The following is a 139,167-nucleotide window of genomic DNA, read 5'->3' as shown; positions in this document are numbered from 1 at the left end:
TTTTTTTAAATATAAACCAGTTAAACAATGTAAAATATTGTTACAGCAAGGAAATGTTGTGTTGTTAAGGTCTCACATACTGACTTCCAATTCAGAAGCACATTAACAACCATCAACGACACAACAGGGTGTGCTGACAGCCTCTCTATCCTGCCTCTTCAAACAACACAAATGTTCTCGTTGTCATCACTGGCTTTCTCTGTTGACTTAAGACGCTAAACTGTAATTCCACCACATCAAATTTCCTCTTCAGTTACACACCTCATCCTTGACAACTGGAACATGCCACAGAGGAATGTAGAGCGATCGCAGTCTTATGCTGGGACACACGTTGTCATCTTGTTTGGTCACAGTCTCACAGCCCAGAGGAGCACACCAGTCATCAGGTACTGCACAAACACATATACAAAGACAGACATGATCAAGCTGCACACAAGCCATGTAATACTGTCAGAATTTTACGCTGCCTGTTTTATCAACTTGTCCACCTCATCAACATACCATACCTTCAAAATCAATCTCTGGAACTTCAGATGTTTGTCCAGAGGGATTCACAACATCTTCAGGCTCTTTCTGCAGTTCATTCACCTCCGACCCTCTTTCACCTCCACACTCAATTTCTCTCAGCTTGACCTCTGTTCTCTGTAACTTTATTTTCAGTTGAGCAATCTCTTCCCCTTTATGTGCCAGCTCCATTAGATGGTCATGCAGGCTGTTCTCAAAGAGCTTCATTATTTCAAATACTGCCATCCTCTGGACTGACTCCATGGTTGTAGACAGCTGGGCCCTGAAACCTCTTGTCAGAAAATCAGACATCTTTGAAGATGGTTGGCAGAAGCTTACATATATCCTTGAACAGAATGACTTGTGTGATGTTGTACCAGTCCTTCCACCTAACCCCCTAGAGAAAGAGAGAGAGAGAGACCAATTCATCAGTTAGAGAGCAAATCATCAGTTACAAACAAACTCTGGGTAGAAAAAAATAACCCACCAGTGACAGATACATGTTCAAATTCACCAAACACATAGTTCACACAACGCCTCAATGTATTTTAGTGTAAGTATTGTTTGTTTCGAAGCAATATCATACTATGGAGTGGACAGTTGTGATCTGGGTTTGGTTACATGTTCGTATATGCATGCATGTATTTTGTTTGTTTGTTGTCTTATGTGCTTATAACTTAACCATAACCTATACAAATATTGTCTACAGCTGGATAGAGGAAACATGTATATACTACACTATTGTTGATGAAAACTAATACAAAATAAGTTACAAAAATAAAAAAAAAATAAAAATCAGCAAACACTCATTATTTAACCATTTTTGTCTGAAATCTCCCCGCAACTTTGATATTTTACTATCAATTGGCTGAAGGCTGGCGGTGCTAGTCCCCCTATCCTAATCCAGAATTACTGTTAATACGTGCACACAGTCAGAGAGCCAGGGGTGGCCTCACAGTGGAGGCAAGTTCACAGGCTGGGAATGTAAACCAGGTGATTCATTCAGGATTGTCACCACATTACCGTTAGCTAGCTTTGTTCATTTCGCTTTAGAAAAAAACAACAACAAACCAACAATTTGGTTCTTGCTACGACCCGGTGTGTTTGTTTTAAACACTGGGAGGCGTTGTGAACGCTGCAGACATCTGTTACGAGCTCAATGTTCACTGAACGTACACATGGCGGGTAACTTACCGTCTCTATAAATACTGACCGCTCGACACAAAGATGATTAACGCTCCGTAACTTCGTCTGCAACACGGAAACCTTAAACTTTACTATGAACTGCAAGTCAGCTCATCCACATATGACATTTAAATCAGCAGCATTTTGTTTCTTGTTAGTTTAACCAACGAAACAACGACACCACAGACCACCTGTCCGCCATTTTTACTCAATCAGACAAAAAGGGGGAGGGGAGTGTATGCGTCATTGCACGTCATCTTTCTACTTACTGCAATAAGATTTAAAAAAAATAAGTTACAATGTGTCATATCGTTTTTATATCTTTTACGACAATAAAGAGTTAAAACTGAAACGTGGTTGTCCAAATAGTTAAAATAAGTGCACATCGTGCTTCGCGCATGCGCTCCACCTTTGTTATCAGGTTTGGAGGTTACCATAGCAACTAATCTAGCCGAAACACCAAAACAAGACTACCCTCAGTGATCGTTAAATCCTCGTTTCACACAACAAAAACACAAGTCTGAGCTTCTTTGTCACTGTGTGTGAAGTCAGTTTTATTCCCATATGTTGTAGCTGGTTAAATGTGAGAGGGGAGAGCAGTGAAGAAACAATGTATTGAATATATTAAAGGCACACAGCTTTTACGCCATGTCATGAGATTGGTAGTTGACCAGTGTAAAAATGAGCACTGATGACCCCTCACCACAGCCCAACAACCAAGATACATCTCATTACAGAGACATGATCTGTGCCCAGATTTAAGGACAAGGTGCTCCTTTACAAGTTATTTACCTTTTCAATTAGGTACCTATACATCATCAAAACATCATCGTCATCATGGAGTAAAAGTGGTCATTCAGTTGTGAATGTGAACCAGCCAACCACTTTCATTTTTTAGCCAGAGAATAATGAATTATTCCACGTAAATTGTATTAAAGTGTATTAATTATCTTAATGGACATATGAGATGTGACTTGTGATATTTTTCACATTTAATCTCACAAATGGAACAAACACAAAGACAAATGTCAATTTGTCAATGAATCAGTGAATTGATTAAATAGTTTAGATTCAGGGCTTTGAGCTCATATACCAAAAGTAGGCTTTTCTGTCTAATGAAACACAAAGGTGTAATTAACTAAATTAATTTAGGCTGAATTCCATTCAGCTGCTTCAGTTTCAGGTTCTTGGTATTATGCATGCTGGCTCGCTGTCAAGGGTTTACTGTGACACTTGAATGAACTGGAGCCATTGTTAATGTTATCAGTAATACCTGTGTTTTTTTCTATTATGACAAGTCAAAATGTCTGCAGTGTTAAAGTCCTGTTATTAGCATGTTCATTTTCCTGTTTTCCAGGGTTGAATCAATTTTTTAAAAAGGTAAAATGTGGTGTGTCAGGACAATCAGGGAAAACAGATTATTGATGTTATACAGGGTTTACTTTATTGCATTTGAATTAAGAAGGATCAGTGCAAAGCTAAATGGTCCAGTTAAGTGCTTGTAACCTAGCCATACAATATATTAACCAGTGAATAACCAGGTATTTTCCTTCATCATTTTGTCTCTTTTAATTCATGGAAGAAAATACTGGAATGATCTTCTATTTCATTGTGTTGGCCTCCATCTCAGCCAAAGGTAGTGTTGTTCCAGGCCACGTTGGCAGCATCCATGTCTACAAAGTTAATATAAATCCTGAAATAGACACAGAGGTTAGACATTAACAGTGAGCAAGGTACACAGTTATGTACAGTCTGCTTTACTTATCAAATTATGCATAGTGCTGGCTGCTGTGTGTGTTTGCTACCTGTCAGCAGAGATGCCCAGATGTTTGTTGAGCAGTCCACACAGGAGTTTAGAGTATTGCTTGTTGTGTGCACCACTGATCTTGCCAATACTGTGGAGGGAGCAGAGGGCGCAGGGGTCTCCTTTTCCTCCAAACATCATCATTTGGTCAGGGTTGATATGCACAGCAATGTACTGGAATATGACAGAGACACAAGACGGATTTTAGCCCACACCGGGTGGATTATTCATCATATCATAACTGGTGTTAATATAATTGATCTGAAATGTGGCATTGCACTGCAACCACACCCTGAAGACATTTTCTTAGTCATTTATTTGACTATGTAACTAAACATGTTATTTAATAATATTCTGCTGGGGAAACACAAAATATAAACAATACAATAGCCTGACTACAATTTAAACCCATATTTTAGATATAGTGTACAGAGTACTTATTATTTAATGTTGACTGTTTTATGTACATGCTACTTAAACCTAGTCCTTTTCCTGTTATGAAGTGACATAAATCTGATACAAGCTGTAACATGTCACATATGCAGCATTGCTTGTATGGCATGATATAAGATTTTCTTTTAACCTGCGAGTTTAGAGAACTGACACTCAATCAATCATCTACCCATGCTAACTCTAAAAATAATTTCCAAGACTATATTTGCTTACTTGCACAATAAGATAACCTTGTTTATTCAATGGATACCCGCATAATCTCTACTCTCTATCTGCAGATAATCGAAAATCAGGCTTCAGGTGCTGGTTGTTGAGGGGAGACGTTAAATAATGCAAATTCAAGGACTTATCAAAGTGAAGATGAGCACAGATATTGCAGGTATAAGCTTTCCCCCCCTGGCCTACCTGCGCAGGTTTGCCCATGGCTTTGGCCAGCTCCTCGGTAGCCTCGGACAGCAGACCCGCCGGCACATCGCATTTGGCAACGTTGGTGTTCACCACAAACATCGGCATGATCGCAATGTAGTCCTTCTCTCCTTTCACAAACTGCAGATGCTGCCACTACTCTGCTCACAGGCGGAAGACAAGACGAAAGACCTCTCTTCCTCTATGCAACCATGTGGCAAAATGACCACAGCGCCTCCATCTGTCCACCCACACACTTTTCTTGACACTCTGGAAACAAAAACACAAAACAAGAAGAAGCGCGTGTGTTTTTGTATTGTTACTTCTTTTAGAAATAATCCCAAATCACCACCGATGAGATCGCATTAAACACAAAAATGCTGCAGAAAGTCCTGAGTTTACGGTTTTTTTCCAGGGTGCGGCTTGCTCTTGAGTGTAGGGTAATTACGGTACTGGGCATGCGCAGTGCGCTCAAGCATCAGTAAGCAGTGCTGAAGGAGGCGAGAAGGGAAACAGTAGCAGGCAGCAGGCGGAGAGAGGGCAGAAGTTGGATGGCGCTTTCCTTTGTCGCCGTGTCGCTGTTCTTATTAACACCGAGCTCATCCGCGATCCGTGAATTCAAACCATCCGTCGCCGCTTACGCGTAGTCACACATCTGGATTTCATCTAAGCAAACGGTGCGTATACAAAGCTAAATTAGCCAAGCTGGCTAGCACGATCACTTTCCACGGAGGAGCTGCTCTTGTACTTCAGCATTATTGTGTGTCCGTCAGTGTTATAAGTTATCACAACAAGCGAACTTGACGCAGGTAGTCTGTTTGGTGTTAAACTACGATATCACTGTTGTAGTGTTTTGAATAAACCTTTAATTAAATGTCAGCAGAGATTTAATAATAATAATAATGATAATGTGGCTGGCTGTCACTCTTAACTGTCGTCAACATTCACGTTAGCTGTTACCTAGTAACGACAGATAAAGTATATATTTGTTGATATGGATAAGATGTGATGTATAAAGTGGCTATAGCTGTGAATCAGATTAGACAGCGTGAAACTTTTCTGCGATATCAGTGTGAAAGCTGCTCCTGTGTGTGTGTGTGTGTGTCACCTCCTGATCATGACATGTTCATCAGGTCCGAACCTGTTGTCAGGATGATGGAGGAATCGGTGTCCACCTTTGAGACGCATCTGACCGCTGTCATGGACAGCCTGATCCGAGCCTCGGTGTGCGAGATCACCAAACTCTTCCAGGAGACGGTGAACGACTACCTGGTGGAGCTGTCCCTCAACCGGAGGGAGAACGAGGCTCTGAAGCTGCGGCTGAGGCTCACCGAGAACAAGCTGAGAACCGAGCGCAAGTACGGGATGGGCTGGGCTGCCAACCGCCGCAACGCCGGGCTGTCGGCGGCGGAGGAAGGAGCAGGAGGAGGGCGGCAGAAACGAAAAGTTGACGGGGCCCGTAAGTATTTGCGATGGCCTTTTCCTCCCAAAACAAGGAGGCTTTCATTTGTAGCTGCCATCTTGCTAAAATAGCACACATATTTTTATAAGATTGTGTTTTTTTTAATGTGCGAAACAGGGTTCTTGCTATGCAGGCTTATGTGAAGACGCACTTGTTTTGTTGGAAACCATCTGGCAAGAGCTGATCTCTCCCTCCTTCCTCTCTCCCTCCCTCCCTCCTTCATTCCTCCTCCGCCTCCTCTTCATGTTCTCTCCCTCTGTCCTTCACCTCCCCCTCTCCTCTCTCGCTCTTTCTCTCTCCCCGCTGCATTCTGTCCCTCCCACTCCTCTGTGCTTTCTGCACACTCTCTCCCTCCCTCCCTCCCTTCCTGCCTTGCTCCTCTCCCTCCCCCCACCTCCTTCACTTGTCTCTGTCTCTCTCTCTCTCCAACTCCTCCTCCTCCTCCTCCCCTTCCCGCTCCTCTCTCCTTCACACCCTCGCCTCCTTCCTCTCTCCCTGCCCCCACCTCCTCCTCCTCCTCCTTCTCTGCTCTCTCCTTCATCACGTTGCACACATGCCCCCCCCCACCCCAACCACCGCTCCCTCCCTTCCCTCCCTCCCTCCCCTGCCTCCTCCACTCTCCACTCCACTCCTCCTCTCCCGCTCCTCTCTATCACCACCACCGTAATTACACACTTGCTCTCCACTTCCACTTCTCCTCTGTCTCTCTCCCTCTCTTCTGTTCACATTTTCATCCTCCTCTTTCTCCTTCAATATGTCCTGCCTCTCCTCCACCTCCTCCTCTCCACGGCGGCCCCCACCACCTCCACTTCTCCCTCTCTTTTCTGCTTCACATGCTTTCCTCCTCCGTTTCGTGTGTTTTTCTCTCCTTCCCGCTCTCTGAGCCTGTCCTTCTACGCCCCCTCTCTCCTCTCTCGTTCATCATGCTCACTACTCCTCCCTCTTCTCCCCTTTCTGTCTCCCTTCCCCCCAACCTCCCTTCTGCTCCTTTTCCATTCTGCCTCTCCTACCCCTCCTCCTCCTCTTCCACCTCCTCCTCCTCATCTCCCACTTCTCCACCCTCTCCTACATCTCTCCCTCTCTCTCCTGACCTCCCAATCATCTCCTCCCACTTATCTCACTCCCCCTCATATTTCATTCTCTCTTTTTCCTGTCCCTCCATGCCCTCCCTCTCTCCTGCCACCCTCCCCTCCTCACTTTCTCCTACCTCTCTCACCTTCCTCCCACCCTTCCCTCATCTTCCTCTCTACTCCACAGGAGGCAAGTCAAAGAAGGGCCCAGCAGCAGCCTATGGCAAAGGCTGGCCTGGAGGTGTGTGGGAGGAAGGAGGAGGTGGTGGTGGCGGCAGTAGCAGCAGCAGTGGTGTTGGGGGAGGAGGAGGAGGAGGAGGAGTAGGAGGAAGTGTATCAGGAGCAGGAAGAAGAGGGGGGAAGGAGGCCAGGGAGATGTACCTCATCCAGTTCCCCGGGGATGAAGAGGATGAGGGAGGAATGGCGGAGGACGAGGAAGGGGAGGGCAGCCTCAGCGTTGAGGGGGAGGAGACGGCCAACATCAAAGAGGAGGTGAGGGAGACGAGCTTTCTCAGAGGAGGAGGAGGAGTAGGAGGAGAAAGTGGCACAGCATCTCTGCACTTGTCGGCGCCTTCATATAGAATGAAAAAGGCAGAAACAAGCAAGCTAACACAGAGAGACAGGGAGAGTTTTGCTTGTGTTTTGCAGCCGTCAAGTCACTGCAGACATGTAGGCTATTGATTTGATATTTAGCTTCCAGAGGAGGCCGTTGAGTAGAGCTCTCCACATCTCAAGTGCAGCAAGATTTTAAGTCGAAATACTACTAGCAGAGGTGAAAAGCTGTTTGCTATTCCACCACACGACCAAGTTGCAGGGCACAGATCCACTCCTCACCTCTCTTCTGTATTTCAGTATTCAAAGCATGCAGGATTATTGCAGGTCCATTAGGCAGGTGTTATTAACCTCTCTGTCAAGTATGAAATGGCTTTAAAAAATATAACTAATCATAATAGTTTTAGTCACATTGTAAACTCACAAATTGGTAGTGTCATAATGTATGTTTTATAAATGTAAGTTAACAGGCTATTTTTGTTCTCCTATGCAGTTTGCTCACACAGAGGGCTATCAACCCGCTTCTCTTCGGCTAATCAAAGAGGCCTTGAAGATGGAACCTCCCAACAAGAAACTTCACGCTGGCTCCAGAACCCAAAGCGAAGGTAATGAGTCCAGGTCACTCTGATTGAGGGAGGGCCAACCAACCAACAGTTTAAAAGAAAGTGGAAATGATTGCTAATGTCGGCTCTCTCTCTCTACCTGCTCCACATCTCTCCTCCTCCCTCTGTCTCTACTCAGGAGACCTGTCAGATCATCCCCCGACCCTTCATCCAGGAGGGAGAGAGGAGGAGGACTGGGAGGTGGGCTCAACCGAGCCATCAGAGGGGGGCATGACCATGGATGAGCTAAGGGGTCTTGAGTCTGCACTGAGGGCTGAGAGAGGCCGCGAACAGGCTGCAATGACAGCTTCCCAGCCTGTCAGCCCAAACCCTGAAATAGTGCGAGGCAGCGAGATCAGCCTGGTCCCCAAGTACATTGGTCTCGATGGAATGGAACAGGACGGAGAGCTGGAGCCACCCACCCTGCAGAGAGAGGAGCAGATAGGGCAAGGCAGGTCGAAAGACGCTCTGAGGGCTGGAGTGGAGATGAGGTTAGGTTGGTCGAAAAAGTTAAGGGAGGGCGACTCGCCCGCAGTCATGACCGGAGAGGATGTGGTGGAGCTGGGTGAGCCAGAGCATCTGCCTCACCTGTCTGCTCCAGGGAGTGTCGGGGAGAGTGAAGAGGAGGGTGGCGCAGACCTGCTCCACTTCTGCCCACAGTGTGGAGGAGGGTTCACTTCAGAGGCTGAGCTGGATGAGCACCCCTGCCCACTAGGGGGCTCTCAATTACAGAGCAGTGGAGGAGAGGACAGTCTTTTCCCTTGTGCCCACTGTGGCAACACATTCAGCCACGCCTGGGCACTTAAGAACCATGAGTGCGCGTGTGCCGCCGAGCGGCCGCACTGCTGCGAGATCTGCGGCAAACGCTTCACACACTCGCGCTCACTTGAACGACATCATCTAGTGCACACAGGCGAGAGGCCGCACCGGTGCCCTCAGTGCGGACGCACCTTCAGTCGTCTAGGCAATTTGGAACGTCACCAGCGGATTCACACAGGCGAACGTCCGTACGGGTGTGACGCGTGCGGAAAACGGTTCAGTCGGGTGGAGTACTTAAAGAGACACCAACTCATACACAGCAGTGAAAAGGCGACGCTCCAGTGCTCCAACTGTGGAAGTGGCTTTAGTGATGTGGAGCAACTGAAAAACCACCAGTGTTTTTAAAGCTTCAACTCTCTGACACTGAACTGGAAAAAAGGAGGTTTTTCGTTGAATGTGGTAGAATTTTAGGTGATGAATGTGTGGTAGAGGCTTATTTTATTCTCAGTGATATGGAGTCGCCTTTTTATAATGAAGGCAAATGTCCAAAGTGGTGTACATGGTGTTTCTCTACAGGAGGAGAAAGGAAATCCATCTCAGACGTACAGCCATTTTAATTTGAGGTGTTCTCATTTGTATGTACAAAGCTTGTACTTATTTATGATGATCAATGAATTGTACATTTATGTCTTTTTATCAATAATTCAAAGTCGAAGGCTTTGTTTGTTTCTGACAATTTAATTGACAGCTTGGTATTTTGTATGTTTGTGTTTCAGTCACATCATTAAGAAATAAATATCTCAGTTCATCGGAAGGCTCTTCAACCATTTCAGTCTCGTTTTTATTGGAAAATCATTAGTTCAGTGAATATGTTACAAGATAAGTGGGAACAAATCATATTCATCAGAAATATTCATTTCCAACCACAGTGACACAAGGCAATATTCTAAATAAACACTATTCATTACTAAGGCTTTGAGTCTGACCAGACATGAGGAGTCACTACTGCAAACCTGAACGAAGCATGGCTATGATAGATGGACTGTGTGCAGGTTTAAGGGTCAGAAAGACACTTCTCTTTAAACAGACTGATGGGCATGTTCAGTTTCACGTGCAAGATGCCCTCTAGCATCTCTAAAGACATCCGCCTCATATCATAGCCCCTCACTGAGGCCTTTGCCTTGACATTAATCGGCACAATCTCCTCTCTACTGTTGCATTAATTTCTTCCCACTGCAGCATATGTGGGGAAAAAGGGCCTCACAGGACTTAGGAAGGTTGGTGATGTAGGATGGGCAGCACTAGGCAGACCACATGTATGTAGGTGGCCTCACGGTCTTCGTTTGTCCTCTGGTGCATGTTGGGATTGAGATGGCCTTTGGTGTAGGTGGAGTTCTTGTAGTCCTGAGGCACCGCCTGGCTCTCAATCACATTATTATCCACCCATTTACTAAAAAAGTTTATTGGAAGACACCAACTTAATGATAGAGAGAAAGAAGGACATGTTTTAAAAGTATAAGTCTAAGAGAGTATTTAGGCAAAAACTGACATTGACCACAATGACATAAAATGCTTTAGTTCCTCTGAGAAAAGATAAAGTGTGTGATAGCACTTTGCAGGCTGCTTTAAAGAAATGGAAAATAAAACTGCCTTTGGGCAAGTCACACCCTGACCACAATGACACTTAGTAGCTAACAGGAACTGCTAAGGTGTTTTTACATATTTACATGTTGTCCCCATACAACTCAAAAACAGAAAAAACAATACAGAATTTTCTATATGTCTGCAAGACTTCCCATGTATGATTTATATAGATGCACTTAACATCCAAATAGAAGAACAAATGTGAACGCTTTAGCCACAACCTGAAGGAAGTGTTGTCCATCTCAATAGAATGTCCTCTACTCATTTTTTTCCAATTACTGCAGTATGCAAATACATTATGACTGACAAAGAAAGTGGCTGCTCTCTCACATCATAGTGTTTTTCCAACTTACCTTTGGTTCATACCATGGGCGGACTGGGACAAAAAATCGGCCCTGGCATTTTTGGACCAGAGCAGCCCACAACGACAACAACAACACCCAAATGCCCGGTATGCCAGATTGCCAGTCCGTCCCTGGTTCATACAGCCAAGGTCCTTCGGGCCGGTTATAGACAGAGTACAATGGCACACGATGCTGCAGCTTCATTTATAAACTGTATCAGCCCACAAACCACCACATGACAGTAATAGCTCAATTTCTCACCTCTGCATTTTGTCATTAATCACCTCAAAGAGGGTGACAATGGATGAAATGGTCAGTGTACCACTTCTACCGAAGACCACTGTAAATATTTGTTTATTTTTTAAGCATAGGTTTTAATTTAAATTCAGATTTATCTCATGTTAATTTTACTGTATGGCTACTGTGTTATGGGTTCATTTTAATTTCATTTTAATGTATGCTTGATTGCTGCTACTGGATGATTGCTCTATCTATCTATCTATGTAAAAATAACAAAAGTTTTCTTTCTTGTAGTATAAAAGTTCAAATAGTTTATTTATCTATATATATATTTTTTATGTTTTGTTTGTTGTTTTTAGTATTTTAATGGGCAGTTAGTTTTTATTATGATTATTATCTTAATTTAGTTATTGTTATTATATTTATATAACTTACTATAAATTATGTAAATGTGAACACTTATTGATTACTACTGCATTTTTTTAGACTGACCCCAGCGAGCAAGGCTGGGTCATACCAAGTAGGAGACAAAGGCTGTAAATCCACTTCTTTGATTGAAAATAAGTTTGGGTACTACTGTATACACTAATAAAACACATCACCAGCTGAAATTATAACGGGGGACAAGGGGTAACAAGACCTTTAGTTTCTTCAGTTTTGTGCTTAAATATTACATATTTCTAAATATATTTGTGTTTGTGTAAAGTACCACACATTCAACCTGCAGTCGCACAGTTTTCCAGTACAGAACAACAGTATTCGCACAAAGAGTGGGATGAACAACCCAGCAGCTTAATCTGGATATACAAGGAAGTGTAGTTGTTACCAAGGTAACAAACTAATTTAAAACAATCTGACAATGTCCTACTCAGCACACCGCAGTTAGCATTCAAAGCTAATGGCTGTGCATGCATTTGGCCTGTCACACAGCATTTTTAGGGTTCATATACCAGTACGAAGGGTCATTTACCATACTGAATAAAATGAAAATTTATAGACTTCATCCATTTTAATCTTGCTTTATTAGTAAAATCATGAGATAATCAGCATGTCCTGGTTAATGAAACACTCATTTAGTAATTACAGAGAGTTAGGGAGAGAGGGGGGGTACTTTGTTAAAGACAGACACTGGTGTGTGCATGGTGATTACTGCAGTCCACATCCAGCAGTTCACATTTGATTAAAACGCTTCAACCTGACACTTCCCATGAAACAGACTGATAGGCATGGCCATCCTCTGTGCCAGGATGCCCTCCAGAGTCTCTAAAGACATCCGCCTCACATCATAGCCCCTCACTGAGGCCTTTGCCTTGACATTAATTGGCACAATCTCCTCTCCACTGTTGCGGTCATTTCTTCCCACTGCAGCGTATGTGGGGAAAAAGGGCCTCACAGACTCAGGAAGGTTGGTGATGTAGGATGGGCAGCAGTAGGCAGACCACATGTACTCAGGAACAGACACCCTGTTGTTGATCCAGCGGGGCTCAGAAGTATAAGGCATAGCTCCGGTGATCACGTACATTGACCCATTGCAGTAGGTCTTAAATTTTCTTAACATCTCATTCTCCAGAATGCTCCATGGGCCGGAGTTGGAGCCTGCTTTCTGAGGGACAATATTTGTCAGGGTGAAGGTGGCCTCACGGTTTTGTTTTGTCTTCTGGTGCATGCTGGGATTGAGATGGCCTTTGGTGTAGGTGGAGTTCTTGTAGTCCTGAAGCATCGCCTGGCTCTCAATCACATTATTGTCCATCGGGGTATGGAAAGGTTTCATCTCTGAGCTGGCACGGGAAAACGCCAACTTAACATGACAGAGAGGAAGAAGGACATGCCACTGTTACAAAATATTTTTTTGTTTTGTTGCTCACTGTTTAATAGTCATGGGAGTTTACGTCTGACCGGGTATGTGACTGATTAACTCATGTAGATTGCATTTTTTTTACCTCATCAGAATAACGACTTTACACTTTGAGAGATGAGGTGGCAAAAAAAAGTCACACATTGACTACAACGCAAGTATTTTCGAGGAACAACTATTCTTTAAAACATCTTTCTCTTCTCCTAATTTTACAAGTATCAGATATGCGATAATTTTCCAACTAAGTAAAGACAGAAACTACAAATAGGTCTGTGCAGAGTCTAGCTCAAACAAAGTTCAATACATGAATTTAAGTTTATTTCACACAGGAGAAGTCTTACATTTTTCCACAAACAGCCTATTTACCTTAGGAAGATTAATATATTTTTTTAACGATTTTTCAGGACAATTTACAAAACAATAGATTCCTACTCTACAAACTCAAACCAAATCAAGATATTTTATAAAAACCATTGCTACTAAACAAAGATTTGAGTTTATGTAGATTCTGTAACACTGAAGAGGAAGACCAGCTGCATCTTTTTGTTTTTTATTGTGAACTAAAAATTTGTTAAGACTTCTCACCTATTCCGAACTTACATCCAAAAATATTATGTTGGTGGTTCTGGATGGAAAACAATGTCGCAAGATGACTAATACAATTCTTCTGTTGGGTAAAATATTTATATTTAAAGCTCAAATAAGAAGTCATTTAAATATTTTTTTTGTATGGGAAGTATGTGAAGCCAATATCATTTGGGGAAAAAAAGATATTTTCTCTTGTAGCCTTAAAACGTAAACACAAAATTTCCAGTAGGTTGAGTTCTTTACACAAAATGAAGTCGACAGTTATGCCTTGAAAACATTTATTTTGTAACCGTATAAAAGGAAGTGCTGCTCCTTTGCGGAAAAAAAACCAAGAGAGCTCTGAAGTTTGTTTTAAAGTCACAGTATACAGTTATTTTCCAGTTTATTAGGTACACCTAACTAAAACTAAGTAAAATGCAGACTTATAAAACAGTCTTGTAATAAATCTTCCCATCATGAATGTTATAATGTTAAGTTTTTGTTGAGCAACTATATTATGATATACAGAGAAGTGTTTCTGTTATCTACTCCACCCTTATGGATGTAAATAGGGTGGACAAAATTATAAAAATAAAATCACTTGCCAGTCTTCAAAGAAAATAGCTGTTCTTCCCCGGCACACACAGTTTTCCCACTTACCTGTGGTTCATACATCCAGGTGGAATTGGGCCGTTTGCCATCTGCAGAACTGAGTATGTAGGCAGAGAACAAGGGTGCACGATGCTGACGGTGATACAAGCTGGCAAAATGATACTGGTTTTTGTAGCGCTGGCATATCGGCTGGTATCCTGCTGCATTGATACCCGTTGGTGGGCTTTTTTTGTAGAAGAAGTCAAGGCACTGGGAGAAGTTGTCACTGATCTCTCCAAGGACGGGTCCACCAAACCAGAGTAGGAGAAAGAGCAGAGCTCCTGTGGAGAATTGCAGCATCTTCCTCTGAGACATACCACAGTACTGAGTATATAGACGTCTGCTGGAAAGAGATACCAACGAACAAACACTCTGATGGCAGACTTCCTCACTGACACAGCGCCGGAGTTACACAAAACCTATATTTCCTCTGTGTCCATTCAGCGTCTGGCTTGTAAGCATGTGCTGGCTGTCATTGAGTTTCCTCTTATATATACTGACAACAGTTGCCCCGTCGATGACAGTTTGAACCAACCCCCTAGCCCCATTTTCAATCAAAATTCCCCTTTTAACCAGCAGTCAGGTTGCCTTCTGGGAAATAATGGCTCTGCATATAATTTCTCATCAGTCAGCTGAAGTAGAGACCGTCTTGTTCTTCTTCTAATATCAAATATTCCAAGTCTAATGCTAAAGTCCTTTTTCATGTCACACCAGTCATGTAGGGTTGTCTAAAAAGATGAAGTATCATGTAAGTACGCATGATACTGAGCTCTTTGGATTGGATGTTTTTTTTTAACATTCATTTGTTTTAATTAATATCATTATAGAAGCACATTTCTCTGAGGAGGTCCGCTGTCTTTGTTTGATTTCCTATCTCTCTCCAGTTTCTGTCTTGCATTTCTTCTTCCGTCAAAATTTCCCCCCATTATGGGAACCCAAAATATTTTCTCAAAGACATAAATGCTCCATACAGCACTTCCATTATTTCTCAACCGTTTCGTTTCATTATGTTATTATGTGGGAAATCTGCAAGTGGAAAGGCCTTGGGTTTATTTGCCATGCTCTAACTTTTCAAAAATTATTAGGACTTATTTAATTGTATACATTTTGTTAATATGGGGAAAACCAGAGTGATGTGCACTACAAATAAAGGCCAGGACAGATTTCAAACTATAATGTACATGCAGTAGAATTGGGTGGAATACTAAACTAAAATACTAAAATTATAACTCCTATTATTTAGAGTATCGATACTATTGTCAATACACAAAATGTATCACTGTATTATGTTCTGGGCTCATGAACACATGTTTTGATGGATGCACTTTGTGCATGGTGATCAACTTGAACATTTTTGTTATTTACCAATTTTTCTTGTTTTAACATGCATGTATGTGATAAAGCAATTAACAGAGAGCAGTAAAAAGAAACATATATATTGTTTACCTAATCATTCAGTGATTATAAAAAGGTCTTTGGAAGCCTATTAATCTTCTATTAAATTACAGTGCTGTAGTCAAGACCACCTTTGTTGAGTCCATGACTAGGACAAGTTGAGAAGCTGAGAAGTCCAAAGAGGTTCGAGTCCAAGTCAAGACTCCAAAGGTATCGTCATGGTATTGACATTCCTTATCCTGGTCCTGGTGTTACTTGTTATTGGATTTGACCCAAATAGTATTGTCCATCCATAATGTACCCATTTCTGAGTGACCCCAAATTATCATGTTTAGCTTTGAGATCATGTTACGACTAATTTTAGTCGTCTCTCTCAAAAATTATTCTATTCTGATTGTGAATGTTACTTAGTTTCTCTCAAAGGTGGAAATCATAAATATTGTTCTTTTCAAGACACTCTGTGAGGATTCATGGAGATTTCTTTGGGCATATTTCTAAAATCATAGCATAAAGTATCACCATAACATACGATACAACTGATTATGAACAGTGACTGAGCATTTGGTCTTAAATTTACTGCCTGAGGGGATAGTTCAAAATTTGATCAGAGATAAAAGCCATTGTATAAATCTCAAATTGTAAATGTGGGTGGTCTATTATGGCCATCTAGTGAGTGTTCAGAGACATGACACTTGGCAGCAACTTGACTTTCAGTAAATAGATAGATTGGACACAGACACTGAAAAAAGAAAAAAAGAGGATAAATACAGAAACTGATACACAGAAACTAATCATGGTCAGGTCAATGAAACTGGTTGGACTGTGAGTAATGATTAATTTACCATCACTGATGACGAGTCGTAACTTGTGAATGATCAGGAATTACCCCAGTTGCAACTACTACAAAATCAGTGCGGTGGGAAGGAGGGCGGAAACGAAAGAGCGAGTTCTTGTCTAGCCTTCCTGGACCCTTCTCCGCCTCCTTGACAATGAAAACATGTGAACTATAAATGAAAACTAAAACACCCTCCCCGATTCTGCACCCCGCTATAAGAACTACATCCCCTTACTGACTTATTTGTGTCAGCTAGTTTCTGTTCTTCTTTCTTGTTTTGGGTTACTGACTCAGCAGCTCGAGAGTCTGATTTAAAGCTTGTGTTGAACACCTGGCTCCTGGCTCACTCAGGCTTGAAATACATTTTTACACAGGTAAAAGCACAACTGAAGAACAATTAATGAGCCCTTAATGCGCTCTCACGGTAGATTAATGTTAATAAATACAATATATGTACGTAAGTAATAAATATTGATACTTATTTGAATGCAAAGTGATTGCAAAATATAGATTCATGACTAGTGACTGAGGTGCAGCAGCTATTAGTAAATCTTTCCGAATGTTCCAAAAAAAAGTTAGTTAGTTTTAGTTAACAGCACATTACAAGAACACATTCTCAGAGTGCTTCACTATAAAAACAAATAGACTAGAATAGACTTTAGATAAACACCTTAAAATAGAAATACTTTTATAAATACAAAAAATACATACAATTTAATGTTTAACAAGTAAATAATGTGTGAAATTGTTGCTAAGAAACAGGTAGGCTTGATCATTCGGTCAAAAACAATCATCGGCTAGCACATAAAATCCAAAAACGTTCACACAGGTTATTATATCAAACTAACACTAGCCTTCTATGTTTAGATTACTTCTCATTATATGCTGAGAAATATAAAAACTGAAGCTGTATTTCACAGACAGTAGACTATTAATGCAGTTTAGACTGAGTGTTAGTGTATCACGATAACCAAACAAATGTTAACCTATTGGTCATTTCATACAAAGGCATTCATTTAAAATCTTTTAGGTTTTTTTTTACATTGGGTCAGCAACAGTTAACCTGACCTGGTATTATGTGTAAAATATCTAACAACTGTAATCTCCATGTAACTGTAAATTGTAAATATTGTGTCTCTAGATTTTGATTTCTTTTGAGTTTCTTCGCCATGTGACTCAACAGTTGTATTACACCATTGCGGTTTATTTCACAACAATGACCAGCTTTCTGTACATGATCCTTTACATAACTAACTTGGTAAACATGAAGGCTAACATTGAGCTAAGTTTGATTGTAGGTACAGAGAAATGGCTTTCTGATTTCTCTTTAATGTCTAAGGAAACACATTTACACTATATTTCAGTGGGCCACTTTCTAAAAGGACATAATTCATAGTGGATTCATAAACTGTGATTCATTGTATTGTGTACTAATGTTTCATCAATTATAAGTCAAACAAGAACTGCTTTTTATTGCCAGATTGTGTCAGGTGTTCATTCACAGTTTTTAGTTTTTAGACCTTTTATTCATCCTTGGATCCATGGATTATTTGACCTCTGACCTTCTGGCATGTGGACCAACATGTATTGAATATACTCTGAGCATTTAACACCACGCAGAATTGATGACTTACTAACTTTTGCTGTTGGGTTAATGGAAAGAGAGACACTTGAAAAAACTATGCGAACTTGATTCCTTGTATCTTTAATGCTTTACTGTAGACTGTGATATGATGCCATGTCATGAGTTTATTATGATGACATCTATTTATGTGTCTTAATTCATGAATTCTCTAGAATAAGCAGAACGATTGACTTCTGGTGAAGTGGTAGTCGACCTACATTTCCTCAGCGGTTCTCTGTCTCGCTCCATAGGCTGCAGCCTGTCGCAGCACGCCCTTTCAGCCTCTTCCGTGAAACTTGTGGTTGTGCTGCTGTCAGCTTCAGACCACTCCCTCTGTCAGCAGAGCAGTCAAGTCTCTGCTCGCTCCTCTGTGACTCCTCAGACTGTTTTTCTTTAAGATTATGTGCTCAGCCGAGGATGGCGGAAGCCAACGCACTTGAGGAACTGCAATCGGAGCTTACCTGCCCGGTGTGTTTGGAGCTGTTCCGTGATCCGGTGATCCTCGATTGCGGTCACCACTTCTGCCAGGTGTGCATCATCCAGTGCTGGGAGGCAAAAGCGGATGAGTTTTCCAGTTGTCCAAAGTGTAGAAAGTCGTGCAGCCGTAAATTGCGACCCAACTCGCTTCTGTGTAACGTCGTGGACAGTGTGCGGAGAGCCGGGACCATGGACACGGTCATGGGGAAAACTGGGTGGGACCCGGAAGGTTCGCTGGAGGAGCCGGAGGAGCGGGAGCCCGGGTCCAGCATGAGCAGCGTGGCCTCGTCCATCGGGCACTGGCCGCGCATGGGTATGGGTATGGATATGTGCGAGGAGCATGAGGAGAAGCTGAAGCTGTACTGTGAGGACGACCAGCTGCCCATATGTCTGGTGTGCGGGATGTCCCGGGACCACAAGACCCACAATGTCATCCCCATTAACGAGGCTTTTGAAAACTACAAGGTACTCTCTCATTGGCTGAGTAGACATGTTTCTTTGAAATAAATCTTCTTAGGCCCAAGGTGACATGTCTCCTCAGACAAGTTTGTACAGTTGAAATTCTTGGTGATGATTTTCTTGGCATTATTTACTCAATGCCTTTATGGATCTGGGAAGTATCTCAAGCCTGATAAACTTTCCTTTAAACTTCATTTTCAGTTTCATTTATGAATTAAACAAATCTGCTCTGACAAAAGCAAACAGTGCTTTTTTACAATAATTTTTAAAAGCACACTCCCAGTTTGCCCTGGCAGCCTTTGGGTACTTTGTGTTTTGCAGGAATTCAGCAGGCCACTGTGAGGCCTGTGAACTCCTTTTACACTTTAAATCTCGCAGCGGACCATTACCCATTTCTGTTTGAGGACTCGCCCTGAAAGGCCCGTCAGTGTGTTTCAACTTGTTTTACTGGTGCTGAATTCCTGTTTTGTTTGAATTTCTGGGTCAGAGCGTTCACTTTGAGAAGAATATCATATGACTCCCATCAAAGGTGATGTTGTTCAGAGCGAGGCACCAATGAAATTAACCTAAATTTAAGTATAATCTGGTTTAGTGACACCGCTTCTTAACCATGTTTTGCATGTGATTCTCTTTTTCTATTGGCTACTAACAGGATAAGCTGTCTGTCGCTCTAGAGAGGGTTCAACTGCAGTCAGAGGAGGCCACGCTCTTCCAAAGACAGACCAATGAAAAGATCCTGTTCATTAAGGTATTGACAGATGTGTGTGTGTGTTTGTGTATCTTTGTAAGGAAAATATCCTGAACCAGGAATTCTGGTATCTAAGCAACATTCACCTGCAGTCCTCCACCTTTACCTGTCTGTCAGACATAATAGCGAATGACTCATCCTGGTTATGACTGGTAGTGGTGACACAGCAGGTTGTTTATTACTCATTGTTGTCCGGACGTGATGGTTCTCATGCTTTCTTCCTGAGGTAAGATCGGTGAATAATAAACACACACACACGTCATGTCGTGTTTGTCTTTCTCACACTCTATTGCTTCACAGGTAGACACGCACAAACACACACATGTACCGCCTGTACGGTATGCACAAGTGTACAATGCGTATGTCACACACCCTCACAGAAAGAGATAACTGCTGACAGAATTCAGGCTGGGTTGCTTTTTCCACTGTGTGTGTGTGTGTGTGTGTGTGTGTGTGTGTGTGTGTTAAACAGATATACGAGTGAAGCTGTGTTGGGTGCAGATAAGTGAACACATCCTTGCTTTTGGCAACTCGAGCCATCTGTCTGAATACCTCAGCAAAGTTTGTGTTTCACTGTCTGTCTGTTTGACCCACTTTATGTGCACATACACAAATTTTCACTTCTCTGTTTCTCCGTCAGTATGATGGCAGGATGTGGGTCAACGGGGTTGAGAGGAAGTGTGTGTCAGTTTGTCTTTTCCTGCAAATTTCTCTTTCTATGTGTCTGTGTTTGTGTAAGCGCCCATGATTTTACCTGCCAACCTTCTATCCGCCTACCTCCATTGATCTTCGATCATGCTGTAACATTACGCAGTATTCGATATTTTTGTGATTTAGCTGCCCCAGTTTCAATGTACAATACCTACAATACTTTTTGGTAACTGCCAAACATCAAGCAAGTCCAACAACACAAGACAAAGAAGCCAGCTAATATTACTGACTAGTCTAACAGCAAGAAGCCCAGCTCAGCGTCTATCTTTCTTTTATTTTACAAAGCTCGTCAATGACTGAAAGGTAGTCCAAGATTTAATCTTGTCTAGTGGCTTTTTTGGTCACTCTCTCATTTCTTAGCTTCCTCTGTCAACGCCCTTAGGTCTTTTTACCTCTGTCATTATGTCCATAGAGGACATAACAGAGCTGTGCTCGGTTACATTGCCTGCTTGCACAACTCCAGTTCTGGCACAACACTGGTTCCGCTCCCCGGCAACATTGGAAAACCTCCTCTTCCCAGTAGTCGAGGTAAAGCAGGTCGTCCACTAATCAGAAGATTGGTGGTTCGATCCCCAGTTTGGTCCCCTTCAGTCTGCATGTCGAAGTGTCCTTGGGCAAGATACTGAACCCCAAATTGCTCCCGATGGCTGTGCCACTGGTGTGTGAATGTGTATGAATGGTTATCTCCTTAAACTGATGAGCAGTTGGCACCTTGCATGGCAGCCAATGCCATCAGTGTATAAATGTGTGTGAATGGGTGAATGAGATATGTAGTGTAAAGCGCTTTGAGTGGTCGGAAGACTAGAAAGGAGCTATATAAGTACAGGCCATTTACCATTTAGTCCAGAAACACCTGTGGTACAAATACTAACACTCTCCTGTTGGTCTGAGCTCACAGTCACGCGGCAAACAAATTGAGCTAATATTGGCTTACAGCAGCTACAGTTTACTTAACTGTTACACAATGGGGCTTTAAACGTGGCACCTAGCAGTAAAGTTGCAACCAAATGCATACCTTCAGGCATCTCTCTTTTTTTCCCTTTTCTCTTTTCTTTCAAGCATGTAGGAAAAACTGGCTGCGAAATTCACATAAAAAGTCTGTTTGGTTTGTCTGTGCTGGGCTACTGTAGAAAAATGGCAGGCTCCATGGAAGAGGACCTGCTCTCACTGTAGATCTAAAGGGCAACAACAATACTTATCCTGAGAGTATTATGCACTCACGAAAACATACTAATGAAAATTGTATTCCATTCCTGCAAACAAATGCTTAATGCAAACACATTTTCAGTCATGCAGTGCACAGCAATTTATAGGTAAATTAAAGAAAATATTAGTTTGATTCATATAAGCGAGTCTACGCTGAGACAAACTCTCTTCCATGTTGTTGCTGATCGGAGTCCTCCCTGTATGTTTCAGGAGCGAGCAGGAGATCTCGAGGAGCTGGTCACTGCAGAGTTTAGTCGTCTGAGGGAGTTCCTGCTCGAGGAAGAGGAACGCATAAAGGAGAAACTGCAGAAGCAGAAAGAGGAGAAGCTCAACCAGCTGGAGGAGGCACTCACTCAAACCACGGAGCAAATCAGTCAGCTGGAAAGTACGGCTGACGAGCTCTGCGTTAAACTGAGAGAAGAGGAAAACCCAGAGCAACTCAAGGTGAGGGAGACGATTAACGGATGACGCTCGTGATGCTTGTATAGAGCTTATGTTTTTAAACTGGATAGGCTGGAATAAAATAAAACACAGCCGACAAATACAAAAGATTATTGTTATACTGTGTTAGAGATTTTACCTGAATGTTACAGCTGAGATTGAAGTATTTCATAATAATAGGTTTTGTTTTGTGTGCTCTGTTTCAGGGAATCAAAGATTTCATCGGAGGGTGAGTAACATGAGTAACTCACACTTAATTAGCAGTGATCTTACCAAGTTACTCATTTATTATTATCTCTCCTTCTATCTCTACGTGACTGTCATCCTTATTTAAATGTCAGAAACCACAGAGCAGTCACGTATTACTGGAACAGGATGTGGGGGCATGACTGAGTTTTTGCGTGTCACCATACCACTTTTGCGTCACTTTATCATGCCAGTTTAGTGGCCACTAAGAAGTAGAAAGTCTATTCAAGTCTGTTAATGTCTTAATGTGCCACTGTAAATCTGACACTGTTTTTAAAACAATTGAAAACTCAGAAGATAAAGGCTTTGTTAGTTTGTTTTCAACATTTATTCTTTAATACATGGTATAGCTAAGATATGACCACACTCAACTGTACATGTATGTGTATCCATTAAAACAGCCATAAAGAGTGTTGATCTTTATTAAAGAACCTTTCCTTTCATCTTGTGTTGCCTTTGGCTTTCAATCATTTCACCTCTCATCTTTTTCTTTCTCTCTGTCAGCGCTGAGAGCTTGTTTGAGCGCCCCCCAGAGGTGGATGTCAACCTGCAGTCAGCAGAGTTCCTGGGACCTCTGCAGTACAGAACCTGGAGAAAAATGAGCTCATTTTTTCAGCCAGGTATGTAGACACACCAAGACACAAATAGACAAAAAATGTGCAGTCTCCAGGCATGAGTCTAGATGCCATTTGGGGAACCATAGAAGACGTTACCCAGGTGTTCTTACAGGCTATTAGCACCTTGACTTAACATGTATATTTGGTTGTGTCTTAAAAAAGAAGTTGGCTAAATCTAGAGAAGATATTTTTGTCAAGTATCAACCTGCTCTGACCTTCAGACATGACTCTGTCTGCTTTCCGCTGCGTCAGAGTCACGTGCAAAGATTTATTTCAGGTGTTTCGGGTCGTTTGCCCATTACATGTCATCATGCATTGTTGATGATGCAATGCTAGACTGCAATACTGGATTTAATGAATCTATAGCATTACAAACTCTTACATATTCTTGACGTAGTATCATTTATATTTTATTTGTATCCATGTAGCTGATGCTCTTATCTAGCTCGTCTTACACTAATCCAGCAGGTAGGCGTATCTTGTTGAAGGTCACTGCCAAGGAGTTTTTCTTGGCTCACTGTCTGTAAGCACATATTAGTTGATGCATTTTCCCATATCTTACTTTTTCGTTGCCCTCATAGCTATCACAGCGGTGACCTTCGACCCTGACACAGCCTACCCCTGTCTGTGGGTTTCCCAGTGTCGCACCAGCGTCCAGGTTGGAAAAATTCAGCCCAACCTGCCCAACAACCCAGAACGCTTCACCCGATACAACATCGTCCTGGGCTCTGAAGCTTTCTCCTCTGGCAGACACTACTGGGAGGTGGAGGTAGGCTCCAAGACAGCATGGGGTCTTGGTGTTGCCATTGCCTCCGTCAACAGAAAGGAGGAGATCAGCCTTTGCCCAGATGATGGTTTCTGGACCATGATACTGAGAGACAACGGCAACGGCACCAGCGAGTATGAAGCATGCACCGACTCAGAGGAAAGCTTGTTATATCCCTCCAAACCTCCTACAAGGGTGGGGGTCTATTTGGACTATAGTCGTGGTGAAGTGGCATTTTATGATGCAGGAGACATGAGCCACCTCTTCACCTTCTATGATGCAAAATTCAAAGAGCCTGTTTTCCCGTACTTCAACCCCTGGCCGATTATCAGCGGACGCAATCGGGAGCCGCTCACCATAGTAACACCACACTGGGGATAGATGTGCTTTTTTACCGGAAGACTGACACTCTGCGTCAGCAGGCTCTGAATAAATCTGCAGACAAATATTCAGCAGCTGATGAACTTAGATGGACTCATCTTATGAGAATTCACACATCTGCCTCAAAATGTGACTGCATTAATTATGTGGTGAAGATTCTTCAGAGTCTGCAAAGACTGGAAGTAAGATAAAACTACTAAACTAAAACAAATGACACTTTAATGGACATGGCTGTTGATATTCTACATTTTTCTTATTGTCAACAAGCCCCATGAAAACACCAAAACCAACAATGAACTAACAAGTACTGTGTGTTTTAAGCCAGATAAATCTTTTTTCCTCTGTGCCATTTAATACAATTGTATTGCAAAAAAAAAAAAATATTAAAAACACATCAATGAGCCACATTGTTGCACTGGATTAAATGACCCCTATCCCACATCTGTGCTGCTGTCATAAACCTTCACTAGTGTGCCAAATGTGTATTAATCCACAACTGAAAAACAGTCAAATAAATGCATGATTGCTCCTGTTTTAGTAATGTTTGCTAAAAAAAAAAAATACAATAGCGGCTTTTAAATTTTACTTATGTTATATTTTGTGACCATTTTTTTTACAAGAGATTTATATCTGAAGATGAAGTGAATGGGCTTGGAGATGAGAGCCAAATAAGTATTTAGAGATAGATCAACGTACTAACTTGATGAATAAGAAAACATAGAATAGCCTTAGTTCTTGGTTTCTTGGAGACCAAAGACCTTTAGCAGCGCCATTTTAACTGTTCTTTTTTTGAGGGGGACACTGTTTTGTGATTTCAGACGATTTATAGGAGCAGTCTGCAGGATTTAATGGCATCTGACAGTGTAGATTCTGATTGCAACCCCCTCAGCCAACCCTCTCCTTTCTAGGATGAAGGAAAAATTAGTGTGCCTGTGAAATGAGTGAAAAACAAAAATAGAGAAAAAGTAGACTGATAGCTTGTAAACGTGGGGGTAAAATACTAAAAAATTGGCTTCAAATTAAAGTTTTGGTGAGTAACACTGATTTAAAATTATAACTAACAATATACTATATTATCCAATCCTGTTTTCTAATTCCAATGACATGTACTGCACTAAAACAATGATGTATGGTAGATCTAATACAATTAATCACTTCTCTGTGCCTTTTACTTTACACTGACAACATAAAAATGTACATTTTAAATACTTTCAGTGTTTTAGAGTGTTTCAGTGTGACCACAGAAAACACTGTCTGGACATTTGGCATGAGCTTTTAATGAGATTAATAAATTTCTTACTGTGCTTGTTGTGTTGTTATATTTGATTCCACAGGAGGGCAGTCAAAACTAACTTTGAATGCAGCATCACTCCGCTCCTCAGTGGTGATTAAAACACAACTTTGAGCTTTTATGAACCACATGGAAAACCAACCTCCAATTGCAAATGCAGCCCATTCACAAGTTTTTAGGAAAGAGTTCATCTTAAAAGGTGATGCAGAGACATCCTGGTAGCTCTTTGTATCATATGTACAGAGGCTCAGTTCTTGCCATAGCGTCAAAGGGTTTGATTCCAACCTGTGGCCCTTTGCTTCATGTCATCCCCCCTCACTGTCCCTATTTTCCTGTTACTCTTTAACTGTTACTGTCAAATTAAGGTTCAAAAGCTCAAAAATAATCTCTAAAATATGATGCAGAATTATTTTCTCTGTCAGGTCATTTTTTTTATTAAGCCTAATGTCACAATTTTTGCCTCAGATGATGTTACAATCAGTACAAAATACAGCACCCATGGTGATGAGTCTTGGATATGTCAAAGATTAGCAACAAAGCTGATTTGATTGCATTAGTAATTTTTATGTAGTGTCAAATACTCCCTCTGGACACCTTCGTATAGATTTATATTTATATTTAACATTTAGATTCATATTTAACATTTATATTTAACATTTAGATTTATATTTATATTTAACATTTAGATTTATATTTAACATTTAGATTTAACATTTAGATTTAGATTTAACATTTAGATTTTACATTTAACATTTGGATTTAAATATTTAAACTATCTCTAAGTTCACAAATATTGTTCTAAATGTGCAAAAAAGTGATTCTCAAAAATTCAAACCAGTTTTTTAAACATTGTTTTTAGCTAAATGTGACAAAATGTTGCTGTTATTTTCAGAGCGAGACGCTTTACAAACGGCACCCCATACCGTCGTGGCCAAAAATCTATCTTATTGTTGAATTATCAGTGAAACGTTGGCGTGTTTGTGTTGAGAAATGTTGACGATATCATTAAAAGAAATTGAAAGAAATCCTTAAAATAGTGAGAAAAATACAGAGAGTCGTCGATTCTCCAATCAAATTGAAGCTCACAGTGTCATATATCGTCTGATCGGGTGATTATTGGAGTGAATGGACGGCTGGAGCATCTCTTACCGGGTTTAGAGGGTTTAATTGAGAACCCACAGCGTTTCATAGTGAAGCAGAAGTCGTCGGTATTTGAGGAGTGGGGTTAGGCCGTATTAGGTGGGCTGATCGTCCTGCACTTGTCAATCAAAGATGGATTGAGACACCTGAGTGAACTGTTGTAGTGCTCATGAGGTCTCAGTTACAGGACGTGCAAACACTACAATCTTGTGTGATCTAATTAAATGGCCTTTGAACAAATACACCTTTGTGGAGCTTATTATGTTAATTGTTCGTTGATAATGTGTCAAGGAGGTTCCACAGTTTACATTATAATGAAACACAACACACCGCACTGCGCACTGCGCACTGGGCTCGAGTTTTGTGTTTACCGGTAACGGATACACAAGTGTTTTTCAATGTCCAGTTAAGCAAGGTAAATGAGATGTCTCGTGCCAATCGAGCAACTTGGTCATCTGTGACTACGATTACGAGCTAATAAATAATGAGAATTAGTCTGACCCAAATAAAACGTATCTGTTATCCATGCCAGCTCAATCTGTGTGCGTCATCTGCCTATACATTACCCATAGACTACTATACCTGTAAGGGTTATATCCAGTCTGGCCCCTCTCTCCTCTGACTGTCCTGATCTGTAATTAGATATTATTGCAGGCTGATCAGCATGCAGTAACACAAGCCGTCACTTCTACATTACTGCTGTGGCGCCTCCCCGTCTGTCATTCATCCCTGTCTTTTGGTTTTGATTGGTCTGAGATTAAAGTTTTTTGTTTTTGTTTTTTTGTCTTTTTACAGTTTCTCCATTGAAAGATCATAGAGGGTCATAGAAAAATCTGCATTTTCTTCCATCCCTCATCTCTTTTCATCTTGTTCGTCCATCCTTATCTTTCCTCTCTCACATGACTAATCAGTTCCCAAAATACAACTCCCTATTTTTAACCCCCTCCCAAGTGCGTGTAACTCAGCTTTTCTGTAATGGATCTCTTTTCTGCGTCCGTTGAAGATTTTGCCTCTCCCCTCCCATCAATAATCGATGAGGGGAGGTACACCGAGAGGGGCTGAGGGACACGGAGGCTAAGCAACTGAATGACAGGGTCGAAGTGATTAATGGAAACCTCATTAGGAACTGGAGAGAAGTCAAGCTATACATTATCCCCGTAAGTCTGGAGAATATACGCCATCAGGGTCTGTTTCAGATTGACAGAGAAATGTTTAATGCGGGTTAACGGGAGAGAGAGAGAGAGAGAAAGCAGCAGAGCCAGAGATGGAGAGAGATTTCAGGGGAGGCAGTTAAGGCCAAAATACATGGAATGACGCTTTATCTGCTCAAAGCTGCCAAACACCTGCCTTTTTTATACCTGGAAGGAGGGAGAGAGTACAAAAAACAAATTGATGGGACGCTTTATTTATAGAAAGCTGTTGCTTTTAGTGGAATTAGTTGCTTTAGATAAAAGCCACGAAGCTACACGGCTGTTTTATAGAGCTCAAAGGCGCAATAATATGTTTACGCACTTGAATGAACATGTATGTCTAAAAATAGAGGTCAGTGGTGACCTGTTCACCTGTGTGTATGTGTTTGTGTGCGCTCATCCATGCTTGGTGGATGAGATTACGCATGCAGAGCAACACTGAGGTGATGTGTTAAAGCTAAACAAAAGTCTTTCAATCATCACAGAGCTGCTTAGTTTGTCGTATCCCTCCCTCTCTTTCTGTCTCTGTCACTTAATGAATAGCTGACCTGGCCACCTCCAAAAGAATCCAATTTGTGTTTACAACAAAGGCACCAAATATGACAGAGGGTAGGACGGGGGGGGATTGAGGGCAGATAGATTGAGAGAAGGAGAAGCGTGGAGAGCAATGAGGATTAGTGTCAGAGGGGAATGATGGTGACAAGAAAGAGCAAAGGATGAGAGGAGGAAAAATAAAGACAATAAGGAAAAAGATGATTGAAAGATGCCAGAGGTGCAGGAGCACATGTTATGAGAGATGCACCAGTTCCGGGAAGGCTTGCTGTGACAAAGTGCCCAGGCAACAGGAGGCGTGTTTACCTGTGATGAAGGGGAAAAGGTGGAATAAGGGGAGGAAGAGAAGGAGAGAGATAGGTCGACGTGTTACAGGTAGATAACGTGAGAGAGTTAAGGTTCAGGAGGTATAGGGTGTCACTTAAAGGACCAAGAGATAGCGAGGGGGGGCAGAGGTGCAGGAACTCAATCCTGGAGCCAAGACAGCAGCTGATGATAAAAACCTCCTCACCTGCACACACCAAGAGAGAGATATGGACAGAAGCACGGGTCAACACTGAGGAGACCAACTGGAGGAATTACTAGCACAAACAGGAGGAAGCAGAGGGATATCTGAGTTATCATTTCATCTGTAAACCTTTCTCATTTCATCTCTTTCTTTACCTGGAGACATCTACGGTGTCAGCTGAATTTTTAAGCAATTTTTTTAAAGGAAATTGACATCCTCTGTATGCATACATAGTATATGCATATATCTATATTTATGTCTTACTTTGCCTTAGTTTTAGTACACGAAATAGAGCAGTAAACGAAAAATCAAGAGCTACAGCTGAAGCGAGGAGAGCAGCGGAGAGGCAAGAGACGGTAAGGGAGGGGGAGGGCGAGTGAGGGAGAGAGAGAGAGAGAGTTTGAGCCCGTGACGCCGAGATGTTCATGATCATTCGAGAGACGAACGCAGCAGGAGGCGGTGGAGGAATGAGCGCACCGCCAGAGAGGAGCGCAAAACAAGTGAGTGGATATTATGCGGACTGGAGTCTTTATATGCATGTATATATAGCGTGTACATGTATTATATCCATTTATAGACTGTATTTATATAGTCATTTTGTGCAATTTTGTCTGAGAAACTGATGTTTTTTCTGTGTGCATATGCAACTGTATGTACACAAAGATACATTCATATCAATTCAATGTGATTTAATTCAATATAAAATAACTTCATGATGGTCTTGAAGTGGTATTGTGTAAGTGTGATTGACAACATTTAAAAAATATGAAATGAATGCCTTAAAGTTGAATTATGCAATTATGCTTGTTTTGTTTGTTTGTTTGTTTTTTTTGCATTATCATAGGTAAATAAAGTCATAATATTTAATTATATAGCAGTCTTCCCAATGAAAGGATGCCATGTAGACAAAGTCGTGTTGATTTTGAGACATTTGAAGTCACCATAATTTGTTTATGGTGGTTTTATTTGTGATGTTATTGTGGTGTGATCCGTATGCTTTTGAAAACACATATCTCAACTCTATCTGAACTCATCTTCTCAGCCCCTCTATCCCACCACCCATCAGGTACAGGCCGCGATCAAGAAGAAGCTGGAGAAGCAGAAGAAGCGAACTAACGGAAACGGAGGAGGTGCTAGTGAGGCTCAGACCGGCACACCTCAGACCTCTCGACGTCAGAAATCCTCCGGCATGGCAAAAGCAGCATCCGCTGCGGAGAAACAGGAGTTGGAGGAGACCCTAGAAGAGATGATGGAGGGAGCAGAGAAGGCAGAGGAGGTGGAGGAGGAGAAAGAGGAGGTGGATTCTGCGGACCTGTTGCCCATAGTGGACTCTATGTTTGGACAGGTAGGAGCCATCTGCAGAGTGTCTCTGTCTTTGAAATGTGCATGAGTATTGGACACCTGTGTGTGTGTGTGTGTGTGTGTGTGTGTGTGTGTGTGTGTGTGTGTGTGTGTGTGTGTGTGTGTGTGTGTGTGTTTCATGTGCTGCTGCATCAGGTTCTCTGTCTGATTGAATATCCATGGCTTGATTGAAACCCTAAACCTTCAAATTTAAAGCCTGTCTGTGTTTCTGACCTCTTTGCCCCCACGGCGTCAACACAAGTGATAATCATTTTGCCTTTACGTTTAACCCCTCAATCTCTCACATGAGAGTGGCAAAGCACGGGGACTAAAGCTGAGGATGGAGATAGCGTGTGTTTGAGAGGATTTAAACTCTGTTACTTTGGGAAACATTATAATCCGTAACAGATACGGCCATAGAGATCTGATGAACACCCTATCTCTGCAGATCAGTATCACATCACTCACATGGTAAGCAGTGACACAGGACACGGCACGGTACACCGCTACAGCATCTGTCAAGTGGTGGCTTTATGTGTGTGTGTGTATATATAAAAATAAAATCAAATAGATTACACTAAATTTAAAACATCTCCTGCTGTGGACCTCAGCATGATTCATGAGTCACTCTGGATTTGAACAAAGAGCCCACCTGATCACGTCACCAAACTCTGAAGGGGGGCTGATGATGATTGTGGCTGAGGTTAGAAACATATCAACATAAATTAAATAAAAAAAAAACAAAAAAAAAACATGTGATGTCAGCGGTGATGCAAGTAATCCAAAATAAAATGAGAACGGCTGAGTGAGTGGGAGAGAGGATCGATCGCTTGAACTTACTCTTTAACAGCTGATTTTTTAGGAGGAAACTTGAGTAAAGCAGGCGAGTCACAGAGACTGAGCATGTGGTATTCCCAGAGTCCATCGTCCCCCACATATGAACCGAAATCAAACAGACGGCGCCTGTAGCTCAAACACATCATCTTCTTAAAGTGATATTTTATAAAAACAAGCTCAGTTACACACATCATAACCGAAAATATTGTAAGGGGTCATTCTCATGTAGCCTCTAGAGGGGGAGACTGTGTTTTGAACATGACTGTACGGGGTGCTTGATGGCTACATTTTTGGCAGACACGTTTTTGTTTTCTTTGTAACTGTTTACAGTATTTTGCATATTTCAATATGTTTATTTTTTGATGGATAAAAATAAGACATTTAGTTTTAGCTTATACTTTTATACTGCATTTATGATACTACTAATACTAATAATTGTCTGTTAAAAGTCTAATATTTTAATATATGTTTTTTTATATGGCAGTCTCCGTATGCTGTGGTGAGTTCTTTTTTTTAGAGAATAATGTAATCTGTAATAATTTAAAGAATAAATTAAAACAATCTTGTAGTTAGGATTTACTATAGTTATTAAAAATAAGAAGTTGTTGATTTCCAGAGGAATTTCTTCACAGAACGACACCATCAAATCTCCATTATACATGAATTCATCATTCATTTATTATTGCAAACTTTATCCTCCGTATGTGTTGGATTACAGGCGTGCCTGAAGGCAACTCTCGCGTTTCTGCGTGTTCACCTGACCTCCTGCATGTGCGCTCACTGAAGACTCTTTAAGTCAAACCAGCTATAGAACTGATTGTTGGAAGTGTGTGTGCGAGCGTGTTACCAGCAAAATATGACAAAACCACACAATCTACGAGATTTTAGAGATATCTGCATTGATGGAAAGTAACTAAGTACATTTACTCAAGTACTATCCTGAAGCACAGTTCTGTGAGTATTTCTCTTTGATGCCACTCCATGCTTTTACTCTCCTGTACTTCAGTGGGAAATTTACTTTTAACTCCACTTCATTTATTTGACAGCTACTGTTTTTTAACTTTCAATATTAGTATTTTAAATACAAAACATGTAATAAACACATTTCAATATTAGTATTTTAAATACAAAACATGTAATAAACACATAAAATAGGATATATATTGTTATTGATTACAAGATTTACAAGAGTCTAACATATGATAGTATAACAAAGAGATGATGATAATGTCTGTACTTTTACCTGACTAAGAGTTTAAATACAGGACAATAACTTGTAATGGAGTATTTTTACACCCCTGTATTTCTACTTTTAGTACAGTAAATGTTTTGAAGACTTCTTCTATGTCTGCCTCCTTTCATTCGTCCACACTGCATCTGTGCTGTCTCTTCTAGTCTTTCTGAATGACAGCGCTCGTCACTGGACACCAGCTGATCTGCATCTGACACCAGATCAATACATGATATGTCTCCTGGTTTACCTGCTCACGGGCACGCGCACATGTGCGCGCACGCAGAACAAACAACAGAGTCGCATTACTGCACACCTCACACACAAACATACCCACAATGCACGGTGCTATAAATAACATCGTCATTCAATGCTGATACGTGGAGACAAGCAATTGAAAAGTAATCAAAACAGAAACCCAGTAACATAAATAAGCTTTGGTGTGCATGCACACACACACACACAGACCACAGCATCTAATCTGCGTAATTAATTGAAACGTCAGTAACAGAGCAGAGAATCAGCCTGGTAATTAATCAGGCTCGATGGTATTGGGTGTCTTGGGTTATTCATGCAGACGCTGGTGTCAGTTCTGTTGAACAAACAAACATCGAGGTGAATCATGAAGGAAGGCACTGAAGGAGTTAATTTGATTGACAAAGTTGTCCTGTGATGTGTAGAGTTAATTTCACTAATTAGATTCCGACTAATTGAAATATTGTGGGTTGTTAATGGGTGGTATATTATGTAATGTACAGTAATCAGCTGGACTGATGATTGATGTAGTAGTTCTGTTTGTAGTTAGGCTAGTTCAGAAGGTGATATTGGTCTTCGAGGTTTAAGATTAAGATTAGAATGAGGTATTAATTTACTAATTATGAAAAAGCAGCAGAAAATGTATTTAATTAGTTAATTGTTGAGTTATTTCCCCCTTTTCTCCATAAATAACAAAAGAAAAAAAGCAGAAAAAATATTAATTTGTTTAGTTTTTATTGCAATTTTCTGGTAGTGGACATTTTTGTCCTTGATGACTTAAGAGGTTTCTGGTAGTGGACATTTTTGTCCTTGATGACTTAAGAGGGTAGCAAACGTTTTTCACAGTTTTTATTGATCTATTAGAAAAAAATCAAATTTGAATTCCAAAGAGGAGAGAAACTTTGTTACAAAAAAGATAAATTTGCCCAAATGAACCCAAATGAGGGCTTAAACATGCATGCATGCAGATATGATATTTTGATTTGTTTGTTTTCTGCTTCCTTTGTTTTCTTACATGTGTAACTATGTCCATTTAACCTCTTGAAGGGTCATTGTGGAATTAAGCCAAAAATGCTTCCATCAAATCAAAATCAAAATCTCTAATCTCTTGTTTTAATGACAGAAAACCTGCAGTCAGTAAAATATATTGCAGTGTGCCCGGAGCAAATGTCATTTTGATCTTCTACATGAGGATTACATGATAAGATAAGTCTTATTATACCCATCGACAGCAGTCTGTCTGCATGGCGGCTATAGGTCACCCACAGTTAGAGCCCAAATAGTCTGACTCTACTTAAGAACTTTTCTTAGGGTAAGGATTTCATTTTCAGGGGTCGCTCTTAAGCTGCATGTCATTCAGCAACATCTCCATCTGCTCAGAAGTTCAGCTAAAAATAGAAGTTGTATCATTACAGTCTGAAGTCTTCACTGCAACAGCTGTCAGATAAAACTCACTCATTAGACCTGTCCTAAAGTGGCATCTAGTGGTGATTTATGATTATTGCACCTGTCACTAAATTGACATTATAATCCAACAAGGTTTATGAGCAACTCACTTCAGACCACACAGGTTATATAAAGCTACACCATCATATAATATTTCCAGATTCGACTTCTTCAGAACTGCTGCAGCAGCTGTGCTTGATTGACATCTCTATCATTCTTCTTTTAGCTTTGTTGCTATTAAAGGTCCAGTGTGTAGGCTGCTCTATTTAGAGAATATGTCAGAAATGGAATATAATATAGATAATTATGTTTTCAATTATATATTATAATGATAATAATATGATAATGATAATTACCTAAAAATAAGAATGATGTTTTAGTTATCTGGATAAGGCCTTTTGTGTTTTTCCTTCACACTAGCAGGAAGGGAGTGAGGTGAGAGGGGTTGCAATCAGAAAATTCACCACTTGATGCCACCAAACTATATTAAAACATTAAATTAGAAGATATGTGGAAGCATTCAAGAAAAAAGAAATGTGGGGGGGAAAACTGACAATAGGATAATGTGAAAGGGGTCGCTAGAAGTGATGATCTGACAGACAATTATCATCTAAATCTGCAGCGCTCCCCGGCTTAACAGCTTTATAGTCAGTATGTAACGCTTTATGGCTGTTGATAACTACTGTTAGTTCAGTTTGTTAGCTGGACTGCCCAGACTATGAGCTGACAGCACTGGGGGAGTGTTAGTATTACCACAGGCGTTTTGGACGACCGGCTGGAGGAGGTTTTCAAGCCTGGGACCAGTGTCGTGCCAGAACCAGAGCTGGGCAAGTGGGCAATGTCACCAGGCTAAGCAGCCTCTATGGACATAATGACAGAGGCGAAGAGACGAAAGGAGACATTGATGGAGGAAGCTAAGAAGAGAAAATGAGAGAGAGACCGTGCAAGAAGCTGCAAGATGAAATCTGGGACTGACAGATCATAATAAATACACATGTACAACTATCCGTATTTACAACAGTGGTATTGTTTCCATTCTCTACTGTCACTGAATATTTGTGGTCAGTTCATCAAGATAAGCAGTAGATGGCACTAAGACTCCAGTCAGCCTCATAACCTCAGTCGTCATCATATTATTGCAAAACAAGTGGGTGCAACATGATGACAAAGTTAAGTGCAATCTCAAATGGTGGGAAAAAAAGAGTCATAAACATGATGTAAATCTGGAATTTATCTTTGAGGAAGGTTACAGTCTTCTTATCACTCTGAAACAGATCTGATGTTGTCATCTCTTCAGAGAGCTTCAGGATGTTTAAACCACATGCTTCATCTATGTCGTCATCAATGAGCCTCTTTTTCCATTGTACTTTGCTCTCATAGTGTTGTTTTTGGCACCACACAGCTGACAGACATAGTAAGCAACTAGCTGCTGAACACAGTGGAGCATTTTGAATCAGATATTTCCCTCAGGAGTTGTTAGAGACCAAAAACTTGATGGTTCTCCAGTCCATGTATGAAAAGGATAAATATGTTGTTATGGATGATTGATTCAACAACAAATAAACTGTGCTCTCCATATGGAATCACCAGACAAGCAGCAGGCCAGATCTGCTTTTGTTAACAGATGGTTTACAAGCTCTGCTGACCACTTCACATTGCACTCATAACCTCAACTTGTGATTTTAAATAATTTAAGACATCTTGGCCAAACTACTACTGGGGTGAAAGAGGACATGTTCAGGGAGAGCTCCAACACTTCAAAGCTGTTACATCCTGCCAAGGGTGCCCTCGGATGACACAAGTGACAGATACATTCCTAATTGGTTATGGAAGACACTCAGAACATCACAGCTCAGCGGTGACTCAACAAAACCTTAAGGAGCAATGTGAAAATACCAACTACATGCTCCAAAAAAGATTAGATTAGATTATATTATTAGATTACTACTCAGATTATTAGCCAGGCTGCCTGGACTATGAACTCAAAACACCAGGAAGTCTTTGTGTTTGTACCAGACAAGGTTTTCAGGCCTGGGTCACGGGCGAATGCTGAAGGGAAACCAGAACAGTGTCGTGCTAGAACTGGAGCTGGGCAAGCAGGCAATGTAGCCAGGCACGGCAGCCTCTATGGAGATAATGACAAAGGCAAAAAGACAGAAGAGGACATTGAAGAAGCCAAGAAGAGAAAATGAGATAGTTACAGACACATATTTTAACTACTTACCAAGTAGTCCAACTTCCTCCTTTTCTCCAACCAATCTCCTTTTTTGTCTGGTCTTGGAGCTCTGGGTGCCCACAGACAGTCCCAACTGTCTGTTGTGGAGGAGCAGGTCTGTCCCTCAACTCATCCTCATCTGCTGCGACGTGAAGCCAATGCGGAAGTGCCAGTTCCTCTACTGTCTTCTTGAGGCTGACTACAGAACAACTTAATCTCTATATTATATTAACGCTTAGCATAAGACCATTTGATCGACGGGTGCCTTCACAGGTGGCTTATTTGAGCAACTAGGCTTCGTTCATCCCGCCTCAGCTCCAATGATGAGGTTTCTTTAGAAACCTGTGGATGATGTCACAGATACTACCTCCATGTTTTATACTGTCTGTGGGGCAGACCGGATGCTTCAGTGACTCACTATCTTGTGGTATTACAATAAAAGTATGGGCTGATTCTAGCTGAATAGCATGCTAATTTAAATAAATATCTCTGCAACACAATACATAGAAGTATTTGTCATGTCATAGCTCTTCAGGGTCTGGTGATGATGTTCATTTTTTTAATGTTCAAATGTTCATCAGCTATAATTCTGGCCATATCTTACACATTGCTCCTTAATGGAATTATGAAACAGTTGATGTGTTTGACAGCGGACAGTTGTTGTTTGACAGTGATTTTAGTAGTATATTTCACATCTGGTAGGCTAGTGAGGTCCAAAATGATCATAATAATGTTCTGTTCTCGAAGTCTTTGTATTGTAACGTGCTGCTTTTCCACCACAGATTTAATGGACACAAGTCTGAAGTCAAATGATGTTCTTTAGCATCTACTACAACTATTTTATAGGGTTTGTAATTTATATGAGTGCACATTTAATAATCCTTTTTTGTTTTACACGTTTTGTTTGTTTTTGTTTAGTTTCCACTTGTGAAAAAAAAATTTGTGTGAAAAACTGACGTCCCATTGCATCAGATAAACATGAAATCATTAGTTTTTATTCATTGTTATTTTACACGTCTATCCTGATGTCAATATAGCAATATATTTGTTCTCACTAAAGTTGCGGCAGGAACATTATATCAATCAATTTAGAAAATCTGCAGCAGTTTGGAGTTCAGCATCTTGCCTGAGGACACTTCAAATGGACTTCAGGAGGATCAGACTGCGTTGACCATCTGATTAATAGATGACCCACTACATCCTGACCCACAGCTGCCACAAACAGACCAGTGCTCATGTACTCCCTATTTTGGTTTCCATCTCTCCGTTCTCTTGTATCCCTTTCATCACCCCATCTTCCCCTTTAATCTCAAATGGAAGGGTTTAATCCCTCTCCATTTACATCCTCTTAATTCTCCCTCTAAAACTCTTCTGTAGATGTAGATGAAGTCATTTGAATGCTGGAGTGCGAGGGAGAGGGAGGAGAGAGAGCAGCTGAGAGGGGGAAAGCGAGCGAGAGAGGGGTGGATTAAAAGCGTTGATCGGCGTGAAGAGAAAGACACATGCTGCTGCTATTAGTAGAGAGTTGCGTTTGTTTGGGATAGTTTGGTTTTTGTGCTGCTTTGTTTGCCAAATTCACTTGACTTTTTTTCTTTCATATAGAGATGGGTGGAGTTATTCAGGAATTATCATGCATGGATTAGAGGTGATTTTTTTCATCTCTGTAGTATCAGATGTGATGACGGATAGACAGCATGGGACACTTGGACAAGTCAGAGCTCGAGCCTGAGCTGAACCTCTGAGAAGTTCAAAGAGAGAAGGTCAGAGAAAAAAGGGGAGTAAGAGATAAAACATATAAATAAGCTCAGAGAGAGAGGGAGGCGGAAGATAGATTTGGGCAGCTGGGTGAGATTGCTTGTTGACCAGGGGAGGTTGGACAATGGGCAACTGCACCAAACCATCTATGAAAGACAAAATGAAGAAGGTAAGAGCATCATTTCTGTCAGGCTATGGCATGCTGGAGCTTCATACTTTCGCTTGCCTTGCTAATAGACGCTTTTGAATGCTGAAGGACATTCATTCTTGCCATTTGGGTAAAATAATGATAGTTAAGTTGACTCTTTGCTAACTTTTTCTTGTCTTAACTATTTAATCTCTTGAAAATTGTTTTTTGTATTAATTTTGTATTTGTCAAACTGGTTGTTTTAAATCACATCATCCATCATATATTGTTGGTAGCTGATGGTAGTTGGAAAAAATGCGACACTGTTTAATATCTCTCTAAAAGCAGTGATGTCCGTCATTAGATCAATTAGCAGAATTATCAGCAGAGGCTGCAGCAGCAGGAACATGAAAGGAGAGTCTTGAGATCAAAATGTTTTTCCTCAGTAAGGAGTGGATTGCCACATTCTATCTAATGTCCGCATGACTAGAAAACCTGTTCCTTGAAAGCTTTTGTTTTATGTGTGAAGAAATCCATAATGCAGACAGTGTAGTGGTGGAATAACAGCCTGGTCTGCCTCTAAAGGAGGCAGTGGATGGGAAGGTGAGGGCAGTGGGCGTGCAGGGTCTGCAGCTGGAGGGAAAGGAGGATCAGGGCGTGGAGGATAAGCTGTTCAACGATCCCTTTGGTGCGCTGGTGAAGAACTGCAACATGCTGCATAACATTGTGGGCCCGGCGTGCATCTTCCTTAAACAGGGTTTTCCACCGACACGTGTATGTAACTGAACACAAAGTGTGCACACTGTGCCCTCACGCAACCCTGGTGCAACTTTTTCCACTCATATCGATTCATTTTCATCCCCACATCGTGGCTGACCCTCCTGCTCTCCACCACACCAGCTGCATCATCCCATCGCAGATGTGGGTCAGACTGGGCGGTCAATTATTCAGTTCCATGGAAATTATTGACTCATTGGTTATTATTGGTTTTGTGGAGCTTACTCTAAAATATGTAAGGCACACAGGGCGATATGGCGGACAAGGCTGGATTTCCAACCAGATGGCTGACCTTGGGTGTCAGAAAAGGCTCCTGAAGGCTCCAAAAGATAAAGCAGGTCCCTATGGGTTCATAGCAAGTTAATCCCCTTTTTCCAAAACAGCTGCACAAAAATCTGTATCTGTGGGTTTTGACATAGATTATACATCACAGATTATACATATAGACAACTGTAGTACAAAATCTCGAATTAAAGGAGCAGTGCAATAACATTTAGCATGATGGGATTTTTCCAATCTTGCAAATCACATCACTTTTCTGTATTAATATGAAACTTACATCAAAGAATTCCAGTTATTTTGTCCCGTTATATCCATTTAGAAAATGTCTACTCATTTTAATTTGATCTGAGGCATTTATGTGAAAACCAACCAACCAAACGATCTCAGAGGATTTGTCATTTTTTCTGTAAGGTTCTTCATCGATACCGAACCACAGCTTCCATTGTGTGAGTGATTGCTTTTCTATGGACAGACTTGCGTGCGAGATTGAGTGCTTTGTGAAAGACATATATGTGTATTTATGAGTGTCGGAACAGAGGACATGTATTCAAAGGTCTCTGCACCAACTAAACCTCCCAAATCTCATAATCTCCAGATGTGTGTTGCCTGGCAATCCAGAAATACTCTGGTAGCCCACTGTGATATATGGCACATGACTTGTCATATGCATCATAATACAGTAGACACAATTTTTCATTTTCGAGATGCACTGGGTTAGTCCAGCTAATACAGCTTACTGAACAACTACACTTACATTTGCAAATGATGTTGAATCCTGACAATCATACATACATGGGCTTAGCTCTGTTCTCAGCAATGGAAATAGACAGTTTAAATATTTCATACCATCTCCACATGATGCCAAACTTCATCAATCTTCCCTCTCATTTTATCTGGTTACTTGATGTTTGTGTATCATTCCTTCCCCGTTCAGTGGTTGTCTGGTTGTTGCTGCAATGATGTCTAACTATGTATATGTCTGTGCAGACCAAACAAGCTCTCTAAATATTTTCAGTACTTAGATTTGTGTGTGTGTGAGCTACAATGAATGATGTGAAAAGCTCATCTCTGTCTCTTCTCCCTTCAACAGGACAGAGAGCTGAGACCAGAGGAGATTGAAGGTGAGATGATTTTTAAGTGTCTTTGCAGCATATTATCACGACAGCCAACTTAAATATTAACATATGTTTCTCCGTGTGTTTCTATCAGAGCTCCGTGAGGCGTTTGAGGAGTTCGACAGGAACAAAAAGGGCTACATCAAGTGTCAAGACCTGGGGGAGTGTATGAGGACCATGGGATACATGCCAACAGAGATGGAGATCATTGAACTGAGCCAGCAGATCGGTGAGTGGAACAACAACCTGGAACATCTGAGAGAACCGAACAGTGAAACAGGAACTGAATAAAATGGAAGCTAGTAAGAATAAAATACAAATAAAAACAGGAACAGGGATCAGGACTAGGATAAATAATAAATAAATAACAAGAGACACAAATCGCAAAAACATCAAAACAGAGCAACTAAAGTTTAACAGCAGAAACATACTTAAACTACACGAGTGATACCTTGTGTTTACTGTTCAATAATTCAATCATTTGTATTTTAGAGGCATGTGTGATTATGAGAAACAGTGATTAGATTAGAGAGCAGTTACTCACATGACTTGTGTGTTGCAGGTGGAGGTAAAATAGACTTTGAGGACTTTGTGGAGCTGATGGGACCCAAGATGCTGGAAGAGACAGCAGACATGATCGGAGTCAAAGAACTACGAGATGCATTCAAAGAGGTCTGGATGTACTTATTAGGCATTCAAAGCTTTTACACAGCAAACATTTAAATAATCAAGTGTAACTGATAACATTATTAACTGCTGCAGTAGTTCCTGGGATGTAGTGTGCAGTGTGATTATGACGGGACAAAATGTCTGCTGTGGAAAGGGTCTATGAATCTGACTCAAGAGTTCAGAAAGATACTGATGCGCTCAAAGGGTAAGTCTTTGGAGGCGCATTATAAACACTGGTGCTTTTCATGAAAAAGGATTCAAATCTTCAGCCTTCAGGTGCTAGACGAAGAGTATGTGAAGTTTGATAAAAAGCTTTTATTCTGTACATGGAGTATTAGTGAAAAGTGTTTAAATTTTAATTAGTGACATGTTTCTACCCCGACAAAACATGAGCCTCACCTATCTATGCATTCATTCAGCGGTGTCTCCTTACCATTTTCACAACATCATGACAGGAAAATCACAGTAATACATAACCGTAATGGTGGCTGCATTATGATTACACTCTTGATTAATTGAACTGAGCCATCATGTTGTGAATTACACCTGTGTTTTTTTCCTGCTACAAGTCAAATTATCTAAAGGTCTACTGGGACCGGGTGCTAGATAATAAATGTTTAAAGAAAAGAGGTGATGCTGTGAAGATTCGGGTTTAGTGAGATTTAAAAAACAACAACATGCAAAGTACAGCATGTACAGCCTTCTTGTTTTTGCATTTGTACGACCGAGTTGAATAAGAAAAATGCTCTTTTTGTTCTTCATAATGTTATTTCAAGAAATGTTTTGTTCCTCTTTGTTTGTACTGGAGTTTCCCCATGTTGTTGCTGGTTGATAAACCAGTTATGTGCGGGGGTGGGGGTGATATTATTTCAGCTTCATCCAGACAAATTTGGGAAACAATGTGACGTGAAATTTGATGCTTTTTCTGTGGCTCCTTTAAAGGCAACCTGTTTACTTCTTGACAGTGTATTCTAGCTCTCTCTCTTTCTTTCTCTGTCCAGTTTGACTCTAATGGTGATGGTCAGATCAGTTTAAATGAGTTGCGTGAGGCCATGAAGAAGCTGATGGGAGAACAACTGACCAACAAAGAGATCAACGAGATCCTTCGAGATGTCGACCTCAACGGAGACGGTCTGGTGGACTTTGAGGGTGAGAGAAATACTCTGTGTCTTTATGGGATGTCTTGGGAGATCACATTTATCCTCACCTTCTTCCATCTCACTCCTTTCTTTTGTCTTTTCAGAATTTGTGCGAATGATGTCCCGCTGACCAGCTGACTACATCAGATGGATACAGGCAGACAGACATTATGCAACTGGATTAGTTAACACACTACATTGTAGTGAACATTATTCTTCTGCTCTTAAGAGCACTAATCTAAAAGTGTATTTTTGTATTAAATAATTAAAAAATGAAGAAAAAAAAATAGACAAATAGCATCCAGCCTACAACTGACACAAGTATTTACATTTGAGGTGCAGCACAGTGTTTCAACTATAATACATATCAATAGCTTCATAGACAACCATATTTTTATATAATCAGTGTTTGTCCTTTGAGTCAACTCTTGTTTGTAAAACTGTGAAACTTTTTTTAAAATTAAAAACGTGCACAAATGTGATGTCAAATTATTCGACACTACAGAGGATAAATATGGAGTTTGTAACATTTAAACAGCTTACAGTACACTGACAGTCAACTGGTTTGTTGAATCATGACTGACTCATGGCTATAAATGGAGATTCAACAAGGACACGCGCGGCCTGGTCTGAGGTAAACGTAAAAGTGTGTGTAGGAAAGTATCAAGAGGATCAACTGCTGTAAACAAGTCGGACGACATGCATAAACATCATACTGACACCTGATTTAAACACAGTTCACTCGAGCATCTGGGCAGAAAATGCTTTGAGCGTCGAGCTGAACAAATAAACAGAAAGTTCAACCACAGAAAATGTCTCAAACATTTTTACTGTAAATTGAATTAATTGTGTTAAAAATAATATATGTTTAAATGGATTCATATTTGAATATATTTTTTATTCTATACGTTATACATGCATAAAATGTTTTATTTTAATACAATATTCCTAAAATAAAGTAAATCTATGAAGAGCATGAAATGTCTCATTTTCATTCAGTTAATTAATGAATGAATTAATAAGAGGTTTTTGGCTCTATTTTACTTATGTTGGCTCTATTTTACAATATGTTGCGTGCCTATAGAGTGTCTCATTTTTAATTCAAACTAGAAATAAGGTTGTTCTTTTCTATTATACGTTACATTGTTGTTACAAAGCATTGTTTGCATTGGAGACTTGATAGCCACACAATTAAAACTGGCAGCTGTGGATGTTAGTACTGTTGATTTCACGTTAATGTTGTTGTTTTATTCCATAATTTAAAATGTCTGTAGATTGTGCATTGAAAAACTGCCAAACCATGACAGTAAAAGACTGTAAAATATGACATTAAATACTACAATATTTTACTGTATGATTAATGGTCTCTGATATAAAACACCACTTTTTTTTTGTATTTATTCAGCATTTTAAGGGAAATTATCAAGGTTTTGCCATAAAATATGACATAAAAATGTTTTTACATTAAAAAACTGGCAGCTGTGGTTGCCAGAATTTTACCAGAAACATGTCATGTGTTTTACAGTATACAATAAAATACAGTCATATTTCATGGCATAAGTGTTCACTGTAAAATCTACAGACATTTTTAACAGTGTACCTGAAAAGCAGTAATGAATTATTATTAAAATTGATCAATTAAAATGATGATGGTGGTTATTAAAATGTAATAATCACATTTGTATTATATTATTTAGCAGTAATAAGCAACAACAACAACAACAACAGCATCTTTGAAATCAAGATTTTTCTTTTTATTGAAAACTTGGCCAGGATTCTGTACAGCGGAGAGGATGTGCAAAGCACAGGAGCAAGAAGTCAGGAGGCAGGGGGCTCTAGGGACTCAGTTTCCCATGGTGCATCGATACCCTGTGCCGAGAGTCAGAGGTGTTGTGTTCCCTCTTTGGTGTTTCAGAGGAGTGTTGAGGGGAATAAGGTGAGGGACTAAAAAAAGGGAGAAAAGGGGGGAAAGCAAAACTCAGCCCATAGGGGAGAAAGAGAAAAGTAGAGACTGGGAGGGATAGAGGGCCGTCCTTCCACTGAGGTGTTGTCTCCAATCAGGGGCAGATCTAAATCCTCACCCTTCCCCTCACTATATCAGATCATAGACTGTTTAAAGGTACCAAGGCCTCAGGTGTCTCTCCCCCTTTCCCTCTTCCTCCGCCCCTCTCCCTCACTTCCGCTCTTTCTCTTTCTCTCCTTCCCCGAGCCTCACTTGCTGGACATGGTGTAGCAGCCCTGCTGGTGCCACTGCATGTCACGGATACGCCTCACAGACTGGAACTGAGGATGGCGGGCACCATACTCGTTGAAGTGCCTGTATTCACCCTTCTCCAGCAGGTACTGGCTGCCACGGTATCCAGGGAACTGGTATCCCACCCAGCTGGAGACAAAAAGGAGGAAATGTCAGTATTCAGTTGATTTCATGTCATTTGGAGGCATGTTTGTGAGTGAGCCTGATGTTTGAGCTGCAACCGATACTCACGTTCCACAGCTGACCATGATGCTGCCCACTCTGTCGGTGAATCCATAAGAGAACATGCTGGGAACGTCATCGTCCATGATCTCCATCTTGCGGCCCTTGAACTCTCCGACCTCGTACAGGCAGATCTTGTGCTTCTCAGGGTCCTGGAAGACAGGAAGACACTAGTTTATGGAGGAGTCTAAAGCAAAAAGTGAAAATATAAAAGTGTGAATTCATATGTTGCTGTTTTACCATTCTGACGGGCCTGAAGGACAGCAGGTAGTCGTTCCTCTGGCAGTTGCTCCAAGAGTCCCAACGAGGATACTCTCCCTTCTCCAGGATGTACATCTCACCACAGAAGTTCATCTGCTCGAAGCCGACCCAGCTGCAGATAACACAATATCATATGATGAATTCTTCAGTCCATGCAAAGACAGGTGAGTAAAATGCATGTATCTTTTTTTTTTGTGAGACTTACGGTCCACACTCGATGCGCAGGGAGCGCACACGGTCCATGCCCATCTCACACACATTCATGCACTCGTTGCTGATCTCGATCATGCGACCCTGGAAGTTCTCCTGGTCGAACACGTACATCTGGAGGGAGACAGGAGCACACAGGTGAGTCAGTACACCAACATTAAGGGATGCGATGTGATGAATTAAATTCATCGGAGACTATTCTGACACAGGAGGCAGCCACCCACCTTGTAGTTCATCATTCCCATCTCGGTCTTCTTGCTCTGGGTAGCCTTCCCATCGGTCTGGGAAGAAGTCTTGGACTTATCAGCACTGGACATGATTACTGAGTGGAGAGAGAGGAGAAAAAACACGGTGAGAGGGTATCATGTGACAAATCAAACCTGTTTTGATGGCGTATTGAGGAAATAAAGGACACATTAGAGATATATGTATATTTTGTATCTCTTCCTCTTGCTTGCTTCCTCTTGTGTGCCTTACCTGTGTGTGTGTACGATGCCTACGCCGAGCCTCACTCCGAATGTGTGTGGCTCGGAGTGCGCCTCTCCCTTTTATACGCTGGCGCCCATGGGAGGGGGATTATGGCCAGAGAAACAAACCTGCTGAGGTCAGAGGCGCGAGACAAAAGAAACCCCACATCATCACAGAGGGGATGGGCAGAGGCAGAGGAGGATTCACAGAGGCTGGGGAACAGACTGAAGACCAGTTACTGATAGAAATATCACAGCTCTGCTAGTACAGGTTTTCTAACATTTAGAGGAGCCAAATTCGTTATAATTGTGTCTTATATTTCAAATTCCATACTCTCATATCAGCATAACAAGCCACTTATTATGTACATGAAATATTGATTGTGGCTACAGGAACATGTGGTTTCAAACATCTGGCTTCTGCATAAAGTTGCTAAAGTTAAATTAAATCTAACAGAAATATTTCATGGATGTTTCCAGATATTCACATATCACAATATCACATTTGTGTGTGATGCATAAATCTGAATGAAGTTCTTCCTCACTTAATGTTTGAGACCCTTCTACATAGAGGCCAAAAGACCACACACCCACATTTAATAGGAGCACAGGTGTGTTTAATGTGATTTATATTTGGATGACTTTAAATTTAAATCAGAACTGCTGCATTCAGTGCATAAACGTGTAAGAGGTGGTACAGGTGTGCACACAGGTGTACCTGCACCTGTGAGGGTGCGCGCGCAAGAGCTCTTGGTGAAACAATAAGATGTGATTGTGTGAGCAGGACTAAAATGAAACTTGTGCCTCCTAAAGTTTCAATACATCCATACAGTTATCTCGTACAGTGTCCCCCCGCGGTGCCTCTGTGCTCCGCCGGTAATCCCCACATTCTCCACCCCGATCCCGGCCCTTTGTGCCTGGGCACGAGCTGGACTGCTGACCGGGGTCCGAACATACCGGAGCGCTTTTGTTTCAGAGAACCAGCAGCACTATGAGATCTGCTGAGCTGGTCGCTGGAAGGGGGGGGGACAACAGAGTCCAGCGGGAGCTCGCCCCACTGGCTTTGGTGGCACCATCACTGTGCCAAATGGACGGCGTGCACGAGCAGAGTCAGAGCCGTGGACGCGCACCAGCAGGCGCGCTCCTCCGACCGTCGGTATAAAACTGAAGCGCCAGGTTCTCCCAGAGCTCTACGCGAGGCAGGCGGTAGGCGCGTACCACTCCAAAGCTCATCTAATAAAGTGACAATCTAGGTAAGGCTGCACATCTGCTCTCCACACAGCTCAGGGCCACACAAGCTGAAAACCAAAAGCACTTTCTGAAACACCCGCATGACATCTTGTTGTTCATCTTTCACCTTTAATTTGACTGGCCAGAGCTCCTCCACACTGTTTGAGTTCAGATTGAGATGAGTTAGAGCCTAGATGATGAGAAGAAAACATGCCATATAGTCTTAAATATTCATTATTGAATCACTAAACAATCCTTTAAGACACAGTTCCCCTTCATCTTCTTGCATTTTACTTCACCTCCTTCTCTCTGTCCTCCTCAGGAGTAAAGATGTACAGAACTTCAAGGTACCCAATGATGCAGCCACTGGTCAACTCAGGAATGGGCATGGCTCCTTTCTTCAAGGTAAAAACACAATAATTTGTCTACAAATTATGTGATTCAAAACTAAATAGAAGTGAGATGAATTTATATGATCTGTGCCTGATACTGAAAATTCAAGAACTATGTTGTAAACTTGTTTCCAACTAAACTCCTTGTGTGTCTCTCTCAGGTGACTGTGTTCGAGCAGGAGCATTTCCAGGGCAAGTGCCTGGAGTTCACCTCCGAGTGCTGCAACATCCAGGAGTGCGGACTGGACAACATCCGCTCCATCAGGGTGGAGAGTGGAGCGTAAGTCTCACAAGCTTTTTTTTCTCTGAATGAAATACAAAAGAATATTTTGTCCCACACTGTGAAACAAAGGTCAGACTGTAACGTTACCAGTTCTCTCCTTGTCTCTGAACAGCTGGGTTGGTTTTGAGCACCATGACTTCCAGGGTCAGCAGTTCGTCCTGGAGAGAGGAGAGTACCCCCACTGGGACGCTTACAGTGGTTCCCTCTCCTACCATGTGGAGCGCTTCATGTCTCTGCGCCCCATCTACTGCGCTGTGAGTTTTTCGTCCTGTCTCTTAGTGTTCCAAGTAGAAATCAAGATTTAACACGAGAATCCAAAAATCCAAACTGCCTCTCTCTCTCTCTCTCCTCTACAGTCCCACCAGAGCAGTCGCATGATGATCTTCGAGAGGGAGAACTTCATGGGCCGCAGCGTGGAGCTCTGTGACGACTACCCCTCTCTGCAGGCCATGGGCTGGATGTGGCCTGAAGTTGGCTCCATGCACGTGCAGTGTGGCGCGTAAGTGTATTGTGATTTATATAATATTTGAACATGACACACACCTGAATAAGCTCCATCATTTTCCAGGTGACTGGGACTTATCTCTGTCTTATATAGTTTCTGTTCTGTAAAGACATCAGCTGATTTAATCCACACAGCAGGCAAACAAAGTTGTACACTTGTCACTATAACCCCTCATCACAATGCATTAAATGTAACAGACATACCAGCTGGAAGCTCTAAGCATGCACTAAATCCCCTCGCTGTCACGGCAGCTCATGCAGCTCCTAAAATAGACTCCCTAACCTTCGCTCGCCTTCTCTGTCCAACCCGCAGCTTCGTGTGCTACCAGCACCCTGGCTACAGAGGCCAGCAGTACATCATGGAGTGCGAGAGGCACAGTGGAGACTACCAGCACTGGAAGAACTGGGGCTCCCACTGTCAGACCCCCCAGATCCAGTCCATCAGGCGTATCCAGCACTGAGAGGAGGACAGGCTGAGACTGAGATAGCAGCTCCCCCTCTACCTCCCCCCCCCTCCCTTTATCCATAACCCTCTCCTCGCTTTCTTTCTTGCTCTCTTCAACCCTTTCCTTCCTCTTGACTTGAGCCGCAACAACCGCCCCCGCCCTGACTCAACACCGCTACTGATTTACAGCCGCTACCAGAGTGTGATAAGAGACAATATCGCACTGTTTAAAGCACAGGGAACACACACGCTCCACACACGCCGACACAACTGACACCCACAAGGTGTCTTTTTATTTGGTTAAGAGGTCCCTACACACCTCGTGCGCAAACACACACCTGCGCTGTATCGTCACCTGAGCTGGATGAGAAACCAAACAAGAGGGGAGATGAAGCTCCGACACGGTGCCATTGATCAGGAAAACCCTCCCCCAGCTGCACTCACCTTCTTCAGTGCAGCACTCTGTGCTGTGGTGCAGCTCAGATGTGTTTTGTGGTTGTGTGTAGGAGGTTGATCCACAGGTTGATAAACTAATAAACTCAATTTCACCTCATGTCTTGTTGTTTTATTAGAGAAGTGTGATTTCATTTCAACAAATATATGAATAAAGTTTGTCTCTTTGCATTATGAAACGCACCCTGCGGTTGTGGTCGGCTAAAGTTCATGTTCGTTCCAATGGGTTTTCATAAAGGTAAAGTCATAATGTCTGTAGACACTTCTGCATGAGAGTGGTTTGATAACTTTCTATTGATGTGTTGATACCTTGTTCCATAATGAAATCATGCAACTGGCATAAAGTCAAGCTATGTAGTACTTTAATTTACTGCAATGATGTACTATAATGTGGCACTATAATTTAAAGTGCTACATTAGGTAGAGAGCACACTGTAAACAACAGTGAGAACTGATGGATAAAAAGGACAGGACAGGAGAGGCAACGGGGAATAACACCATAGATATCTAACTTCAGAAATCACAATATTATTTTCATACCTGACAAAATAAGAGCAGCATTTAGGAAATATTCTGCAAACAAAGAAACTTAAGAAACACATTTGTTAATTTGACAATACGTGCAAGACACAAGCTATTCACAGCAGACACTGAAAGTGACAAATACGTCAAACATACGTCAGTGATGTGATTCCAGTATTATTGGAGTTACTGACTTGACATGTTGGACATTGTTTGGATAATATTATAGATGATCAATGATGTCATCAAGTCTAGTATCTGTGTTGATGAACCTCATATGAGAGACATGCACACGGAGTCACAGAAAATAGCTGATGTGACACAGGAAGTAGAGAGGAAACTTTTATTGCAGACTCAAAAGTGCCGTGCGGAACACTGTGAAACATAATGTGACAGTAAAACGAGGAAGACAAGAGTTTTCCTGAAACATTTAACAAACCTTCACAGAACAGAAGCTGACATGAGCATAATATTTACAACTTATACGGTCATTGTCGTATTTAAAACTAATAAAACTCTCCTGATTCCTTTGATAGTACAGAAACCTGATTTTCTTGCAGTTTCGTTAACCGTTTGGTTCATGCTGTTTTCAATACTCGACAGTTAAAACAAACTTAACTGAACATATCTGCGTAAAAATCACAAACTACTGAACTTAGCAGTAACAAACTGGCAACTCTTTACATAAAACCAATGTCTTAATATCTATAAAGTACAAATGAACTATTTTAGTCATGTTGTCTCTATACTCAACTTTAAGAGCTCAAACTGGAACTCCTGTTGTTTTGATTAAACTCACTCGAGTGTCTTTATGCATCATGATGCACACCGTTTCAGTAATCACTTCACTTTAACTTTCTCTACCTGCTTTGTATCTCACAAGAAAAATGAAACTAATTCAGGAATCTTTTCTCAAACAGAAAAAAGTATAACTTTGTTAGTACTGGACGCTAACATAAGAGCACCTCAGTCTGATATTTTCTGTTAACAGGCTCACTTTTACTCATCATAGAAAACACTGCTGATGAGGCGTAGTTTGTTTTTCCCCGACAACGTCAACATCCTCGTCTCCTTCCTCTTTCTCACCTTCTGAAGAATCTGTCCAGTCGATGGTCACCGGATCAGGCAGGGGACTGGATCCTCCAATCACATCGATGTCATTGTCTTTGTCCTCTTCGCAGCTTCCTGCTGACCTCAGGCTGACCTCTGAATGTGAAGGCTTCTCTCTCTGTGCTGTCGTGCTCTGGCAGCAATCCTTTTCTGGCTCTTCCACGTCTCCATCCACATCAATGATCTCATCGCCGCTGCTCTCCACCTCTTCATCCGCCGAACATCTGATTTCACTCTGCGCTGTTTTTGCTTCTCGTTCCCCTTTTTGCAAACAATCTTCTACTCTAGTCAGAGAAACAGTCATCTCATCGATGACATCCTCTACCTCTACAGCTGCTGGTTCAAAGTCTGCAGATTCACGGCTGCGTGTGCACGTTTCAGGTGTCAGCTGTGGCATCTGCTGAAAACAAACCCTCTTGGCCGCGGGGGCATCATCGCTTATCTCCTCCTCTGACTCTGCTCCCCTCCTATCAGGTTCCTCCGCCTCTAGTTGTGGCGGAAGAGTCCATTCTTCTTCATGTCTCTCGTGTTGTTCATCCGCAGGCTGCGGCTGAATCGGTGATGTTGGATTTTCACCGTTACACAGACTGACATTATCTTTGGGCATGTGACCTGGCTGGAGGGTTGAAAGTGGCTTTTTGTGTCCAAGTGGCTCCTCAAGAAAGGGAGCACTGTCCTGTAAAACAAATGAGATTACCCAGACAAATACCAAAACAACGCTAATTTTAGTGGCTTTGCAAGGCCGTGTTTATGTCCATATATCATGCGTCATGCCAACATCATGCTTAAATGAGCAGGTATGTTTACCATGTTCAACATCTAGTTTAGTGTACACGAAGGTACAGCTCAGGCTGATGGGAATGTTGTTAGTTTTTCAGGTTTCAGGTATAAGTACTGTTTTGATCTCATGATGGCGCAACGTGAAAAGTTAAAGGATCACAAAAGAGATTAGCATTCATTATCTTGGGAGTGTCTTTATAAAGTTTTATGCCAAATTATCTTGTAAATGTTGTCAGGGGATCACCAAATACATCAGGATACATCCTCTGAGAACCATGAATGTCTGTGCAAAGTCACGACAATCAATCCAACAGTTGTAGACATATTTCAGTCTGGACTGAAGCGGTGGACCAATAGATCCCTAGTTGCTAGTGCGTCTAAAAATAATAACAAATAAAGACACATTCATCTATTTGTCTTCAATCTCGTAAAAAGAGGTGATGCTCACCATGTGTGCTTCTCTAAACCTGCTCCTGATTGGATACATCTTCAAACCGCTAAAGACTTGCTTATTCTTGTTATGTTGGCATCTCACTGATGAAGAACTGAACACTGCACTCTGAAAATTAGAAACACAGAAAAACAACAACATTTGAGACATTTTCTTTCACGTTCTGTGGCTGTGTACTTTTTTTTTTGGCTCGGTCTGCTGACAGCAAAGATCATCAGAAGCATTAGTGGAGAGTAGTCAGAAATGTTTGTCACCTTGACTTCCAGATAATGACTGCCGTGTCCCTTCAGTGTAACTCGGACTGGCAGCGGGCCGCTCCTCTCTAGTTTCACCACCGGCATCTGCTGTAGCTGCTTGTCTTGTTGGTCATGGACCATTTTGGTCTTCGCGTCACTTGACAACGCTGGCTTCCTCACCCTCTTTTTCTCAAATGAGAACGGATATTCGTTTTTTCTTTTTCTTTTTCGTTGCTTGGCTGCTTTTTTGACCGTTTCCGGTGTTCCCACAGTAACGGCACTGTGAGCTCGAGCCGTGCGTGATTCCGCTTCATCGTTCATCGCCTCTGTGCAGCTCTGACCACCCATCTCCATCTCTTCTGTGGCAGCACAGCTGTCAGTGTGTTGCTCGAAGGACAGGAGGAGGTTCTCCAGCATCTCATTGAGCTCTCCCTCCCTCTGTTGCTGCAGGATGGGCCCCTCACTGTCTGCACAGTTAGAGCCGCCTGCTATAACTTCAACTTGTGTGGACCTATGAAAACCTGGCCCTGCTTCCAGGAGGTCCGCAGCACGGCCTTGTTGTTTGTTTCTGGTCAATGTACTGCCAGAGGAGGTGTTAGTACTGCTCCTGGCTAAGAGAGGAGGCTGAGAATGTGAAGCACTGTTGTTGTTTGGCAAAATGTCCAGGCCCATCATCACCTCCTCTAGTAGACGATCAAAGTGTTCCTCATGAGGTGGAGGGGCCGGGGGAGGGATGGGGGTGGTGTGGAGGAAAGACGGTGCTGGGGACAGTAGACGGGGTGAGGACGGCTGGAGGGAGGGGCTGGAGGCCGATAAGGTATTGTTGTAGAGTCGCTTAGGAGGGGAAGAAAAGAAAAACAATGTTATTAGTTATTAATCAACTTCTTTTCCTACATACAACATATGTATGACATACATACTGATACTGATACATCAAAACAAATGTCACATCTGACATGAAAATGATTCAAATAGACCTTGCAGTCTAAAATAGACCTTGCAGCAATATCATTTTTCAAAATAAAATACCGTATTTCAACATATAAAATGTTCTTAAATCTGAAGATTTTGTAATAACTTTGAACTATCAGCCCAGAGTGTTTTGATCGTGTCACAGCAGGACCGCTCTCACCTGGTTAAACTGCTGCGTCGCACTCTTTGGTCCATGTTGCGTGTTACCTGCTCCTTCCTCACTGTGCAGCGGCACGTCTTCGCCCGGGCTGAAGTCTAACCCTTTGCCGCGTCTGATCCTCTTCTTGACCGGTTTCAGGAGCTCTCTGGTCTTCAGGTATAGTTTCTTGCCTGCAGCTCCTCCACCCTGACCCATCCTGGACGCCCTCATGCCCCACCTGTGCAAGAACAACTTCTGCAGCTTGCCCTCTTTCACCTCCTGCACATCTACCGTCTGCATTAACCCCCCTCTCCCCCTCCCTCCTCTGCTTGCTCGCGGCCTCCTGGCTTTTCTCTCCCCGGTCCCGGCTCTCCTGGCACCTCCCACTCTTGCTCCCCGCCTCCTCCTTGCTCGCCCCCTTGGAGGGCTCTCCTCTTTCTCTGGGTTCAGGAAGTAGTTGATGTATCCTGGGATGTTGCCTTGGAACTGTAAGAACTGCTCGTCCGTCCATTCTTCAGCTGCTGGGACATTTCCGCCTGTTCTTTGAGGAGCAGAACACCAGCTCTGAGGGTCAGCAGCACACGGGGTCTCTTGGCTGGAGAAAGGACGCAGGGAGGTGTACGGTGGTGCCACAACAGCTGCTGTAGATTCTTGCATAGTGTCCACAGTAGCAGAGGAAGACTGGTGTGCTTGGTTTTCATCTTGTGGGTAGACAAGGGACATGGGGACATAGGGAATTTGAGAGGGAGGAAGACCAGTGTCTGTCTGTCTTAAACCCTGTAGAGCAGCCAGGTCAATGGTCTCAAAGGAGGCTGCTGGGTGAGAACCAGCCTGCTCCTCTGTCTGAGTCCATGTCTCTCTTCCACCACCTGACAGTGTCTCTTTCCACAGAAAGGTGCATCCGTCCCTCATTTCTCTCCTCCACCTGCCACCTTCATTCTCCTCTGGCTCTGTCTGCACTCCGACCTCTGCACGCCGGCCTTCTCCTTCCTCGTGTCTGCATTTACAAACTCTTCTTGTGACCTGCACCAGCCCGTGGATGCCCAGCCTGGCTGCGGCAGAAATAGCCTCTTGTTTCTCCTCCTCCCGCTCCCCTACCATTTCTCCGGAGTACATCAGTCTGACCATGTGAAGCAGCGAGCAGGCATCTAGAGACTGTAAGTCTAAGAGACGGCTCTGTCCTGCAGGGGGCGGCGGCGTAGATGACACAGCAGCGGAGATGTGCGGGCTGATGGCTGAGAGGATACAGCTGTGTACCGGCACTGACACACCTGGAGGAGAGACATCAGGAATAATAATAATAACTTTCACAAATACAGTAAAAGATGTGTAGAATTGAGACTGTGTTTATATGCACACCTCGTTGTTGTTTATTACATGTGTGAGCTGGGGTTTTTTTAGCGTGTTTATACCTTCTGTCTTGAGCAGAACGTCACAAAACTGCCTGCATTGTTGCTGTCTCTGCAGCTCCGTGAGGAGGAGGGCTTCAAACCCCGGTATCTTGTAGCACCACATCTCGCCATCCACTTCAAAGGAGGAGTAGAGAGGAGGAGAGCGAGGGGGAATTAAAGAAGGATGGCTGAATTCTAGCTGGAGTGACTTCAGTCCATCTCAAACCTGTGTAGTGTGATATACTGATGCACAGATCTATTATGACTTTATGAAAAATCCAGGCTGACATTAGTGGAATTGACACTCAGTCGGGTCTTTTGTCTGAGTCTATTTAAAGCAGCAACATAATGAGCTGTTGTAGTGAGATCAGGCCTATATTAAGACAAGATAGACTTTAATGATCCCACACTGTCACAGCAGCTCGTGTACACAAGCTGGATCAGAAATGATTCATAAATAAGAAATATGTAAAAAAAAAAGGTCACGCTGTGGTGTTAAAGAGGTGTGGCAGAGCTCCTTTATATGGTGGGAGTAGCAGTCTGCTGCTGAAGGAGCTGTTTAAGACCTCCACAGCCTCAAGCAGGAGGTGAGAGGAGTTGTTCTCCTAACCCTCTCCATGCAGCACACATAACAAAGCAGACGCTACCACAGAGTCATAGAAAGTTACCTGGAGGTTGTTGCACCTGAGCATATACTTCAATATTAGTATGTATATTATTAATTAGATTACTTATGGTTTATGCTTTAAATTGTTATTTTAAAATATGACAATTTAATTAACAGTTTGGCACATTAGATCGATTATTAACAGATTAACAGCCTCCAGGAGAGTAGATTTATAGCTGCCTTTAAAGTTAACTAGTCCCCTGCAAGGCTGCTACAATTATTCAAGTTCAAGTCAACTTCATTGTCAATGCTGAGCATTGAAATTGTGTTTTCCTCTTATCCTGTGCAAACAGCATAAACATGAAATATAAAATATAAGTAAAAGATGTAAAAAAATATAAAATAAAATAAAATATACAAGAAACTATTATATAATATATTCTTATATATATATATATATATATATATATATATATATATATATATATATATAGTATTTACAGTATCCACAGTGAGGTATATCAAGAAAAGAAATATGTACCAGTTGGCTGTGCAGTGCAAAGTATTGAGCTGTTGCAGTTCTTCATAGTATTTACTGAAGTGCAAAGTATTGAGCTGTTGCAGTTCTTCATAGTATTTACTGAACTTGATGATTTCTATGAATGAAACCAGCAATAAATCTGATAACTGGCTGGATAGAGAAGATTTAATCTGCAGTGATCAAAGCCCACCTGCAGGTTAGCATCACTGCTGTCAACTAGCGGCCAGCTAGCAGACCTCTGAGAGTTAGTTTTATACTGTGTGTGGTGTAAACGAGTCATGGGTGGAGCAGCTGTTAGTTAACATGTCATTAACATCACATTATTATCGCTAACTAGACTTTTTAAACCACTTTGGACTACTTGACCCAGGCGGAGGGTTACACTCAAACGCGGGCAGGTGACAGACACCGGCTTCACTCACCGTTTGAAGTCGTTAAACTCTCTATAAATCCGTCCTCACGTTAAAGAACACAGCTGGTTCTCTTTTAAAAGCATGTACGTTTTAAAGTCTTTAAAGTGTTTTTTTGTTTGTTTGTTTTTAGTTGTTTTTTTCTGTGTTTTTTTTATAGTGGGGTCATCCACGGGTCAACGTGGTCAGCAGCACAGGTAACGGACGGTTACAGTGCAGTGTGTCCCTCCGCCGCCAGGGGGCGCGCTGCGTCACCACGCAGCCGTTACAGATAATCAAAGATGATAGAAGGAGCGTCAAACACAAGATGAGTCACGTCCTATACCTTACCCTGTCGCTGCCAAAGATTAAACTCCTCATAGGATGAGCATTTTCGGTGGTTAGTGACTGTATTTATAGAATAAAAGATAGTTATCGGACCAAAACTAATATAAAAAAAATGACTACAGCCTACAGTGGTGGGATGTAAGTACATTACTCAAGTCCTGCACTTTAAAAATTAAAGTTTTGATGTACCTATATTTGAGTGTTTTCATTCTGTGCTACTTCGTTCTTGCACATTTGTACATTTCAGAGGCAAATACTGTACTTTGCTCGACAGTGATAGGTTAATAGCTGCTTTTCAGATCAAGAATTTGCCAAACAAACACGATCAGTATAAAACCAGCATATAAAATATAATATATTTAATTACTCAGTGTGTAAATAGCAAGTGTGTAAAGATTTTTTTAAAATAATCAGCTCCTTCTAAATCATCAATATTAAAGTACTGTTTACATGTCGTCATCATAAAAATGGTCCAATAATATAATGACAGCACTGACAGGGCCCAATCAGACAAACAAAACTTTTCATTTGCTGATAATACTTGACATTGAAACTAAACATGATAACCTCATTACAGATTCTATTACAGATATTAATTGTAAGGTTTACACTGCATACGTCCTGCTGGGAGAACCTCAAATGATACAACGTAACTTCCGAAGGACAAAATAACACATTACTCTTTTTAAAAATGAAATGTTTAATTCAAAAGCAATAAAACCCAGCACTTAATTAAATATACTAAGTCGTTTTGCTTCTGCCTTTTGCCTTACTCATCTGATATGCCGCTTATAGTACCTAACGATGCATATATATAAATTTTATAATTAGGTACATATTTCTCTGTAGCTATGACTACTATTAGTTTGGAGATTTCATTACGTGACATCACATTTAATCTGGGAAACATTATATATAGCACATGACTGTAGCCGAAGACACTCCTTACTAAGACACAATAAAACATAATCCCATGTTAATTGTTACGACCCAGCTCTACCACAGTCTGGTTAAGATCTTATATGGGCTAAACAATTTTAATGACTGACCTTAGATACCCTGTCCCTGAGTAATATGAATAAACACTAGGTGATATTTTTACCTATCTATATGTTATTTTGTACGGAGCTGCACATCTGTTTGTCAACCCCTACTTCCCTGTTGAAGCATTAGTACAAAAATATGATGAAAGTGATAGCAGTGATAAAAACATGAGAGGCATTTAAATAGTTATAAAAATGTCACAATAATTCAGGCTAATCCACAATAATCCAGGCGTAATCTTTACGATATGTTAGGTGTCTGTCCACTTGAGATGACAAATAGTTTCTACAGTATAGTACATTACATTAAGTCTTCATAGTGAGGAGCATGCGTTTGTTTTGGATGTTTACCCTGTGGGAATTGGGAAAAGACAAGGCGTGCCACTGCAATCTGCTCTTTTCAGTTTATGGAAAGTTATAAATGACTGGTTCACATGTTTGACCTCTAAACAGTAACCTCTAAACCTCTAAAGTTCAGCTGAAGCTAGTGTGACACTGAGTTAGTCAAATCAAGGTGGTATCTTTGATTCTTTGTAACACAAATTCCCGTTCTTTGCTTCCATGGACTGTAAAAGATTTTAACTTTGGACGATTCCCGCTTGATAGGTTCAGACTCCTGAAATCTCATATTAGCTCCAGGAAAGGAGCATCCAGAAATGCAGGCCAAACATACTGTATTGTATCATTAGTGCTTTGCTGTACATATCAGGCAGATTTATACATTTCTTTTACAACTTTAAAGACCATTTAACCACCTGTTAATTCCTCTGAAAGCCTGTTCCAAAAAGTCACTAGAGACGAACTACATAATTAAATTGCAGCACTGTTGAATTGAAAAGGTTGTTATATTACCGTGGTCAAGTCTTACATGTTTCACATGGAAAAAAAAACTACTGGTGCACAATGATTGATTGAAGTTTGCTGTCCTCGATATGAAGCTGCACATTAGTGGAAAATGTGCACAGATCAGTCACATAAACAACAACCCAAATTGAAAGACTCATATACACAGTCTGTCCTTTAAATAGCTCTGAGTACTGGTGTAATCCCTGGAGAGTCCCTGCTGCTCAAATCCACAGAGAAAATAGTTCCTCCACTTTTTGTAATCAAAGAGTTCACGTTGTCTCATTGTCTCTGTGTAGTTCAACGAGGACTTGCTCAAAGGACGAGGAGGGGATAGGACTGAACACCTTGGTTGGCGTTGGAGAGCCTGGAGTGGGCCGGGGCCAACGCTCGTTGAACTTGACAAAAAAGAACGGGTCTTTGAAGGGCCCCCCGTAGATGATAGCTTGCATCAGGTAGACGAGGGCCACAACCATGAAGCTGATGAGGAAGAAGGGGATAAATGGCCTCAGATGGTGCCAAGCCACCATGCACCCATAGCCCATGCTGCTGATCCCGCTCTGCTTCCCAGTGTGGGAAGTGTGACGGGATGAATCTGGGGCTGGAGTGCGATCTGGGGACTCGTCATCTGAGTTTGAAGAGGAACCCATGAGTTAAAAGGCTGAGCAGTTCCTTTGCACTTCAACTGTTTGTACTCACTTTCCTCCCCAAATCAGCTCCAGTGGACACAAGGAAGGAGGGCCAGACATAATCTCCCAGTGGTGTGGTTCCCCTTTCTTATCATGCATGGTAACACACCCGGAGGCGTCCCTAATGTGGATTTGCTGTGATGAATCCGGTGCTAAATTCCTCACAACAATCACTCCTCTCTGAACATGTGTTGTATTCCTTTGGTCTTATACTCCCAACACTTTCCCTCCAGATCTCGTGTCCCGGAGTTAAATGTTGCTGCTTCTATTTGAGCTCGAGAAAGTGATCGAGAGGAAATGAAGAACAGCGGAGGAGCCCTAAATAGATATGACACCAAATGACAGGACACAGGGAGGGAGGGAGAATCTGCTGCGTTTGGTGGTCTCAAGTTTAAAGAAGGGTGTGTGCGTACCAGCTGCATGGGTTACAAACATGACACACACTCAATGACTAACACAGTTGTGCACACACATGTATCACAGATATGCTTGTAGTAGTTAGAGGACAAAACCTTTTAAGCTTTGCAGTATATAAAGAATGACAGGGGCAGCTATAGGATTTTTGACTTGGATTTGGATTGACATACATAAGCTTTGCACTTGTTAACAGGGCTGTAGCTGACATTTGAGATATGCTGAGGCCATAAGTCCCCCAATGTACCCCCACTGTTTCATTATTAGGAGCTTCTGTCAACTGTATTATATTTCTTTTAAATTACATTTTGCAACATGTTGTTTCAAAACTCGTCTTCAGACTTTAAGGAACAAAAATCAATACTCACATGTCCTCATGAGCATTTCAGGAGCTGTTTCTCGTAATTGTTCCTCCTCACCAAGAAGGCAGCTAAGAAATTCCTAAAGTGATTGGTTAAATGATTGATTAGTATAAATTTCCTTCACAAAGAAACATTCAGGGAATTTTCTACTAAAAAACCTCAACTATCTTTTTATGTGTCCATTGCATTGAGTATTAAAAAATGTTTATTACTGATTATTTGATCAGGTGTTTCATGATTTAAATGAGAAAATATCTTTCAAAATAAAAGACAAAAATATTGTCAAACCATGTTTATATTCCTCAGACTAATTTGAAAGGCAACAATATTGATACCCAACTCTCTTTATTAAATGACTGTATTTTGTTTTTCAGCTTTTTTCTTATATAATTAAATAATTATATAATTAAACATAATTTAAATCATGATTTCTTGAAAACATCACTTTGAAAGTAAGAGAGTAAAAACAAAAGAGGAACAAACATGTATATACAGATGTGAAACCTCCTGACCTCATTGCCAGGCAAAAGTCACACTGTTTGACATTTCATAGTCTGAACAATTAAAATAATTGCAGATCTATAGTCAACTTTAGGTTTGTCTGGTATATCTAGTATCTAGTTTCGAAATACCTGACAGATTATGAGCTATTCACAAATTTAAAGCTTTGTTGAGTGTGTGAAAATGTCTTCACGTTCATCAGCATTTACATTTTCAGTAACATTTAAGAGGTACTCTGTGAAATTATGTGACTTTGTCCGGGTCAGGCTGATCCACATCTGAACCTGACTAATATCAAAGTTTCACACTTCATGCCCTCGTGATCCAGCAGCTGTTTCTCAATCTGTGTGGGATACATTTCAACGTGTTGCATACTGGAAACGCCAAGACACTTTCACGTCCTTGTACAACCCTCGTGTGTTGCAGCAACATGTCTGGAGGCTCACAAACACAAGTACATGACAGCTATACTCTGTCAGCACGTGTAACCGGAGACAACAGCCAAGCTGGGAATGTCAACACTTCAAAGTCTTTAACTGCGCTGTCGTGTTCATGATGTTTGAAAGGTTAATCAGCTTTGTGCAGGCATGAACACAAGGCCGAAACACAGTTTGAGGTCTTAATTTGATACATGAATGTGTTTGTAGTGAGTTTTAAAAAAAGTCTGGTGACACGAAGGACTCTATGGATAACAAGCCTTAATAATTAGAACATCCAAAAAAAAAAAAAAAAAAAAAAAAAACAGAGCACACTGCTGTGAGAAGAATATCTGACATAGTGTCAGGTTTGTATATTTACCATTTGCCTTAACAAGAGTGAACGGATGAAATTACCCAGACGGACAGACTGCCTCTCTTTAATTAGACATGTTTATCTACATGATGCAGCAGTCCTTCCTTGCCTCGCTTCGCCTTGCAGCAACATCAATCACACGTTGCCAAATCTGGTCTAAGAAAAGATCTTTATTTATAAAAACAACAGTATTACCAGTTACATACTTTACTGAAAAAAGCAACTTCTCAGAGCCAAGGCAGGTATGAATGGTACATCATAATTTTACATGGATAGGCAACATTACAAATATACTGTGTGGAGAGTAAAAAACAAAGATGATTGGTCTCTTTTGCCTTAAAAACAACTTGGCGGTAAAACTGTGACTAAAAAGTTGAACAAATTGCATAATGCTCTCACCCACCACTCCCACACATACAAACCCCCGAAATAAAATACAAACAAACTGGACACAAAGTGAAAAAAGTTAACAAAAAACAGTAACAAATGGACCAAATGTGCTTTTTGTCCACTTCCAACTTAAATTACACATCAGTTTGTCTCCCCTGTCTGTCTGTTAAAACTCGAGTCTCCTCTGAGTGAAGAAGTCTCCCATATTTAGGTGTTTTGTTTATAAAATGGCACATCACGAATGCCAATATGAACAACAAAAAAACTAAACAACAGCAAGTAGTGATTCTTTAGAGATAATTATATGAAAGCAATCCTCCTGAAGTGTTACTAAAATGAACAAGCTGAAGAGAAGGCTGTGTCTATATAGTGTTGTTCGTTCTGTTAGAGCAGTAGAGCCAGAAATGGTTTCTGAAGCAGGATGTCAACTAGTTTTAGTGGTTTAGTAGTGTTAAGTTCTCTGCTTCACATTTGAATACCACGTTTGATGTCTTATACTTAGTCTAGTCGGCTAAATCCAAACAGAAAAATCAAAAAAACGCAGCAGCTGAAATTGTGATTTTCACCAGGGGAAGAAAAGAAAAACAAAGAGAGGCAGATGGTACATAAAAACTAAAAAATAATAAAAACAATGTTTAGTCACAGGACTAGGAGCACAAGATAAAGGTAGTCAACATGAACAGATGAAATAATCAACATGTGGTCTTATGGTCTGTGGTCTGGTCTGTGAACGCGCGCACACACAAAGAAACACACTCACTCCAAGGTCCATATTCATTTTCCACATACACACACACGGCCACAGGCTTACTGTATGACAAAAATGTACACACGCCTGCGCTTTCTTGTCTGCACCTGTGCTCGTCCCAACCGAGAGAAAATAACTCTAGACAGGAAAATAACTCCTATATAAACATTCCCAATCTACAGGGCGGCCGGCGGTCTGTCGGCTAGTCCAAACGATCCCAGTGGACGATTTAAATTAATGAGCCAAAACTAATGCAGTCATACCATTTTTCTTTTTATATACAGTATATATACCCTACATAGAAGTCTACCTACAAGGATGCGAGTGTTGGCAACATGTCGACCATGACAAAATTTACCAAAATGTTGACGATAGCAAGAGAAAAAATTAAAAAATTAAAAGCAGAATGACAACACCAGAATTTAAATGATTGTCGACAAAGGTGATTGCCTTTACAGAAGAATTATAATTTAAAAAAACTGAATATATATTTCTGTTGCTACGGTTGAATGAATTTGTAACATGTCAGTGTGAATGTATCTGTACGTCTGTGTGCGAGTGTGTATGTGTGTGTGTTGCATGAAAAGGTTTGCCTGCAACACAGCCACTTTCTTTGGATGCCAACCCTCATCTTCTAATCCCATCTGTGTGTTGATAGAGAGAGAAAGAGAGGAGAGGAGGAAGAGGAGGAAGGGGGGGAGGAGGGGGCGAGAGGGAGAGAGTCTGTGCATCTGGATCTTCTCTCCTCAGTAGCAGTGGTAGGGCAGGGACGGCCCAGTCTGGGTGATGCATACTATCAGTTTTTCTGCAGGAACGGAGAAAAAATAAATAAAAATACGAGTCAGAACGAAGAAAAAACAACAAATATATAATACACATAATAAACACAGAGGCAACACATGGACTCATTATGTGGTATAAGTATGGCACACTGCACAGTAGTGCTGTCACAATAACCAGATAATTAGTAAATAACTAGTAAATCACACTATGATAGATAACCTACAAAGAGGAATGCACTGATAACTAAAAATACCCATAAAACTAAAAATATAAGTGTAAGAAACAAGTTGTGTTCAGGCCCAAATGATCTGATGATGGCAGACACAGCAACAGCATTAGAGACTAATGTGCAAGAGGTTTGTAGAAGGCTGCACACTTCAGTAAATTCTGCTTGTGTGTATGAAAGAATTGCAAGATAATTCAAAACTGCAACATTATATTGTTCTTGTTATTTTGGAAATGTAACCAGTAATCAATCACGGATCTTTATTTCAGAGCAACACAGGTTTAATATCTTGTTACTCACAAAAAAACAAACAAAAAAATAATCCAGCGCATTAAAAATCGGTCTCTATTCTGGTCCAGAAATTGTTGTAATACCCTGCAGAGCCACAGGAATGCACTGAAACACAAATCCTGGCAGGCAACAAAAGATGAGGAAAGGATCAACATGGCAAAACTATCCAAAGTTGCCACTTTAAGAGACACAAAACTATATTAAAAAAGGAGAAAGATCAAAACACAGAATGTCCAAAGTTACAAATCTAGTATTTAGATTGATTTTCTGTGACACTGCATTACTTTAATTCTTTGACGTAGTAGTTTAGTAGTATCTTTTATACTAAAATTAGCATTGCTCAAAGTCAGAGTTCTGGTATTGTGACAACACCACTACACAAACAACAGTTAGTTATTATTCTGAGGACTTGAACTTTAATTATCAGTCTTGGGTTGATCTCTACACTGAAAGACCGCAACACACAAGGAGCACCTCGCAGCATACTATACCAGCATGTACACGTCACATCAGGGCATCAGATATCAGAAAAATGTCAGTACATTAGACCTCGCCCAGTGTTTTAGTACGCCATCAGAGACAGAGATCAGGTTTCACTGAGGGTTTGAAGTTGTACGAGACAAAAAAGGAGCTCATAGAGTCCATGCAGGACGAGAGGTCAGTTGGACATACCATGCTGTTACATGCAGAGGGAGGGTAGAGGGGAGGGGGGCTAACCATCGTAAGAGTCCAACAGGGGCAAGGAGCCCTTTCTGCCCCCATACACCCCTCGCTGAGAGACAACCAGAGAGAGAGAGAGAGAGAAGAGGGAGAGGAAGTGAGCGTGAGAAAAGAAAAATGTCAGTTATTGCCAAAGGCAAAAGGTTAAATTCAGGAAATATTCATAGCGGTGCAGGAGATTATGGGTTAGTGTAGTTAAGTGAGCAATCCAGCATGTGAGAATACACAAGAATGTTTTAAAGTACCGGTAAAGTGTCTGTGGTTTCATCCAGAGTGTGTCTCCTCTCCCTCTGGTCCAGTGTAGAGTAGGCCTCTGTGGAAAAGAAGAGGACAATGAGGGAAAAACAGAAATCATACTACAGCTCATCTGGAAAGACATTTTCGATAAAGTTGTCTTGAGAAGCAGTGATAATAAACGTACTAACCAGGGCCAAGGTCATTTAGTGGAATCATGTCCCTCTTTTCTCCTAAGATGAAGAAAAACAGTCACAAGTTAAACAAACACACCAGCTTCATATCTACACCAGTCTAAGTGTAACGAACAGTTCAAATCACCTTTTAAGAAACATTTATACACTGAATCTTACTACGTCTCTGACCTCTGTCTAGCAGTGGTGTGGTGCTGTCTTCATAGGTGCCATTTGCTCGGGTGCTCGGGCCGTTGGTGGTGCCGGTGTTGGGGGTGAGATTGACCATGAAGTCCGTCTTCTTCCAGCCGTCTTTCTCAAGAGGCCGGCGCAGCTCTTTGTGGGCCCAGACGAGCTGCAGCACCTGGCCGGCCCCTCGCACCTCACGATCTGAGCGCTTGCTGCAGGATACACAAAGAAGATATGTTCACACATTTACCGCTAATGTGTTTGGGTAAATATTATATTCAGCGCCGAAGTAGCATCTTTATTATGAACTGCTAAACATTTTGTCATATCTAGAAAGTGAAGCAGTACATTTAATTTAATACTCTTAGTTCACACTTACCCGTCCTTGTTGATCAACACCAGCCTCTCGATGCCCTGCGAAGCTCGGAGAGTCTTTGCTGCCTCCAGACTGTTGCCTAGCACCTCAGTGAGCGTGCTCAGTACAGACACCACTGTCTCCTCTGACAGGGTGCGCCCAGACTGACTCTGGCCTCCAGGCAGGTTGGCAACAAGGTGAGGCACTGCATGCAAACCTGCAGAAGAAACACAGTGAGATAAGAAAATCTATCAGGACTGATACATATGCAAAACATTCAAAGTGCATTGAATATTGTTTTGAGAATAACTGAGGATACACAGTGCAGCATCCTTACCGAGCAGTTCACAGTTACGGTTGTCGATGGCGAGGTTCCTCAAGGCTCCGGACATTGCCCGAACCACGCGGTCATTGCCATGTGCCAGCAGCTCTGCCATCATGGGAAGACCCTTCTCCAGACGCACAGTGGCCCGGATATACCGACCATACTGAACAACAAGCAGGCAGGGAGGGAGTTATGAATATTACATTCAAAACTACTTCACAGACAGTATCATACACTTTATTACAACTGACTAATCAGAGATTAAATTAACTTTAAACTCTGGGTTTAAGATTAAGAACTTTCAGATTGTTAAGAAACGGTACTGACTGTCCATCGGCCGGCACACAGGTTCTGGATGGCGCCAGCAGCTGCCTCCAGCACCGAGGGGTTCTTGCTCTCTCTGAGCAGCGATGTGTAAACACGAACCACCTCTGGTTGGAACAACAGCTCGTAACCTGAAGTCGCCGCAAAGAGAGAAGTGTTAGTTTGACAAACTTCAACATTTAGGCTGGACACAGGTAAAGCTAATACCAAAACGTACTTCTACCAGCGAGACACACAACTGTTTATCCATGTGGCTTGAACATTAGTCGTTTGCACACATTTCGAGGGTGAAATATGATGCAGATATCCAATGAACACTGTCAATATTATACGACCAAATCTCAAATTAGGCATATAAAGCTGTACACAGAGGGCTAAACAGGACATGAGGGGATTTGTATCAGCAAACTGATTTTTAATGGAAAAGAGACGTGCATACCTTTGGCAGGTGTTGTCCTCTTTGGAATGTCGACCTGATCTCCACTTCCATCATCTCCGTCCTTTTTTCCTGCAAATCAAATTAGAAAAAAAAAAAAGAAAGACAGAACATGAAGAACTGAGCTGAAGAAATAAGATTGTGTGAAGTTGGTTGAGATGAGCAGTCGTTTATCCTCAGTCCTCAATTCTGGTACACCGTTATGTGAAATGTGGCCATGCAACCAGTGAAACAGGCACTGTGAGCATGCAGTGTTGTTGGCGTGACATCAGGTAAGCATGCTCATGAGCTGGATGTGAATTCAACACTGTAGTAGTGAAGTATTATTCTGCGTTAGTAAAAAATGAGCAATGAGCAAGTGATCGAGTTTCATGAGAAGGCCAAGAGGAGAATCTTACCTTTGGAAAACCACTCATCTAAACACAGCAGAGAGAGAAGGAGGAAGGGAAGGAGGGCGGGAAGAAAGATGGGGGGGAAAGTAAGAGGAAGGAGGAAGAAGAGGAGAAGGTAGTAGAGTGTGAAAAACAGCGACAGGTGCTTCCGCCACCAATAAGCTCAAAAGGCACCAGCAGCTACCCATCTTTCAACAGCAAATATCAAAGACACTGTGATAGCCGTCTGACACTGACCTTTGCCCTTTCGAGAGCCGAAGCAGCCGCCTTTGTTAGCGGTGGCAGGCCCCTGGTTGAGAGGCGCAGCCTCTGCATAGCGCTCGCTCCCAGGGACTTCGCGGTGAACGTGATAGGACAGATTCCTCAGGAGGCAGACACAGTTTTCCACCAACTGCAGGACGAAAAGAAGACGACATGATCAAAGATGGAGACAGAGCTGGAGATAAAAATCAAAATTCATCTGACTTAATTAAACAGGCACCTTATTGTCCACATCTTTGCGGTTAATCTGTGATTGGACGATGTACATGAGTGAATCCACCAATCCTGTGCACTCTCTCAGCTTTCGCCGGGCCTCACTGCGCTCTGAACTAACATTCCTGTTGCAGGGAGGGAGAAGTTAGCACATAATTGCATGTTTTCTTCTCAAAATAAGTTCCTTTCTCCTTCTTGGACTTTCTCTGCTTTCCGTCCACTGATCTCTTGCCTACCTAAGGCAGCCAGCAGTGTTGGTCAAGGCGGTCTCCCACTCCAGATGGCGTGGTTTGCAGCTCTCCTCTCCTCCGTTGCTCCCTCGCTCCCAGCCGGAGTGAGGAACGATGACTTCGTCGGCCAAAGCGTGCAGGGCGTGGTCCACGATCTCCATCTTTACAGAGTCGTGGGATGAGAGGTTCCACAAGGTGCCTGGGACGATACAATACATACTTTATTATCAAAATGCTCTCAAAATGTCAGATTTGATGTTTCTTTTGTCCCTTAGTTGTCTTAAAAACAACACAAAATATCTCTACAAGCATCGTAAGATGTGGATACCTGTGATAGTGTCAGTGAGGTCCTGGTCGCGGGTTTTTCTCAATAACCTGACCAGAGCGGGCACTCCATCACAGTTCTTGATGGCGATCTTGTTGTCTTGGTCTCGCCCATATGAAATGTTCTTTAATGCTCCACAGGCCGAGTGGTGCACTTCCTTGCCAGGGTGATCCAGCAGCGACACCAAGGCCGGGATGCCCTTCAGGCGACGCACGTCTGACTTAACCTAGAAACACACGCATAAAATCATCAAGCTCAAGTCAAGGATTTATCAAATAGCCAAAATATAGATAACTGTTAAATATTGTTGTTGCATTTGAAGGTGATGATTGTTTCACCTTATCATTTTTGAATGTGAGATGCTGGAGGAAGGCGGCAGCGTTGGTCTTGACAGGGTCCAGGCGATAGTTCAACATGGCAATGACCTCCGGCAGCTCCGGCTGTCTCCATGAAGTGGGAGGACCCTTTCTCAGAGTGCTGTCCAATGAGGCCATGCTCCCCCTCTCCATCGTCATGGGAACAGTCCATGTATAAGGGTCAACTCCTCCCATGTCACCATCCAAAGTATCCTCACAGCTCCTGCACGTAGATCAATTAGATGTGTTACACACGTGGTCCGCTTGGAAAAACAAATGTGATACAACGACACAGCGACGCCTTTGTGTTTTACCTGAGTCTGCGTCTGTCGATACCCCCGGGGCCGGGCCCGAGACGTGGCATGGTACCATAGCCTCCAGGGTGCATGGGTGGAGGCCCCATGCCATAGTCGTCATATCCCACGCTACGCTGGTCATCCTCGAGGCCGTAGTGACCTTGGCCATATCGCATCTCCAATGCTGACCCCAGGGCCCTCATTCGGCTCACCTGGGGCTGTGCTGCATAAGGGTCAAGCTGCTGACGACTTGGGGCCCGGTAGCCAGAGTCCAGAGTCCTGTAGCCATCAACTGGCCTGGGGGAAAAATGATAAGAGATAAAGTTATTAGGAGTTATTTATATGCAGTTCCAGATCTTGTTTTCTCAGCAATCAGAGATTTAACTGTGGCAGCTCACCTAGTAAAACAGTTTTTGTTCAGACACACAGATGTAACACATTACACAGATAAAGCAGAGGAGGACTCATAAAAACCAAACACTGCAGTCTGTCTGTTTTACCTGTAGCGGTCGTCCATGTGTGAGCCCCTGCTCAGACTAGTGTATGCCTCTGATGGTGGGCCTCCCCGGTAGTCTTCGTAACCCCCTACAGGCCCATAGTGGTAGTTTCTGGGCACTGTGGCTGTGGGGTAGTCTCCTGGTACAGGCTGCCTGTAAGGACGGTCCAGTGTGGCGCTGTAGCCGCCCATACCGGACACCGACAAGCCCCCTTCAATGGACATTGAGTCAGAGGGAAGGACCGTGCGCGAGATTGGTTTCTTCATCTGAAAGACAGCGAAAGGGGGGTTTGTTTTAAAATATGTTTATGGTAAAGGATAATCGATTGATTTTTTAAAAGATATCTGATGATATGACGCACGTGTCATATCACTTACCCCATTGTCTGACCGCCGTGTGATTCCCTCTTCAGAAAAGACTGAGTGCACTTCCTGCGAGTCGTCCTCTGGTGTGTAGCTCTCATCGAGAGCACCGTGTGCAGGGTCCACCATTCTGTACTGTAGCAGGGACACACCAGACATTTATATTTTTTAAAAATCACTGGCACTTAACTGCATAAATACAAGAAAAATAGTTATATTTACATGTGAAACTCGACACACAAACACATACCTGCGTGCCGTTTATGTACGAGTCAGTCAGTTTCAGTCGTTCTATGTCTGCATCCCCTAAACGCCCGTTCTGGGATGAAAAAGTAAGACACGATGAGTATTCACACACGCAGACACACACTAAACATTTAATATCCCACAAATCTGCTGAAACAAGACATAAAAGTGACGTTCAAGGCACGGCTCCCTTTAGCCAGGACCGTCTACTTTCTCACAACCACCCAGATGATATTACTGCTGCTGAAGCACATTCAGTGCTGACCAGACTGTCCCTGCTTGTTAATGGTCTGTGAATCACTGCCAGACATGAGGACATTTTAGTATGCAGTCACTCACCCTCACACCCTACTTCTTTCTGCTTTACTACGTTACATAATCAATGACTGTCACCTGTACAAACCATGAGTGACGCTGATTTTTATGCAACACAGCTGAGCTGTCAGCAATAACATCAAGCTGAATAAATGCACATAGTTTCTTTACCAGCAATCGTTTTATCACCACGAGTTGCTATCTGTTTCAGTATTACTGTGAAACCACTGACTAATATGTGATATATTTAACTGCAGTAGTACGTTATACTGCACTTCATATCATGTCCACAGGGAGGCAGGGCTGTTTTTAAAGCAATGAGAAGTACAGCTTGTGCTTTGACACCAAAAAGAGACTTCCTCTCCAGCTGCTCTTCCTATAATATCGCCACATTTACCAACAACTGTGTCAGGGTTTGGAAAAATGTGCAGACTGTACGGCTGGCTTCATCATCGTTCATATTTTTAGAAATCAAACACATAAAGTCGGCCAAAAATAAATTCCTGTACTCTTAGTCGTCATCTTAAAGCTGATCCCTCACGCTAATCAAATAAGTCACGTCCAAGGATTCAAAGAGACAAAACATAAAAACTAATCTATGTCAGTGAGACCTCAAAGGAAGGAAAATATTTAGGAACGCATTTTAAACTAGTTTACTCAGCAACTTACTTAATGTCAACCACTGAGTATGACACTGCCTCTTTAGTGCTACCTGAGAGCAAAACGATAATCTTTTTTTAATTGCTCTTCCAAGCCTGCAGGCAGGTGAAGTTCACCATGCTCACGTCACGTCTTTTGGTAAAGATAACAAACCAGGACCAGAAGGCAACAATTAGGACCTCGTTCAACCAGATAACTGTTCACTGACAGCTGTGAACGTGAGTGAAAGTCTTAAAACTCTCAACACAGGGAAGCTGAACTTCAAAAACAGACAGATTTTCAGGAAATACAATTTAAAAAAAACACTTTCCTGATAAATTAACCAGGTGGGGGACGTCTGCTTTTAGCAGAAAATTACCTGACAGATCAAGATACTTTGAGGTAAATGCCATATTAAAATCTATATTTGCAATCCTTCTCAGGATTCTGCAACATTGCCCACAATGTTCAAATACAACATAAATATTCAAGTGACAGCTACCATGGTAGATTTGTCGATTTATCAATTTTTCTTTAAACAAAAAGTACCAAAGAGTTACTAGTTCTGAAATGTACAGAGCACATCTGTTGACATTTGTCGGAAAAAAATATGTATTCCTTGGCCACGAATTAATAACGCCTGGGAACGAAACGATTCAAGTAAAAGTTATCCTTCACTTTCAGATGATAATTGTAGGACATTATTGTATGAATGAAAATGTCTAACCGCAAGTGACTTAAGAATATCATTGTAATTCATCCCCAGATTCAAATGAAATCAGATCAAAATTGTCGACGTTTGCGGCTGAAACTACTGATGCCAGAAAGAAAGTCAAAAGTCTCACTGATTAAATGACTAACATTTCTCATGGCCACGCAAAATTAGCACGCCCTATTAATACGTGACCACCTAATAATCATTTCGTTCCCACGCATTATTAATTTGTGGCCACTGAATTTCTTTTTTTCCCTTCCCATGTCACCAGACGAGCTCCGTACAAATGTGAATATTTACTGTCCTTTTTTAAAAAAATCCTCTATATCGTGAATTTTGGCCAAAAGATATTGTATTAAGGATTTTTCACAATTATCTGACATTTCATATTGACTAAAAACCAGAATCAAACATAATCAACATGTTAAACATAACAAATACCAGTGAGTTATTACATTATTTCAACAGGGAGCTTGCAATTTTGTGAATGTTCAATATACAAAAGAAAACTGCATGCAAACAAGACTTAGTACGAAGCAGGCACAACAGAAGAAATTAAAAGAGTTTGATAAATATTTAAATGAAAATAAAAAAGACAAAATCCACACCGGATGCAGGACTGTGCGACACATGCATGACAATCGACTGCATTCCTTTACACGACATGCTGGAACAGAGGAAAATAACAGAGATTCCAGAGCGGGGGCCAACGAAAAGGTATACATGTATGTGTCAGTGTGTATCCGATGAGTGACAGTGAAGGCATGCCGAACATGTGCGATGATCTCAGGCACGTTAAAGGAAGTGCAGCTATGTGAGGACAGGGACTGATATGTGCAGGTGAGATATGGAAGGCAGGTGGACTTAAAAAAGATACAGAGTAAATGAAGAGAGATATTTAATGGTGACACAAAGTCGCTGAGTTCTGGTGGAGAAGAGGCGGGAGAAATCAAGGGATGAATGATATATGGATGAATGCTGGAGGGGAAAACTTTGAGGATTGGATGATTGATGGTATTAGATGATAAAGATGGGGCTGTAACGCCAACAGGAGACTCTGGGTGGGGATGTTGGGGAGTGTTACCTGTGTGTGAGGGAGGGGGCGACCCAGGGCAGAGGGGCTGGTGGCAGGGAGGCCCACTCTCCTCCTCTCCTCCTCCAGTGCCCGGGTCAGCTGTTCAAACTGCACCTCCTGCTCTCTGACCGACTCCAGCAGAGCCGCTGCGCTCTCACACTGCTCCATACACACTACACGGCCCCAAGGGGAAAGAGGATGGGGAGGGGGGGGGCGTTACACCATACACATCCATACAGCCTCGAACACACTACAGCACAGGGAGAGGGTGTCCAACAAAAACAGACACGCCTCTCCATACAAAGTACAGCGAGATCCGGTGGATGCAGAGTTTTTTGGGCTGATAAAGTAGAAGTATTATTTAGCCCTATCTCATTTATCTGCTGACAAGTTTTATCTGATGACTGAGCTTCTTGGAAATTCATCAGCACTTTAGGAGTTGCACAACAGTTGATATCCTCTGTTGCCTTTAATAATGAATGAGCAGTCACCCCTGTAAAGACGTAAATCAGGTTGAAACTGAAACTTTCTCGGTTACACAGAATTCTTGTGTATTTCTTCTCTTTCTTTGAAAGCGTGCTATGGTTTTAATGACTCATTCAAGTTTTTCCCACGCAGAGACTCAAATTACATACTGCCTTTAGCAATACCCAGCCAAGTCAGCACTAGCGAAACTTATATCACAAGAAGTGTGTTAAACGCACTGGTGAATTCATTTCACGGTGGTGCAAACGAGTAAAGAAAACAAAGCATAATAATGAACTACCCTATTAGTGCCAGTCGAGGCATAATTCACCTGACGCTAGGGCTGGGCGATGTGGACCAAAAGTCACATCTCGATATTTTTTAGCTGAATGGTGATACTCGATATATAAGCGATATTTTTTACGTGGGAGGATAATTTCATACGTCTATTATTAATGGTCTGCCGGTAAATCGCACTCCCACCACTCAATACTACAAATCCCACAATGCACTGCAACAGCTGACACACAGGTGGACCTGTGCACCACCTCTAACCCCACTGCTTTGGTTGTTTACACACTAATCAGTGGTCCAGTGTTGACAACTTAGTGACTTTTCAGACCCTCTAGCGATTTGTTTTTTCCCCAAAAAGAGCCTAGCGACAAATCTAGCCACTTATTGGAGACTCTGACGTGACGACGTCAACAAGCAGTGGGAGACCTGGACGGAGGGAGAGGAGAAATAAAAGCGAACTAGCGGCTCAAAGGAAGAAATGTATAGTCATTTTAACGCAAAATAAACTATCGATATTAACGATATGGTGCTATATCATGTTTGAAAATATATCGACATAGATTAAAATATCGATATATAATCGCCCAGCCCTACCTGACACCATGCAGTAAATATCAGGTCAGACAGACACAATAGGAGACAAATGCATCAGGAGGAGAATAGTGACCCTCTCACACAGACACCACTCCAGAAAATACAAACATAAATGTCTGGATAAGTCATCTGCTCAGCAGCATTTAGATCTTGCAAAGCAGCATTTGTGCACTTACATGTTTATTTTATGGATCTACTATTTTGGCTAAGAAGCTTCAGAATCAAAATGTGCTTTACAAAACTTTGGGGGAAAATGTAAATAGATTTTCCAAACTTGATCATGAAATGAAAATTAAACCACCAATTTTAGATCCCAAAGGCCTGATGTAGCCTTGGTTATGCAAGAAATATTTATTTCATACATTTTATCCATGCATCAGCATAATCTATTGCGAGAGAAGAGGTTAAAGGGGATGTGTCCTGTTTTAAAAAGAGAAGCACGTTTTATATTTGTTTGAGGAAGCTTTACACCCCGACACACGATCTAAGAAGAACTGCATACTTCCCTTCATGCTTTAAGCACACACTCTAAAAAAAAGCAAAGAAAATCAGGAGAACACACCTTCACCTGTGGGCGTGGTTTGGTAGTAGAGGTGAGAGATCACGCCAAGGTCAGAGGTTGAGCTCTAGTTGCTCATGGGTAGAAGATCACCGAACCACCAAGCCCAGAAACAGGGAGGAATGGACTGCAGAGAGAGAGAGAGAGAGAGATAGAGGTGGAGGGAGGAGAATGAAGTGAAGATTGAAGGCACCTCTGTTTGAAAAACAGCAACATAGTGAGAATACCATACAAGTGTGTCAACAGTGCTGTGTTTGCTCGGTGAACACAAAAACACAGCCAGAGACAGAGGCATACAGTAGCTCCAGCCTTTAGACACACCCTGTATTTACTCAACATTTGGCCTGAGCACGGCAGCTAGCTGCTGGAAGTTAACCAACCTGCAGCTCTTTCTGGGCCAGAGAACATAGACAGTCAGCATAATGAGAAGGAGGGTTTTATAGATAGTAACATCCTGGAAGAACCATATGCTGTTTGATCAACTCTTACTTTGCCTTTTTTCCCCCCACCGTCTTCCAGCCTTTCCTCTCTCTCTCTCTCTAATCAGTCTTTGTCTACCTCTGGCACGACTCTGTCAGTCCGCTACTCTTGTTCTCTCAACTTAACCGCCTTTCATCCCTCCTCATGTGTCCCCTTTGTTATCTTGGCTGCACTTTGAGAGAGAGAGACATTGTTATATCAAAGCCAAACAAGTGGAGACTCAGATCCTCTTATCTGTTGATATAGTCTCTGCTGGGGCAGCCTGGCTCCTCATCAGCACTGGCTTGAAAGGTGAATAAACCCAGGCATTGCCACACACACACAGACACACACCTGCAGGACCGGTTGGACAAGGGAGAGGAGGAGCTACCAAATACGGTTTCTCAATGTCTCTCTCTGTCTAGCCAACATGCAAAGACACACTGATCTGCGAGTGTTCACAACGGTTTGGGAAACAAACAGGGACCTGCATTTATATTTCAGGCAGCAGGTGTTTGTGTGCATGACAAAGTGCTAACAAGCACAAATGAAATGAGTTCAAGCGGGGAGACGGTGATGAGTGACTCACAGTTTCACCTACAGACTGTGCGAACAAAAAAAAGGAAAGGAAAGGAAAGATAGAGCATGATGATGATATCACTGTTTAGACAGACTATTACGACATCTGTTAGCTTGTGAGATAAAGCATGCAGAGTCAGTTATTGTGCGTCAGTCAACTAAATGACTAACACACACACACACACACACACACGTATGTGTGTATACGTATCTGCTTGGGGTGTGCCTAGTGTGGGAAAAAAGGGAGGAAAGTGGGATGGTCTGATGAGAAAACAAGGAGTGGCTGAAAAATATTTCACAAGACAAAAGGAATTTGTGAAAAACCAAAACCAGGATTTGCATGTGGGATAAGGCAGAGTGACAGGAAGCCATGATGTCACACACAAACACACACCCACCATCTTTTATGCTTGGTGGCTGTAGGACGCCCCAGAGCCATAACCTCCCACCTGAGTAATTCACACACACTTCTGTCCTGTACCCAAATTTGACTATATATGGTCAGAGCCAGGACAAGGGCTGATGTTACCCACTACAGACAGACCGAGTGGCAGAGAGGGAGCTGCTAACAAATAAAGCAGGGTGAGAGACTGGTAGTCTTTCAGGGGGATGAGAGGGCAAGCTGGAGCAAAAAAAAGGGGGGGTAGAGATATGTAAAGGAGTGCTGAATACAAGATAAAAGCTAATCTTGCATTCCTGGCATTGTCTCTCTCTCCTTGCTGGTTCAGCACGGCAGCCCACCCACTCACTCACCCACTGTACTGAGATCTTACGGTTACCGTTCAAAGAAACATAAAATAGTTCAGCCAGTCCCTAATTTGATATGTAAACACCATGCTGCTCGTCTTATCTCGAATATATCATTATTAACACTTATCTGACGCCACTAATGGGCATGAGTGTCATTCAAACACGAGGAATTATAAACTGTGATTGATATTTCTTGGCAAGTTCCCATGGCAGTGTGATTTTAAGACTGTGTGTTTGAGCGTTGGTGTGTTAACCACAACCAGGGGAGGGAATTTGCAGCTGTCAGTCCGGGAGGTTGGTGGAACAATAAGAAGTTTGTGCAACTGGGCGAGGAGGAGCCCAAGTGTGAAAAGAGTCGGAGAGCGAGCAGGACGTTATTGGACATATTTGAGCGACGGTGCATCTGTTTTTGTGAGAGGTCGACATCGTGTCACTCTGTGCACACTCATGACTTCTGTCCCCCCCCGCTCGCTTTCACAGCTGTTAGTTTTGGCCTTGAAAGTCAGCAGCGAGTTTCGTTGAACAATGAAAACAATCCCCTCCTCTTTCCCCTCTTACCTACTTCCTGAGAAACAGGATGTTATGGATTCAACATTAGAGCTGAGTAAAAAGGGCCACAGCCACAGCGGCTACTCAGGCTGACCAAAAACCAATTTCCTCAACAGCACTGCGGTGTGCACAAACCAAGATGGATGTAAACATTCAAAAAAAAAGTAGAAACAAACACCACACCTGCTGATGTTCTGGCTTCCTCCCACTATCAGTAAGCGCGGTACAAAATCCCATGGTCGATATGTTGATCATAGGACCACAAACCACTTCCCATTTTGCTAATATTGTTCTCCATCGAGTTCTTTCTGTTCTGCTTTCATGACCTTTGGAAAGCAATCTCAGTGAATCATCACATTATTTTATAAGAACTTACTAAATTCTATAAACTAAGAATGGACTGAACCATTTTGGTCATATTTACTGACCTTGTGCCTTCATTCACTACACTACATGTGTACTTTGTATGTCAAATAACACATTTTCAAAGGGGAAAGGGAGCACGAGTGCATGGGGAATGTCATGAGTTATGTTTTTGCTTATCCCAACAACAAATGGTCAAAAGTCAAACACAGTGCCAGGAGGTCAGCAACGCACTCAAGCATCTGATTGAGCCCTGACACACCACGAGTCACAGAAGTCCATCTGATACCGCAGCCATCAGTCAGCATGACTCACTCAAACCCAGCCAGGAGACATCTGTGATCATACGCGCGTGTAGCGCACAATACAGCCTTTGTCGACTTAATGAAACTCTGGTTAGTGCAATGAGTGCCTCACACCTGCCGTCAGCAGCAGACACAACACCTTCTCTGTCAAAAAGCACATCTGCTCGCACATCTCGAGGTAACTCGCGCTGCAATTTGTCGATAAGTCGGTGTGATGGTAGAGGCGCTGGCTTAAGCGGAGCGTGGCTTGTAATGGGATTGAAGCTTTAACTCACTAATCCACTTACCTCCTAACACATATACACACACACGATGCTTACATGCACGCACATACGTACACACACACACACCTCTCTGTGGATTAACCTGCACACCTCAGGAGAGCAGACACAATTGCATGCGTCAACAATCAAACATTTACTTTGAGAGACGAGAGAGAGAGAGAGAGGAGTCGGGCAAGGGCTGATAAATGGGTGTTCACCGGCACACGCGTGGTGTTATTAGTGGTGTGACACCTGCTGCACATTAAATCAGCATCACATGCTGTACAAACACACACCAGGACAGTCCTACGCTGCAATATGTGCACACATGAAACTAATGTTTACATGGGATCCTGGTGATGGGGGAAGCTACTGTAGTTTACCTGCTCACGCTCACAGGGTGACAGTTATCCCCACCCAAAACAAGTTCACACAGGACCCACCCAACAGGTTCACACTAAAAAAACAAATTCCCAGACAGTGTGGGAGATTACAATCTTTTTTAAAAAAACAGGCTCAACATATGAGAAACAAGCTCTCCGATCACCTTAAACCAACTCCTGGATGAAATCTAATTATCCGCTTAAACTGATAAAAAGTGCTTCTGACAGAAAGGAGACAACAACAACAAACATAACCCGGGTTAACATCGGTGTTTAAACCCGCCTGACCGTCACCTTAAGCTTTTTTTTTGTATCCCGCTTAAGCCTGAATCTTGAATTGATTTGCTAATCTGGGGCAAGACGAAGCTAAAAAAAAAAAAACGAGCCAGACAATAAGACGTCTGTAACAATAAGACGTCCACGAACAAAAGAGTGGCGAGCATTGAGTTACCCGGTGGTTGTTGCTCACTGCTACAGCCCACATAAACGCTGTGTGGATGTGGAGATGCTCCAGCCCCCTCAAAGCAAAGCAAAGCAAAGCTCCGGCTCCTTGTGACCTGGTTTGTCTGTCTCGCTGCGTTAGCATCACAATAAACCCACAGAAGCTAACGAGGCTAGCGCGTTAGCAGCGCAAACACAAGATTAGCCGCAAGCGAGCTAAGCTAAGCTTCCCCCATCTAGATTTAATGTTAAAAATAAATAAATAAATAAATAAAAGTGTTACCACAGTGTGCGTGTTGGACAAAAGAAACGCGGGCTGCTAATGCTGTGTGAACTTTTAGCATCGTTAGCCTAGCCGTTAGCCTAGCCGCTGTGACCACTCCTTTGCCAACGCTGCAGTGAAGCCACAAACACAAACCCGCTGCTTTATTTACCGACCAGGCATCTGCTAACATTTATGAATTAACTCACCTGCTTGTGGGAAAAGCCTGCCCCGACCCCTTCCAGACTATTCCGGGTGTCTTTCTTTCCTTTTTTTCTTTTTTTCAGTGTGTTTTCTCCCCTCCTCTCCCTGGGTTCTGGGTCAAGCTCGTTAAAGACGAAGCGACATCACCGAGTTTTCTATCAAAGAGAGGGCGGGATCAACACGCGGGGCTTTACCGTAAAGACGGCGCACGCACGCACTCAGGTGTTTTGTCAAAAGTTTGCAGACAGCTGCTCGGAAACCAGTCGGATTGGGAATGAGATAACACACACTAACAGACAGCAAGCTGATGATTACAAAAATAAAAAGCGAGTAAGGGATTTAAATTGTGATGCAGGGGTAAAATAAGCTACCACCCACTGCCTCCCTCTCTCCTCCCATTTATTTCCGTCTGTCGCTCCCCTCTCCCCTCACACACACACACACACACTGATGTCATTTCATTGATTGCCCAAGAACAATAGCATGAGAGGAAGCAGCATTTTTAGGGGAAGTACAACAACTACATTCCTCACCGACCCGACAAAACTATTGGCACAGAAAACCACTACAAGTGACCATCACATCCTACGCATGTGCCTCATCATTCAAGTTTGATGTAAAAGAGCTCCTGTAATTACTTGATTCCCAGAAGATGTATGGCCACTGCACTATTCATTGAATGACTAAACTCTGAAGCACCACTCCAAAGTTACACTGCATTTCTTTCATCTTAATCTTACAGCATTTGTGGTAATTGTTGAACTTTTACTCGAATATTTCTTGAATTTGATGAGCTTCGGTTGGAGTCAAAGTCAAACAAAGCAGAAGCCTGATAAATAAATGAAGTGTGGGCAGGGTGGAAAGAGGAACAATGCAAGGAATTTCCCCCAGTTTCCTTAAGAGTCCCCCCACAGTGCTACAGTATGAGTAAACCTGAGTCACAATAACTCGGAACAAAAACAATGCTGCTCTCTAGAGGTGTAAAATGATAGAGACTTGTGAAAATCAATATTTATTCATATTGTTTTTACATCTAGATTACAAAAACCACAGACAAAAATCCACGCTAAGATGATTATTGCCTCGTCTGAAACTATCCAGGAAGTACAAAAAGAGGAAAACAGAGCTTCAACAGAGATAATACTGGAGGTAGATTTGTTTTTAATATTAAACGCACAAATAAAACAAAAGTAAAATGCCCTCTGCTAATGCCAGGTATGCAGCATACTATATAGTAAACCATACAAACATATGTAATTCATAAATTCAGTATCTAAATCTGCATCATTCATCAACTTCTCTCCCATAAAGGTTTTTACTCCAGTAACATTAGGAAAGATTCCTGTAACAGTAACAGTGCTAAAGATTCCCACTGGTACGGCTAACAAGCATTCATGCTGCAAGATAAATCAATACGGCGACTGTGAGAATCACTAATAATGAGTGTTGTTGACACAGTGATTATTTATATAGCACTGAGCTACAGTTGTATAATATGCAGGGCTGGTCGTGTCAATGTATGGACCTGTGTGTGTGTGTGCATATTCGGGGAATGAAAGCATAATGAGACGTTTAAAAAGTATTTAAAAAATGAACTTCTTTGAGCCACAGAATACAGTTTTAAAAGGCAGTTTAGTTTCCTTATTGCTGGTTTTCAGAGATCATACTTGTTTGTGTCCACAACAGTTTGATTTACTGGGAAGCTGTCAAGATATACATTGGTGTACTCGTGAGTACATTTGACCCATAACAACATTCACTGTGCTAAGGCAAAACTAGAGACACAAAAAGGACAAGACTATGAGATACTGCCACAGGAAACACATCTTCCCCAAATACACAATGTAAAAATAATGCCCTCTCGTCAGAGCACTCCGTTACTGTTGTGTGTGATCATGTGCCTGCGCAGGTTGCTCGGGTTGTTGAAGCTGGCGGTGCACTGATTGCAGGTGTACGGCTTTTCCCCAGAGTGAGTCCTCAGGTGGATCTTCAGGCTGCCGTTCTGCGTGAAGCGTTTCCCACACTGCATGCAAGCGTACGGCTTCTCCCCGGTGTGGATGCGCATGTGGATGGTCAGAGTTGTCTTATTGACGAATGACTTGCCGCAAAAGGAACAAGGAATGGGTGACTCGCCAGTGTGAGTCGCCCGGTGTGTAATCAGATCTTCCCGGCTGAGGAAGTGCTCGCCACAGAAGCTGCAGTCCAGAGTTTTGCTGATGACGTGAGGGAAGACGTTCTGCTGCTGGGAGAACTGGTTGACATGACTTGGGTGCCCGACATCAGCTCCTACTACTGATGTTTTTATTGAAGCCATTTGGGTGGTTTGGCTGTTTATTGCCAGTCCACCACTGTTGTCCTGCATCCCTCTCATCTGTGCTCTGTCGTTGGCACCGGTGGTGAAATTCAGGAGACTGTCATGGGAGATACTGTGGTCAGGAGACAGAGAGCTAAAAGCTTGGAGTTCAGAGGCGGTGAAGAGAGTGTTGCTTGTGTCCTGCAGAGGCCCTTCCCCTCGTCCGTGAACACTCACGATTCTTAGCTCCTCGTGATTACCTGTCATGCAGGAAGACTCTGTGTCAACATCGCCGTGTGTACTTTGGTTTCCAAAGTCATCCTGACCTAAAAAGACAAACCACACAAATCAGACAAAATAAATCAGGGCTCGCGTGTATGAAAGTTTTGTAGAATGTGATTTACACATCAAACTATTCCTGTATAAAGATGCCAAAGGTATCTGCAGCAATATCTATGTATGTCTGTCAAGTGCTGACCTAAAGTTAAAACAGTAGTCACCCTGAAAGCTTACTCACTGACATCTAAGTGCATGCTCCAATATACAAAAAGAAAGCCTCGATATTTACCTTAAAATAACAACACCAGATATCGAGTATAATTCATATATAAAAATAATATATTTTGATTTTTTAGTGATGATCTGTCTGAGGCAGCATTAATGTCTTATCAAGTCTTGACACCCTTTCAGCTGTGACAGTCACACATATGTTTAAAAAGTTTATTTTGCCCACGGTTCACCCTAGACAATCCAGACTCTTCTTGTCTGTTGTTTCACGTTGGTGGAACGTGTTACCACTTCATACCAGATCAGCGGCGTCTCTCTCTATCTTTAAAAAACTCTTAAAGAAGCAGCTCTTCAGAGGGGACCTCCTCTCCTAACACTACCAAAACTGGACATGCTAAATCTGTCCCCTCTAGTACTGTCACAGTACTTATAACTGCACTCACACGTCCTTGTCGCACTGTGCACCGCATGATTCTTTCCCTTCTTAGTCATCATTTGTCAACACATTTCCTGAAAAGACTGAACCAGCATGGAGTTTGTATTAACAATAATCTTAATTATTACCTGAGTAGCCACTGTCTCGTATCATATATGGCTTTGTCCCAACGTCAACAACAAGAGTCACGCCTTTACAATTTGTTGACATATTTCTTCATTACAGAGAACGTGGCCCGTCACGTGAAGTCAGCAGCTTTTGATTGATTCTTTGCTGATTTTAAAATCCTAAAAAGGTCCAGTGTGTAAGATTTAGAGAGTTTCATTTACAGAATATAATATTCATAACTACACTCATTAGTGTCTAATCACCTGAAGATAACAATAATTATGTTTTTATTACCTTAAAATGAGTATGTTATATCTACAGACACTGTCGTCTGCCACATTGAACCACCATGTTTCTACAGTAGCCCAGAATGGACAAACTAAACACTGGTTCTAGATATTCACATTCTCCATGCATTTCCCGGCCACTGTAGTTTGTCCTTCATGCCTACAAGGAGAGGATGAGGCGACAGGGTTGGAAACTGCTAGTTGCTGCTAAATCCTGCACACTGGACCTTTAATGGGATCTAACCAATCGATCGAGGACATGCTTTTAGTGCTTTTAGTACTCAGATTTTCCATCAGCTCCAGAGAGCTTATTAACAATCAGGTATTACATGATTAAAAACAGCTTGCTCACCAACAACTGGCTCACATCCTCCAACGTCGTCTTCATCTTTGATCAGGATGACATCCGGGCTCTCCACATCTGCACACTAACAAGCAAGAATACATTTGCATGAGCAAACAAAAGTTCAAACAAAACTAGTTAGTTAGTCAAAGTACACATCCTGTATGTGATTACCTTCGCTTGAGTGGCAGTAGAGGAAGTCTTGTTCTCTGATTGTACAGAAATAGAAGCAGCTTCCCCAACAGTCTTTTGAGCCACTGGTGGCTTAACGACAACTAGAGGGAAGGAACAACACGATATCAGGACCACTGATGGTGATAAATGAGAAGGTGGGGTGTATTATCACTATCTACAACAGCAGGAATATAAAATAAATGCACATAAACAACAAAATAGTAACAGCTCATCTGTTGCACTGACTCAAGTGCAAGGCCTTGCAATTAAAAGGGGATTTACTTGATCAGCAGCTGAGTGGGAATCCAAAACAACTTGTTGTAAGTTACTTTAGCCAAACAGAATATAATATACATATCATGTTATACAACTCTATACAATTATAAACTTATAAAAGTAAAATGTTCTTGAAAAATACGGGTGATTATGACAGAATCCGAGGAATCAAGAGAAAAAAATTTAATTTACTCTGTTACCCATGGCATTTAAGTATTAACTAATCACATGGTAGTGTTATTAATTGTATTTTTTAATATTTTAAGCACTTCATCATGGAGCACACAGGCAGCAAGTATCATTTCTTTAACATGTATTTAAAATGTTGACAGGTAGTGGTACATGTCTATCGCAGCTTCAAGGCGACAACTTGAAACGTCAGAAATCTGAAGATATCCAGGTTATATTTATTTTTTTAATGGTGTTTTTTAAAATCTATTTTTGTCTGATCCTGTCTGGCTTTTTAACTATTTTTTATCTTGTTCTTTTGTAGTTTATTTATCAACTATTTAACGGCTCTTCCACATTTATGTGGGATTAATAAAGTTGTTCTATGTTTGAATTTTTCACAATGATAAAAACAGAGAGAAACTGCAATCAGTGAATCATCATCTTCATCATTAAAATAGTAGCAATTTTTCATCAATCCCCTAAACTACTGTTTCTCAAACTGTAGTATGAGCCCTGTAGTGGTTCTTGGAGGAAGCTCTGATTTTCTTTTTTTAATGAAATAAATAAATCTAAAAACATATCATACTAACAAAATACTACAAAGTTTCTGATGAAAATAAACTATGGGGTCACTGTGAGGTAATTTAAAATAATATTTTGCATTTCTTGAAATGTTTGGTTTCAATATCCTGCCAAGTAGCCACATTCTTGTCTGTTCGACGCATACATGAGCTCAGACGTGACAAAAAGAAAGTGAGGGAAGGTGAAAAAACTCTCTCCAAATGTGAGAAATCAGGAATAGAAGTGCGGATCAGGAGTACCGCTTTTCAATAAATTAGCTCTGGTTCTTGAACCGGCTTCATTCAGGATTCAACAACCAACAATAAATAATCTTCCTATTATTAATAAACCTGCCTCCTGTGTGGACTGTCTGCAGCTGGAAAGGGTCAGCCTACACTACAGTTTTTAATGTCGGTCATAATAGTGGTTTAAGAGGTTTTCTGAAATGTCTGAGAAACACTGACCTAAGTGATTATTTGACAAATAATTTCAGCTCCTGTGTTAGTGTATATAAAACATATATTTAACCAGTAATAATATATTAATAATAATTAACATACAGAATAATAAGTTCTCGTAGATATAACGGAGCTTTGACCAATATGACCATTTGTTTGGAGCAGTCATTAGTTAAAGATAGATGTATTATTCTTAATCTTAATTAATTTGTGAGGAATTAAAATGATGTAACTGACTCACAGTTGAGGCAGAGATTTATTTAAATCTGACTGAACTAGTTTTACATCCAGGACATAGAGGAAAGAATACTTGGCACACAGGTTTCACTTGTATTACTTCCTATCCTACACACACACACACACACTTTAAATTAGATTTTTTTGATTAGATTCAACTTTATTGTCATTACTCATGTATAAATACAAGGCAACGAAATGCAGTTTAGCATCTAATCAGAAGTGCAAAATAGAGATATATACAGTTAAATGCAGTATTTACAGTAGTGCAAAGGTGTAAGGTGTGTATTGCTATGTGCATAATATGTACAGATAATTATGTGCAGAGTATGTGCAGATAAACAATGTGGGCAGTGGTTAAGGGCAGATTATATACAAATAACTTATGGGAGCAAATATCCTTAATAATTTGTTAACTTTATTAAACTAAGTTATAATACATTTAAACATGACAGGTCAATCAGATCAGATTAAATTAAATGGATTAAACAGATCAGATGAAATATTTCATAAACTTCATGGCTCGAGGGCAAAATGTGGATGATGTTTGACTCACGTGACATGGAGCTGCCGCGATTTATTAATAGTTTATTATCATATTATCATTACTTATAACTGTTAAAGTAACTGGCTGTGGCTTTGAACTTCAGGAGGAGGAGGAGGAGCGTTACTTGTTACTCGAGTAAGTATTTTCACGGTGAAAGTACTTGTTACCTTGTGATCTGGCTCGTGGTTTGGGGATGTTTGCTCTGCTCGGGGTGAAGCGGCTGGCCGGCCGGTTCGTCCTGGTCTGCAGCCTGAGGGAGAAGAGCTCGCTCCTCATCACCTTCATCCTCATCCTCAGGCTCTCGTTTTCCTTCAGGCTCTGGGTCAGATGCAGGCGGAGAGACGCCGAGCTCTCCGAGAACAGCTGACTGATTTCGGTCACCGCCGCCTTCACCAGCACGTCCATTATGGACAGAAGCTGGGACTCCAGGTTCAGACTGCCCGGTGGCATGTCTGCAGACATGTTTGACGCTGCCGCCGCAGAGAAATAGTTTGAAGAAAAAGCGCAACACAGTCAGACAGTTAGCTCACAAAGGGAACAACACAAAGGCTCTTCCGGTAGCATGTCGCTGGTTACCGTAACGCAGAGAAAGCGTGCGCACCTTTGGTTGGTATTCTGCTCAAGAAAAGACAAAAACAGCCATTAATTATCAATCAAATTATAAAGTATTTATAATCAATTATCTATAGATAGATAGAGATTAAACAAAACAATGTACAATTAAATTCATCCAGCATTTAACCTCTGTAAACTTTTGTCATCTGTTGCTTCAGTGTGTAGGATTTAAGGGCATCTAGCAGCGTATAATACAGATTGTAAAAATATGTAACGCTTTCCAAGACCTACAAACTGTGAGAAAAACGCCCTATGTCGAGTCAGTGTTTAGTTTGTCCCTCCTGGGCTTATGTAGGAACATGACTGTCCAACATGGCGGACTCCATGTAGGAGGACCCACAGCATCAAAAAGTTCATGCTAAGCTAACAAAAACATAATAATTCTTATTTTCAATTGATTGTACATATAATTTAAAAGCCTATGCATCACTATTCATTTGAACCCTTTCCAGATTGTCCCTTAAACAACACACAACAATCATAGCTTTATTACTGCAGTAGAGTAGTAATGTAGTGGTGTTCAGTGGTGTTCATTCATTTAGAATAAGATTTGAGTAAAGTCTTTTCAGGCCAAACCTTTAACCCACACAGTAGATTTTAACCCTTTAAGTTTTCATTGTGTTATACTTAAAGTGTACGATTGCACTGTCTCTCAACCTGTCGCCTCATTCAGCTGCCATCCATCTACAGCGTTGTCGCACTGTACTTCATCCTGTTCATCTTGCTTGTGCATCCTGTTCCTTCCACATAAGGCTTTGCAATGTAAACAAGAGGATTATTTGATCAAGACACCATCACTTAGGGGATGTCCAACCTGTTATAAGCCACTTTTGACAAAAGCATTTGTCAAATAAAAATAACGTGATATGATGTGGTTCCGTCTCATTTCCCACTAAATACTGTATACAACATCACTCTATATACTAACCTATATAAGTAAAACTTGCTTTTTTATGAAGAAGTACAAGTGATCATGACAAGATCCCACAATTCAGGACTGACCAACAACTAAAGTGCTTAATAACTGATCACATGCTAGTGCTATTAATTCAGTTTTTTAATGTGCAGAGTACTTCCTCATGGGGCACTTGTGTACCAAGTATTATTCCCTTAGCATGTGTAGTATTTGTGTTTATTGTATGCACTGTATATATGCTGAACAACAGCTCCTGCATCAATGTCTATAGAAGATACATAACTAGTAATAATATGTTAACTACTCAACCTGTTGCTCCATCTATACTGTTGCCATTCAACATTCTTTCCACAGAGACATTTTTCAAGTCTATCATTTAATGATGTTTTTCTATTAACACGCAGCAAATGGATGGACAGAACAGTACTTCTTTATGTGCACAAATCAAACATATACAACACGGCAGTGAATGAAAATATATATATATAACACAGCATAGTATACTTTCAAACATACAGCTAACTGTAACATCACGTTGAGAGTCAGCCTGTTGTGCCTCTTTATCGTTCCAGTCATCAATCCAACACCAAACTAAGACTTACTCATTGTAAAACCACAACCATCAACACTCTTTTTGGTCTTTTCAGTCTTTCTGTTTGTTGTCAGGATTTTTTCTAGGACTCTGCCTCGACTAACACTCCTTCATCTGTTTCCATTTCACAGCTGTTTGGTGCGTTTTCCTCCTCTACAGTTCCCTCTGTCTCTGTAACATTTCCCAGTTTCTCCTCTCGGCTCTCCATCGTTCCATTCTCTGCAGACTCTCCCTCATCCTTCTCCTGGGACACCTCCTCCTCTGCCACAGCTTCTCCCGTCTCTTTTTCTTCTCCCTCATCACCAGCCTTGTCTTTCTTCTCATTTTCTTTGTCCTTCCTCGCTTTCTCTATTTTGGAGAGACTGTGGCAGAGGGACTGGACATATGTGAACACACACATTGGGTCCGGGTTGTTACCCATCATGAGCATGTCACCCACTTCCAGCAGAGGGCAGCAGTCAGCCAGGGACCTGTCAGGGAGTGAGGGGACAGGGGGACAGAGGAAAGAAAAGGAGAGAACTGAAGTGAGAACAGAGACACATAGCAACTACTTATGTAGGGGCGACAGTCCTGACTGTGCCAACTTGAGCCAACTGTCCTTTAAAGAATTTGACATATTTTCCAAATGTAGGTTTGAGAAAATTGAGTGTTTTTATTTAGCTCATGTGCAATAAGCAATAATCTGATTTTTCTGGCCACATGGAGGCACAGGAAACAAGTTGTGGACTGAATATTAACATATCATCAGCTAGTAAGTTGAAATGGTGAACATGCGTCTGCAGTTACGGGGCAAAATATTCATTTAGTTGGAGTGAAGAATGCAATCTTTTGGTCTCTGCCAGTTTCTCAGGGTAATTTCTGGCTCTATATCTCCTAAATGCTACCACCTAGTTTATAACTGTGTCTGTCTGCTGTTTGGTGCTGGACACATTGTGTGGAGTGTTTGTTTTGGTTTTTTGTATTTTACACTCTAAATGAAGCCAGACAGATAAACAATGAGCTGAAACTCTGTAAAGCTGAGATGAGCTGCAGATAATTCTCTGTTTTCACATTGTAGAAATATTGATCATAGCCACCTTAATCCGATACACTAGAAAGTGTTGCATGGCTCTCAGCACAATTCAGTACTCAGTAATCCCTTTTCTTACTGTTGCAGTCTTTGCTTTTATTAGCCTACTTGGCTATTTTATTGTGTTATGTATTGTGTGCTTAGTAACAAAACATATTGTGGTTATTGTGTTTTATCTTTTTATGCTGTCCTGTGGTGGTGACGATAAACATCTGAACTGAACCAAGGGAAGAAAAGAAGAAGAGATATTTAAATAGTCCATACTCTGCTGTTTGGAAAGCCAGGGTGAAGTTTTTCTCCCTCTCCTTTGCATTTAAGGAGCTGTAGTCAAAAGCATCAGGAAAGAAACGATGAATCAGGGCACAGAAGGCCAGCCCATCACACCAGGATGATGAGAAGTTTTCTATGTTGACACCCTAAGAGGAGCAAAACACATCCGTAGGTTTATTTTGGAAGTCATCTGTTCCCAATTTTAGATGACAGATCTCCAAATTTGGTGCGTCTGGTGATTACATGTTAAACTTACCTCATAATTGCGAGTCTTGCTGCGACACCACTGAAGCATCTTCTGTTTGATTGAAGCTCCTGTAGCCAAAGCTGTAGATGACTTCTGAATCTTGAAGTTGCGGGGTATTGGTGTCCTAAAAATGTCACAATATTCCTTTATCAAACCATATTTTATTGCCACTCTTTAAACCTATTTAAGGTATATCGTGTGTCTGTGACTTACTCTGGTGCACCTTGTTGAAACTTGGCAATGATGTCGTTTTTAGCGGCTGCTCTAATGGAGCGTGCAGAGGGTCTCGGTCGAGAGAGAGAAGAGGAAGGAGGACCACTCTTTCTTTTAGGTTTCCCTTGCTTTTCTGCCTCCTTCATCTTTCCTTTGTCTTTCGTCTCTGCGTCCATTTCCTTGACTTTTTTGGTCTTCTCTGCTGCTTTTGCTGCATTTTCATTCACATCCTTTTCTACTTCTTTTGCCTTTTCCTCTGTTTTACTCTTCTCTTTCTCTTTCTCCTTCATCTCCTCTCCATCTCTCCCAGTCTCACAACTCTTCACTTCTTCTACCTTCTCACCCTCCATGTCCTTCTCTCTCTTTCCCTCCCCATCTTTTGGCCCACTCGTTGTTTCAGGATCTTTCACGTCAACATCTGCAGAGACTTTATCTTTATTGTGTCCGGCTTCTTCAGCGTCACCTTCAGCATGCTCTGACGCAGTAGTCTGGGGCTCATCAGTGTCTCCAGTGCTCGCCTCTTCGTCACCTCCTTGTTCTGGTACCGAACCCTCCTCTTCCTCCTCCTTTACCCCCTGACCTCCTGCTGTCTCCTCTGTTGGAGTCTTGCTCTCTGGGTCTTTACTCTCCCCCAGCTCTGGCTCATCACTCTGGAGGACAAGCAACATAAAATAGTAGTAATGAGAGTTTTTATATGATATTCAATCAGATAAACAAGTTACAAAGCATGGTTGTGCATCATCACAGATTTCTGTAGATATGTTAAACTCACACTTGGACATCTATGTTTAACCTGCACTCTGTTGACAATTATGACTCTTGGCAAAATTTGAAATTTGCTTCTAAAGCAAATTGAAATTTAATAAAACCTCTCTTGTATCACGTGACTGAAATTCTATACTTTGGTGAAATGTTAACAACTAAACCATCTCTGATAATTGAGCTTTAATCTGTTGAGAAAAAAACAAGACAATTGAACGTTTTTTCCCACAAATTATTATTACTATTATTATTATTATTATTATTACAATTTCTATTATTATTACTATTCCTAGGACTCGGCCAATATATCGAGACAACTTTACTTGGATGGTGTGTGGATACTCACTTGTAGTGTCATTTCTATACATGTTGATGACAAATCTGGCATTAAATATATTTACTGAACAAACCCAGAGAAGCTCTACATCATCTGTTCTCTCATCACTGTGTCAGATCATTTCATTTTAATACACCTGACAGACCCATTAGGGGAACCCAATTTACTTTCACCATGGGTTAAACTGTGAGATATTTACTATTTTCACACACTGCTGATGATAAACATTATTTGTATCAATATATTAAAGGACATACATGAGTGTAAATTATGTTGTTATGTTTCTGTTTTGGGTCATTTTAAACTTCACTCCCCTTCAAGATGAAATTAATCTGGTGACCATCTCGTTTAAATGATTAAGAACATGACTTCTGTTTAAAAAAAGTAACATGATGTAAGATGTACTAAAATTAGTGTCCACGCTTTACTCTAGGGATATCATGGTCCTTGTACTGAATAGCATAATGTAACGTGAGACCTGAAGCTCTACTCTGGGATTTGTTGAGTATCTCATTTATTTGAATACAGGCTGTGAGGTTTAATCTCCCAGATGGAAAATATTTGTAGTTTCTAAATCACAGCTGAACCTGAAACACAGGTCAACTTAATGAAAGTGTTTTAAATCCCCAACTAATCAAAAATCAAAACCCCTTTGGGTCTCTACACTTAAATATCACACGAAGTGCTTCCCTATGACATGGGTGCTATTAATTAATCTGATGGTAATCTCTGTGTAAATAGGCCTACAATACTTTTGAATTATTAACCTACCTATTAACCTACCTCATTTTTATTTTACAGATTGATAATATTGTAAATGCTGTTTATCCAGTAAAATATCAGTTTTATGACCTACATCAGGTCAGGCCTTGCAGCTGTGTGTGCTTGTGTGTGAGCATTACTTTGTATAACTTGTGTGACCCTGACTGTTATGTTATGTTATCCAGGATTAAGAACAGGTGTAGCACAGCCTTTCCTGCCCTGCTGTCCAAACAAAACACCTGCCATGCTCACAAATACTCCTACAGCCTATTCCTGGTACGGATCTTAACACCACCCATTGTGGGTTTTTACAAAAGTAAAATCTTTTACAGCAATTGAATAAAACATGTAAACAAACAAACAAACCTGGTTGTTGTTGTTGTTGGTGTCAGTCTCACTGGTCATCTCTGTGGATTCAGGTTTCTCCTGGGTGGCTGATTCTCCATCCATGATGTCCAGAAATCTCTGTTTATCCACTGGATCAAAGGTCAATTCAGACTTTTTAAAACTAATGTCCTCAGACTGATCCCTCCTGTCTTCCCTAAAAAGTTTTCATTCAGTCAAAGGTGAATCCAGCTTAGTGTCTCTCACGACTCTCCTCTGCCCCTCTGCCTGCCTTTCTTTCCCTCTCTGTCAGCACTGCCTCTTGTTTGAGATGTGTGTGTTGGTTTGTGGAGACACTGTCAGTGGTGAATATCCGCCTCCAACCTCGTTCACCCGACACCCCCACCCTTTGCTTTGTAAGGATTCCTATGCTTCTTTATCTGACCTTTCGGACAACAGGGTCCTGAAATAGAGTCGCAGTGACATAGGCGCAGTCCAACGGGCCAGACAGCTGCGTCTGCTGTGGAAACCGTGGCTGTACACACATAATATACATGCATGTACTTCTTTTTTGCTTTTAATATAAAATGTTAAATTTGGATTCAGTTTTGAGGTGCAGATGCAAACAAGAGGAAATCGTGAGTTTGGATCTGTTCAAGTATTATAAAAAAATCTGCCTACCAGCACCTCTAAAGCTCACTAATTAATCTATCTAGTTTGTTTAATGCATTACAGAAATGTGCCAGACTATTTCTTGGCCATGGACAATAATTTCCTGGGAATGCCCTACATTTGGCAGAGTTACAGCCCAGCACACAACCCATCTCTGGTTGGATTAAACAAACAAAATTATTACAAGATAACAATATAATTTGTGAGCTTTCTGGTCAGCAAATTTTTTTTATCCTTGAACAGAGGCTAGCTGCTTCCCTTTGATTTCAGTCTTTATCTTAAGATAAACTAACAATCACCTAGTTTTAGCTTTATGTGTAAAGGAAAAACATGTAACTAACAAAAGAAAACAAGAAAGTGCATTTCCCAAAATGTGAAACTACTGTGAAACACCAAATTAGAAACCTTTTCATTGGAAGAGATGTAAAGATCTTGTGTATCTCCTGATGTCTCCCTCTGTCTGCCTTAATGCTTTCAGTGCAGCTTTGATGCTGTAAATTAGCATCCAGTGAGTCAGTCAATATACAATAACAGTATGTACTTGTCTTGCACCAATCTAGTTATGTGTTGGGAGTTACCTAGAGTCACCTAACGTCTTTTCCCATCTTTTGTCAATGGAACTGTTAGTTAATAGTTACATTGTCTCGTCTTTCCATGTTTGTTTCTTCACCTGACCTCCCATTTGACTCTCACTATCCACCATTATTTAGCTTCTCAACAAATGGTTTTCTTCTTTCTCTTTTTGCCCTCCTACTTTCCAGTCCTACAAATATCATAAAATGTTCAAATGACATTCATTCTTATAAAATCAAAACATGGATAAACAAGACTAGCACAACTTTGCAACGTCACCCTGGATGAACAATGTATCATTCAACACAAAACAGATGGTTTTAAAAATAAAAGTCTATCTTTATTCCTACTCTGTCTGTCATTATCTTCACCGACCCCCCACATCCTTCTCCTCCCTTCTGTTTAAGTCTTGGGGGCTATAAATATGTCAACGCCTTCTTGTGTATCAGTCCCACTCCCTCCTGCTCATATCACCCAATCACTAAAGCACTGCTATGTATCTGTACTTGCACTTTGTATGTTTGTGAAATTAGAAGACTTGACACTATTAAGAAATGTAAAACTGTAATTTATGATGAAACAATGAGTGTGTTTTTGTTTTACTATTTGTGTGTGTGTTTGTGTGTGTGTGTGTGTGTCCATGGGCGGAGTCAGTGATCACATGTAAAATCTGCTGTAGTTATCGTTGTCGGTATTCTTGCCACTATTCAGGGATCATCTCAAATTATTGTCTTTACTCTGAGTGGAGTGCCTCATGCCAGTCATAGTTCCTCCATTAACTGAATGTTTGTGCGTAGGTCTACAACAGAGGCTGCCTTGAATGCTTTACTGTATAATGTGTTGTGGTAAACCATTCCTCCTTGTTCATAAACTTATGCATGAAAGTGGGAACATCTCAATATGAGGTAATCGTTTTCACTGTCTCTCATCACAAGCAAGGTCAGCCACTTTATAGAGATGCCATACTACGACCACTACTTGGGTGTGGTCTAGGTTTGGTTTTACAAAACGACATTTGACATATTATTCACATAACTTCAATATGCATAGAACCCTTGAGGTTCAATGATCCAACACATTATCTGATCATTATTTTAGTTGCTTATTCTCATAGAGTTGCTGGTGTTTGACCTTGACATGATTTAAATACATATCCTTCTGATCTAAAGGCAGACACACTGCCATTGCACCCCAATGTCTACAGCTGTTTGCTGCAATGCCAATTTTGAGGGATATCATCCAACTCCTTGTGTTTCAGCATTGGAGCAAAACACAAATGTTTGTCACGATGGTGCTCTTCTTTAAACTTTAAATTCACTTACTCAATCATAAAGCACAGAAGGTGTTTGACCCTGACGTGATTTAAACACACAACCCTTCTGATCGGGAGTCAGGCGCTCTACCATTGCACCAGTGTCACCAGCTCACCAATGTGGTACACAAGAGGGATGCCTACTACTATTTGTGTATGATTTAGCAACTATCATGAAACCATATGGATGAAATCACACAAACACTCGTCACGTTGACATGATTAATTGATTTTAGTTTAGAAATGTTAATGATGAATCCAAAGTTAGTCAAAAGTTCTATTCACCTTATATATACTTCCTTTAGGCAACATTATTTAATTTAAGTTCTTAGACAAGTTCAGTTTGTAATTGGCTCCAAACACCTCAGAAACTCTTTATATAAAGAGTCATGTTGTAGTTCCAGTAGATACGCCGTCCTTAGACGTATAGATCGTATAACATTGAGCAGATGTGGTCATATAAAACTGGACCCTTTGAAGTTTGGGTACTGCAATCATAAATGCACTCAGACTGGAATACAAGTGTTTGACCTTGACGTGATTTGAACACGCAGCCTTCTGATCTGGAGTCAGACGCGCTACCATTGCGCCACAAGGTCCTGAGGTGGTAAAAATTAAGTTCAGTTTTTAACTGATCCCAAACACCTTGGACCCTCATTATCTAAAGTCATGTTGTTGTTGTTGTTGTGTAGACATATGATTCACACTACCCTGTAAAGCCTGAACCATTAAATAATTGTCAGAAATTGTAATTTATTTTTTAAACTGGAGTGTTAATTACAGAACCTAAAATAAATAAATATCAATTTGCATATATGAGTTTTAATCTGTCATTTCTGATACATCCGGTATTTTTGTGTAAATTAGTGCTCATAGTTTGTTTATCCTAAACCACCACAATCTTAAAGACATATAAAACACAACATTTTAACCCATTAAACTTTTTTCCTTTCCTTTAAATTTTTTATTTCAAACATACAAAACAACATTTTTTCCATATTGCACAACCAGGGCTGCTGCTAGCTAATTTGGTGCCCTAAGCGTAATTGCTTTGTGTTGCTTGCGGTTCTTTTTCCTTTTCTGTTGTCTTTTTGATGCCATTTTTTCATTGCTTTAGGGTTGATGTGTATCTGACTGGTCTATTCGAACAAACCACTGGGTGATGGGGGGAGCCAGGGCACCAAACAATGATGTATTGTTTTGAGAAAATGTTGCCTATAGTAGACTGATGATGGATATTACAGAATGGATTGATAATACATTTAAATAAAATATTAATCATTATGATCATCATAATTATTATTGTTAACCATTGTTAACTGCTAACCTGCAGCTCCTTCATTCACACACACACTCACTCGCTTGTCTCCCAAAGGAAATTACACTGTTCTTATAACATGATGATAATTGGGCCATTTTGGTTCCCCCTCCAGCTTCCAGTGCCCTACGCACAGCACTGTTAGTGTCGTCTTTGTTGTTGTGTCCTGTGTTAGTGTTGATTCCTCGACTTTTGCACTTGTCTAGTCTACACCTATATGTTATAAGTCTTCCACATCACTACTATTTTTTCTCAGTACAAATTGTAGTAGGTGTCCATTCCTCATCATCGTAGTTTAGCATCCGAAACAACAAGACACCTTAGCAAGACCACCATCACGATGTTGTTGGAGATACACCTTCAATTGATTCAAATTTCAACCCATCATATTGTCCAATCATAAATGTATACAGACTAACTGACAGTGTTTGACCCTGACATGATTTGAACACGCAACCTTCTGATCTGGAGTCAAACGCGCTACCATTGCGCCACAAGGTCCTGCTTCAGCTACTGTAGAGGAATGCTATACCACTACCTTTGTGTAGGGGAGGATATGGCATAAGCCACCGAACTCACGGGCTAAAATACACAACCCCTTGGCATGTTGTCATTGCAGAAGATAAGGCTTGATATGATTGAAATAACTTCAGTATTTGTTGATTGGCCAATTAGGTTATCTGAACATAAATACAGTGAGATATTGATACAGGATGTTTGACCCTGACGTGAACTGAACACACAAACTTCTGATCGAGTCAGAAGTGCTACCATTACGCTACAAGGTCCATAAGGAGTTACTGTTATCCCAATTTAGAGGTATGACCACTATTTGTGTTAGTGGCACTGAACGTGTTGGGCTCAATCACACGATTGTCATGTCAGAACATATACCCTCAATGGGGCATTGCCATGCTGTAAGAGTCTATTGCCAATGGAACACAACCACCAGATAGGAAACAAACATGTTACTGTTGCACCACATGTCCCCGGTTATTGGGCAATACACACTCAACTGAGTGAACTTGTACCACAGCATTAATGTTATGGCGTCATCTGGGGTGAAAACTTTACCTGCCATTACCAAAGCGAAATCATCCCAATTTCTAATCAATATTCCTTGTGAATTTATAATTCACGATACTTTGACTGTTAGTTTCTGTTACAACTCCATGTAGTGCATTCTGAGCAAGTATGAGTCACTAAACTGCAGTAGTTACAAAAGCAGTTTAATGCCAAGGGATGAACACAGCACCAAGTCTGAACACCAGTTCCCAGATTGTACTGAAAGTTCAAGTGTCAAGTTCATTTAGCTTAATGCAGTCTTCACTGTGCCAAGTAGCAAGTTTCTAGAACTCTCAACCAGATCACTTGCTGGCCCATTCCATTTCCTGAGGTAAATGTTACCATTTGGCTCAAGTGTAGGACACAACAGGTCAATGGGCTAGATAGTACACCATGTGTTTTAGGCTGTATCTAAAGTCAGTCAAGTTAGCCTCTGGTTAAACTTCAGACATCAATTGTTAAAATTCAGTTGGAGTGCTTAACTTTCAAATGCTGCTCAAGACTAGGGTGACCCTTGTATGAGCAAACTTGTCATAGTAGTTTAACCCTAATGCAAGTTTGCACATTGCAATCTGTCATACAAACATTCCACCTTCTGCAAGGGTGCCATTTCACAGACAAGTAAACTTAAAGCCAGAGTATTTGACAAATCTTTATTGAATTCAGAATAACCTTGTTCAAGTTGAAGATGGCAAACCTGAAAGACAAAGGCAACATTAGAAAGTTGTAAAACCTAGATCATTAACACATGCCTGTATCATAGCCACCTGCTGTTCAGCAAATGGGCTTGCTAACTCACCTGGGTGCAAGTTTCCCCATTCAATGTTTCACAGCACTCTTCACAGGTTGTCTAGGAGCCTTGATACTCTGTGGGGCTGCCAAGTCAGGGCTGAAGGTTTCAGTCTGTTGAGGAACCTGGTCGTAGTATCTCACATAGTGAGAGTCTTGCCAGCTGTCATGCCCCTGCTCATAGCTACTGCTTGAGTGAGTGACTGTGCCTGGAGGATACTGGCCGGTCAGGAACATGTAGTCGTAGTAAGGATATGGGCCCCAGCCTCTAGCCTGTGGTTGAGGTAAGCTTGTGTAGCCTTGTGGGCTTGTGTAGCTTTGTTCAGATGACACTAGCATAGGTGGTGGGGGAGGTGGCATGTAGCCTTGATCCTCTGTTTCATGCTGATAGTCACCATACTCAACGTTTTGCTCATACTGGGACAACTCTCCTGCTTGGTACATTGGTCCAGGAGGTGGGAGAGGTGGACTCACATACTCAGGGCTACTGGAGGCAACATGAAGGCCAGTTGGCACTTCATCACTTCCAGAGAAGAAACTCAGAGGTGCTACTGCCCAGGCAATTTCTGAGGACAAAAAAAAAAGATATAAATCCAAACCAGACTCCTCATGATCAGATTGCTGCTTAAAGCAGCAGGCCAAGCAGATATTTGCTAGCCATAAACATTTATATATTAAGTTGTTACCAGTTGTAGTACTGCATAAGCAGTAGGCATTTACCTCTTGGGCCAGGTTGGCTAGCAGTTCCTGGGTGTTGGAGAGCAGCTCCTGGGCCTGACACAGGGGCAGAAGGACTACCAACAGACATTGCTGGTTGTCTGTGTACAGCAGGCTGAGAGAAACTAGGCTCCTCTAGTGCAGGCTGATAAGATGCAGAGACACCACTAGGAGCAGCTCCAGGTGAAAACTGGCCAGAGGGTGCTCCCTGGTTAAAGTCAGCAGCGTTTGCATAACCTCCATAGTATGGTTCAGGATTACCGCCTAAGTACGAAAGGATATAACCTAATAAAACACTGAAACATGCATCATTTCACTAGAATGGATAATACTTTTACCTTTGAGAGGGCGGCAGCATACATCAACAATCAGCAAAGCAAAAAGGGAAGCCCTGAAACAAACAAGACAACATGAGCACATGCTTAGAACAACCAGGCAACTTAGAGGACCGTCAGCTACTTACCCTGAGATGAACTGTATCGCCATCATGATGACACCCAAGACTGAATACCTTCCCAAATGTGAAGGGTTTTAAATGCTGTCAGAGACAAGGCCTGACCAATTAGATCTTAATGAGTTAACGACAGACAGCTGCTGGTGAATGACTCTCCATAGGTGGATAAACCTTAAGCAATTAGTCTCCCACAACACAGGTGCACAGATTTTTTGGCTTCGCAAAGTTTGTGTCAGTTTGTGCAGAAGCTCAATGCAGAAATTAATTATATTTTATTTGTGTTTACTTTTCCTTTGTTTGGACACAATTTGTCACTTTGTAGAAATCTAATGATTCAGTCATTGATCCAGTCACTTATTTTAACATTGTACTTGTTTGGACTTTAACCAGATGTTTTAAACTGTGTGGGTAACACTATTATGTTTTACCAGACTAAATTAGGTGGTAAACAGAAAAGAAAAATAAAGTTTATATTTTAGATTCTTCAAAGTACAACTTTTTGGCTTTGACGGCAGCTTTGAGTACCCTTCTCTCCTCTCTCAGTCAGCTTTGTCAGATACCCACCTGGATAGACTTTCAATTAACAAGTGGTATTGTGTCAAAAAGAAAAAGAAAAAGAAATTAATGAGATTTCTCTCCTTAATATGTTTCAGACCATCAGTTGTATTGTTTAGAGGCAGTGTTGGCATACAGACAATCGCCCTATTCAACTGTAGTAATCCATATTGTGGCAAGAACTACTCAGCTAAGTAAAGAGAAACGACAGTCCATCATTACTTGAAGACATAAAGTTCAAAGATCTACATCAACTGTTCAAGTCAGGCCTTCACGGCCTGCAAAGAAACCACTAGTGAGAAGGACCAAGAGGTAGAAGAGAATTGATTGGACCAAAAAACAGTGCAATTCTGTACTTTGGTCTGATGAGTCCAAATTTGAGATTTTTGGTTCAGTGGCGTGTCTTTCGTGAGATGCAGGGAAGGTGATTGGATGGAATCTGCAATGACACAAAACACACCCCTAGGTGACCAAGGACCAAGGAAAGTGATAGAGCGCTGCATCATATGACCTGTCCTCCAAAATCACCTAACCTAAACTAGTGTAGGTCCTGTATATGTCACGCCTTCTCTCTTACATCAGTTTAATGAAATCAATCCAGCCACTGTGGCTCAGACAGCACATTGTATGTTCCAGAAGATGTAAATTATCTGGGTAAAACTAAAGTATTCAGATAAAAGTAGCAGCACTTCAATATATTCTTTATTTTATTCCATTGCAAACAGAAGTAATCATTATGCACTAAGTGTAGGCCTGTGGCCAATGTAAAGCGATGATGTTGGAATGTTGAGTTGACATCTATAGGAATCATATCATTAATTACACTTGACATGTTTTATTTATTAATTATACAGAATCTTAATCTGCAAATACTGTATCTAGCTGTAATATTGATGTAGTGAAGTCTGAAATGACCTAAAACAGTTTATGAAATCTGTGCCGTACTTGAAAGAATACACTTAATTACTCTCCACCACTAGTGTAGGGTCTATTTATCATTACATTTCAATATCAAACATGTTTTATTAATGAGAGATAATATTGTCGCTTTCAAAAGGCAGTGTAATTTTATTAAATGGTCACACGGTGGCGCCAACACACTAAACAATCCAAGTGTGAATTCATTCAGTGTTTCATCCTAAATTCTGTAAATTTGGTTTGTATTTATTGTTTACATTTACTTGTGCGAACATATTGCTTATCAGACTTCATGAGGTGTTGCAGCTGTAGTCAAACAAATCTCCAAAGTGGGCGCTGGACCTGGAGGAAGCTTTGAGACCAGAGATGGGAGCGACACAGCAGCAGACTCTGATCCCCGCCCACCCTGCGAGCTGAGGCCGCAGCGTGAGGATCTTCCCCATCGGGTCCTCACATCTTAAGGGACGAACAATATGTGGATGGTATGGACAATGGGGTCGCTGTAGGAGGGCATAACACCGCGTAAGTATGCATCCTGCCATGAAAAGACATCAGACAGCTATAGACTGTAAATAGATCAGAGGAGCTGTCTTCTCTGTGATCCCATGCATGATTTCTAGTCACAGGCTACACCTTATTGCAGGATTTTAACGTGGGATCCAGTTCAGAGTGGGCAGCAGCCCACAGCATGATTTGCAAACATTGCACCACGTAGCAATCACATCTGCTGCAATGAAATCAACAAGAAGGAGACATAACAACTGCGAGCCTTGTGTGATCTTATCCACCCAGATCACATTCAGACACCTTTAATCACACTTAGTCATCCTGTTGTAATGTTTTAAGTGTAATGCGAGAGTCTCACCATTATACAATATGCACTGGAGCTTGGTCAAGTCTTTAAATCAACTGCAGCTGAGTAGTCTTACTGTTTGCATCCTGATTTCTCTAGGTTTAGTCTGTCTGCTGCTAGCAGTAATTCTTCTTAATACAAAACATTATCTGCTTGTGACCCCCTGACACAGGTTGCATCTTTATAAGTTGCCATTTCTAGAGTCATAGATTCATCTTATAACCTCTTGTGGCTAAACTTTGTAGACTGTTTTTTTTAAATGTAACCAAACTTACAGTATATATAATAATATAATAATAGATAAATAAAATATGCAGTTCACTTTGAACATTAGAATATGATTAAACAACATATTTTTAACTGGTGGGGTCACAAAAATTGGAGACATGAAATTGTGTTACAGAAGAGTTTGAGAAAATGCTTTAACACACACCTGGTTACACAATAACCAGGTGTGTGTTTAAGCCACTCACTGACTAGATAGACATAGACTATTAGTTAATTCCTTCCAAGTTCCGACACATTCATCTCAGTACATTTTATTGAAAGTTTTATTAGTTCAACTAAATAAAAAAATACACTATACACACCAAAGCTATCCAGCATACACAGTGCAATAAACATCCACGTTCAAACACTATAATTAGGAAACTCGTGGTATCAGAGCAAATCTCGTCACCAGATCTTATAAGTCATGTGCATCATTTCGTCTTTACCTCTCTCCTCCACTGTAACATTTTTAGAAAGAAGAAGTAGTGAATGACATGGAGAAAGAGAGTTCCCCACTTTGGCTCTACTCTGGCATCATTTTCTAAAAAAAAAAGAAAAAAACAGGATATTGACATCTGACCATTAGCTGTCCTAGAAGTTGCTGATGTTGCCACTTTTCCTCTTGGCACGATGGCAGAGTTTGTTTGACTTCTGGTTATGAAACCTGCACACATACACAAACACACACACACTTTTAACCCTTAATAGCATAACGTATCCCCTCGCTACCAATTCTATACTGTATGTAATCATCTACATGACTGTTTCTCCAGCTATAGTACGAGTACCACTGCTGGTATGTGACCTACCTGTAGTGGTACTTGGAGGAATTTAATTAATTATTTTAAAAAACATATTATACTATTAAAATACTACAAAGGTTCTCATGAAAATAAACTATGGGATTGCTGGAATGTAATTTAAAATAAGTTTTGCATTTCCAGGTTTGGTTTCATTATTCTGCTAAGTAGTCACGTTCTTGCCTGTTGCACACATACATACTCAAAAAGATAATAAGCGAAGGTGAAACAACTGGTTCAAAAACTCAAAGCAATTGTCGCTCCAAGCTGGAAAAATCAGGAATAGAAGCGTGGATTAGGAGTACCAGTTTCATTCAGGATTCAGCTGTTATTTAATGTCGGTCATAATGGTGATACTTTCTAATATTTTCTGAGGTGGTTCACTGTGTAAAACGTCTGAGAAACACTGATCATAATAAGTAAGTTATTTTAACCAAATCCCTAAAACCCTTAGGCAATGAAGCCTTCTTTAACCTAAATCTTGCATGCAGTTATCATTTGATTCTTTGGACTTGCATTCATTGAGTAATCTGATGAAATACGACAAAGTTGAGCTGAGAGGAATAATCTCTACTGAGCAACTGAGAAAACAATCTCCACTCAAGGTCCACTTGCTTGTTTATTCTAGAGGTTTAAAGGTAAGGTCAAAGTGCTGTAGATCATGATACTTTATCCATCAGTCTGAACACTTTTAGTACATGTAAAGTGATCCATGTTGATTTGAGTTGATGTGTGGTTTAATGTAAGAATATGTAGCAGTGCAGCACAGTGTCATTTATGTGTTTTTTTGGACAGTAATAGGCTGTATCAGGAGGCTGTATCAAGGCAGCTGCTTGACGGATAAACGTATTGTTGGTTTAGGTGTCATGGGATTGCATGATAATGATAAAAAAAGATAAAATGATGCCAGCGTTATCCTTTAAACTATATTGACTCTGTGTTGTGACTATAGAAGTCATGTGGTTCAAAACCTTTCTTGGTATTTCTTTCGAAGTAGTATGTCTGTCTCTAGGATACATACACACCCACACATTGACATATGTAGTGAGTTGATAACTTTGGGTCAATATTTTTGGGAAGTGTGTAGAAGCTTGCGTGTCACACAGGGTCTGTGTGTGTGTGTGTGTCTGTGTGTCATGTGATCATGTGATGATTATGGTAAAACATACATTCTGAGTTTTTGTGAGTGGTATTGTAGTTCAAGAAAGACCTCCAGCACTGATTTACATCTCTGACCTTTAGTTGCCAGTGACTGCTTCCTCAACCCCCAGGAGCCTTAAAATAATGCTTTAATCATTAATATTTAATGAAGATGTTTATGGGAATGCGATAAAATACGGTAAAAACATTGTGTACAATTATGTTGTTTTGTAACATAATTTTAAAATGATCCAATTTTAGAGACTGTACTCTTGAAGGTTTCACTCTCAGTGCAGTAAAATGTTTGCTTGTTTAATTTAGCACACTCAGAACCAAAATGACATTAAACATGATTAATAACATTACCCTGCCGACCCTGATAAGGATAAGCAGTTACATAAAATGGATGGATGATTTGACCTTGTCACGATAGATCATATGATTCAGTTTATTAAAGGAATAATTCAGCCATTATTGTATTGCACTTGAAGACCAGACAGAGGTGACCTGACTTTGGATGAATTAAAAAAGTATAAATTGATTTACAGACATAAATCAACAGGTGTATGTGAGTCCAAATTCAATTTCTGTATCTCCTACATCTAACTTTTAACTTCATCTCAGGAGACACAGAAGAGGTAATTGTGAGTTTTTCCTCCTGGGAAGTCCTGAGTTACTCTACCAGCGTTACAGCCTGGCCAGCAGTGATAATGCTTATCAGGGTGTTCATATGGACACAGTTATGACCAAAAGGGCCCGTACAGAGTTGAGAGTTTCCACATGGCGCCAGTTTCCACAAGTTATTTCTTGTGTCAGTCACGTGACCTGATTTATAAACCAGTCGATCCAGCACATCCAGTATCCACATCTGGATCACGTCTCCTATCCTCAGTGCCACCGTTGTTTGGCTTATGGGAGTTACATCGGGCTGTTTATTTTCTTCAGTCGCTAGCTGAGGAGAGTCTCTGCTGCACGTAAAATAAGAGTGACTGAGAAAGAGAAAAACATCACAGAGGGAGGGAACTGGTGAGGAAGAGGAAGGAAACAAGCCTATATAAAGAAGAGAGTGAGGCAAAAGAAGATAGGTGTGGTTTGTGAGGACATTTGGGGAGAACCACAGACGCTGAACTGTGAGTAGTAGAGAGCTGTAAACTGTGCATACAGAGTATTACAACTTGCATTTAGCTTGTTTTTTTTTTTTTTACCTCTTTGTGGTTTTACTGGAGGTGTTTGAATGTTTCAATTGACTCCTTGTGTTGTTAGAATTGTTTTATGATCATCTAGTACCTCACTAAAGACACCTAACTTTTGGATTTATGCAGAAGTTGGGTTTGGTCCAGTTGTTTGGACTGCAACAGGAAATTTGGTTCCCAGATGTTTCCAGTTTTAGCTTTTGCTCTAGTTCTTGCTTGTGTAACTTTTTCCATTTAAGTCAGTTTCTTGTTTTATATGAAAACAAGTAAGTTGTTGTTTTGAACATGCAGACCTCATGTCTGCTCATGTCAGTGCTTAAAATATCAGAAAATTAATTTCATTTCTCATTTCTTTTTCTTTTTTTTTTTTTTGTCAGGTGCAGTGACAGAAGCCATCAGTCTGCATGAGTGTGTCCATGCAGGTAAAAATTCAGTCTTTGTGAACTACCTGCCTGTGTGTGTGTGTGTGTGAGTGTGTGGGACCATGTCGGGGTCTGAGAAGAGCTTTAGGGTGCGACGGTACTTCACCTTCGCCACAGGACTGGTGGAGTGTCTGTGTTTCGCTGGAGCCGTGTTCGGATGGGCTTCGCTTGTTTTTGTCCTGAAGACGGAGGGCTACTTCAGTTCTCTGTGCGTCAACACCACAGAAAGCAATGGAACGCATTTCGTAGGTCAGTTTGATATCCACACCTCCACCTCTGGTTGTCTACAGAAATTATCCAATACATTTATGCTGCAAAAAAGTTTGACATTGTTTTTCTAAGCATGTAGTTTCCTAATCAGCTTATCACCTCTCTGGCCTATTGTTAAACCTGTTGAACCACATGCCTCTTACCAATGTTCTTTTTTAGATTGCAGTGGACAGTATGAGCAGTTCTCCCTTGTTTTCACCATCGCCTCCTTTATGAACAATTTCCTGACACTGCCTAATGGCTTCCTCTTTGACCGGTTTGGTACCACAGTGGCTCGGCTTTTTGGAATGTAAGTCCAACAACAACAACCTTAATTACTTCTTAAGAGTAAATGGTCAATGGATTTTTTCCATGTAAGTCAAATATGGTTACTCAGTAGGGGAACCCATCTAGTAAACTAGACTAGTAAAGAACAACAACAAGAAGAAACTGAGCAACAAGTGAGAGGTGAGAGAATAATTTTTCCTCCTTGGTTGCTCTGAATGTCACTCAGACCAGAGGAGTGATAATCCAGCAACAATCTGATTTTCTTTCGCATCATCTAAAATCACTATGTGGATTGATTTTTAGGAAGATTTGATTGGTTTTGATACTTCCCAAGCTTTACAAATATACAGAAAAACTCAGAAATAGTACATCTAGCAAGGATTAAACACCAAGATATGATTTCAAAGAGTGTGTTTTATTTTGAAGTCCAATATTTAGCTTTAAACAGTAGCATTTTTTAATTATTCGATCTCTGCACAACAGTGAAACTCAAAGTATCTGACAGAACTTGAAATGAAATATTAATTGATTTGAATCAACTCTGACTTTTCACTCTACACCCTATAACATCTAGTTATATGACACTATAGCGTACATATGACTTTGAAAAAGTTACCACAGAGTAACTCGTCATCTGTGACATAAAAAAATAAATCCGCACAAAAAGTAAGACAGCTTGTTAACTAGCTTAATAGACACGGTGAGTTCTCATACTTTTAAAACAACGTAGAGCAACTCTTTTTTGTGAATTATTTGTGTTTGTAACAGGTTGCTTGTTTGTTGATGCAGTAATAACCCAGGAGAGTCCCATTGAGATCAAGAATCTTGTTTTTAAGGGTGTCCTGGCCAATAGATAGATAGAAACACAGGTGCACACAGAAACAACTACTGAAAAACTAAACATAACAAAGAGAGCCATGGGCTGCAGCAACCACCTGTTAAACCGTTAAACACATTATCACTAGAGACAGATGGGCTTCTGTCCCCCTTGGCTGTCACTCTCTTTGCTTGTGGTGGCTGAGTTAATGCTGCCATGTAAGGAGGCAAATTGCTGTAATTTCAGTCTGTCTCTGGTATTTCCCTTGTGAGGGATTCCTAAATCTGTTTGCTTGCTGTAACAGTTGTTTTCTCACATGGAGGCGAGAAGATTGGATTGTTAGTGTTGGTGTGAATGTGGAAAAATATACCGCACATGTTCCAGTAAAGTGAAAAGGACAGGAAAAGCGAAAAGGGAGGAGGCCGCGCATGAAGACAGAGAGGTTAGAATAGCTCACTGGAGGGATGTTATGTAAAGAAGCTGAGGTCTCCACACAGCAACAGACAAATGAATGAAGATGCATACCAAAGCTACTGAGGCCTCACAGCAACAGCAAGCACAAAAATGCTTTATAAGAAAAGAGAGTGAAGAAAACAAAGCTGTAAAAGGGCAAACCTACAAAACTGAAACTAGAAAGACTGACTGATTAAGAAATATATATATCTCAAGAGTATTAATCACCAGAGGATGGAGGAATGTCAGTTATGTTTCATTTGTTAGTGCAGCTGTTCAGACCCTGTGACTAAGAAGTCCTCCCTCAGAGTTTATGTCTATCATATACTATAACACCATGCCCAGAGTTTATTGCCCCAGATATATCTAAATCCACAATAACAAACTGAAGTCCAGCCATATGTTTTCACTAAAAGAGGGTGGAGGGAAAATAGTTGGACGGCAAGTGGTGGCAAGTAGTGATTTGGCTGGATCTTTGCTCAGGGTGGGCTTAGAAAAGGAAATTAAAGTCGGTCAAAAGTTCTCCAAACAGCAGCAGAAGAACGTGTGTTCTTTAACGTTCCCATTATGCCAATAACATAACACTAATTTCTCTCCCCCTACAGATCACTTTACACTACGGGCACCTTGATGATAGCCTTTGTGACTCCAGGTGAAAAACATTCTTCTGTCTCTCTTTGTATCTTTGGTTTGTGTTCTCTTAGACCATTATTGTCCATAACTGATGTTACCGCTGACTCAACTCTACTCTGACTCTTTCTTTTCCCATCAGCCGCGTCCAACCTGCTCTTCGCCGCTATGTCCCTTCTGGCAGTGGGTGGCATCTTGTTTCTGATCACCAACATGCAGGTACTGAAGCTGCCATTCAGATACAAACAGATTCAAAACACAACTGATTAGTTTTGATTGAGCTGCCATGATCTAGAAACACTAACTTAAAGGTCCAGTGTTTAGGATTTAGTTGCATCTAGTGGTGTAATCGCTGCATTGCAATCTCCTCACATCACCCTCGTCTACCTAGTATAAAGGAGAGAAACACTTGACATAGAATATAAAAAGGATAATGATAGATATAAAAGGATAACTTTTAAGTCACAAAAACAAAAAGCTTATTATTTTCTGGTGATTATACATGCATGAAAACAAACATTATGAATATTATATTCCATGTCTGCCTGAAAAGAGAGGCCCCAAATCTTACACACTGGACCTTTAACCATTTTGTGGAAAACTGGCAGGAAACTGTGGTTGTAAGAGCTTTTTTTGGAAGTGACTGAAGTTCAAGATCTTAGTGTCAGATTTTAAAAAAGTTCAGATCTGGAACACAAACAAACACAGAGAGTCTCTCATAAATGCTGCTTTGTTGTTGGCTGCAGACCTATTCACAGACCAAGCTCATTATTCTTACCACACAGACACACAGACACACACACACACACACACACACACACACACACACACAAAACCCCTCTTCTGGGAAACTGTGGCGTTTAATGAGGTTGAATGAAGTCCAAAACCACATGCTCATATCCAAACAGACAATTAAACTCAGCAAGAGCTCATTTTACCTTGAATGACAGCATGGTGTATGCAAACGGAAACCACACAGACACTTAACATTCATTTGTTTTAATAAATTGACATTTCTTCATTTCCTGAAGGTTGGAAACCTGTTCGGCGCACGTCGCTCCACCATCATCACTCTCTACAATGGAGCCTTCGATTCTTCCTCAGCACTTTTTCTTGTTATCAAGGTGAGAAACATGGACAGGATACAGGATATATTTAGACCGATCATCCCCACTTCACCCCGTTTTATCTCCTCCTGCAGTTGTTACACGAGACTGGCATCTCGCTCCGTGCCTCCTTCCTCTTTCTGTCCGCCTGCAGTGCCATTCACCTGTTCAGGACTTTCTTCCTGCTGCCAAGAAAATTCATTCCTCACCCGCTGCCTGATGGCTACACATACGGGTACGAACACAGACATCACACACAGCTCATGCATGCTTCAGGGACACATCAAGTGTAAATTATTCTCTGTTATTCTGTTAATGCATCACGCATCCTGCACAGCTTACAGTACACACCAGGGTCCAAAAAAACTATTTAAACAATCCAATCAAAAACAATGAGCTTCCCGCATCCAAATCAACTCTGCAAATACACTTTGCAGTTATTGAAAGTCTCAGTTTACAGCACATTATTTCATCACATCATTGTCCCTATCAAAGAACTCCCATAATCTACATAATGTCTGTGGCTGACCCTCTGTGACCTTTGACGTTTGTCAGGATAACTTGTGGTAAATCAAAAAATCTGGGCTCAGAGCAGACAACAGCAAATGGTGAAACACCGAGGAAGTACGACAACGTGAGCGACGTCCCTGTGAAACAAGGTGTGTGTTTACTGTGATTGTCGTAAGATTACTAGAATTATGTTTCATTTTTATACCTTTTTCTTGACTTTCTTGTTTTCTCTTCTTCATTGATCTCTGTTGTCTCTCTCAGAGAAGACATTCCGTGAATGTTTTCTGTCCAGGTTCTTCTTGTGGCACCTGCTCTGGTTGTCTGTAATGCAGCTCAGACATTACCTCTTCATTGGCACCCTCAACCCCATGCTACAGCGGCTGACGGCGGGAGAGCCTTCCCTGGGTAAATACACACAAACACTACATGAAGTTGTCACAGCCTTTGCAAAGATGGACGTTTGTGCAAACCTTCCTCATTAGGTAATCATCCTCTCCTAAGCAAGACAAGTTCAGTGAAGACTTACCAGTTCCCTGTATCAATATTATGATATGAGCAAGAAGCTGCTGTAAAAGTATTGGAAATAATGGTTTAAAATCCCTCCAAAGTTGCCTAAAGAGTGGAAGAGTGGATGTAACCTGCCTTTGTGATCTCTTATGTCATATTCAGGCAGAATTGTTTTATTCTGTTTTGTTTCTCTGCAGTGAGCCAGTACATTAATGCCTTTGCCATAACTCAGCTGTGCGGAGTGCTGTGTGCTCCTTGGAACGGACTCATCATGGACAGACACAAAGGCAAACCTCGTGCTGCAGGTAGCATACTGATATTATAATTAAGCCCAACAGGCTTCATATTCATCCTCATCTTATATAACTGTTCGTTAGGTTGTGCAAACATTTACAATGTAAAATAAGGAAAGATAAACAGGACTGAGTTTTAACTACAAAATGGGAAACACTGAACTATAAATCCTAAACCACAACAATAGTTTATTTATAAAAAATTCCCCCCCAAAGGTCTGTTAAATCTGGTACAATTTGGAGGTACTTTACTGGTCTGGATGAGTGAGCCAGGGTTTATACTGTGCAGATTAGAGTTGATAAGATCATGATCAGTTGCAGGTGTTTCAGAAGATTGCAGAGAGAGAGAGGAATCAGGATGCTATGCCAAGGAAGGGGGAGAATAACAGGAAAACAAACGGGGAAAAACAGGAAAACAGAGAAAACAAGAGAGAAACACAGGGAAAGCAACAGTGTTGATTAAACTTAACTAATAGATCTCCGTATTTACACTGTATATATTTTACATTGAGGCCTAATCTAGCCATGGCTGCTTATTTCCCAGATTTGTACTTTCTTTCTGCTAGAGGTTGCTGTCGTCAGTGAAATTTGGCATTTAGCTGGAATAAAAGCTTTGTTCTCTTTTTTTGGATGAACAGGTGTGTGTTCACATTTGTGTGTGTCTGTTTGCAGGAGAGAGTGAACAGGAGGCAGATCTGAGGTCCTCGGTGCTTTCCCTTTCCCTGACAGCGCTGCAGTGTGTACTGTTCTCAGTTTGTGCCTCCACCCCATACCTGCCGCTTCAGTACCTCACCTTCATCCTGCAGGTGCTCAACCGATCTTTCCTTTACGGCGGCAATGCAGCCTTCATCAGTATTGCGTGAGTATAAAACACAAACATGCACAGCTCAGACTTAGAGACAGTAAACAGTAAAACTAAATATATAAAGTAAAAGTGTGCAGGGGGTGGCTGGCATTGTCAATAATGTCCAGCAGTTTGTCCAGTGTCCTCCTCTCTGCCACCAGAGACCCTAACCCTAACCCGACAACAGACCTGATCAGTTTATCCAGTCTGGAAGTGTCCTTCTTAGATGTGCTGCCCCCCCCAGCACACCACAGTGTAAAAGAGGACGCTGGCAACCACAGACTGGTAAAACATCCACAGCAGTTTGCTGCAGATGTTGAAAGACCGCAATGTCCTAAGGAAGTACAACCCAGAGGTGTTGCTGCAGCACATGACGTTTTTATAACTAAAATAAATAATCAGGCAACTGCACAAACACTCAGCGGTGAGGTGCTACAGTCATATTACAGCTAACAGTTCAGTTTATTAATTTACTGTTCAATAGGTAATCACAATAATGTCTCAGAAAGCTTTACATATCACAATATACACATTTATTTGTTAAATAATAAAATGATTGAACATCACGTCACAAAAAAAAGCAGAGAAATCAATGAAAGTGTTACTTAGCAACTCAAGTAAGACAAATAAAAATCTGAATTTGAACTCACTTTGCAGTGAAACATTCATAGTTAAATGCTGGTATATAAACAGATAATGAATGACAGCTGTGATTATATGCAAATATATCTCTGTAAAATATGACAGTTCATTATGTGTGCACAAATGAGAAAAGTGTCTTTAAGAAATATTTGTACATCTTTTCTACACATAACATATTTTCCATCTTCTCTTTGCTATGTGTGTGCTTTGGTGCATGTGTGTGTGTGTGTGTGTGCTTTGGTGTATGTGTGTGTGTTTGTATGTGTGTGTGTAGTTTCCCATCATGCCACTTTGGGAAGCTGTATGGTCTGGTCATGGCTCTGTCTGCAGTGTTTTCTTTGCTGCAGTATCCCTGCTTTGCTCTGGTGAAAGGAGCTCTGGATGGAGACCCATTATATGTGAGTACATTACATAACTGTATACAACTGTAAACTTCATCTACTGTACTCACTCTGGTCCTTCTCTTTCTGTTATCACCATTATCCATAATATCTCCTCTCGTTGTTTCCTCCTTTCCTCCGTGTCTGCAGGTGAACATTGCTCTGACGCTGCTCAGCATGCTCGCCTTTATCCATCCCCTCTCTGTCTATCTGCACTGTCGAAGTGCCCAGCGAGCTAAAAACAGTCAGAGCAACAGAGAAACAACCAGGACTTAAAATGTCCCTACTGACACTGTTACCTCTTCAGTTTGATTGATTTGTAGTGCCTGTATGGCGGTGTTGTGATGCCACGTGTATTTGGCATATAAGTGCTTATAAGTGCAGTTTGGGCCATAATCATTAAGAACTTCTTGTTTGCCGCTTTCTGTAGTTGACACGCATAACCTTTTACATAGCTATACATCCATCCATCCATTATCTGTAATCGCTTATCCTCATCAGGGTCATGGTGGGGCCAGGGGCCTATCCTAGCTGACTTTTTGACCCTGGGCAAGTTTCCAGCTTATCACAGGGCGCATAGAGACAAACAAACCATTCACAATCACATTCACACCCAGGCCCAATTTAGAGTCACCAATTAACCTGTTAAAGTCCATGTAAAGGCAATTCTGAGATTTCTTTCTAAATACATTGAATATGTAAAAATAAACAATAAAAAAATAAAAATAAACATAAAATTGCTGCTTGACTGCTCCCACGAGTGGGCGTGGCTGAGAATACGACTCATTTTTTATATTTCATAAACATGGCGATATTTCTAATCATTCAAATTTGGCTGAGGGGTTAATAACACTTTCTATTTCAGTCTGACAAACTCAGAACACATTCATTCTTACTTTACATGGACTTTAAGTTGTCTTTGGGCTGAATAAAACCTGTGGAAGAGGGAGAACATTTTAGAAAGAGCTATTCCCTAAAGCATCTCAGCACTTAGTGAAAACCCAACTTTAGCCACTGTCAGCTTTGTCTGTTTTGTTTACAGTTATTTTTCATAGTGCTTAATTGGATCATTGTTAGGTTTAAAACCTCCTCTATCATGATATTGACGTCAAATGTCCTGTTTGCTCGCTGACCTGAGTCTGATGTCTCTGCACTGGTTGCTCTACCATGTGACTTCATCCAGACACTACAGCTCTGCCTCCTGCTGGACTCTTAGTGTAGCTGTTGGCTATTAAAACCAACATTGTGCCAACATTGCAGTAAAGTGATTTTTTAAGTATTTTTGGTTGTATCCAACATATGAAGTTTCAGGTGCTCTGTGTAGTTGATGAGAAGAACTAATTAATTTAATGTAAATGTGCCATAATAAGTGATGATCTGTGAAGGTTCATGAAGGGAAATATGTACTTTTTTTTTGTTTTGTTACCAGTATGTTTATGTTTGAGGTTTTCCTGCAGTGCCATGACATGGTGGTATAAATATGCAAACTCTTCAATATGCTGCTGCAAATAAAATGTACCTTTTGATATGAACTTTAATAGTGAAGTAAAGGGCATTATTACTTTTTGATATTTACTTCCTGTTGCTGTACTTTACTTTCAGTTTTAAACTGTCATGTGAAAAATGATGTACTATTACAGATGGTATAAAATAAATACCGTAAATAAAAACAACTCCAGGAACTGTATGTTGTACACCTTCACATAAAAAAACATCCAACTATATTAAAATAAACTAGTGCTGTCAAAATTAACGCGTTAATTTTGTCGATTAATTTTAAAGAATTAACGCGTTAAAAAAAATTAACGCAATTAACGCGGTTTTGTTTACTTCCGGTGGCGGCCGCCATTTTGGATGTGGCAAAGTAGAGCTTTGTTTCCCAGATATATTAGTGTGTGTGTGAATGGGTGTATAAGAGGCATTAACTTAAAGCCCTCACGGAGACTGCGCCCTGGGCGGTCGCCCACATTGCCCACAGCTAAAACCGGCCCTGCTTGTTTTAGTTTACGGGCAGATCTGCCACGTCCAATATGGCGGACACGTTAACGTATCGCAGCAACGGACCAACCTGCTCAGTGAGGCGTCTGTGTGTCTATGATCTATCCTAACTAAAGGAGAGTCTGTGCATATATGTCTATGATCTATCCTAACTAAAGGAGAGTCTGTGGTGTAAAGATGGATAAGGACGGACTTTTAGGGGGAACATTTCATTTTAAAAAGTTGCCCGACGGTTCGTTGGACAAAAACAAGGCAATTTGCACAGTTTGCAAAGCCGAATTTAAATTCCACAGAAGTAACACGACTTTAACATATCACCTCAAAGCAAAACACCCAGTCTGCACTACAGGAGTGTGGCACTCCTCAGTATATTTCCTCATTCTGGCTTTTTTCTGTTTGCACTGTGCATATGTGCACCTTAAGCCAATAACATGAATGAATTTCATATACTTTATCTGAGTTTATTCTACATTAATTTGATCATTTTACATAAATAAATATTCATTATAAGCTTCAGTCTCAGAAAAATGCATTTAATTTATTGATACATTTATTGATAGATTAATCGTGATTAATCATGATTAATCACAGAAATTTTTGCGATTAATTAGTTAATTTTTTTTAATCGATTGACAGCCCTAAAATAAACATTTAAATACTGAACCCTGATATCCTCCTGTGTTTTTCCAGTGTTTGGTTTACTGTGTACTTTGGACTGACTGGTGCATTTAATGCAACATCAGCTGCACGTGGTTTTATTGTCAAAATGTATTGTTAGAATTTGATTTGCATTCATAATAAGCAGTTATTGTTTGTCATGTCTGTTTTAGATTAGGACAAAGATTGAAAGTCACTTTCTAGTGAGATAGTTGAGACCTTGACATTTGAAAATTATTCTGACATGCTCATTCTTTATGTCCACCAAATATTAAAGCAGGAGAATAAATAAATCAATATCATTACTAACAAGGACAAATTAAAGGGACGTGACAGACAGACAAAGAGGCTTTAAGTGAAGTTGCATTATAGGACATTTTGGGACTAAAAATAAAGATATCTCTCTGGTCATCCAACTTAAGGTTGTTCAATTCTTTATTGGGGAAATAACTCTTGGAAATGTATTAAAGAAGTTTGAAGTATATATTTTACTGCCCTAAAATCTACATCATTGGAAGAAATTAAAAGAGAGGCACTCGTCCAAACAGAATACCGCTGATCAAAGGCTTTAACATGAATCCTCGATAAAGGGAAGCTCCACTGATTTAATACATTAATATATATTTACTAGTTTTGGGGATCACTGCTACATTTTGGCATGTTGTAAGTCGCCTATGTGGCTCCAAAGGCCTCTGATAAATTATCTCAAGTGATGTCACTTGAGTCAGCGTCAGGTGAAGCTGAAGACAAGTTTGAAGAGTTAGAAAGAAGTGAGCTTATTAGAACTCTGTAGCCCTTTACTCATTTCTGCTTGAGGCTAGCAGATACCAGCATAACAGACCCGAATCTGAGACCAAACTGTCACAGGTTACGTTGCATTATGGGTAATGTAGGTGAGTCCAGCAATGTTTCAGAACTGCAGTGTTATATGAATTAAGAACTCTTTGCATGAAATATCTGAATGAAGTCCAGACCTGCAGGATTCACTGCAGCCTCAGAGACCAGTCTGGCGTCTCCAGTCATCTCTCACACCTGAGAGTCTTGGCAGTCTGCGTAGGCGTTACCATGTTGTTACAGATTGCGGTGGCAAGGTTTCACACGGGGGAGAATCGTCTGAGGGGGGAAAACTCTGGCAGGGTTTAAACCTGAAATAACAGGGACACTCCTCCACAACAGCCTCTCTCAAGTTCTCTGTACACCTGCTGTGTGAGAAAACAGCAAGCCCAGAAAAACTTGATGCAACTTTATATAGTCTGTCACATCCAGTGTGTGTGTATGTGTGTGCAGGGAACATGTGCATGGTGACAGGTCCTTTCTTTGCATCTGCGTCATTGATGATCACAACCTCAGTATCTCCGTGATTTTATACAGCCTTGTATAAACAAGTGTATGACAGAAATAAGAGCGATGGCGTGGGGAGCGGAGGATAAAAATAAACCAGTCTGTTAATGAGGTGATTTGTTATGTGTTGGGTTTTTTTTTTTTTATCGCTCTGAATCTGTCACAGGCACTGAGGATGTCTTTATGACACACAGATTTGACAGGCTTACTCAAAATTAACTCATGTCTGTTCTCTTTGACTGAAGCAATAGGAGAAAAACTGTAACAGCATCAGTTTATTGGCCTCAATGAGCTGGTGTCCATCTGCTGCACAAAGCTGGTAGGAGGATCTTTGTTTTTGTTTGCAACTCTTTTCAACTTTACTGATCACTAAAGGAAAATTTGAGTGTTACAGCAGCAATTACATTTCAGATAAATACATTTGAACTGGTTAGAGTATAAATAGAAATTAAGGTCTAGTCTAGAAAGTCTAGAAATCAAGACTTTGACCAGGGCAGGGCGAGATCTGGTCAAGACCAAGACCAGACAGTATATATTGTACTTCGCTAACTAACATAGGGCTAATATTTGTCAAATTACTTTGGCCTTGCAGCCTTCTCAGTGAATGTCTTGCAGGATTTACAGACTGCAGTGTGTTTTCTTTTGGAAAATAGCAGTGCGTGTAAAGAAGGGCAGCAAAGGCTAACAGCCATTAACAGAGGCAAAATTTTAAATAAGAAATAAGTTATTGGTGTCATTTGAAGCAGGAAGGTTTTATATTTATATTTATATTCATTTCTTTTTTTAATGACATGCTTCATAATATACTGAGTTTAATTTGTTGGAAGAACTTTGCCGCTGTTGGCTGGGAACCTTGACCTGCCCTCTTTATAGTTTTTCTGTGCAACGGAGGTGTTTGCTCTACTTACTGTAAAATAACTTTTTAAAATCCAATGGTATTTTCAGTTCATTTTAAAACTGTGGCAAGACAAACTAGACATTATTAAGTGAATGGTATGGAAACATTAATGATATCCCCACAGCTTGACTGGTCTTGAAGAGTCTTTTATGTCCAAAACCAAGACAAGACTGAGACCTTCATAAGAGGTCTTGTGACCAGTCTTAAGACCAAAACCAATCTGTACGATAAATTTGGAATTGTGCATAATAATTCGGAGAATGAATCAGTGCAAGTTATCCATTATATGTCCATCATCCATTATCTATCCTGTCACAGAATGAGTCTCCTCTTCCTGCACAGTGGGGAGTCATTATAGACGATAATGGCAGTGGGCAGTAGTCCTTTTTACACCCACTAAAGCTCTTATGGCTGAACTGAAAGCAAGAAAGTCTTGAGTGTCTTTTGCAGAGTTTTTCTTGTTTGTGTTGAAGGTCTGTGGAAAGAGGCTTCTCTGACTTTTGCCTCAGCGTGTTTTTTAAAACCGTAGTAAATGTCAGATACGTGTAATTTGAAATTTTATCCGTCCCAGGATGATAGAAAGAAACGTGAAAACGACTCTAATTAGAGCCTAGAGAAATAACCCACATACAAAAAATGATGAATTCTGACTCCCACATTACAATTACCTACGATTTTGAGGCCTTTAAGAACCTTAACAGGCGTGTATTTTAATTGTTTGTAAAAATGAACTTTACACACAGAAGCGTCTCTTCTGACCCTGCAACTAAATATCAAATGATTCACTATCTTGTTCACAAAGTCTTGTCAGACCTTTACTGTCCCAAATGACACCCACATTTTGTCTGATTCATACACTTGTGCATAATCTCACACTGTATTTATTTGCTTGGAATTGAGACATTGAGATTTTTAGTACTTGACAATGATACACACTGGTTTACTACAGTATGCAGTCACATTTCAGATCAAATAAAACCAATTCTTCATACTTCCTTCACGGCCTGAAAACGTGAGTAACCGCCATGTGCTGAGAGCTATATGTATTAGATATGGGTGGGGAAAAATGTGCTATATTTCCTTGTAAAGACAATAAAGTATCTATCTATATCTATCTGTCTGTTGTGTTTCACATGAAAATATCTCAACGGTGCTGCTCAAGTTCTCTGAGGGGGCAGGAACTTCTAAAAGGTCAACTCGAGACAGAAAGCCCCCAAAACACTAAATTTGTGTTCAAGGTCATCTTTCTCTCCTGTCAAACCTGATGTTCCCTACCCAGCGGGCAGAAACACACTTTGTCCACACACACAAGGTTTTCGGTGCGTGTTTATGTGTGAGTGGGGTTTGGGGGGGGGCGAGGGTGGGGGTTATGATCAGAGTCAGCAACAGGATCAGGACATCTTTGAACATGTTGTGTTTACACCAGTTCAAATGCCAGTGTGCCTGTGATTCACTTTGACACAGCAGAAGGCATGAGAGAGAATGAAAGGGAGGGGATCAGGGAGGGGAGATGTGTATATGTGCGTGTATGTTTTTCCATGCATTTAATTCTACTTAGGCTACATTACACACACAAACACACACACACACCCACAGTCTCCCTGAAGATGGAGTCTGTTCAATGAGCTGTCTGCCACCCCCAGTATTATCCCAAGGCCAAGAACATTGTGATTATTATATTCAGGCACACACACACACGACCTTATCTGTCCCAAAGTCCCCCTGTGGAGGCTACTGATGCCTGATTGATGAGCTGTCTGCCTCCCCAAATCACTACAACAGCCAAGAAACAGTTTGATTCCAGACGCACAATTTATGCCCCGCACTGCGCTCACAGCTTGGAGTTACAGATGACCTTCAGTGGAGCAGGTTTTGTTGAGTGTGTACACTTGGGAGCAGATGATGTGCATCATGGTGGATCTGGCCATGACCTGTGCCATGAAGGGGGGGACTAGTGAGTAAACGTGGCCCACCCCCTTACCCTGACACGATGAATTTCACGTGCAGAAAGACCTCCGTGTCCCCTCCTACACCCCACCCATGCTGAGCTTCTGCATCTTCCCCAGCGCGCACCGCAGCCAAAGTATAATTAGACAGAAACTGTGACTTATTCAACGACAGTGATCACACAGAGTTGACAGCTTCCTCTATCACATCTTCAGCGCCATGCTACTTCTGGCCACTCCAAATTTTTGAAGTTAGAAGAGTATTTTTTTTGGTGACATCCGTAACTGGAAGTACAGTGTGTATTGTACTGAAATGTGTCAGTGGTACATCTCTCCTCCTGAGTCCATATGCTGCGTTAGATCATACCGCTCCACCACTGGGTTTCCCTTTCATGTTCATCTGTTGTTCTGATTTGTAGGCGGCTCTGGGCTTCAGTCCAAACTGGCCTACACTAAATGAGGCAGATGATTTGTTTGGCTTTTAATGCCAAATGAGTTTTTCCCGCCTCCTTTCCTCCTCCAACCCCCGTGCGAGCGCATGTGCCACGAGCCACACAAATACAAACACCCCTGTTGACCAGGAAAGTCAATTTTCTTATTTCTTATTATGTTGTCACCCAATAAACTCCACCCCACCTCCACTCTTCATCATCAGGTTGCTTCCTCTCACACTGCTCTTTGTCTTAATGATGAAAAAAGAGCGTCAAAGCACTAAAAGAATATTCAGGGTCTCTTTAAAAGATGTTTCTTAATGCGTAAAAAGAAATTTCATCAGATGCTGTAATAATCTTTAATTAAATTGAGTAATAATTATGATCTGAACAGACAGTGGTGTTTTTTTTAGGCAAACCCGCCCTGCCACTGCCTTTCTTGTCCTTTCCTCCGGTGGATCTCACCCCTCCTCCCGGGCTGACGTAGTGAGGATCCTCCGCTGCCCACGGGTGTGGGCGACCAACCTACCAAGAGTATAAACAGCTTCGCGGGACTCCGGATCATCACTGCTTGAAGCCGCAGCGACACGGTCACCAGAGCTGAACCTCAGCAGAGATAGCAGCAAGCAGGCACTTCTACGCCGCTCAGGCTAACTCGCTTTCGGCTTTGGTTCGAGATGGAGACTCGTCGGTCCTTGAAGGGCTCCAGCGCCCACAATGTTAAGAGTGAGTACCTCTTCAGATTGTAGTTTGAGTTTTTGATTTTGCAAATGCATTTCTGTGATTTAGTTGGTTAGCAGCTTGTCACTCAGTAGTGGGCACTTGATGAAGTGTTTTGAGGAATAATTCAATATTAAACTTTGAAATCTGTAATATGTCTATGTTGTTTGGGGGGGGTATCAGCATCTTGCATGGCTGTGGAAACCTTTTGCTACATTTATAAAGTTTGTTATGCTTTTACGCACTTCCATTTTGCATAGATCCTAAACTGTTTAGCAAAATATTGTTCAGCATCCATTTGAATTTTTTGGAAAAAGACTGTAGTGCGCACTTTTGGGCCATTTTAGACAACGATTTGACAACAACAGCTCTAGATGAAGTGTGAATTTATGTAATATCGTCATTATATGTGGACACGCTTTTCTTTTGGCGCTCTACTAAAGTTTACCAAAACCCCAACTCCTTTTACGCACGGAGATATTTATGATGCACACACCACCCTTAACTTTATTCCTTATCTCATGGCCACTTTAGGGTAAATAAGACTTGGAAAGACTCCAGAAAGGTGTCTTATTGCACCTAAAAGCTTCAGTTCTCCCTCAGCGTCCAGCTCAGTTAATAGTCCAACTTGTTAAGAGGTCAAGAGGTGAGCCACTGGAAAATCTTGCGCACAGCAGATGAATGGGAAGTTCATTATTATTTCATGCATGTACTTTTCCCGCCGTGGCCACTTTTGTGCGCCGTTATCCGAGCTGTGCCAAGAACCTGTTGCAATATTGATAAGAACCGAAACTGATCCGGGTCCGGTTGCTGGTTTTACGCGTGCCCTCTGCGTGGTAAACCTCTCAACGGAAACATCATTTTGATACCCTGAGAACTAGGAAACCGGGTTAATTAAATGCAAAGAGGCACGCGTGATTTACGTTTATTGTCTTAAACATCTCAATGGGAGATTTGTTGTGCTTTTCGGTTCTAAACTTCTGAAATCCAAAGTTATGTAACCTTGTCACAACAGAGACCTATGTAAAGTGATCCGGTGTATATGAATGGGTGAATGATTTCTGTAATGTTCTCAGGTGAATTATAAATGTCCCCCAAAAGTTCTGGGAGCCATCAACAAGTCAAGGGTGAGAGCACAGCAGTGTTAAAAAGAATCACTGACAGCAACAACAGGTGACAGACAGTCAGTAAGAAAGACTTGTGCCAAAAGCTGAAATCAATCTCTCTTTCTTTGTCTGTACCTCTGTCACACACACACACACACACACACACACACATTTTGTTCCTGTTCTTATCTTGAGAAATAACGTCCTCTGTCTCTTTGTCTCTCTCCAGGTGGACTGTGTCTTTGGCTGATTCTATGGCTGGTGGTGGTGAAGCCGGGCGGGGTGGGTGCATGCCCCAGACTGTGTGTGTGTTACCCTACGCCCATGACGGTCAGCTGCCAGTCCCAGAATCTCACCATAGTGCCGGCTGGTGTACCGTACGACTCTCAGCGTGTTTTCCTGCAGAACAACCGCATCACTGAGCTTCGCGCAGACTCTTTTGGTTTTGAGACACAGGTAAAAATGGCAGCGTGTGTGTTTGCATCTGTTTACTTCCCCAGATTTATTTGCAGACAGTCTTTTATGTGCAATAGTCTTTTATGTCTCCATCTTATGGTAGTATTTTCTCCTAATCCTGTGCAGGTGCTTTGGCTGTATGCTAACAACATCACATGGATCGAGGCTGGAGCTTTCAGTAACCTCAGGGTTCTGGAGGAGCTGGATCTGGGTGATAACCCACTGCAGCGCTTGGAAGGTGGAGCATTCAGGGGCTTGGAGAAGCTGCAGAGCTTGCACATGCATCGCTGCAAGTTGGCCGCTCTCCCCCATGACCTCTTCCACAAGTTGTACAGCCTGCAGTTCCTCTACTTGCAGGTAAACCCAGCACACATACAAACAAAATACAAAAGATACATATTATGTGAGTGTACACACATGATGTTTGGAAGAATATGATGGAAATTTGCTTTATGGGCTTTTTCAATCACTTTAGTTGCCAAGTTGCAGGCTGCACACCCACACACTATCACTTTAGTTGCCAAGTTGCAGGCTGCACACCCACACACTCGCTTTACTCTGCATAATGAAAGACTGTTTTAAAAAAAGGTCAGTGAGTTGCCACAGCACACACACAAAGATGCAAACTAAGAATATATATAAGTTAACACTCAACATGAGTAGCTGCCAATACATAGAAGCAATTATAATAATCCACTCATTTGCTCTCAGTAACAGTTCTAGCTGCAAGTCATTCGGAACAACATGATTCAACATATCTCTCAGTAGAAACCTCACTCTTATTAGTGCACAGAAAAAAAGACCAAGACCTACTTTATTCTTTTAACAGACCTACAGCCAAATGACTGAAAATGATCAAACACTCTGACAGGGCATTATTTTATCTTATTCATACACAGTAGAAACAAATAGCTTTGAAGTGCAAAGGGTAAAACAAACTCTGTAATTCATATTTTTGCCACACATTTTCAAAGCTCATATTTATGATTTCCTCCTTTTCAGGCAGTCCCTGATTTCTGCACACTATGAAAATGATCTCATAGAGAGTTGTTGTCAGATTTTTGGCAGCTGCTAGTGAGATCTCAGCTGTTCTCCTTGAATCCAGCATTTAATTGGACAGCAAATCTCTCTCAAGATGACCTTTTTCTCTCCCACATTCAGTGTAGTTTCAGGCAGTCGAAATGAGCTGTTTCCTCCTATCATAGCTTATAGTACTCACTGGTGCAAATAGAAATGCTGGACTTCAGTGATTTCTAAACAGGAAATGGGAAAACATGTCACACTTATGGCCAAGAGCTTCTTATCAGTTTTATAGCATCATTAACTTAGCTGTAAAGTATCTAAAAGTTAGCATTTATTGTACAGCTTCACACAGCACTAAATCCTCTTGTGTTTTGACTTTGCTCCAGGAGAATCAGCTCCACTTTCTGCAGGATGATCTGTTCTCAGATCTGGTCAACCTCACCCATCTCTTCCTGCATGGCAACCGCATCCGTGCCCTGTCTGAGAATGTGTTCAGAGGCCTGGTCAACCTGGACCGTCTCCTTGTCCATGACAACCGCATCAGACAGGTCAACCGTCGGGCTTTCCGTGACCTTGGCCGTCTGACTATCCTCTACCTGTTCAACAACTCCCTGGCCGAACTGCCAGGCCAGGCCATGAGAGATGCCCAAGGTATCCAGTTCCTCCGCCTCAATGGTAACCCCTGGTCCTGCGGCTGTGAGGCTCGCCCCCTGTGGGAGTGGTTCCGCAAGGCCCGCATCTCCTCCTCTGATCTTATGTGCACCTCCCCATCCCAACGTCGTGGCCAGGACCTCAGATTTCTTCGCGAGCTGGACTTCGCCCTCTGCCCTCTGCCTGACCCTGGCTCTCTGGCTGGAAGCACCACAACAACCTTCAGCACCAAGACCCGCTGGTGGTTCTCCAAGAATAAACCTGCAACTTCATCCAAGGCATCGTACCAGAAGAGCTCAGACACAGTGAAGGCCTTCCCTTTCTCTGCCGTCAAGCCTCAATACCTCCCCAAAACCCCTTCTGAAACCATCTCCTCCAAGTATGAACTGTCAGAGGATGAGGTGGCGCTCCCCAAGCTGGACCAAGAAGAGTACTGGGCCAATTATGGTAACGAAGATGCCTCCATCCGCTGCTTCGAGCTGGAGTGCCCCCCAGGTTATGATACCTCAGCCTTCCCTTCATCTTCCTCCTTACCCAGCACCTCATCTCTCCTCCACCTCCTCTCCCTCTCTATAGTAACATTCTCCATCCATTTCCTTTTTGGCTGAACTCTCCTCTCCTCCACACCCCTTTTTCTCCTCAGATTTCTCCCCCTGCTCTTTCCAACTCTAACAAAAACCTGGATCTTGATTCCTTTCAGTTGCCTCCTCAACTTGCAGGGGGTACCACACTGACACAAGAGACAGGCAAGGCAGCAGGGAGCTGTTTTAAAGAGCAGATATCAGTTGATGTGGCGCAGGACAAGATTTCAGTGTTGAAGTAGCTGCTGCTAAATAGTACAGGCTTTAAAAAGCCTCTGAAGGTACAAAGGCAGAAAACTACAACAGCATCATGAAATGATAGAAACACAACACAACTCACAGACAGCTGGTGGCGTCTCCAGGTGTGTTTTTTTTAAATATATATATATCACAGCTGTTAACAATGCAGGCGTTGTTACTCATCTACAGCTATTTTCTAGATCAACCAGTGCTCACCATCCAATCACCACTGACATTATCCATCACTCATTTATTTATTTATTTTACAAAGTTGTGATTAATTAATGACAGGTGGCACTACCAGAAGCAGGAGAAAGACATAGATTAACAAAGATGATGAGAGGACATTAAGGAAAAGTAAAGAATCACATGGAGTGAGATTTAGATATTCATCTCAAGGCAGAAAAAGATGAGAGCATCATTAGAGCTGCCGCCCAGAGCGACTCTCCTTCCTCCTCCAGATTCAAAATCTTGCCAGAAAACCACCACCCACACTTGTACATACCACACATCAACACTGTACATACACTCCTTGAAACAAAATACACTCTGTATTTTAGACTAGGTGGATTTTTACTTTTTATTTAAGTACCAGCTTGTGGTGATAGAAGAGATTCTTAGATTGTGAATGGAAGGCAAACAAATGTAACAGGCCCTTTATGTTTTCCAGTCTTGTCTCTTCCTTGCTCAGACAACCAACAACAAAAAAATCTGGGAAATAGATGACTACAAATGTATTTTTGATTTTTATGTGTGTGATTCAGTTTTTGTTGTGCGAGTGGGATTAGACCATTATAGATCAATAACCAAAGTCCTGAGACCAGTTTCATGAGGTCTCTTCTTAAAATGAGTGCCTGTGTGCATGTGCCTCTTTTTTTGTGTCTGTCTGTTTGTTAGTCTGGATGTCCAAACTGATCCAGGACAAGGTAAAAACAACACCGGGGTTGAATCCTACACAGCTCTTTGTGTAGTTTGAAGTCTCAGGTCTCTGTCCTGTTGGCTCCTGTTACATTACACTTTAACCTGCAATTTGTCCACATCAGTGTGGCTGTGCACAGATAAACTCACGTGCACCCATAACTGTATAGTTTCAGAAACATGTCAGAATCTGTTAATGTTTTGTTGTTTTACTACTTTATGAACAATTTTAGTAAATCAGAGGATTTCATCTGATTTCAGTGACATATATCTGTATTTTATGGCACTACAGGTCGCAATCAAGCTGTCAGAAAACCCAGCCCTCCCATATTAAAGCTGTACTTTACTATTTAACCTTTCTAACTCTGTGTGTTTGAGATGAGTATTCACTCTGCAGTCTGTTCAACACAATACAAATCCAACCTCTTTGTTATCTGCATTATTCGTGATGGTCTTGTGGTCCTATATGGTCCATGTTGTACAAATCAACCCGAACTATAACTGTGAGTTTCTGCATAGAACATGAAAGATACTGTGATGCTATTAGATTTTTCAATGGAAAAAAAATGTTGAGAAAGTGTTTTGCTTTATTAAAAAATAAATAAACAAACAGAAATGTTCTTTGTTGTTTCACTGTTGTCTTTGCTTGCTGAGGATGCCACAAAGGATAAAAGATAGTAGTAAAAGGTAGTGAGCTGGCCCAAACACAGAGTATACAGATAATTATAGATAATAGAAACTCTGACATATCAAAGTATAAAGGTGATGGTAGTGTTGTAACATTTCATTTACTTAGTTTGCAGGAAATATTTTATATTTTGACACTTAAAGCACAGGATGTATGTATCAGTATCATAAGCTCAGTTTTTAATTTTGACATCTGACAGCTTTTATGATCCTTGGAGTCAACAGTCAGGGAAAAAAGTTTTAAAAGAGGTTCATGTCATAGTTCTTATGTCAAACCTCTTAGAAAAAAGAGGAGGTGGTATTTGCTGTGTGTGTCGAAGCAAGTGTGTGAAGTGCCAGAAATCTATGTGAGAGTGGGAGTGTGTTTTCCGAAGGTCATGTGTCTCAACTATGTTCGCACCTTTGCCCCAATCACGTGCATCACTCATGTGCAGGAGGCAGCTATATAGGGCTGATTTATATAGTAAGATGGGTGATTGAGCTGTTGAGGTGGTGTGTATATATGTGTGTGTGTGTGTGTGTGTGTGTGTGTGTGTGTGTGTGCATGTGACGATGTGTCCCAGAATCAGCACACCCCCTCACCAGATTAACTTTCACCATGAATATGATGGTGATGCATACCCTCATGCATGTGTTTGCAAGTGCAAAGACACATGCATGTACACATTACATGTGCAAGTACACACCACCACACAAACACACAAATTATAAAGTTCAGAGACATTTGGTTGAGAAGTTTTCTAATATTTTTTTGTCTTCCAGCCCACAAATTATTCATCTCTCTAACACACCTCACTCTGCTCTCACCTTTCCTTCTTCCCTCTCTTGCTCCGTTATTCTTCTCTGTGACAAAAGCTCCCTCACCTCTTCATTCACCCATTTATACACTGGTGGCATTGGCTGCAATGCATGGTGCCAACTAGGAGCTAACCATTCATACACATTCACACACAGATGGCGCCTTTGGGGTTCAGTATCTTACACAAGGACACTTGGGCCATGGATACTGGAGGAGGCAGGGATCGATCATCTGATTAGTTGACGAGTTATGTTCTGATGACCACCACCTCATTTCATTATTTCAGTATATAAAAAAACAATTAGGTGTTTGCTCAGATTGGGTGAACTGGCTGCCTCTCATCCAATGCCAGCTGGGAGAGGATGGATGGATGGATGGATGGATGGATGGATGGATGGATGGATGTTATGAACTGTTGTCATAGAGGTTTGGTTATTGTCCTATGATTGGCAGCAGAAGCTGCAAGGTTTGTTGTGTCCTTTGTAGTCCGGCATTTGTTAGAGTAACAAGATCTCCCTGTTAAAAGAATGAGACTGAAAGAGTCTGCAGTCACGATAGCAGCTCTGTGAAGCGGTGCTTTGGGCTCAATGCTAATTGATTTGCAGGCACAGGCCTGGAAGGCTTAGAAGAAGTTAATTGATGTATTTCAGGGAAGATGTAAGGGCTTAGAAGTAAACATAATTTACATTGTGTCACGATGGCAGTCGTGACTGTTGTTGTTTCCCTGTGTTCCCCTTCGTTTTCCCCATCCTTGTGTTGTCTGTCTGTGTTGTGGTCGTGTCACATTTCCCTGGGCCTCCTGGATAATCATCAAATGAAGCACACCTGCCGTTCCTCACCTCACCTGCCTTCCATCAACTCATCACTCCACCTGCATATAAACCCTGGCCTTCCTCCCACTCCTTGTCAGATTGTTTGTTCAGCCTCCGTGGTAGATCATGTTCAGACCATCTTCAACTACCTGTTCCTTGTTGTTTTCCTGAACTCTAACCTCTGATCGCTTGTGCTCAGGTCCACCACCATTGTCACCTCCTGCCACCTGCTTGCCTGCTCTCCATCCACCACCTTCTGACAGTCCAGACTCTGTGCTTCCTCCATCCATTCCCACCACTGCGTCACCTCAGCCATTCCCTCCACCTCGTATCGGGCCCTCTCCTTCCCCTCTCATCCCACACCTCAATAAATCCCATTCTCTCTCTAACCTTTGTCCGAAGCCTGCATTCTGGGTCAACCTGTGCAACCATGACACATTGAGTTAATTTCCTAAAATCATACATGTGGTTACGGATTTATAATTTACAGATTTAAATCTTTACATCTGCATCTTTAAAACACTTCTGCTCAATCTACTTCTTTTACCTTAGTCCTAGCTTCTGATTGGTTAGTTAAGTGACATGGGACTCAGAAGAGGAAGCGTTATTGTTGTGAAGCTGATGTGTGGAAATCAGTAAAGTTTTGCTTGAGAACGTTATTTCTGCTGTCTCTTTTCTTCAAGAGTGTTCTGACCACCACATACTGAACCATCACATTACATTATATGTACCATGCAGTGATTCTAATTTTTTGTCAGCACAGTTGCAGTGGTTGTTTCATATTTTTGCCCAACATGCTACTCCTACTTTTACAGTGTCTCACAAGTTTACACCTGCTCCTCTGATGCTTGGCCACCTGGGACGTGTGGGAAATCAGTTTTTGTTTGTGTTATAAGAATTTTCAAATAGCCCTTCAATAAGGAAGACTGGATTTGAAGTATCAAAGTTAAGTTGAATTAGATACAGATAGCATTTTACGCCTTTTTAAAACATGTGAAACACAGTATAAACCTATTTTTTGATGTCAGTTTGATGTCAGTTTGATGTCAGATGTCAGTTTTAAAGGAACAATTCAGCATTTTGGCAAATCTGCTTCTGGCAGACAGTTAGATGAGAAAACTGATACCATTCATTTGTCAAGCAGTAGTATACATTTCCTTATCTGTCTCTCTTTTTCTGCCAGACATTGAGCCAGATTTTCCAAACTTTTGCTTTAAAGATTTTTTTAAATGACAATTTTACCCAGTCAAGGCTTCCAACAATGGTAAAAACATCAATGGGTTTAGACATGGGTATTCTTTGGGATAGAAAACAAGTGAAATATCACTGCTGTTGTCCTAAATGTTCACCAGACATTGGCCTATACTCTTCAAGCTTGAATGGTGAATGGTTACATGCAGAAGGTGAATCATAAATATTTCATAATATGGTGATGAAATATGAATCATTGAAAAACACCTTTGGAAGCCACTTTAAACTTACATTATATAAAAAGACATTTTCTGGGGGTTATAATTTCACAGAATTGTGCAGATGGCAGTCATGGATGACTGTGGACATCCACTCTCAGAGGACATGTTAACCACCTTCGGTATCCATCCAAAACTTAAATCGTGACCAATATGATTACTCTTCCCATACTTCTGCGTTGTTATGTCATGGCAGAACTGTAGGCGTCTGCCATCTATGCGTGAAAGCAGCTGCCTGGGTGGTCATGGGACATATTTGCAGTGCAGGAACACCACCAGGCCATTAGCAGAGGAAATGTGTCTGAAGTCGTCAGACTTTGATGATGTGCGTTCATTGCACACAGTGCCCACTCATTCTACCCCAACTCTATCGTATTTTTCATGTCTCTGCCTTTCTTTCTCTCTTTTGTTCGCCTGCCTTTCATATGCCATCACTCAGTCTTTGTCTGAACCCCTATCACTCCAACACTTCTCTCTCTCTATCTGCCTGTCACACACTCTCCCCCACATGGTTATGCTCCTCTTGGCCAAGCTTGTGTGATGGCTTATATGAGTTGGCGTGTTCGTTTGTGTGTCATTGGCGAGTTTGCTGACGTTCACCATCACACGTCTCTTATTTGCAGAGGATGAACCGAGACTAACACCCTGACGTCAAAGGACCTCGGCTAGAAACAAAGGAAAGAATGGGTTTATAACTACAGCATGACAATGTAGTGCCACAGTTAAGCCGCGATCTCCATAATTGATGAACACCATTTGCAGCACTGTTGCACTGACCAGCTCCCATTGTGTTACCATGTGGGAACATGACCCTCCAGGACAGTGAACCTCTGCTCTTGATCACCCACCAATTGGAAGAGGAAGGGAAAGAGGGCAAAGCAAAATGGAGAGATGAGGTGATCCTCTGACTCTCTGAATAAATCATTTTGAGTGGAAAAACTGACTATTCTCAGAGAAACAATGAGACTTTGCCTCACCCACGGACCAATTATGAGCCCATTGCTTAATTGTGTGTGTAACTTGATAAAGTAATACCAAGCGCATCAGTGGGAAAACTTTGTAACTATTAAGATATATAAAGAAAAGAAAAAATGTTGATTTAAAAGACAAAGTTTTTATTGTATTTTATGCAACTGGTTTTGAAATGTTTTTATACCCCAAAGTTCAAACCATAGAGCTTCTTTTTCAAGTAAAAAACAAAATTAGAGCTACACTTATACACAAAATGTCACCCATAGCTTTCTGAAGAGCCGCTTTGAAGCTCAAATCTCTGCCTGCCTCTTCCGCCTTCCGGCTAATCTAAAAAATTGGCAAAGACGTATCAACGGTGGACCTCAGGGAGGAAGATTATGCATAACTTTAAGCCTTAATATAATTTGAACGGGTGAGTTACATAAAAGTTCAGACAGTTGTCATGAGCACAAGTTGCATAAAATAAAATACTAAAGTATTTAAAACTCTTCATAATTGCACTTGAGTCAACCACTGAAAACATCATGCAAGAAGTTTTTGGAAACAACTAATCTTTATTGCTAATTTAATATATTTTTTAGTTAGTTTAAGCTGTATTATTTTAACTTTAAGTTAACTTTACAGCATGTGTGGTTTGAGTTTTAAAACTCTTCTTGTAGTTTGAAGAAAAGAGACATGATGTGTTTCTCTTCCTGTAATATTTGAGGAGCCTCACGTATTGTACAAACTCTGGTACAAAAGTGTCTCCTGCAGGAACAGAGACACCATACTGTAAGTAAAAGCTGGCAAAATAAGACCTGATTCTTCAAACTGAGGGAATGTAACTGCAGAACAAATCTAACTGCCACTTGTGTCATTGTGACTAAAAAAATCTTTGCTTCTTTAATTTTAAAACCTTAAGTTTATTGAACACCAAGACACTTAACTTAGTGAACTAATGGGGCGGCTGTGGCTCAGTGGTAGAGTGGGTTGTCCAATAACCTGAAGGTTGGTGGTCAGTCCACCTCCTTGCCCTTGAGCAAGGCACCGTACCCCCCAACATCTGCTCCCCGGACACTGCCGAATCGCTGCCCACCGCTCCAGTCTGTGTGTATTAGGCCACTATGTGTGTGATCCTGTGAATGTCCATGTGTGTTCTGACAGAACAGAACAGAACAATATTTTCACGTGTAAAAATGTTAGGATTAATAAAGTTTCTAAAACTAAATTAAAATAAGATTAATTAATATTATTTGAACCAAGCAGCAACCTCCATGGCTGTGACACCAATGCAGAAGTGTCAAAAACTGCAGTCACTTGAAGCTGGCACTCTGAATCCCATATTAAAATGCCAAGCTTGATAGCAGAAATAAACATGTTTTTACAGTACAGCCTGGTACACCCCCAATTTTCCTGTTCATGACAACTGTACTGAGGCTGACCGTCTGTATAACTCACTGTTCAAATTATATGAAGCGTTATGAATAATTAACAACGTGGCCTTTTTGATTGACAGGTGCATGCCATTACAGATGGCTTGTTTGTGCACCCAGGCATAATTAACCCCCACCCCAACTCCATAGATGATCCAGGTTTTTGTCTATTTTTAGATTAGCCAAGAGGCGGCAGAGGCAGAACTGCCAAGAAGGCGATGGCCAGAGCCATCACACTCTGAGCTATGGATGACATCACGGATACAACGCCCATGTTTTATCCAGTCTATGATTTAAACTAATTATTCACGTTTAGTTAACTTACACTTTCAAGGCAGCTGTGGGAATTGTTTGCAATGATGAGTTTGACAAGATTGATTATCAAACAGTTAAACTTCAGAATATACTGTACGTTTATCGACTGGAGAGTCCCAAAGAAGCAAGAGATGCTGTAACTGACAGCAGCAAAGAGAGAAAAAAAGGCCCAAATTTATGAATGAAAGATTTGCCTTCTGGTGTTGTTGTGCGTATGCACAGAAATATATGAGTGTTTGTGAGCATGAATGTGTGCACTTCATCACAGGACGACACTGTCAAATGTGGAGGAGTGTCGTACATCCGGTATTAAAGTAAAAAAGGGAGAACCGGGTGAAGGCGGGGCACATCTGTCACACATGGGCTGTCTGCTCCTCTGAAGGTTTGCGCACACAGCTAAAAATAAACTGCAACAGAATGCAACGACAGATTGGGATCCATAGAAACGGTCGAGATTTGATGTGTCTTTGTGTCTGGTCTGTTTTATGAAAGAGGCCCACTGAATGAAAGACTGAATCATTTGGCATCATAAGACAACAAGAGTAAAAGTGACTGAATGGCCAAGATGAAATGTGCGTCTTGAGTTTGTTGTTCACAAGAGAACAAAAGAACAATGATTAGATAAGTGTATGTGAGTCAGTCTCACCGCCTCGCTCCAGGAGGTTGTATAGCCTGTGTTTGTTGGCACAGACGCAGCTTGTGACGTCCTTTAATTTGTTTGAGTGCCCAAGAAGTTGACTGTCACATCCACCGCGAAAGACATGTGGAATCTGTGTTGCTATTTCAGGAACACCATATTTGCTCTTCACTTTGGAGTAATCAAACACATCCGTCTGTTCATCTGCTGGGTTTCCTCTCAGTTTCCTCTTGCTTGTTTTGGATTATGTCTCTCAGCCACATGTCCTATGTCCACATTTGGGGATTATTCAAACACTTAGGGAATTAGGGTGTACAACCCCTAGGATCTCCATTCATCTGTCCCCATATTTGCAGAGGACATATAGAGATTCAGTTCTAAAAGCCAGAAGGGACGAATGTGTATCTTGGTTTTAGTTCTGAACGCAGTGACGCAAATATGAGACTAAAACAAAGTCTGACTGTCATGGTTGCGTCAGAAGTCCCAACACATCATCTGTGGACCAAAAGTGGTTTCTTTACTATGAAAACGTCTTTGAAAAGTGTTGTACAAGCCAAATTTCATGTCATTCTTAAATTGTGATTATCTCAATTGTGAGATCCATAAATCCAAATCATCCCACATAAACAAGTCTATTGGTGGCCTCTTTCTCATGCTTCTTTGGTACATCCATCCAACACCTGAAGCAGCAGGTGGAATGATTTTCCATGAAAAACGAGGATAAATCTGTCCTGGCTGAAGCACACATAGATAGTATAGGATAGTTCTTACAAACACTTTGAAGCAGCCTATAAGGTTATTATTACTGCTTTGTGTGAATTACATTGATAAATTAGCTTATTGTGGATGCATTAAAAAATGACTGAGGAAGAAAACATGGTGAGGTTTTCAAATGTCAGCGAGAGAGATATATTTTCAGGTCAGGCAAGAGAAGTTACATGATGTTTCAACATGGCAAGGCAGAATTCTTATGATCAGGTGATTATACTAATAAAAGTGCATATGTTATATATTATTAGATATTTTGCGAAATTCTATTAAATTTTTAATGTAAATAGAGACCCCTAAATCTTACACACTGGACTGAAGGCAAGGGTTTACAAGTGGTGGCTGATTTTTCAATCAATCGGTTGAGTTACACATAATTAAATTATTATATATATTATATTATATATATATAATTATTATATATATTATATAGATATATATATATAATAATATATAATATATATATATATGCTGCTGTATATATAGTTGCTAATAGCTGTAGTTATTTATACATTTTAAAGTTTGGCCGACGGATATGTTTCGTAATAATGGTTCGTCCGTCGTACTTTAAACCCCTACAACCCAATGTTTTGGTACAGGCCACATGCGCGCGAAAGTTTTTGTAGCGGAAATGGCGTCCAAAGCAGGTGAGTGTGATGTGTCTGGTGTTTAGTTGATATGCTGCGTCGTACAGCGGCTGTCACCTGATGTGTTTCGTACCTTATCTGACGCTGTGCTATACAACAACCCATTTAATCGTCAGCGTTGAAAACGTAGTCTGTGTTATGAAAACAAACACGTAACCTCGCGCGGGTTCAGGTCGCCGTGGGACGAAGCGTAAAGCGGAAGTCCTTGGAGAAACCGTCCGTGGAGGAGGACAGAGGACAGGACAAGAAGGACGACCAGGAGACACAAAGGGTGGTCATTGAACACTGGTGAGAACTAACTATAGATGTAAGCAGCCCTATAATGTAGTCATGCTGTGTTTAAGAGCAGTGTAGTGCCAGGATTTGTCTCGAAACACTACATTACCCATGGCCTCTGCCGTGTTGCCATGGAGAAGAATCCAGGCAGAGGTAGTGAATGAATAAATGCTTAAAATAAAATATAAATAAAAATAAAAAATAATAATAATACATTTTATTTTAAAAGCGCTTTTCAGGGTACTCAAAGACACTTTACAGAGAACATTAAATCATCAAAAATATAAGATAGTGCACTAAAACACATTAGACATTAAAAGCAATTTTAAAAAGGTGTGTTTTTGTCAGAGATTTGAAGGTGGGCAGGTCAGTACAGTCACGGATGTGTTTGGGGAGAGACTTCCAGAGGGAGGGGCGCTGAGAGAGGCTCTGTCGCCCCAGGTTCGGTGCTTGGTCCTAGATGGAGGAGTCAGGAGGTTTGCATCAGAGGAACGGAGGCTGCGGGATGGATTGTGGCGATGGAGCAAGTCAGTGAGGTAGGAAGGGGCCTGGTTATGGAGGGCTTTGTGTGTGAGGAGGAGGATGTGGAACTGGGAGCCAGTGGAGTTTCTGGAGGACTTGAGTGATGTGATCGCGGGTGTGGGTGAGCAGACGAGCAGCAGAGTTTTGGATGTACTGTAGTTGTTTTTAAAGTTTTGGATGGTGTGCCATAGTGGCTGCTGTTGCAGTAGTCAATTCGTGAAGTGATGAAGGCGTGAATGAGGGTTTCAGCAGCGGGGAAGGAGAGTGATGGGGAAGTCGGGCTATGTTCTTGAGATGGAAGAAGGCAGTTCTGGTGATTTGGTTGATGTGATGTTCAAAGGAGAGGTTATTGTCAAAGATGACTCCGAGGTTGCGACTGTGGGGGGATGGAGACAGGGTGGAGTTGTCGATGTTGAGGCGGAAGCAGTCAGCGGTTTTGGTGAGGGATTTAGGGCTGATGAAAGAATTATCCTATCTTCATTCAGGAGCACACATTTTCAGTTTGAGAGGATGATTTCTCCTTGTGCTCACATTTTGTGCTCGCACTCAGATTTCTGCTGCTTTCCTGAAAGGTGCTTGAAATAAAATGTGTTGTTGTTGTTGTTGTTGTTGTTATTATGGAATTTTCTATCCTTTGGTTACACAAGGTCACGTGTGGGCCTTGAGGTCCTCAGCAGTATTAATTGTTTGTCTTTGACTAGGTGCCACCATATCTCAACACTGTGGTAGGGCTGCACGATATGGCCTATAACCAATATCTCGATATTTTTAAGCTATATCGCGATACACGATATATATCTCTATTTTTATTTCTCCTGTAATCATTATGAATGGTAAATTCACCCTTGATGCAAAAAACATCAGTATGATGATTCAAGTAGACCCTTCTATTAGATTAGTAATGGCTGCGCCGCGTTTTAGCTGCATCCTCTGCCCTGCGTCAACTCACACCGGGCGCGTCTTGGCAGCGTAGCGAGCCGGCCTCACGCGAAAATCCTGGACGTACGCGAGACCCCGCGATAAACTGTGTATAAAGAAAACAACAACAAACAGCTGACTTTGCTTCTCCGATGTGGAAGAAATTATAAAAAGCATCTGTTGCGCAGGGGATTTTTCTGGGTGGGCGGGGAAGTGTGCTGCGTGCTGTGAGGAGCACCAGGAGTGAGTGACAGTACTCGATGGTCGCGATATAGTCATTTCATACATCTCACGTAGAACAAGCCACGATATATCGAGTATATTCGATATATCGCCCACCCCTACACTGTGGTGGTGTTGCTGCCTTCCTAGACATAATAGATAGCTTGTTGTTGACATTCCAATCTGCGTAAACAGACATCTGTGTCTCCAGACTAGAATATGCTGACAATAACACCTCCAAGGGTAAGAAGTTCTCTTTGACTAACTCGAGTGTATAGTATTTGTGGTGCTATCTTGGGGTTTAAAGTTTATCCACCATCACAAGTTCGTCAGTATGTGAGACCGACTCAGGCACTTCTGATGTATTTTGAGTGTGTCTCTAATTCTCCTTGGCCAAGTGTCAATAAATATTACAGCATAAGACATCAGAGGCTCCTGAACACTTCTCCTCCTGACCTCACCTGACCTTTGACCTTCGCAGTTTCTCCACAATATTATAATAATAATAATATAATAATAATAATAATAAATAATAATAAAATAATATGTGTGACAGAATGGATGTTTGTTGGCAAAATGCACCTTGGGACTCGAACTTGTCCCATTAAGTTATTATGTACACAAGCTTGTACCTCCCACTTTTTATATCAACAAGCACAGTTATTAATGTTGTGTAGTGATGCTTTATTCAAGAGTTTCATTTTCTTCCAGGTTGTAGGAGAGCTCACAAAACATTGTCTACAAGTAAAACGAATGGGACTTTTTATTTCTGCCCCTCAGCTCTATTCTAGCTTCTACATATACTGCTGGATAGTTGTATTATTATATTGGCAGCATATTTATACGCTGGTCATATATATTTGTCCGCCAGGTCATCATAGTTCATTACATACAGTACGTTTACAGACCAAACTTGCAGGAAGATGTGCTTTTCTTCAATAGGTTTCATGTAACTTCACAGCCGTGTTAGATGGGCTCATGTACAGTTCCCCATTCAAGTCTCAATTTTCCACCAACGTTGCTGGTCAGCTGAAGTGGGATGACAAAAGTAACACTACTGTTTGAACATGCAGCTTCTGTTAGCCCAAATCCTAAATAGTCGTTCACCAAATCTTATATTGGTTTAACGCGCAGCCTAGATTCACTCCTGTTCTCTGCATTGGATTACTGTCAGACAAAAGCGAAAGCCATCCCATCTAGTGAGACGTACAGTGAAGATGAGCCCACTGACAAAGCTGTGCAGCTGAACATTTGGCAAAAAAAAAAACAAGCATTGCTTAATAAAAGAAGCAGCTGCTCTGAAGAATGATGGATATTATTCATGTAGACACGATTAACTGATTTTACAGCAACATGATTCTTCGGTGTGATGCTCATGTAATAAAATCTTAAGTTATTTGTTTTGCTGTCTATGTTAATAACTAAGACAATATTTCCCCCCCCTAAAAGTAGTTGAGTAAAAATGATATTACTCAAATTAAGTACCTCAAAGTTGTACTTAAAGACAATGCTTGAGTTAGTGAACTTAGCTGCTTAATATATGCAGCCACTCCTCATGGATAACTGTAGTAGCATGCACAGATGTCCGTCTGACGGTTGATGTGTTATTTCTGGCAGTAAGAGCTGACGAGTGTACGGGCGTAATGCCGAGGAGGTGAATCTGCCCTCCTGGCTGCCCACCCTGGACTGACTGTGGTCCTCAACCCCTGAGAAACCTCGCCGGAACAGCTTCGAGATCACTCTGCTGGATGGAGGCAAAGGTGAAATTCAAGAATAACTTGGCCATTTGGCTGCTCCAGAGAGAGACCGTTATTCTCGGGCCAAGTGCATCTATATTAGTTTGGACTCTCATCATTTGTACCAGCGATTAACGGTTCAGTTCTCTGGAATTACAAACAAAAAACATTTTCAAACCCGTTTTTTTTTCTGGCACTTAGTTTGGTTTTATTTGTAAAGTTTATTAGATATACACCTCAGAGATGGATAGAAGTGGTGACTGTAATTTCTTTTCTTTCTTTTTTTTTTGTCTGAGGATTGCCCAGAGATATTTGTGGAAAGGCGATTAGGGCAGGAAAGTACATACCATAATTTAACACATTTTTTTTACAACTATTGAGTACAACCAACCTTTTTAAAAAATGTTTACATCACCTCAAATCTATGGGTGTTCACTAAGGAAGTAAAGCCAATAAACTCTTGCCAACCCATTAAAACCCTGCCACACAGTCAACAGGCTGTATTTACCAGGAATAAGGAATTACTGCCAGGCAGAACAAAGTTTGCACAAAAAATTAGGTGTACTAACACATGATGCTCCCATGACAAATTGGGCATAATGTGTAATTGTATTATGATATTTTGCTCTAGAGTTCAGAAGTTGGTACACCACTTGCTGTTTACCAACAACTTGTCTCGAAAGCTTTTAATTTGACATATCCTCCCAGAGGCTTCTGTAACACGTGAATGGTTGGCTTATGTTCTACGATGTTCCTACAAATTATTCTGTTGTCTTCTGTGTCGTCCCTGAGAGAACATCTCTGTGGACTGGAATAAAAAAGGGTCCGCCTCGCAAGCTGAAATTTCCTCAACCTGATGTTGTAGTTGCTGCCTGCTGCAGGAGGTTCTGAAGAATGAGTAGACGCCCAGTGAAGGTTTGTCATCTTAAAGCTGTCTGACTGATATGAGGGAAAACACTAGATACGAAATTTTATCAGGATTGCACAATCACACTAATGTTGTTTAATTATGCTGTAAATAATATGAGTGCTTTGTACATATTTTGTATTAAATGTAAAGATATTAAAGGTGGGTGAATCATATAGGAGAAAATAAATACTGATGCTTTGAGTTGGTAGAAAATGGAAAAATGACTTGGAGCCACACAACACAGCGTTAGTTTCAGTTTACTACCTTTCTTTTAGAGAAGATTAGACTTCTGCGTACAAATTAAGTGTCACACAATGGGAACACACATGTATTTTAACATAGACCTGTTATTGGAGAAAACTCCTGTACTTTTCAGAAATGTTTCCACTGATTCATTGAAAGGCCTTAAATGATTGCTTTCTCAATTTATACTTATATTTTTATCTATCATGACATACTTAGAATACTAAAAGTGGCAGAACTGATTTGTTTTTTTCAATACATTGACTCATTGCATATGTAGTTGTTTTTTTTACATGTTCATAAGATACTTTTCTTGTCTCCTTTCAGTGCTCCCTTAGGTATATTCCATCTCCATCTCTGCACAGCGTGCATGTGTCATAGCCTGAACTTGGCTTCCTTTTGTGTCTTAGTATTTAATGAGACATCAGCGGAAACATTAACGGGCAATAACACTTGGGTATCTCTTGCAAAGTGCTAGTCAAGACGCTTGAGAGATGTGGCCGCGCATGAAAGCGTATGCACGAGGACAGAGACCCAAATGAGACGTCTCAGTCCCTCTCTGATGAGCTAGACTTCAACGCTTACATCTTCTGGATACATGTGACACCCAGTGGAGCCTCTCTGAACTAGTACATTTCTCAGATGTTGTTTTGTTGTTTTTTTTGTTATTAGTCTCCCCAATTTCTAAACACTTTATTGTGTTTTTTATGCCTGTTTTTGCTGAATAAAGGTGTTTCGTGTTTCTTATTTATTGTGTAGGTTGTTTTTATTTTAGTTTACTGTGTGTGTGTGTGTGTGTGTGTGTGTGTGTGTGTGTGTGTGTGTGTGGGTGTGTGTGTGTGTGTGTGTGGGTGTGTGGTGTGGTTGATTACACACTTGGGATGATGAAATGTGCATTTTCTTTCTTCTTTATATAATCAGTTTTTTACATTATAGCTCAAGATAACACGTGACCTTAACAACAAATTAAAGTTTCTCATCAACTATTTTCATTTGTGATCAAAAGAGTAAAAAAAAAAAACGTAAATGTTTGTTTTAAACGTGAAAGAAACTCATAAAAACGTAGTTTTCAACGTATTTGTCGCGCGTCATCAAATCTTGAATATGATTGGTCGCGTGAGGATGTGACCTCAACATCACGCGCCCACACCAACAGCAGCAGCGGTGCTTCGTGAGCTGGGAACTTTATTTCATTCAACAATAAAGCTCCAAGTCAGTCCGTAAGTACAATACAGGACAAGTATCAACTCGGAGATGTTTTTACTGACAATGTGAGAGAGTTCACCGGGATTTGGAGCGATATAAAGCTGCCATCGCGCCTTTTATTGCTGAAGTTAGTGTGGCTGAGTTAGCCACGCCTGCTAATGACCGATGAGTGAATCATTAGTTCAGTGCTCCAGCTAAGAAAGTCTAAAAGTCTTTAATAACTCGAGCCAAGCGGAGCCCTGAGAAAGAGAGATTTCTTTCTGCTTAGCGTTAAACTAAGTAGGTTAAGATCTGACAAGGGTTAGAGGTAATGCCTGACTAGCCTTCTGATAATATAATAATTTAGTTGTTCTTATATTTATGCTGACATGTTTAGCCCTATGTCAATAAACTAATGTTTATTAAAACATTATTCAAAGCTTCGTGCTTCAGCAAGACATTTAGTATAGTAAGTGATTTGTGTATTTATTCCATTTATACTTGCAGTGATTTATTTAACTGGTCACTGTACTTTTAATAATTTATATTATGGTCACTACTCTTGCAGTAAGATGATTTGTATCATGTCACTTTCTTTGGCAATATTTCTTACATATGGTCAACTTTACATTACAATACCTGTTTATATTGTTATTGCCACTTCTTATCCTCAGATTAGTTCTGTTTTTAAGGTTGATTGTTTTTCTGTGTTATCGTGTAAGGTTTTAATTAGATATGTCCTGTCTGTTTATGTGTTGTTTGTTTTTTTGCGTTTTCTACTTTTTTCTAATTCTGAGTGTAGGCGTACACTTCTGCTGTAACAAGTAAAATTTACCCTTGGTGGGAGGAATAAATATATCTAATCTAATGATTAATGTCATGAATACATGGATAGTAATACAAAGTGAGAATAGTCTTTAACGCATCTCAAGGTTGTTCAGAGACGACAGTATCAGAGACGTGGTGACAACTTGTGTCGGTGTTTTTGCTGTTGTTGTGCGTCGACCGTGCTAACATGCATATTACACACCAGGTGTTTGGTAACACAGGCTTTCTCTCGTCAGTCATGGCAACAAGGGTGAGTGA

The 139,167-nt window shown here is 41.2% G+C and overlaps 16 protein-coding genes and 2 non-coding genes across 28 annotated transcripts in view; 7 read left to right on the top strand and 11 right to left on the bottom strand.

The window, feature by feature from the left end:
- LOC104922619 (zinc finger protein Xfin-like) overlaps window positions 1-1,938 on the bottom strand; it is a 5,038-nt gene extending 3,100 nt beyond the window's left edge. The window contains exons 1-3 of the mRNA XM_010735497.3: window positions 1,699-1,938; window positions 507-901; window positions 262-389 (exon numbers count right to left, since the gene is read on the bottom strand). Coding sequence (XP_010733799.3) covers window positions 262-389; window positions 507-816 — 438 coding nt within the window. The 5' untranslated portion in view covers window positions 817-901; window positions 1,699-1,938. The remainder of the gene's footprint in view (window positions 1-261; window positions 390-506; window positions 902-1,698) is intronic.
- A 1,176-nt stretch (window positions 1,939-3,114) lies between these two features.
- mif (macrophage migration inhibitory factor) lies at window positions 3,115-4,515 on the bottom strand. Its single transcript, NM_001303400.1, is given in 3 exon segments — window positions 3,115-3,382; window positions 3,495-3,667; window positions 4,352-4,515. Coding segments are annotated over 3 exon segments (348 nt in total). The 5' UTR covers window positions 4,460-4,515; the 3' UTR covers window positions 3,115-3,315.
- A 231-nt stretch (window positions 4,516-4,746) lies between these two features.
- Window positions 4,747-9,606, top strand: si:dkeyp-121d2.7 (zinc finger protein 852). Of its 2 annotated transcripts, none has more exons than XM_019276037.2 (5): window positions 4,747-5,028; window positions 5,503-5,810; window positions 7,071-7,375; window positions 7,929-8,040; window positions 8,177-9,606. In XM_019276037.2, exons 2-5 carry the CDS (start codon window positions 5,504-5,506, stop codon window positions 9,199-9,201), a joined length of 1,749 nt encoding a protein of 582 aa, XP_019131582.2. In that variant the 5' UTR covers window positions 4,747-5,028; window position 5,503; the 3' UTR covers window positions 9,202-9,606. The 2 variants fall into 2 exon arrangements, with proteins under 2 accessions (XP_019131582.2, XP_019131581.2); XM_019276036.2 differs by having other exon boundaries at window positions 5,485-5,810.
- A 2,421-nt stretch (window positions 9,607-12,027) lies between these two features.
- On the bottom strand, window positions 12,028-14,575 carry LOC104922622 (endonuclease domain-containing 1 protein). Its single transcript, XM_010735500.3, has 2 exons — window positions 14,107-14,575; window positions 12,028-12,822 (listed from the first exon to the last, which is right to left on the bottom strand). The coding sequence occupies exons 1-2, from the start codon at window positions 14,410-14,412 to the stop codon at window positions 12,205-12,207; spliced, it is 924 nt and encodes a 307-aa protein (XP_010733802.3). The 5' UTR covers window positions 14,413-14,575; the 3' UTR covers window positions 12,028-12,204.
- Window positions 14,576-18,189: 3,614 nt separating this feature from the next.
- Window positions 18,190-24,617, top strand: LOC104922623 (zinc-binding protein A33). Its single transcript, XM_010735501.3, has 6 exons — window positions 18,190-18,893; window positions 19,540-19,635; window positions 21,763-21,996; window positions 22,200-22,222; window positions 22,744-22,859; window positions 23,438-24,617. Exons 1-6 carry the CDS (start codon window positions 18,369-18,371, stop codon window positions 24,001-24,003), a joined length of 1,560 nt encoding a protein of 519 aa, XP_010733803.3. The 5' UTR covers window positions 18,190-18,368; the 3' UTR covers window positions 24,004-24,617.
- A 4,265-nt stretch (window positions 24,618-28,882) lies between these two features.
- cabp2b (calcium binding protein 2b) lies at window positions 28,883-42,350 on the top strand. Of its 3 annotated transcripts, none has more exons than XM_027288957.1 (7): window positions 28,883-29,184; window positions 29,751-30,029; window positions 40,041-40,071; window positions 40,160-40,294; window positions 40,628-40,737; window positions 41,736-41,883; window positions 41,978-42,350. In XM_027288957.1, exons 1-7 carry the CDS (start codon window positions 29,104-29,106, stop codon window positions 42,001-42,003), a joined length of 810 nt encoding a protein of 269 aa, XP_027144758.1. In that variant the 5' UTR covers window positions 28,883-29,103; the 3' UTR covers window positions 42,004-42,350. The 3 variants fall into 3 exon arrangements, with proteins under 3 accessions (XP_027144758.1, XP_019131573.1, XP_010733804.1); XM_019276028.2 differs by having other exon boundaries at window positions 29,727-30,029; XM_010735502.3 differs by lacking the exons at window positions 28,883-29,184; window positions 29,751-30,029 and adding an exon at window positions 37,489-37,933.
- Window positions 42,351-43,605: 1,255 nt separating this feature from the next.
- Window positions 43,606-45,428, bottom strand: LOC104922625 (beta-crystallin B1). Its single transcript, XM_010735503.3, has 6 exons — window positions 45,298-45,428; window positions 45,045-45,142; window positions 44,816-44,934; window positions 44,590-44,722; window positions 44,359-44,501; window positions 43,606-44,256 (listed from the first exon to the last, which is right to left on the bottom strand). The coding sequence occupies exons 2-6, from the start codon at window positions 45,135-45,137 to the stop codon at window positions 44,085-44,087; spliced, it is 660 nt and encodes a 219-aa protein (XP_010733805.1). The 5' UTR covers window positions 45,138-45,142; window positions 45,298-45,428; the 3' UTR covers window positions 43,606-44,084.
- Window positions 45,429-46,415: 987 nt separating this feature from the next.
- Window positions 46,416-48,694, top strand: cryba1l1 (crystallin, beta A1, like 1). Its single transcript, XM_019276031.2, has 6 exons — window positions 46,416-46,540; window positions 46,840-46,922; window positions 47,071-47,189; window positions 47,305-47,446; window positions 47,549-47,691; window positions 48,010-48,694. Exons 2-6 carry the CDS (start codon window positions 46,848-46,850, stop codon window positions 48,155-48,157), a joined length of 627 nt encoding a protein of 208 aa, XP_019131576.1. The 5' UTR covers window positions 46,416-46,540; window positions 46,840-46,847; the 3' UTR covers window positions 48,158-48,694.
- Window positions 48,695-49,451: 757 nt separating this feature from the next.
- Window positions 49,452-56,288, bottom strand: LOC104922666 (BTB/POZ domain-containing protein 18). The gene is made up of 6 exons (XM_019274400.2): window positions 55,766-56,288; window positions 54,217-54,330; window positions 52,826-54,075; window positions 51,712-52,527; window positions 51,455-51,565; window positions 49,452-50,902 (listed from the first exon to the last, which is right to left on the bottom strand). Exons 2-6 carry the CDS (start codon window positions 54,317-54,319, stop codon window positions 50,123-50,125), a joined length of 3,060 nt encoding a protein of 1,019 aa, XP_019129945.2. The 5' UTR covers window positions 54,320-54,330; window positions 55,766-56,288; the 3' UTR covers window positions 49,452-50,122.
- A 4,586-nt stretch (window positions 56,289-60,874) lies between these two features.
- Window positions 60,875-78,572, bottom strand: LOC104922627 (catenin delta-1). 5 transcript variants are annotated; one of them, XM_019274411.2, is made up of 22 exons: window positions 78,316-78,571; window positions 73,756-73,879; window positions 71,850-72,013; window positions 69,101-69,169; window positions 68,866-68,985; window positions 68,492-68,754; window positions 68,010-68,288; window positions 67,678-67,918; window positions 67,343-67,565; window positions 67,021-67,213; window positions 66,792-66,909; window positions 66,548-66,701; window positions 66,317-66,334; window positions 65,922-65,990; window positions 65,486-65,613; window positions 65,171-65,321; window positions 64,858-65,050; window positions 64,482-64,690; window positions 64,308-64,349; window positions 64,128-64,195; window positions 63,835-63,934; window positions 60,875-62,667 (listed from the first exon to the last, which is right to left on the bottom strand). In XM_019274411.2, exons 3-21 carry the CDS (start codon window positions 72,006-72,008, stop codon window positions 63,875-63,877), a joined length of 2,757 nt encoding a protein of 918 aa, XP_019129956.1. In that variant the 5' UTR covers window positions 72,009-72,013; window positions 73,756-73,879; window positions 78,316-78,571; the 3' UTR covers window positions 60,875-62,667; window positions 63,835-63,874. The 5 variants fall into 5 exon arrangements, with proteins under 5 accessions (XP_019129956.1, XP_027133510.1, XP_010733808.1 ...); XM_027277709.1 differs by lacking the exon at window positions 73,756-73,879 and having other exon boundaries at window positions 78,316-78,572; XM_010735506.3 differs by lacking the exon at window positions 63,835-63,934.
- Window positions 78,573-79,306: 734 nt separating this feature from the next.
- On the bottom strand, window positions 79,307-85,322 carry LOC104922667 (zinc finger protein 135). Its single transcript, XM_010735553.3, has 4 exons — window positions 84,876-85,322; window positions 82,459-82,559; window positions 82,294-82,369; window positions 79,307-80,929 (listed from the first exon to the last, which is right to left on the bottom strand). Exons 1-4 carry the CDS (start codon window positions 85,168-85,170, stop codon window positions 80,175-80,177), a joined length of 1,227 nt encoding a protein of 408 aa, XP_010733855.3. The 5' UTR covers window positions 85,171-85,322; the 3' UTR covers window positions 79,307-80,174.
- Window positions 85,323-86,894: 1,572 nt separating this feature from the next.
- On the bottom strand, window positions 86,895-91,156 carry smtnl1 (smoothelin-like 1). Its single transcript, XM_010735509.3, has 5 exons — window positions 90,858-91,156; window positions 88,631-89,280; window positions 88,427-88,541; window positions 88,165-88,316; window positions 86,895-87,301 (listed from the first exon to the last, which is right to left on the bottom strand). The coding sequence occupies exons 1-5, from the start codon at window positions 90,939-90,941 to the stop codon at window positions 86,914-86,916; spliced, it is 1,389 nt and encodes a 462-aa protein (XP_010733811.3). The 5' UTR covers window positions 90,942-91,156; the 3' UTR covers window positions 86,895-86,913.
- A 2,743-nt stretch (window positions 91,157-93,899) lies between these two features.
- trnaw-cca (transfer RNA tryptophan (anticodon CCA)) lies at window positions 93,900-93,971 on the bottom strand. Its single transcript has one exon. It is a non-coding gene; the product is annotated as a tRNA-Trp (tRNA).
- A 1,148-nt stretch (window positions 93,972-95,119) lies between these two features.
- On the bottom strand, window positions 95,120-95,191 carry trnaw-cca (transfer RNA tryptophan (anticodon CCA)). The gene has a single exon. It is a non-coding gene; the product is annotated as a tRNA-Trp (tRNA).
- A 1,198-nt stretch (window positions 95,192-96,389) lies between these two features.
- Window positions 96,390-97,792, bottom strand: LOC104922629 (hypothetical protein). Its single transcript, XM_010735510.3, has 5 exons — window positions 97,725-97,792; window positions 97,600-97,652; window positions 97,265-97,525; window positions 96,555-97,110; window positions 96,390-96,452 (listed from the first exon to the last, which is right to left on the bottom strand). Exons 1-4 carry the CDS (start codon window positions 97,748-97,750, stop codon window positions 96,575-96,577), a joined length of 876 nt encoding a protein of 291 aa, XP_010733812.3. The 5' UTR covers window positions 97,751-97,792; the 3' UTR covers window positions 96,390-96,452; window positions 96,555-96,574.
- A 1,708-nt stretch (window positions 97,793-99,500) lies between these two features.
- Window positions 99,501-111,162, top strand: slc43a3b (solute carrier family 43 member 3b). Of its 4 annotated transcripts, none has more exons than XM_019274417.2 (13): window positions 99,501-99,710; window positions 103,828-104,115; window positions 104,296-104,425; window positions 106,279-106,325; window positions 106,446-106,522; window positions 107,335-107,427; window positions 107,505-107,644; window positions 107,965-108,068; window positions 108,181-108,324; window positions 108,624-108,731; window positions 109,392-109,578; window positions 110,480-110,603; window positions 110,736-111,162. In XM_019274417.2, the coding sequence occupies exons 2-13, from the start codon at window positions 103,929-103,931 to the stop codon at window positions 110,859-110,861; spliced, it is 1,467 nt and encodes a 488-aa protein (XP_019129962.2). In that variant the 5' UTR covers window positions 99,501-99,710; window positions 103,828-103,928; the 3' UTR covers window positions 110,862-111,162. The 4 variants fall into 4 exon arrangements, with proteins under 4 accessions (XP_019129962.2, XP_019129960.2, XP_010733813.3 ...); XM_019274415.2 differs by having other exon boundaries at window positions 103,822-104,115; XM_010735511.3 differs by lacking the exon at window positions 99,501-99,710 and adding an exon at window positions 102,865-103,381 and having other exon boundaries at window positions 103,822-104,115.
- A 7,128-nt stretch (window positions 111,163-118,290) lies between these two features.
- On the top strand, window positions 118,291-124,139 carry rtn4rl2b (reticulon 4 receptor-like 2b). The gene is made up of 4 exons (XM_019274419.2): window positions 118,291-118,582; window positions 119,912-120,138; window positions 120,265-120,495; window positions 121,548-124,139. The coding sequence occupies exons 1-4, from the start codon at window positions 118,534-118,536 to the stop codon at window positions 122,418-122,420; spliced, it is 1,380 nt and encodes a 459-aa protein (XP_019129964.1). The 5' UTR covers window positions 118,291-118,533; the 3' UTR covers window positions 122,421-124,139.
- A 7,466-nt stretch (window positions 124,140-131,605) lies between these two features.
- Window positions 131,606-135,754, top strand: selenoh (selenoprotein H; the record flags this gene model as incomplete). Its single annotated transcript, XM_027282913.1, is given in 4 exon segments — window positions 131,606-131,632; window positions 132,049-132,069; window positions 132,242-132,357; window positions 135,625-135,754. Coding segments are annotated over 4 exon segments (294 nt in total), but the record flags the coding sequence as incomplete, so codon positions are not given.
- Window positions 135,755-139,167: the final 3,413 nt, after the last annotated feature.

The sequence above is a fragment of the Larimichthys crocea genome, chromosome I, assembly GCF_000972845.2.
Source record: "Larimichthys crocea isolate SSNF chromosome I, L_crocea_2.0, whole genome shotgun sequence".
NCBI classification, from domain to species: Eukaryota; Metazoa; Chordata; class Actinopteri; family Sciaenidae; genus Larimichthys; species Larimichthys crocea.
This window is presented reverse-complemented; position numbering and strand designations above follow the sequence as displayed.

Bases quoted from the DNA above. Each gene is read 5' to 3' on its own strand.
- si:dkeyp-121d2.7 (XM_019276037.2), top strand. From the start codon at position 5,504: ATGATGGAGGAATCGGTGTCCACCTTTGAGACGCATCTGACCGCTGTC. The intron at 5,811-7,070 runs GTAAGTATTTGC...TCTACTCCACAG, and splicing joins ACGAAAAGTTGACGGGGCCC to GAGGCAAGTCAAAGAAGGGC. The intron at 8,041-8,176 runs GTAATGAGTCCA...GTCTCTACTCAG, and splicing joins CTCCAGAACCCAAAGCGAAG to GAGACCTGTCAGATCATCCC.
- LOC104922622 (XM_010735500.3), bottom strand. From the start codon at position 14,412: ATGTCTCAGAGGAAGATGCTGCAATTCTCCACAGGAGCTCTGCTCTTT. The intron at 12,823-14,106 runs GTAAGTGGGAAA...TGTCATGTTAAG, and splicing joins CCTGGATGTATGAACCACAG to TTGGCGTTTTCCCGTGCCAG.
- LOC104922623 (XM_010735501.3), top strand. From the start codon at position 18,369: ATGGCGGAAGCCAACGCACTTGAGGAACTGCAATCGGAGCTTACCTGC. The intron at 21,997-22,199 runs GTGAGGGAGACG...GCTCTGTTTCAG, and splicing joins AAAACCCAGAGCAACTCAAG to GGAATCAAAGATTTCATCGG. The intron at 22,223-22,743 runs GTGAGTAACATG...TCTCTCTGTCAG, and splicing joins ATCAAAGATTTCATCGGAGG to CGCTGAGAGCTTGTTTGAGC.
- cabp2b (XM_019276028.2), top strand. From the start codon at position 29,104: ATGTTCATGATCATTCGAGAGACGAACGCAGCAGGAGGCGGTGGAGGA. The intron at 40,072-40,159 runs GTGAGATGATTT...TGTTTCTATCAG, and splicing joins GAGACCAGAGGAGATTGAAG to AGCTCCGTGAGGCGTTTGAG. The intron at 40,738-41,735 runs GTCTGGATGTAC...TTCTCTGTCCAG, and splicing joins TACGAGATGCATTCAAAGAG to TTTGACTCTAATGGTGATGG.
- LOC104922625 (XM_010735503.3), bottom strand. From the start codon at position 45,137: ATGTCCAGTGCTGATAAGTCCAAGACTTCTTCCCAGACCGATGGGAAG. The intron at 44,502-44,589 runs GTAAAACAGCAA...CCTGTCTTCCAG, and splicing joins CCTTCAGGCCCGTCAGAATG to GACCCTGAGAAGCACAAGAT. The intron at 44,257-44,358 runs GTGAGTATCGGT...TTTTGTCTCCAG, and splicing joins ATCATGGTCAGCTGTGGAAC to CTGGGTGGGATACCAGTTCC.
- cryba1l1 (XM_019276031.2), top strand. From the start codon at position 46,848: ATGTACAGAACTTCAAGGTACCCAATGATGCAGCCACTGGTCAACTCA. The intron at 47,190-47,304 runs GTAAGTCTCACA...GTCTCTGAACAG, and splicing joins ATCAGGGTGGAGAGTGGAGC to CTGGGTTGGTTTTGAGCACC. The intron at 47,692-48,009 runs GTAAGTGTATTG...TCCAACCCGCAG, and splicing joins ATGCACGTGCAGTGTGGCGC to CTTCGTGTGCTACCAGCACC.
- LOC104922666 (XM_019274400.2), bottom strand. From the start codon at position 54,319: ATGTGGTGCTACAAGATACCGGGGTTTGAAGCCCTCCTCCTCACGGAG. The intron at 54,076-54,216 runs GTATAAACACGC...TCTCTCCTCCAG, and splicing joins CGTTCTGCTCAAGACAGAAG to GTGTGTCAGTGCCGGTACAC. The intron at 50,903-51,454 runs GTGAGCATCACC...TTTGTTTTACAG, and splicing joins GGTTTAGAGAAGCACACATG to GACAGTGCTCCCTTTCTTGA.
- LOC104922627 (XM_027277709.1), bottom strand. From the start codon at position 72,008: ATGGAGCAGTGTGAGAGCGCAGCGGCTCTGCTGGAGTCGGTCAGAGAG. The intron at 67,214-67,342 runs GTATCCACATCT...GTATCGTCCCAG, and splicing joins CCTCACTGACACTATCACAG to GCACCTTGTGGAACCTCTCA. The intron at 63,935-64,127 runs GTACTTTAAAAC...GTTGTCTCTCAG, and splicing joins AAACCACAGACACTTTACCG to CGAGGGGTGTATGGGGGCAG.
- LOC104922667 (XM_010735553.3), bottom strand. From the start codon at position 85,170: ATGTCTGCAGACATGCCACCGGGCAGTCTGAACCTGGAGTCCCAGCTT. The intron at 82,560-84,875 runs GTAACAAGTACT...CCTTCCCTCTAG, and splicing joins ACCACGAGCCAGATCACAAG to TTGTCGTTAAGCCACCAGTG. The intron at 82,370-82,458 runs GTAATCACATAC...CTTGCTTGTTAG, and splicing joins CTACTGCCACTCAAGCGAAG to TGTGCAGATGTGGAGAGCCC.
- smtnl1 (XM_010735509.3), bottom strand. From the start codon at position 90,941: ATGGATGGAGAATCAGCCACCCAGGAGAAACCTGAATCCACAGAGATG. The intron at 89,281-90,857 runs GTTTGTTTGTTT...CTTGTCCTCCAG, and splicing joins CCAACAACAACAACAACCAG to AGTGATGAGCCAGAGCTGGG. The intron at 87,302-88,164 runs GTATGGACTATT...ACTCCCTGACAG, and splicing joins CTGGCTTTCCAAACAGCAGA to GTCCCTGGCTGACTGCTGCC.
- LOC104922629 (XM_010735510.3), bottom strand. From the start codon at position 97,750: ATGATGGCGATACAGTTCATCTCAGG. The intron at 97,653-97,724 runs GTAAGTAGCTGA...TGTTTGTTTCAG, and splicing joins GCGATACAGTTCATCTCAGG to GGCTTCCCTTTTTGCTTTGC. The intron at 97,111-97,264 runs GTAAATGCCTAC...TTTTGTCCTCAG, and splicing joins TAGCCAACCTGGCCCAAGAG to AAATTGCCTGGGCAGTAGCA.
- slc43a3b (XM_019274417.2), top strand. From the start codon at position 103,929: ATGTCGGGGTCTGAGAAGAGCTTTAGGGTGCGACGGTACTTCACCTTC. The intron at 108,325-108,623 runs GTAAATACACAC...GTTTCTCTGCAG, and splicing joins GGCGGGAGAGCCTTCCCTGG to TGAGCCAGTACATTAATGCC. The intron at 108,732-109,391 runs GTAGCATACTGA...GTCTGTTTGCAG, and splicing joins AGGCAAACCTCGTGCTGCAG to GAGAGAGTGAACAGGAGGCA.
- rtn4rl2b (XM_019274419.2), top strand. From the start codon at position 118,534: ATGGAGACTCGTCGGTCCTTGAAGGGCTCCAGCGCCCACAATGTTAAG. The intron at 120,139-120,264 runs GTAAAAATGGCA...AATCCTGTGCAG, and splicing joins CTTTTGGTTTTGAGACACAG to GTGCTTTGGCTGTATGCTAA. The intron at 120,496-121,547 runs GTAAACCCAGCA...ACTTTGCTCCAG, and splicing joins TGCAGTTCCTCTACTTGCAG to GAGAATCAGCTCCACTTTCT.